At 29.7% G+C, this 144,179-nt stretch overlaps 1 protein-coding gene across 4 annotated transcripts; it reads left to right on the top strand.

Annotated features, from left to right (window-relative positions):
• The first annotated feature begins 39,792 nt into the window (after window positions 1-39,792).
• LOC123290733 (alpha-tocopherol transfer protein-like) lies at window positions 39,793-139,238 on the top strand. Of its 4 annotated transcripts, XM_044871025.1 has the most exons (8): window positions 85,969-86,103; window positions 88,683-88,713; window positions 127,165-127,344; window positions 131,561-131,655; window positions 132,805-132,958; window positions 133,570-133,763; window positions 134,537-134,798; window positions 136,442-139,238. In XM_044871025.1, the coding sequence occupies exons 2-8, from the start codon at window positions 88,692-88,694 to the stop codon at window positions 136,480-136,482; spliced, it is 948 nt and encodes a 315-aa protein (XP_044726960.1). In that variant the 5' UTR covers window positions 85,969-86,103; window positions 88,683-88,691; the 3' UTR covers window positions 136,483-139,238. The 4 variants fall into 4 exon arrangements, with proteins under 4 accessions (XP_044726958.1, XP_044726959.1, XP_044726960.1 ...); XM_044871023.1 differs by lacking the exons at window positions 85,969-86,103; window positions 88,683-88,713 and adding an exon at window positions 39,793-39,923; XM_044871024.1 differs by lacking the exons at window positions 85,969-86,103; window positions 88,683-88,713 and adding an exon at window positions 59,964-60,105.
• The last annotated feature ends 4,941 nt before the right edge of the window (window positions 139,239-144,179 follow it).

Genomic DNA, 144,179 nt, shown 5'->3' with positions numbered 1-144,179 from the left:
ATATTAATATGTTTTGGAAAAGTTTTTCTTTTAAAGTCGGTTTTCTTATTGTTAAAAGTTTTTAATATTTTGTGATTTTTAGTGTAACTGAAGTACACTAACTAATTTGTCACTAAAAAAAGAATCATCGAAATCGACTGGCGTGATATTGAGTTATTCGTCCTCTTGTCGTGCATACTTAATGCAAATTTAAGACTTTTATGATTTTTTCTCATGGATGCCGCTGTCAGAACCGACCAAAATGAAATGGGACCGCACGGGAAACATCAGCTTTAAAACAGATAAAGAATCGTCGAAATCGGTTCACCCAGTTAAAAGTTCTGAGGTAACACACATAAAAAAATACAGTCGAATTGATAACCTCTTCCTTTTTTGATTGAAGTCGGTTAATAAAATAATTATTTTACTGACTCTCCAAAACATCTTTAAGAAGGCTACCTTCTATATATTTGTATCAGATATTCGATTATCTAAGTAATGAGGTTGAGGAGCTTTTCGAATTGTACAATACACTGAAAACACAATAAATTAAGTCGCGGGGAAACAGTTCATGGATTCATTTTCTTTCAGCATCGAATGATTTTCTTCATGTAATAAATTTATTGGTTACGAATTTTTTATCAATACAATAAAATATGATTGAAATGAAATTGCTACTAACGTAAAAAGTTCTTGTAATTAATATTACTCTAAAAATGTCAAAGAATGTCTAAATTATTGCAATATATAAAATAAATTAAAGATGACGTTGTGGTTTTTATAACAACGTTGTCTGACAAGCGGCACTGTACAGCGTTTCAAATAATACAAGATTTAATTATCTCACAAAGTTATGTAGTAAGTATTATGAAATGAACGATTTTAAATGAAACGAATGAGTTCTGTTTTTTTCAACATTCAATTGCAAATATTGGTTCGCTCAAAATAATGTTTTTACGTGAATTTATTCGAAGACAAAAAGGAAGGTTTAAAAGATCCAATTTAAAACCCTACTTACACGCAGTCTCAAAAATCGCTATGTATACATAAAAAAAAGACTTTTGGCCAATATTTCAGAGACCATCAACTTTATGAAAAATAGCTTCAAACAAAAACTGTCGGAAATTTTTTTTCCTAAAAAAAACGTAGAATCAATTTTTGTTTAAAACTATTTTTCAAAAAGTTGATGGGTCTGAGATATTGACTAAAAATCATTTTTTTATGTATACAAAGCGTTAATTAACGCAACCCTAGCACTTCTGAGATTGCGCGTTAGTAACTTAAACTAGATACTAAAACCTTTTTTTTGTTTTTTTTTTGTCTTTGAATAAATTCATAAAATCGCTTATTTACAGTTACTTTGAACGGCCTATATTCATGAGAACTTGTGCATTTGTGATCGATTTACGCTCATGGGTGGTGTAGAAGTTCCCTACTCCCGGACACAATATTTTTTTTATGTATCATTTTATATTTTAGACAATGCTGAGTATTTTTTGATCCACGACATTTTTATCTTACCGTTTTCGAGACATAAGCATTAAAAAAAAAAAGAGTGAAAAATTTCGCCGAAAACTCCTTATTGACGAAAGTAAATATTATTTTGTGGTCCCCGTCAAAAATTTTATTTGAAAGCAATTAGAAATTATATTTTGGACAGTTATTTTTTTACTTTTGACAATTTTCATCTAACCTCACCGTTTTCATTAACATTTACTTTTTTTGCATTGGACGTCAACTTTTTTTTTATGGCTAGAAAAGCCGTAAACAAAAAGCGCCATAAAACTATAACGATCTAAACTATGTTTCTTGACTTGTTTTCTTCTATAACAATGTATTTTATGTTTTCTGATACCAATTTTGTAGCCCGTTTCACAGATTAATTGGATTAGTATTTACTCTCTTGCATCATACATCTGTACGTAATTATATAGCGAAGAAAGGCTATCAAGTTTTAGAAAGTAATATATAAACTCCAGGAGAGTTGTTCTCTAAGTCGGGCACACAGTTATGAGTAAAGGGATAAATCCTGCCAAGTGCACCCTAAAATCATAATTCTCAAAATACATGAAAGAGAGAAATTCAAAAAGCTGAATGTACTTAGGATCCAAAACTAAAGCCTTTACTCGGAACTATAACTAGAAGAAGGTACTTTGAAAAACCGTGTACTGTGTCCTATTCATTATAAAAGATTGACAACGCGTCAAGTGTCTGTTTTACAAGCATCAATTTTGGGTTTTTGATTAGTGGTTGTACTTAAATTACGTATAACATATTTAGAACGATTTTTCAACCCCCCTCCCTATGTAACAGATTGTAATAAAATATTGAACCCACCCCCCTGGCCCTATTTGAAGGTAATTTTTCTTCTTCTTAAAAATTTAAGAAGAATATTATGGTAAAAAACCTTTCATTAACTTTATAGTATACGGCGCCAATTTATCAAAGGAACAGAGAAAGCAACTAATATTAAAGTAATCAAATTTTACTTTAATTTCAAACAGCTGCATCTTCTCGAAAATAATCGAATTCGGAACTCCAATTGCTCATTAGTAAACTTGTACTTTCTAATTTGGTGAGAAATGTTATCCCTAAATTTTATATAAATTTTATAAGCGTGCCAAAATTTTAAAAAATTATTACAAATTTGTTAATACCACTCGAAAGCTTCTTTATTTTTCTTGAAAATGAACTATAAAAATTACAGTACGAGCTTTTTGGACCAAGATATTCGCTTCCTAATCTAAATTGAAACTTCTGTTTTAAAATCTTGTATCATCTCTGAAATAATCATCGCACAAAAATTTTTTCATCTCATTCGAAAAATTATACTACCTTTTTTTAAGCCCTTACATATTGTTACTTAAACAATTTTACCACTCTCCCACTTTTCGTTTAAAAAAGTCCAAAAATAGAATTTTTTTTAATTTAAGCTATTTGACAAAAAAATGCGTTAGGTATCTATAACCTTATCATGCTTATTAGAAAACTTCTATTCTCAAAAATTGTTATCATTTCTTGTAACTTTGTACGGATGATGGAAGTGGTGAGAAATGTTAAGGAAGGTGGTCTAAAATGATCCTCCTAAGAACAAATGTAATTTATAGCCAAACTATTCGATATATGTCGAAATATTGTCGAGAACTTTATTTAAATGTTATAATATTGGTATGTAGATTTCTTTTGATATGTTCAAATTTTTAGAACTATTCAATATTTCTCAAAAGAGATCGCTTTGACCGACCTTGTAAGGATAGTGGATGAAATGATCCCATTCCATTTTTTATCAAACAGTTCACATAAAATATTAACTGTTCTTTTACATTGCATTAACGATTAGTATGAAAACAAAAATCACTGGTAAATTCGTCTAAATCAACACATTCAAGACCAGTTACATGATGGGGAATCATTTTATCTATTATGCCATATTGAAAAAAATTTATATACAAACTTAGCATAACTACATCACCACAGTTACGCCGAAACAATTGAATTTATGAAAAAATGGTTAGGATATAAATTCTAGGACATTTTTTCCAGTTTAATTTTGTATGGAGATATTTTCCTCGTAAAACAACTCGGAAAGAATATATCGTCAAAAACTGCTTTTCGACGCCATTTTTCAAATATGGCAGCGCAAGCGGCAAAGATACGAGGTAGCAAAGTAGAAATTCGAAAATAGTACCTCAAAATGTATAAAAGAGTTTTCAAATCTCCAGCAAAACTTTCCAGATAACTCTTTTTATGAACCAAATGACTACAGTAACTTGTAGGCTTAAAAATATTTTTAAAATATCTATTGAATTCAGAAATCAGAATATCAAATATTCTTTTAATTAATACAGTTTATTTATAAAATAAATAGGTAAAGTTAATTTTAATTTTATACTTATATAAAGTAATTACGGAAATAAATAAAACATAATATGACGTAACTAAACGCGTAATGATTTTGATAGAATTTAAGTTATTCAGACGAAAATAAATAAATACTCAGATAGGTAGAAACTCACATTATTATTCTAATCAATTAAACATTGATTTAATTTCCTGATTATAAGAAAAAGTTATAAGTACCTATTGTTTTCAACAAATTGATTTACATTTTTATTAAATAACATTGTTTTCTGATATTCAAGAAACAAATATAAATAATAGTTAATTATTATAACTAGATGACCTGTGTAAAATTTTCGAAACCCCAAGTAGGCACCATTATGTTTGCACTCGGTTTGTAGGCACACGGCCTTTGTGAACTGTATTTAGGAAAAAAATAGACCGACAAAAATTTCTGTAATAGTGTCTTATTTTTGAACGCAAGGGCTTAAAACTTCAGAGCCCAACTAACTTCTCTAAAGTCGATAAACTCAACCCAACCAACTCAAATTAACAATACTCCGGGTCTATAAAATTTTCGATCTCACTTTTCCGGGTCCATTTTTGCCGATTACCTATAGTGAACTATATAAAATTTCGAAAACCATAATTTTTTATTTTAATATTATTTTTCTTACTATGAAAATTTTCACACTACATTCATTAAAATTGATGAAGTATTAACGGGGGACATAAGGAAAAAATACCTTTAAGAAATAATATTACTACTTAGTGTACTTAGTGGCGGATCCACCCATATGAGCATGATGGGCCTGCCCACCACCTAAATAGACTTGAATTGCTTTAAATAGTTAGTCTTGTGTTTCTAATTTCATATTAAACCCCCATCTGATAATTTTTGTGGGCAGCATTTTTTTTTTAATTCGTTTCAAAGCATGTAGATTCCAAAAATCGAAAAAAAATCCTTGCGAAATCGGTAGAAGAGTACTTTCGGAAATTAATGGACTACTTACTTAACTTAAAAAGTGACAGCTTCTAGTTCTTATCAACACGATTACAGAAAAATGGCGATACTGATTTAAAGCTATCCACTGAACATAAGGAGGGACTATGCTTGCGAAAATTTTAAAAATATAAAAAATTATAGCATTACGTAAAATTATCGACTTTACCGTCGAATAAAATTGTCGCAAAGGGGCTTATGATAGAACAAGGACAATGTCTGATATTTTTTTGTGCAGAACATCGAATTTTTTACTTGTACTCGAAACCTAAAATTAAATCACTTTTATACGGTTATTCGAAACTTATTTATCCAAATGCAACAAACAACAAGTGAAAACAAACAATTTACACAAGATGGCAGCTTTTCGGTTGTAAAATTTTCAGCTTGATATCTTTTTTCTTTTTTGAGTCACCGTGATGACGGGCGGCCAGAAAACGGGGACATACAACTGAAATGGACAAATTAGGTCTTTTTATGAACATCTTAGTATACCTTGACATATATTTCATACAAACAGAGTATAAAAACAATGGACAAATAAATTTTTAAATTGCATAATATTATAAATGCAATTTGTTCTTACAAATCCGAAAAAATGACTGTGTATAGTGAAATATATTTTGAAATAATTATTTTTTAATTCTATATAGGTATACCTATATATGAGAATATTATAAATATTATAAGAAATTTAACAAAATTATTTAACCTAATAATAAAATAATTATCTTTTGTTCATTAAGATTTAAAAGAAAAACCTTCAACAAACTAAAATTTAATAATATCTAAACATTTTGTAATAAACTTCATAATTCATCTGATTTGGTGTCTACCAACATTTTGTTGAAAAATTTTAACACATTATAATATAAAACAAATGAAAACAAACAATTGACTGAGTTAATTGTTGAAATACCATGCATTGTCAGTGTTGATTTCTTTATCACATTACACATACAAACATGTGACACATACATAACTGATAATCAAGTATAGTAAATATTATAAAATTTCCGCCTAGTTGGCGCCCTCACGGGTAAACAGTGATGTTTACGAAAAAATGTTTCAAACAAAAGTTGTTTATTATTTTATAAGAAATATTTTTTACATTTAAACTTTTGTTCTATCTCTAACGGTTTACAAGATGGGTCCGTAGGAAGACCCAATTAACCTATGATGCTCATTTGCGAACTTGACCTCACTTTTTACGTCCTGAGTAAGCTGTAAAAATTTCAGCTCGATATCTTTTTTCGTTTTTGAGTTATCGTGTCCACAGACGGACGAACGGACGGACAACCGGAAATGGACTATTAGGTGATTTTATGAACACCTATGACAAAATTTTTTTCCTAGAATCATTATTTTTAAGCGTTACAAACTTGGGACTAAACTTAATATACTATGTATATTTCATATATGCATGGTATAATAGCAATTCACAATATATTGAATTTATTTTATTATGAACCAAGTGTGAAGTGTATTTTGTATTGTATTTAAAAACTGTTTAGTTTTATTATTATTTATAACTAGCCCAACCCGTGCCGAATTCCGCTCCCGTAATTACCGTTACCCGTGGCTACCCTGTAATCGTGGCAACAACAAACAAAAGTTGTGAAAAAAAATCAAAAGTTCTTAAATTAATATTAAGAGAATATGTATTAAAAATAGTAATTAAATGTCTAGAGTATTATAAGAGCATTTGTAATAAAAAAAAAACTTTTAACAAAAAAAAAACCGACTTTAAAAGAAAAACTTAAATTAGTATGCACTAAAAAGTAAAAAAATAACGATAATAAAATTTAGTTACAATTATTGTTTCTTTTGGAGTCGGTGTCAGCCAAGGAAACAACTCTGACAGAACAGTTTGCTACATTAGCTTGGCTGACACCGACTCCAAAAAAAAACAATAATTGTAACTACATTATAATATCGTTATTTTTTTACTTTTTAGTGCATATTAATTAGTTTTGGAAAAGTTTTTCTTTTGAAGTCGGTTTTCTTTTTTTTTTCTTTTCTTTTTTTGTGATTTTTAGTGAATGTGAAGTACACAAACTAATTTGTCATTAAAAAAAGAATCATCGAAATCGGTTGGCATGATATTGAGTTATTCGTCCTCTTGTCGTGCATACTTAATGCAAATTTAAGACTTTTATGGTTTTCTCATGGATGCCGTTGTCAGAACTGGACCAAACTTAAATGGGAGCACACGGGAAGCACAAGCTTTCAAATAGATGAAGAATCATCAAAATCGGTTCACCCAGTCGAAATTTCTGAGGTAACACACATAAAAAAAATACGTCGAATTGATAACCTCCTTTTTTGTTTGAAGTCGGTTAAAGACTAACATGTTTGCCTTATGATGTTTAGAGTATTATTTGCCTAGTAAACTTATTATTTTAATTTATGACATTTTTCGTTCAAACTATTTGTCTAGCGTATTTTTCCCTACATTTTTAGACGGTGAGTATATTTTTCGTCAAACCTAGACAAAATAAGCTTGAAATGAGGGGTGAATCATGGAAGTTGATAAAGGAATATAGAAGATAAGGGTGGGACAGAAAAAAACTTGCTAGAGCTATAATATATAAGATTATTATTATTATTATTTATTTATTTATTTGTTTTTTGTAATGAATAAAAAAAATAAATATATATAGCCTTGATCAAAAAAAATTCTATGGTAAATATAAAAATGGAGTGTTTTACAATATATATACAAAGTATTTCAAAATTGAGATTTCTAAATGAAATGAGAAAAAAAATTCAAATAAAAAAAACTTTTCACAAAACAAAAAGAAAACTTCAAAATAAGAACTTTTCCAAAACAAATTAGTATGCACTAAAAAGTAAAAAAAATAACGATAATATAATGTAGTTAAAATTATTGTTATTTTTAGAGTCGGTGTCTGCCAAGGAAACAACTCTGACAAAACAGTTTACTACATTAGCTTGGCTGACACCGACTCCAAAAATAAAAATAATTTTAACTACATCATATTATCGTTTTTTTTTTTACTTTTTAGAGCATATTAATTTGTTAGTTGGCGTGATATTGAGTTATTCGTCCTCTTGTCGTGCAAACTTAATGCAAATTTAGAACTGGACCAAAATGGGAAAATGGGACCACACGGGAAGCACCAGCTTTCAAATACATTAAGAATCATCAAAATCGGTTCACCCAGTCTAAATTTCTGAAGTAACACACATAAAAAAAGAAAAAAATACAGTCGAATTGATTACCTCTTCCTTTTTTGTTTGAAGTCGGTTAAAAATTCAAAAAAAAAGAAAAAAATCTGAGACAAATAATACAAGTAAGCATACGTATGTTTTCTTTTATAGCGCCCATTATTTATTTACGCTAAGTATGAAATTTATTTGCGATAATAAATCAGATCTCAATTTCATTTATTTGATTAGATTTAATATATTTCACATAAATATCAATACCAGTTTGGGTAGAATTAACTTTTTATACCATATATATATGAAATATACATAGTATATTAAGTTTAGTCCCAAGTTTGTAACGCTTAAAAATAATGATGCTAGGAAAAAAATTTTGTCATAGGTGTTCATAAAATCATCTAATTAGTCCATTTCCGGTTGTCCGTCCGTCCGTCCGTCTGTGGACACGATAACTCAAAAACGAAAAAAGATATCGAGCTGAAATTTTTAAGTCTTGGTCCTGGAAACTAAACTTGAATTTAACACTTTAACAGTATCAGATAAAGTTGGTTTTAAATAAGTGCTAACATCCCGAAGCCACTTACCAATAAGCAAGCTTCTAAAGTTGATTGTTTCGTAAAAAATCAGTCACATTTTTTACAGTGTATTTTAAACATTAATTTATTAATACAATGTGGTTTTTTTTCTCCGCATACCGATGAACGGAAAAATATAATATTTTATAATGAAGGAAAGTTATGAAAATAATAAAATTGTTTGTTCAGAAAATACAATCGATTTGCATTCATATCTTTAGCGTAATTTCCTGATTTAAATTAATTATTGTTTGACAACGCGTTTTATGATATAAAAGTATAATCGGATTCACGAAAATGTGAGAAAATTCCATCTGTTTATAAACTAGATTGTTAAAAATAATTGATGTTGCGACTTTTAAAAAATAACACTCCTAATTCGGAATCAGCGGGTCAAAATACTATTGGGGAAAAAGGCAATATGTACAGCAAATATGGAACCAACCGCCCTTGGCCGTTGTACTATATCTCGGGAATGAAACAAAACTACAGAATGTTATTCTTTTCATGTCTCTGTTTTTGTAATGTGGTAGTTTTGTGAAATTTCGTACAAGATTTTAGTGTACTCGAACAAAGGGGTTATTAAGTTCTTTTAAAAACTAATAACTTTTTGAAGAACTTGTGTACAAGACCTTCATTCCATACAGCTCCATTCATTATTATTGAGTAATAATTTAGTAACAACAAAAAACACTCAGAAATATTATAAAAGAAAAAATATTTATTGTACTATTCTATAGAATCCATGACATTTATTTTTACATTAACAATAACTAAATATTACTTCATTTATAAATTTGTTAAATAATTATTTACAATTTTAATTTACATGTTTATTTCAGTGTAAATCATAAGCCACGTTGAATTTGGAAGCAATTCACTCCTTACAGGTCAAAATAAGACTTAAATAAAGAATGATAAATGAAATTGTACACAAAGAATTCTAAGTGAAATGTTTTTATATTTCAGTTGAAATCTATAAATTGTTATGCCGACTTTCTGAAAAATGTATTCACGGGTCAAAATAAATTGAAAACGAAGAAAGTCAAAATAATGTCATTTGAGGCTCAACAATCATCAAATAATGCAAAAATAATTTTAAAATAAAATTGATTTCTAATAATCTTAAAATTAGATAATAAAAATCACCAAAATAAAATAAGACGTGAAAGAGCAAAAGTCCCAACAAAAACGACTAAAAATCACTAACTCAATTTAGTTATCTGCCTACTGCCTACCCCCTAAGAACGATGGCGTGATTATTTATAGCCTATGACCATTTCTAGGTTATCATCTATCACCATACCAAATTTCATCAAAATCCGTTCAGCCGTTTAGGCGTGAAAGAGTAACAAACAGACAGACAGACAGACAGACAGACAGAGTTACTTTCGCATTTATAATATTAGTATGGAAGTATGGATATTAGACAATATTCAGTTTAGTTTCTAGAAAATTTTAAGTTTGTAATACTTAGAAATAGTGATGGTTCTAACTAAATTTGGAGGTATTCATAAATCTTAGTCAATTTTTGTTTCTTCGTCTATACGTCCTCACGATAACCCAAAAACGAAATAGGATATCAAACTGAAATTTTTATATCGTGTTCAGGACGTAAAAAGTGACTTTAACTAACCAAGCAACATACGACAATTGGGTTCGTATTGGCATCCATACGACGCACCTCGTAAACCTACAAGATAGAATAAAAGTTTAAATTCAAAAAATTTCCACTCTGTAAAAATACAAAAACACCTTCTTTTCATTTTCTGAAATATTAAGGTTGTCCAGAATCCTATAGATTAAAAAAAATAAATAACTGTAGAAAATACGCCGAAAATTTGTCTACATTTTCGAGAACCAAAAACGTTGGATACTAAAGACGATCAATTTATAAGATCTGCACCATTGGTATTGTAAAATTGGCGGAAATGAAAACAAAAAACACCCTAACTTGTTGCTTATTAGTTGCCAAAAGTTGACAGATCTAGCTAAACTTTAAGCTAGCGTGAGAAATACCAATAAAGGTGTGATACATTTCGTAAATGCAAGTGAATTTGTTGATTTTTGTTGCTTTAAAATTTGGAAAAATTAATTTTTCCTCGCAATCGATCAGGGTTGGCCATGTTTTTAATGGGGTCGACTTAGCACGAATCAGGGGATTTTTTGGGTTATTGGTTAATCCTGAAAATACGTTCATTCACTGATTCTCAGAAAATCTGAGAAAAGCTCAAAAAACTTAGATAATATTTCTTATTCTTTTAGATAAAAATCATCTATTCCTAATTATATTAACGTGAGACTCAAGTTAAAGACACGATAGTTTCCGGATAATATCTCCCTTTTTTATTAAATACTAGCTGTGAACTACCCGCTTTGCTGGGCAACATCCCCACTTGCACCCCTCCCTCCACATTTCCTTGCGTGGGATAACAGTTTTGTAATGTACACGTCATGCTCTTTTATTTGATACCCCACTTAGGTATATTTGTAAATATTCGATAATTCCTTCCCACTTTCTCGCTACACCTTTCTACCCTCCGAAGGTTAAAAGTAGATAAAAACAATAGATCTTTGAAGCTGGTTGTATATCGTGTCAATATTTGAGCTTAATCGATGCACAACTTTTTTATTTTTTGAAGCATATCCCTTTCAACCCCTATTTCAACCCCTTACTCTACTATAATATGGATGTATTATACATAAAAACCTTCCTCTTGAATCACTCTATCTATTAAAAAAAATCGCATCAAAATCCGTTGCGTAGTTTCAAAGATTTAAGCGTACATAGGGACATAGGGACATAGGGACAGAAAAAGCGACTTTGTTTTATAATATGTAGTGATGATATAGAAATTTTTATTGGTTTTTTTTGTTTAACTTTTCTATGTCTACGTATTAGAAATACATACGTACAATAATTTTTATTAGTTTTTTTAAACTTTTCCATGCACGCTTGTCAATACAGGTTTTGCCTATCTTGTTTTTTTTATTAACAAGTAGACCGTTTCCTTGTAAAAAGTCAACTTATACTATCTTAAGACAGGGTGAGTATACTTTACCTAGCTACAGTTAACGCGTAAATGTTCATCAAATTTCAACACTTTTCGGTTTTAATCAACTTTTACTGAAAAGACCAGTGGCAGTCGACTTTACCTAGGAAGAGTCTCAACTCTTAATGAAGAGTCAACTTTTCCTATAACATAAACACTATTATATACGAGGATAAAAAGAACATATACTCTGTTTGTTCAAGTTCAACACACCGAAGCCGTAGAGCCTAGGGACATAATAATGGATGAATGTTCATATTTTTGCTGGATTTTTTACGATGTTTCTGCGTAATAATAATGCAAAATATAATGCATGTAATGATTGAATCGAATAGAAAGGTCATAGTACTGTCTAGAAATATAAAACCGGTTTGTTAACCAAGATTTCTGCAGTAGTAGTAGGGTAGTCCACCTCAACAATTTTATAAAAATACCTATGTATGATATTTTACTATTGGAAATCTAATCTCCTTATTCTCATCTGTCGATGACCTTGGAATAAAAAACATATGTTGACTTTGTTTCTTCTTTCAAATAATGTTATATGTATATCAATAAAATAACTAGGTCCAAGCCATAATAATAATAGTAAAATTCTAGATGCATCAATACATAGTATAAAACAAAGTCGGTTTCTCTGTCCCTGTGTCCCTATGTCCCTTTGTATGCTTAAATATTTGAAACTACGCAACGGATTTTGATGCGGTATTTTTTAATAGATAGAGTGATTCAAGAGGAAGGTTTTTATGTATAATACATCCATATTATAGTAGAGTAAGGGGTTGAAATAGGGGTTGAAAGGGATATGCTTCAAAAAATAAAAAAGTTGTGCATCGATTAAGCTCAAATATTGACACGATATACAACCAGCTTCAAAGATCTATTGTTTTTATCTACTTTTAACCTTCGGAGGGTAGAAAGGTGTAGCGAGAAAGTGGGAAGGAATTATCGAATATTTACAAATATACCTAAGCGGGGTATCAAATAAAAGAGCATGACGTGTACATTACAAAACTGTTATCCAACGCAAGGAAATGTGGAGGGAGGGGTGCAAGTCGGGATGTTGCCCAGAAAAGCGGGTAGTTCACAGCTAGTTGTTAATAAAAGTCGCTTAATTCTCCAATTCGGTAATACACTGATGAAAATAGTCTATTCTCATTATTCCAACATACTTTATTATTTTGAGATTTTAAACAGATAACCAACCCATAAAACTATTCATAATTTATAAATTTGTGACCCATAGTACAAGACCATAATGTACCTTGGATTCAGTTTGTGACCTTTGCCAATATGATTGCAGTTAGATTAGATTTTTGAATTGTAAAATTAAAATTGGTAGTAATTGGATGAAAAATTGTTTTGTTGGGAGCATTGAGACTTATGCCTCGAGTTTTAAAATGAAATCATAACTTATTTATTAAATTTGAGTACACCTTCCTAACAGCAAAGATCCATATCGACTAAAAATTTTATGGTCTAAGCTAACAATTGATATCTTTTTTGTGATTAATTGCGTTCGCGCAATAAGCCGATCATATACGAACTTAATTTTGAAACTCCCTGTCCTTGTCTGAGTGAACAGCTTCAACAGCTTTTTTTTATTGAGTGAGTTAATAAAACTTTTTTTTAAATACTTTTTTTCACTTTGTACTACACTAACCTATGTTAATAACAAAGAACAAATGAAGCGCATACTTTGTTTACTTATTACTGTCATTGATCAACAGCACAGTTCATTATTTTGAGCCAACGCGATTTAAAATAAAAGCACAATAGTCAACTTGTAAATACATACAATAAAGACTAAATATTTTACTTTTTGTAAAAATATTTTTTATTTCTACGTTACCTGAAAAACACCTTTTACTCCATCTTAGCGTTTTAGCTGAGAATTTAACGGAATAAGCTGAATTATTGTACAAATCTTTATTTTGATAGTACAAATGTTATTTCAAAAGTCACATATGGTCATGTGTGCGCGTCCTTAGATATTTAAGGTCAAAGGTCGCGAAAAATAGTTTCCGGATAATATTCCTTTCCCTACAATCGAATTGACATCAATTATAAAAGCTGTAGAAGATAAAATACAAATTTTGGAGGTGGGGCACTCAGCTTAACGTAATTCTGAATACACCAGCTCAGCACAACGTAATTCTGAACAGTATTTTATGAATAATTAAGTAAAAAACCGTATAATAGACAGGGTCAATCGTGAATCCCAGTCTATTATGCGATTTTTTACTTAATTACTCATTAAATACTACTTAAACAATTATTTAAACCTTGTATTTATAAATATTGACACTACACTAAGGTACGTATAGCTTAGGCTTCCATCTTCTGCTCCCTCTATTTCAAAAACGTTCCAAATATAAAAAAGGTTTCAGACAAGAATTTTATCCTCTACAACTTTTATAGTAAATGTTATTACGACAGAAGGCAAAGGAAACGAGATATTATCACAAAACTGATTATCGCGACCTTTAACCTTGAATATCTACGGAAGCGCACACGTGACTATATTTGACTTTTAAGACAACATTTTTACAGTCAAAATAAATCATTTAGTTCGAGTATATTTAGTAATGTCTTGCCAGCTTTATAGATCTGCATTGTAATTCATTTGTAACCAACAGGCTTCACAGAGTATTAACTCGTTATGTAAAAGTATAAAATACCATTTACAAAAAATAAATCTAACAGAATATTGCACACGGAATAATTACGTTGTTTTACACATTTTTGCAAATTAATTACTATTCGCTGAATGGAAAATCGGTAAAATTCATAAAACGCTTTTATGAATTTAAGTCAGGTTTTATTTGTTTATTTACACTGAGTGTAAAGTAAAAAGAGACAGCCTTATTACACCGTAAATAGCGCCAGATTTTGACAAATGGTGTACTACACTTAGATAAAAAGAACAAAAAAGGTATATGTTTCCCAAAAAGTAAAATTACTTTTTCTTAAGCAGAACCTTGATTGAATATATAAATTTTGGTATTGGATCCCTGTTGTTCAAATTCATTTAGAATTTATATTCAATTGGCGTTTGTTTAAGTTTAAGTCTCCAGAGATTAGTTACTTAGAGATTGTTTCCTGAGATTATATTGTTGCAAACTGTATCATTTCCATATTATATTTCCTTTTGCTGCTTTTATATACTTTCTCCTTTCTTTACTGCCTCTTATTTTGAAATTTTTTAATACTTTGACGATTATTGCTTTGACTCATAGTATGATTAAATCACACAACCAAAAAATTAGCACACATTTTATCTCTTTAAACCTTAAAACAGTAATCATTTCGCCATTTTCTATTTGCCTAGGAATATCTACTAAAAATTATATTCACTAAAATCGTTAATAATAATAAAAATAAAAATAGTGTTACCGCTTAAGTCCCCCGGCAGATAACAAACATAAGGTAACTCATGTATTCTATATGGACGGCCTGAAATTCTGTGCTTCTTCAGACCAGTCTCTCTGAAAGCAGTATCCCTGACAAGGATGTAAACGTACAGCTCACAGATGGAAGCATCGTTAAACATCTGAATGTAGAAGAGTTTTACACGTACTTGGGTGTTGGCAAAAACTTCTTCTGGGAAGGTATAAGCACCTTCTCCTTACTCAGATTAGTCGAAGACAAATGAAGTCAAAATGTCGGAAGAAGGATGACGCAAACACATTAGTGACATGAACCTTATGTATCCCAGACAATTCTTATTCCCAGAATTGTCTTCGGCAAATATAAGCAAGTGCGTGTGGAATTAGAATTGTCTGCGATAAATTAGGTCCATGTTACTAATGTGCTTGCCATACCCATCCTTCTTTATTCTTTCGGTTCCATCAAATAAACAATAGAGTAGCTAAAGAAACACGATATAGGTACTCGCAAACTCATGAAAATCTGTCGCACGTCAAAAAGGGAGTAGAGGCCTCCTTTCCTTCGAATGTTTACACGATATAATAGTTTTAGGTATAGCTTGTAAAACCACTACTAGTTCTGAAACTCTCATGACACTCTTATGCGATCACGAGTTGCAGGGTAAAGGAGCATTTTTGTTCCTTACAGCACAGCTAATGCAGCGACGAAATTGGGCCATGTTTTTGAACGGACTTATCGTGATCTAAATGATATGATCCTTCTTTGTGAATCTCGACTACGTTCAGCTCTAAAACGGGGTGGAAAACACTCTCTTTTTGAACATCAACGAAATCGTGACACCGGGCTATATTATTTTGTTATCTTAAAGTGTTTCCTACGTTCAGCCAAACTCAAGCCCGAAGCAGAAGGTTTTAACACACTAAAAGTACGTAGGAAGCAGTCTATGCAGACCTTGCAAATCTCGGCCAGAGACACTGATGCACCTCATTTCGGATATCCTTCTTGTACATCGACTACCTACATACATCTCAACAACGCCTGTTATCCAAGTGCTGTGGTACTTCCTGAGACATAAGAATGAATTGGACTCTATACCAGTTCTATCAAATGCTCTAGAAGAGATCGAGTCCATCATCAAGAACGAGGAATGCATTAATATCTCGTACACAGCTACCAGGCAGCTCTCCGCTACTAAGCCTGACATAGTGATCCAAGATATCTCATCCAACACTATGCTCAAGTTTTCTTCATCTATCGAGGAGCAAAAATGGACTAAATACCTTGATCTCTTACAAGATCTACGACAAATGCACCCTGGTTAGCCAATCCAAATGAATGTCTTCATACTCGGTTGCCCCGGCAAAATTCCACTCACTCTCGAGACGGTCTGCTTTCTCGTATTACGGTCTGTAGGTCTCGTTTTCGTCACCTTATCTCTGCCTAGCAGAAGGCTGCCATCACAGGCCCCCTTCGTACAATTGAAGTTTTAATTTAATTCTTCTTTGCAGATTCTACATCGCTGCGGTACAACGAAAGGACTGTGCTTGACTAGAATACCTAACAGGGAAACGTACCTCCGACCCAGGAGGCAGCTTTGGACGTCGCGAAGTCTGGTGAATGTACTGACTACAGTGACCCTTCTTCAAAGGACGTAGCTTCATTAGACTAACGTTGCGCCACATACATAAGAACAGAGAAACGGTCATACTCGAAAAGATGATCTGCAGTTTCTTTTCACGACGTCCTAATGAATTTTAAAATATTAGACTCCAAAAGTTAGTAACAACTGCACTCCCTATCTCATCGTCATGGATATTTTGTTCTTCATCAAAATCTGGGTGGATATTTGAAGAACTGGGTCGATGTAAAGGGAGGTAAAATCCCATCTTAAATTATTATTATTTATTATTATTTTTAACACTTATTAACACTGCACAGCTTCGTTTACATTATGCATTGGTGGAGGAAAAATCTATTATTTGAAGACTAGGTTACCGATATTCATGTAGAGGTAAGGAAACCTCAAGAAACAATAACAATCATAGTCAGTTAATTAGATCAGAAATGTGACGAAAGTTTAATCCATTTACTGCCACAAATATTACAACTGACAAACTTCAAAAACGAATCTATTAAAAGGCCTTAAAATAATTCACATATTTGAATTTAGAATTACTCAAATTATTTAATTTGTTTAATCATTAACAGAGGGAGGGCAGAGTATAAAAACCGTTTACATTTGCTAAATTAATAATAATTGTAATTTCAATTACATGAACTTCGATCAAACGTGACATTTTTATAGCAACTCATAAATATAAACAAAAAAAAAGCCAAGAACAATAAAATTAACTAATATAAAAATAAAACAATAAAAACATAAAAAAAAAAAGGATGAAAACTCACCTCACAAAATATTATAATAATTCAAAGGTAAAAATAATCATAAAAAACATAAACAAAACCAAACAGAACTTTTAACGAAAACAAAATTTTGAATACATTAATGTTTTTTTTTTAAATGATTACACAAAATTATATTTCACCATGCAATTAATATTTTTTTTATATTATAAATAAATTAAAATAAAAAGATTGAAAAAAATGTATTTTTATTTTTATTTGTTAAAGAATTGTTATACTCTGAATGTACCGGTAATAGGATTGAAGTTTGAAAGTGGGGCCAAGGCAAACTAAAATCAATTTGTAAAATTACACATACACAGTAAGAAAGTAATATAATAAAGTATAACTAAATTTTATATATATTTGTTTTTTTTTTTTTAATGATTAATAATAAAAATATTGAGTGTAGTAAAAATATAATGAATGTACTTCACTGTACAATAGCTATTATTAGACTGAAAGAAACAGCTAATGAGCTAACCAACAGATGTAAAATAAACGCTAATTCTCCATTCGTGAATGTGTGCATTTGTTTATATTTTTATTAAAATAAACCAATTCATAAGATGCGGTCAGTCGCGAAGTTGTTTGTTGATGTGATCTACTTTAGTGTGTTTATTATTTATATGTCACATAAAATATGGAACTATTTATATACCATGTATATATGAATGGTAAAAGTTCAGTTTTAGCACTTTTTCTTATAAAACATCCTAGAACATCAGGAAAAAAACCATTTTCAAGCATTTTTTACGTAGATTACGAATCCGTATGCGACGATACCGAAAAACTTACAGTTTTTCTTTAATTCAGGAAAATATACTCAATTTTCTTGGTTAATATTTTTAAGCCTAAAAATGAATAACTAACTGTATTAAATTAATGAAAAATAGGTCATTATTTACTTTATTTATTATTAAATATGTTAAATTTATACAAAAATTATAAAAATATATTTAATAAAATAATATTTTTAAGTATTTAAGTATTAAGTTTCAAAAGCAATATGGCGTCAACATGTGACATTTATCTTGTTTGTGTAAACATGCAAAAATAGGGTTGACGACAAAATTAATGGATAGTATGAAAGCCTAAAAACAACTATTAACCTACGATACTCATGCTAACTCGATATCGTTAAAAGTATGATTGACATCAAATCAAAGAGTGAACGCAAGGGCCAAAAACCCGCAGACCCGTCCTAACTCGACCCCATTAAAGGCATGGCCAACCTGTTGATCACAGGGTGAATTCAATCACAGAGTGAACGCAAGGGCCAAAAACCCGCAGACCCGTCCTAACTTGACCCCATTAAAGGCATGGCCAACCTGTTGATCACAGGGTGAATTAAATCACAGAGTGAACGCAAGGGCCAAAAACCCGCAGACCCGTCCTAACTCGACCCCATTAAAGGCATGGCCAACCTGTTGATCACAGGGTGAATTCAATCACAGAGTGAACGCAAGGGCCAAAAAACCCGCAGACCCGTCCTAACTCGACCTCATTAAAGGCATGGCCAACCTGTTGATCACAGGGTGAATTCAATCACAGAATGAACGCAAGGGCCAAAAAACCCGCTCGCAAGATTTTTGGTCTTTCCGTTCACCATATGATTGAATTCACCCTGCGATCTACGGGTTGGCCATGCCTTTAATGGGGTCGAGTAAGGACGGGTCTGCGGGTTTTTGGGCCTTGCGTTCATTCTGTGATTGAATTCACCCTGCGATCTACGGGTTGGCCATGCCTTTAATGGGGTCGAGTTAGGACGGGTCTGCGGGTTTTTTGGCCCTTGCGCTCACTCTGTGATTTGATGTCAATCGTACTTTTAACGGGATCGAGTTAGCATGAGTATCGTAGATTAATAGTTGTTTTTAGGCTTTCATACTATCCATCAATTGTGTCGTCAACCTTATTTTATAAATGCATACATACACAAACAAGGTAGATGTCACTTGTTGACGCCATGTTTGTTTTGATACCTACTCAATACTTAAATATTTAAAAAAATTGTTTTATTGAATATATTTTTTGTATAATTTTAACATATTTAATAATAAATAAGGTAAATAAAATATCATAAAAACATGTTTAATTAACTTAACACATATATTCCATTTAAGGCTTATAATATAACTTGTATTAACCAAGAAAATTCATATTTTCAAAAAACATATTTTCCTGAAATAAAGAATTTTTCGGTATCGTCGCATATAGATTCGTAATCTACGTAAAAAATGCTTGAAAATGGTTTTTTTCCTGATGTTCTAGGATGTTTTATAAGAAAAAGTGCTAAAACTGAACTATTACCAGTATATTTAGTCCCAAGTTTGTAACGCTTAAAAATAATGATGCTAGGAAAAAAATTTTGTCATAGGTGTTCATAGAATCACCTAATTAGTCCATTTCCGGTTGTCCGTCCGTCCGTCCGTCTGTGGACACGATAACTCAAAAACGAAAAAAGATATCGAGCTGAATGAGCTCGATATGATGAGCATCATAGGTCAATTGGGTCTTGGGTCCGTAGGACCCATCTTGTAAACCGTTAGAGATAGAACAAAAGTTTAAATGTTCCTTATCAAAAATTAAAAAACTTTTGTTTGAAACATTTTTTCGTAAACATCACTGTTTACCCGTGAGGGCGCCAATTAGGCGAAAATTTTATAATACGTACTATACTTGATTATCAGTTATGTATGTGTCACATGTTTGTATGTGTAATGTGATAAAGAGATCAACACTGACTATGCATGGTATTTCAACAATTAATTCAGTCCATTGTTTGTTTTCACTTGTTATTTATGTCATTTGAAATGACATAAATGATTTATAATTTTTCCTGAAAATTAAAACAATGCAATCGATTCCATAAAGAGAAACGATCCTAACTTTTGGGAAAATATGTATTCTTGTTGGAAACTGCGCATTGGTTATGGTGTTTGTATGCTAAAGAAATTTTCCAGTGGTTCACACGATCAAAAAAATCTTTCACTAGTATAGAAAACTATAACTCAAAATCAACTTAACGAGGCCAACCTTGAAAAAAACAAAGTACGTTTTTAAAACACAACATTTAATTTATCTGGTTCGATCTTCTAATTCTGCTTTAAAATAACTTATATTAAGCAAAATTTAAATTAGAATCAATTTAATTGTACAACTAGGCTCGAAAACGCGCTTTAAAGTTCCCAAGGCTGGCCTCGTTAAGTTGATTTTAGTATAGATATCTCAACACTAAACCATATATAAACAATTTCAAATCAAAGACAAATGAAAACAATGAGTTAATTGTTGAAATACCCTTTATAGAAAGTGTTAAATATCAGTACTTGCATTATTTTTTTTATAAATAAGATTTCATTCACAAAAACCCAATCCAATTATGGCGGTCTTTCGGCCGCAATTGATTTGGTTTTAGAAAATTTCTCGAAAGTATTTTCTAGAATTGTTTTTCGTTTTTCAAAAATGTTTCACAAAACTACTAGTTGAAGCTATCTGCAAATTTTCAACTCTTTTTCTTTTCTATAGTTTTGGAGAAAATGAACACCAAAGTTTTGTTGCAGGGACCCAAGACCCATTTATCCTATGTTACACATTTACGAACTTACCCTCACTTTTTACGTCCTGAGCACGCTATAAAAACTTCAGCTTGTTATTTCTTTCCGTTTTCGAGTTTTGAGGTAATTTTATGAACACCTATACCAAAGCTTTGTTCGTAGCATCAATATTTATAAGCGTTACAAACTTTGAACTAAATTTAGTATGTATATCTTATTACATATATATGGGGTATAAACATGTATGACCGTTTTCTCAGAAAATAGAGGAATCTCAGCAAAAGGTTTTTTCCTTTTTTCAAGCACGAATTGAACACATAAATGGACATTAAAATTTGTTTTCTTCCGATTCGAGTGCATTTTTAGATAGGCTTTTGAAGTGTAATTCCCACTCAATTATATTTTCTCCTCGTTTTTCAATTTTCATTAGTTCAGTCCTCTTTTTCAATTTTCATTAGTAGTGTGTGATAGGGGGCGACCTTTTGCATGAAAATACGACATTTGATATATTAATTGAATATAGTACTTTAAATCATTTTAAAATTTTCGTCTATAGAATGCTATATTGTCAGCAAATATCATGGGCTACATTTTATTTTCTAAAAGATTCGGACTCAAAAAAAATTCAACCCATGAAATTGTGAACATAAGTATTAACATGAAGTCTATTTTATTTAATAAATATAAGGGTTCCGCTCCTTAAATATAAAATGAATTGGAGCTGTATATGAGCAAAGGAGGCCGAAGTTCATCTAATTGACCAAGAGATGGAAGTAAAGTACGTGTTTAGCGGGTGGGCTAAGCAGGACCAAGCATACCATACCATAATAGTATGGCTATTATGAACTGGAGTTACTTGAGCTGCATGCAAGCGTAGTGAGCTCCAAGAGATATGTCTTATGGTCGCAGGTGGGCTATTAATGAATTGGAGCTGCAAGTTAATTAAAACTCACAATAGCTTATCAAAAGTTATTATCATATAAATTTTAGGTGAAACGAACCGCCCTGAAAAGCAGATAGCTATTTTAATAGCCCCCTTCCCGGCCCAATAATGTGAAATAATGGATGATATTTTGTATGATAATAGGTCATTTTTGAGTATACTACTTTAAAACATTAAAACAAGTTTTGCGCCTATAGAATGCCAAATTGTCAGCAAATATAATGCGTTACATTTTATTTTCTAAAAAATAAGGATTTCGTTCCAAAACATTTAAAACCCATAAAATTGTGAACAAAAGGGTTAAACAAGTGAGGGCAGGTGAAGCGAAGGCTATATTCGCGGTAGTCTTTGTTTTAAGTTAAAATTGCCCAGCGAACATGACATTCACTGACTGTAGGAGATATGAAGTTCGTCGGTCCAGCTAGTTATTAAATTAATTTCCGGAAACCCAATGTTAAATTTGAAAAAATTGTTATCGTAGAAAATGAGTGCTTAGTTCAAGGTACTTACCGTTTAGTACTACGTGATTCCATGGCCGGCGTATCGTCCTTCTAAATCTAGTATTCGTCGTTTTTTAACAAATGGCCATTTGAATGGCATTCTATATCACATATCACACAAAATGAAATATGGAATGAAAATCCTTATTTATCGCGTTTTCATAAAGTATAGGAGTTCCCTCTGCTATTCGAAATTAAGAACAGATAGAAGAAGTCTTTTGGTAAGAAAGTTATTCCTTATAAAAACACCAACTTTTGAAAATCATATCGATTTACTCGGCAGAAATTGAAGGAAAAGTTAGGTATATGATTATCAGATTATTCGAGTTATTTCAAGTTATTATGTATTTTATTTCCAAAATAATGGGAAGATCCGATAAATTTTGACAAGTCTGTATAATGCTACTTGAGAAATTGCTAAATGTATCTTATAATATTGGGATTTAAAAGACAGTAATAAACTAGGCTACAAATAATTAAATACCTGTTATTAATTTTCCGAAAATTTTCGTCAGAATTTGTAAATATACATAGATATAAATCCGGCATATAATAAATACGAATTCTTTAATTTTTTGAGAAAATTCGTAAAAAACAAAATGTTTTCTAAAGTAAACTTTTACTTTCGGTATCTCGTCTAAATGAAGAGTTATAGCACGTGTAAAATTGCTATGAACAATTTTTTTTTTAATAAAATTAAAGTGAATGGATTCACTATACTGGTCACTTTGACTGTACATTCATATTCAAAAAAATCGACTAATTAAAAATGTCATAACATATTGAATTTTTGTTGTTGTCTAGCTACATATTATTAAAGAGTTTTGGATTATATGGGCGACAAGAGTTGAAATTGTAGAAGAAAAGAGGTATAATTTTCTAATACTGTACCACAATTTTCTAATACTGTACCAGTTCTGCTATAGTTATTTCTATATAGTTTTTTCTATTCAACAATAAATTTATTTCGTTTTGCGTTATTTTTTAACTTCCCGCTAAGAAAATAGGGAAGTTATTGTTTTCACCCCGTTTTGCCAAAATCGAGTTTTCATCAGATCTCGACCTTTTAAGGTGTCAGGAAGCTTCCCTGACTACTTCCGCGAGGGTGTCTGTATGGCTGTATGTATGTATGAGTGTGTGTGTGTGTGTGTGTGTGGCCTATTTGGACCGATTCGAACCGATAGATATCGAGAAATCTCAAAAAAACTGTAAAAAAAAATTTTTTTTTAAGTGGTTTTTTTTTTGAATAACTTTTAAACGGCTGTATCGATCAATTCCAAAAACTAATCAGCTCTCAACATCAAAAAACCACCAGTCCGGTCAAAATCGGTTGATTCGTTCGTGAGTTATCGTTGACGAAAGAAAACCCAAAAAGCGTTTTTTCGGAATAACCTCAAAATTTTTTGTTCTATCAATTGAAACTTAAAGATTCTTCATGAAGCTTCAAAACCTGCGTCGAATGTCACCAACCGCGTGAAAATCGGTTTATTCATTCTAAAGTTATCGCGATTTGAAAATTTAAAAAATAGTGTTTTATCAAACGTCTATGAAATTTTTGATCAGTCAATACTTAGCCGGAAGTTACAGGGATGATCTGCAGGGTCAACCGTTTTCCAAATTTTTTTTATTTCTTGTCGTCAGTTGTTTTTCTATAATTAAAATATTTGTTTAAAACATACCTTTACTATATACTCTCTGTGAAAATGATCCAAATTTAATTCAGTTTATCTCGAGTTAGAGACGGTTAATCGACTTCAACAATGATAGTATAAGAAATAAAGCCGAAAAAGGTTAAATGGTGGCAATTCTATGGAACAGTAAAACTTTTTATGGAGCCCGGCTTAAAATGTTCGTTTGAGTGTGCAAAACAAAGTCATATTGATTAGAAAGTATGCTATTACTACGATCACGCACATCACGCACGCGGGTACTTAAAAGTTCGCCCAAGCTAATTCTGTCGAAAATTCATGAAATTTGAGAGAACATTCACTGGACCTTATATTTTGGGATATTCTCAACATTTTGTGTCTCATGACATTTTTTCCTTAAACTCACCGTTTTTGAGATAAAAATGATTGAAAAAAAAAACCTAATTTTGATGAAAATTGAATATTGTCGAAATGAACGATTATTTTGTGTTTTCGATCAAATATTTGACTTGAAACTTGTTGTATCTCATATTTTGGATAGATTTGGATTAATCATCATAATTTATTTTGGATTAATCTTCAAAATTAAGTTTTGTTTTTTCAATCATTTGTATCTCAAAAAACGGTGAGTTTAAAAAAAAATTTCATCAGACTAAAAATGCTGAGAATATCTCAAAATATAAGGTCCAGTGACTTTTTCAACTTTCATGATTTTTCAGCAGAATTGACTTGGAAGAACTTCTAAAAAAGGACGCACGTGCGCATAACATCCTTACTAAGAATACAAGAATTTAAAATTTTGTGTCAATATGCCCATAGCAAGACAACTATCTTAAACAAATGCAAAAATTCGCAATAAAATAAGAGGATATTTTAGTTATTATATAGATTACCATAGGTATTTGAAAAATACAATTATTTTTATCCTTGTATATAAAGTAGCAAAAAAAATAATAATAATCGCTTTTCAAAATTCCGTAGCTTACAATATAGTCCTGGTGCACAGCTTCATAAAATGTTATTGCTAATCGAAAATTCTCGTAGCATTTACGATTAGTTTGAGAAGATATCGGAATCGTATGAGCTGTAAATTTATGGATATCCAATTTCTGGTTGTATGATAATGAATGAAACGCGGAAAAAATATTTTACTGGCAAAGAAGCATGGGCGATACGTGTGTCTATCACAGATTTTTTTTTTGTTTTTTTTTTTTTTAATTTATTTACATAAATTTTTGCTAATGGATGTGCGAACGCCAGGGCAATTTTAAATAAAACGCTTGATTTTTTTTATATGAAGTTGGGCTAAGTCTAAATCAATTCCGAAAAAGGGTTGTATTCCCGTTGTGCCCGATTAATTAAGAATGTATGTGCACGGTAGTGGGGGCACAAATTAAACAATGGTGAATTATGTTATAACTTGACAATATAAGCTGAAAAGTAAGAATAAAAGTTTTCGATATCTGGAGTAATTTTCAAAATATCGAAAAATTGTTTAAAATTTAGTTTTTTAGATATTCAATATTTCGAAAATCAAGGCAGATTTTGAAAAATTTTAATTTTATTTTTGGCCTACATTCATCAAGTTATAAAGAAAATTCATGATCAAAGTTGAAAATAATAGTGTAGGCGCTGAGTGGGTTTCGTATGCATTTATAGGTCCCATCGAACAAAGAGTGTATTTCGACGTATTTTGGCCCGCTGAATAAGAATTTTCAACTTCACGGATTTTTCGATTTTTGACAAAATTTTCTTCGAAACAAGTCATCATAAACAAGTCTGTGAAAAATCAGAACTACCGGATTTCATGCAGACTGTAATATATAAAGTTACTATAATAATTTCCCTTTTTCAGAATGAATAGAATTTTCTTTTGAAAAAGTAAAAGGGTTTCCGTTGGCTTATTAATTTGTATGTTGTACACACAACACACTGTACAGATAAGATTTTATTATCTTGAAGTCTGAATATGGTTTTTATGGATATGTAAACTGTCTGCTTACTCTCTATAGATTTTCATATAAATCAAACATTTTATTTAATTTATAAATAAGTTTTTGTGATATCATGTACAAATATATATAAAAAAAAGTTTCCTTAAGGTAGCTTGAGCACCAAGGCAAGTTTAGACTTTATTTGTACCTTATTCTCAACTTTAATGATGAATTATGTTATAACTTCATGAATGTAGACTGCTTGGTTTTCGAAATGTTGAAAGCTTAATAATTATGAAAAATTTTCAAATTTCGATATTTTGAAAATTACTTAAGATATCGAAGAACTTTATTCTCTCTTTTCGACAAGTTATAACAAAATTCACCATCAAAATTGAAAAAATATTTTTTTTTTTAATTGCATCTCCGCCGTCTTCATATCCTCAATTAGTCGGGCACAACGGTTTTTTTTCTTTTCAATAATTTAATGAGGATTTAACTTTAATTTAAATTTTTTTTCCACCGACTAGTTTAGGAGAAATCTATGAAAACATATTATCCATCTACCCTTTTCCCATATGAGCAATGTTAATATGTCTACTTTTGAAGTCATTTTTTTATTTAAATATTCGGGTCAAAACCCGCCTCCTAAAACTTTCAGAATTGATTAAGACTTAGTCCAACTTAGACTTAGTTTATTAAACAAAATACAATTGTTTGTTTTTTAAATCATGTAAGTAGAGCAAGATAAACAAACAAACACATACATAATATATGTAACGTATAAAAAAACCTTAACAATAGGTTCCTGTATATAATACAGGCAATTACCCTCACGGGTAATTACGAAAAAATGTTTCAAATAAAAGTTGTTTTAATTTCTTTATAAGGATTTTTTTACACTTAGCCTTTTGTTCTATTTCTAACGGTTTACAAGATGGGTCCTACTGACTCAAGACCTTGACCTATGTTGCGCACTCGATTTCACCTATGACGTCCTTAGCACGCTATAAAAATTTCAGCTCGATATCTCTTTTTGTTTTTGAGTTATCGTGTCGACAGACAGACAACCGAAAATGGACTGAGAAGATTTTATAAACACCAATACCAAAATTTTGTTCGTAGCAATATTTTTTAGCGTTACAAACTTGGGACTAATTTTAGTATACCTTGATATACTTCATATATATACATGGTATAAAAATATGGAAACTCTAACTTCAGTTTAGTTTCATTTTATTGAATGAAATAGTACTTTTTTACAGTAATAGTACAAAAATAGGTTCTATCTTAATATTCTTTCTAATCGTATATTATGTATGTTACAACTTATAAAAATATAATCAATTTTTATCTATAGAAAGTATTTTTGTAATTTTTTATAAAGACATCAAACGAATATAATCAAATGAACCTGATTATGTACAACCCGCAGATATGTAAATATTCCATTAATAATGAATGAATTGTACATGATTAGTTTACAGATATCCAAATTCAAAAGATGATAAGTGTGTCAAGGAAATGCGAAAACTAAATTATGAGTAAAAATGTTAAAAGGTTTTTGTATGAAGTATTATATTGAAAGTTAGACAAATCACTTCTTAAATGTTTAGGCCCCTTTACCCAGGCGCGGATCCAGTCTTGATCTAAAAATGGTGATGTCCAAAGTACAGCCACACAAAAATAGGTCGACTGCGAACCAGAGTAAGAACTCGCTTATGATCGATATGGTGCATTCCTACAAAGGAAATGTTTACAAATTATGACGCCCTGGCCAATATTTTGTACTGTATATGTTTGTTTGCACATCACAGTGTCGTCACATTTAGACACTAAACTACTGAAGAAATTTTGATGAAATTTTTACAACTTCAAATTAAATTAAACACTATTTTACATTAAATAATTTTTTTTAGATACTCACTTAAATAAAAAATTCAAGCTCTAATTTTTTTCTCGCGAAAACGTTGATAATGTCATCGATATCCTGATGTTTAGGAGAGCAGCCCGACTAATCTTTCCTGTCTCGCTCAGACGCGCAACCAATATTTTATCCTGTGAAGTATAGAAAACCATCTCTCTGCGGTAGCTACGCTCTCCGGAGGAGTTTTCAGTATTTGTAAGAACATTTTTATATTAGGGTTCAAATCTTGCTCGCATGTTTCGATGAGATGAGCTACCGACTCTGGTATAGCGAAATTTTTTTTCACATTCTGTTTTTCATTTGGTTATCCAGACCCGGTATTAATTTATAACAGTTGATTCACTATCATTAATGAATCGCCGTTCATCTGCGCCACTTTTTTCAATACCTGGTTATCGATAATCAAGCCCTTGACACCGGTTCGTATAGTAAAACTCCCAACTGAAATAGGTAGAGAAAATGGGTCCTTTGGAAAATTCCTCCTCTTTAAAAATATTTCCTTTTAAATTTCATAAATATTAAATAGCTTATGAAATATTGGGGAAAAATGAAATACCTATTTTTTTAATCTTTTATTGATGATAATTCTTGCAATTTTTTATGTGCCGAAAAACGCTTTTGGCACATATTTCTAGACATCATTCTAAATCCAACGAGCATCGCAAGTACTTTTACGACCATTATTTCTACAATTCACCAATTTGAAATTGTTGACCAGACTATTACGTAGATTTTTTATAAGCTCACATAAAAAACATTAGACAAAATGTAGGCAAGTTACAATACTATTTAATAGAAATTTTGCCTATAAGTTGATATAATTAATAATATTAACCTTATCAAACCAATTATAATTTAGGTGCTATTGTTTACTTGTTAAAACTGAAATTCTGAAAATTGCATTTACACCGCTAGCGGTTTCAGCTGTCGCAAAGCTGTGCTGAAATGCTCAGCTTTAATCAATTTCTGCAGGAGTCCTGCAAAAATGCAACTTCTGCTCTCGTCGATCGTTCTTCGAGTGATAATAATTTAAAACAAAAATGATTAAAAAAATTGTATTTCCATTCTCCTTAATTATTTCTCCTTAGTGATATTTCCTTCAATTTTCATTTCCATAGCTTTTATGTAGGGTAGGTTATTCTGCTCGTTTATTAATGAAAGATGAAAAAAATTTTCCTTTTTGGAAAAAAAACGATATCTTAAGAGCCATATCTACGTAACTATTTGATTTAAAAAAACAGCATCTTATTTTATAACAAATTTAAAGAGATAATGATAATAATTCAGGAAACGCACACGGTCAGCATTTTGTACACCCAGCATCCTGAAAGTGTTGAAAATCTAGTTTGGACTCACAGTAATGGCCCAAAAATCAGTAATACTCCATTTATTGTAAGATTAATGAACGCTTTCCCTTGAGGTACATAGTTTTACACATCCTTTAATTGCAATAAATGTGAGATCAAATAAATTTGAAAACATAGTCTTTTTACATAGACTAGGAAATAATTAAATTGAAAAACGCCAAAATGATGGTTGATAATGAAGAATATGACAGGCGTTATTTGGGAAAAGTTGATTTGTATTGCTTTTTTTGTTTTGATATTTTTAAATTACAGTTTAATAGTAAGTAGAATATTTGTGGTATGCAACTGATTATGAACTTGTACACATCGTCTTGCCTACATGCGTAGTGCTTAGTTATTATTTAAATTCATTTAAAATTGCACACTCTCAAACTACATCTGGTTTCTCCAAATAATGCGAACCTTTTCCGAACAATCAGATCAAAATCTATCAACCTTCTCAAGTGCAACATTATTAGGCTTACCCAATCGATGTTTAGGGGGCGGGCTAAGCGATTCCAAGCGTGTTGAAGGATAGCATACGGGTCTTCAGAATTGACATTGTCAATATTGCGAGCAGTATATAGAGGGGGTAAGTAAGGCATAGGCAGTCTCTCTAAGTGAATCAATGATTCACTAAGGGAATCGTGTGTGGAATCCATTTAAATGAATCATTACCACGAGCGAAGCCGAAGGTAAAATATAGTTCAAAAATGGTACCGACAAAATTTTAGGTTCATCCCTTTATCCCAACTCACCCCAAGTTTAAAATTTCAAATGGCACCTCATTTGAATGGGCATCCAACTCTCTCTTCAACCATGATAAAAAAAATGAAATCGATCGATAGACTAACTTCTATTTTAAGATAGACTACACTGAATGTGGAAGGAATTAATTCAATTTTCTGGGTAGTCTATCTTAAGAACTAATCTACCGATTACATTTTTTTAATCATAGTTGAAGAGAAAACTGTATGTCCTTTCAAATGAGGTATCACAAGGTAGAGGATGTCATATGAAATTCATGAAACTCATTTGACCCAGAACAATAAGGTTATACAATTGATGGCAGCAATTATCTACCTCCACAGTTTAGCTCTGATCAAATGAATCCATGAGAAATCATCAAAAAAATAGTGTGCAGATGTGGAAGCAGATGCAAAACCATAACTTACGAGCTGCAAAAAGCACGGATTGAAATGCTTGAATTTCAATCGCCAATTACTCGGAGTATTAACTTTTTATAATATACTTAAAGGACACTCTTTACTTAGATTTTATTGCTCTATCTATTCCCGTAGCCATTTTCAGCATACATTCTTCCACCTCTGGGAAAAAGCATCACTAGACACCATATAACTTTTGATCTAGAGATTGAACATCGCTTAATCCCAAATTATCATCGAAATTGGTGCTCGTTTATTGGAGTATATAAAGAAATTAAAAACTCATCTAATATTTATTTAACTAATTCTTTATATCTCGATACGAAATAGTTTTGAAAATGGCAATATATTCGTAAATTAAAGAAGAACTGTTAATTGATACTGCGAACGGATTCCTAATCTACGTAAGAAATGCAACAATTTGGGTTTTTACTGTATTTATAATATTTTACTGTTTTTTGCATGATTGTAACTATTATGTATATTTTCTAGAGTATAGTTTAAGGTAACTTATTTCTTAAGGTAACTTTACCATTCACTATTTTCTACTCTCATGGTTATTCTATTCTACTATCACCAAACGTTTATTAAAAATCGAAATTTTGTCACAATTCCCATGCAAATTTATTTTTTAAATAATTCGTATAATGGAAAAATAAATTTTAGTCCAAGTGCTGGTGAGCAATTTGGAGTACATTCTTGAAGCCTACGGAAAATTGTATAATTATCATTGAAGGGTCCCTTAATAACATAGTCGAAGTCTGGCTGACGGCTAGTGGCACCCTACCAACCCTTGTTTGTTTTTAAGGGACATTTCTTTATGACAAAAAGGACATTTCTTTGTGGCATTTTGAAATTTTATATACTTAAGTTAGGTATTTAAAGAATTAAAAAATCAAAATGCCAAACCAATCAGTCGGGTCTAAATGTTATCCAGACTGTTGCAAATTCCCAAAGAAAAGCTGACTGGCTGATTGACTCACTGAGATATACATATTCTAAGGCACTTCTAAACATGCTAGAAAGATGCGGTTTTTTTTAATCGAATAATTTCAACTTTTTCATTGAAATTCTCCGGGAAATTGAAAAAACATCCCTCAAAATTTCTTTTTTTCTGTTCTATACATGCTAGAAAGATGGGGTTTTTACCAATCGAATCATAATAAAGTCAAATTAACAGAATAGTTCTAAAAGTTGTATTACCCACATCACAACCTCCCGCAAAATCGGAAAATCGTCCTAAAATTAGATATTTCAGTTGCATACATGAAAATTACCACCCCAAATTCTCTCTCAAAAATGACTTTACTTCGGGTCGGCTGGTGAAAATCCCAGCAAATATTGAACTGAAAATCTAATTTTCGGGGATTTTCCGATTTTCCGGGGTGTTGCGATGTGGGTAATACAATTTTTAGAACTATTCTATTTATTTGACTTTATTCCGAGTCGATTGGTGAAAATCCCATCCTTCTAATTAGTCTACAACAGAAAAACGTTAATGGGAAGTGTTTTTCGATTTTCTGTGGGAATACGATGTGGTTTATGCGCAATTTTTCAAAGTATTTTGGTATTTTAATTTAATTAGGGATCGACTGTTGAAAACCTTATCTTTCTGCCATGTATAGAACAGAAAAAGTCAGTTTTTCGTTTTATTACGCGGAGAATTCAAGCAATTTTACGTCGAATGCAAAAAACGGCATCTTTCTAGCATGTCTAGAAATGTCTTAGAATTTGTATACGTCAGTGAATGAATCAGTCAACTTCACTTTGGAAATTTGGAACAGTCTGGTTATAATATTTAGACCCGAATGATTGGTCTAGGTTTTTGATTTTTTAATTCCTTAAATACCCAACTAAAAATTTCAAAATGAATCACAAACATTTTTTCTTCAAGAAAATTTCCCTTAAAAAATTGGTAGGTTGTCGCTACCCTTCAGCCAAACTTCGACTATCTTATTGAAAGGTCTTTCAAAGAAAATTACAAAATTTTCCGTAGTGTCTCAAGAATGTACCCCAAATTGTTCACCAACTCTCCGACTATTTGTTTAGAGGTGTTAATAAGTTAAGCTAAAATAATCATACTAAATGTAAATAGACGTGTTTAAAATTTTAAATATCATAATAAAATGCTTATTCGAATTTTTATTATGATTGTGTTGTATACTTGACCTCCTAAAACGTGTGCGTTAACTACACTTTAAAGAATCAGTATAGTCCACGGAATAATACTGAAAATAACAATTAAATCTGCACGCATATGCATTATTTATGCTATAATAGTTATGTGACAAGATAACATTATGATTAACTTTTGTTTCTTACTTCTATATACATGAATACTTATTCCGAAATTTTAAAACTAGCGTGATACCCACCGTGTTATTGCCGCCACCTCTCTTACTTTCACTTATCCCCTTTTAAAAACACTCGAAAAAATGATAGGGATTGTTTTACACAGGTAAAATATATGTACGGTTTTCTCTTTTTTTAAATGTAAAATAGTCATAGTTCATTGAATATATCAGAAAAGATGGCCATGAAATTTTTATATTGACTATTTTTAGTAAAAATAAAAATTATGGTAATGCCAAATTTTATTTAATTTTTTTTTTTAAATATATCTCTATAAATTATAGCGCATGTATTATTCTGATGTATGAGCTATATTATTGTTAAGTTTCATCCAAATTCATTGATTAGTTTTTGCGTGAAAGCGTAACAAACAAAAAAACAAACGTACTTACTTTCACATTCATAATATATAGGGATAGGGATAGGGAATACGGATAGGGAATAGGAAAAAGGGATAGGGATTGGAATAGGGATAGGGATCTAATATCGGGAATCAAAAGCAGTCAATATGATAATCAGTCTAATGATTGGAACAAGTTCAGCTAAATATTTGCATTTACAAAAGAATGGGATTGAATTTAAAATATGGATTCATTGATACAAAATCACTGAAGTTAAATAAACAAAATCATTACTTTTGTGAAAGAGATTGATTTTAGTTTAAAGTCATGCATTTTATTGATGGAAAATAAAATTGCACTTAGTTGGAATATATAATCGTGTAAATAAAGATAATTGAAAGAAATTATGTTTGCGTTTGCCAACATTTCTTAAACCATTAATATTTATGAAATTTCGATGAAAAAAGATTCGCTCCCGAATGTCTATCTCCATTATTTATACCTTTGATTTAAGCTGAATTGGTCTTTTCGCATCATTTTTAGATTGTTGTAATATCGTCAAAGGTTTAGGTATTATATATTAATTTAAGAATTAGAAAAAACTATTCTGAATACATTAAAGAATTTATTACCGTTGAAAATTTATATTTAAATTAATTACGTTAGACAATTGTTAATTAACAAAACTTCCTCGAATTTTCGTAATCATTATAAGCTAAACAAAATTTTTAAATAACTGGCATAAAGTTTTGGGATTCATGTAGCCCTTCTCGTACAAATTTATACGTACCTAACAAGATCACATCCAAGGAGTTTAAAAAAATTTAAGTTAACAAAGACTGTACTGTTTTTCATTTTTTATGCATTTTTTGTTAACTAAAAAAAATTAATCAATGTATAAATTACTTCATACCTTAATAACTAGAGAATAAATTTAAGCAAATTCGAAATTTCTCTTTGAATGTAACTTCTATAAAATATAAATGTTACGTGAGTATTTCACACCAGATATGTTTTAGTTGTATGGAATACATTTCGCAATCAATAAATTAGAAAGTAAAAATTTAATTTAATAAAGTGCAATCATGTCTTAACCTTGGAAATAAATATTCATTCATTGAATTTCTGTCAAGTTTAGTACTATCTTTTGCAGACGTCTTTTTAATCTGTCATCTATATCGTCGAAAATTCGAAATACTACAGTTTTCATATTTATCGTCTATCTGCTTTATATTAATAACTTTATATTTCGAAATAAAAAATTTTTTAAATTTCTTTCACAAAAATTGGCAATCTAGACAAACTTACTCGTTAATTATCATTTCAAGATCACCCGAATTAGCACCTCTTAATAGATGTTTCAAAAGAAATCTTTTCTGAAGAGTTGTTGAGCCGACTTTTTACTTACCCGATGAACTAAAACACTTCAACAACTTCAAAGAAAAATGTCGTCGATTTTTTCACATATACTCAACTTCGAATAGCGTTTACTTATTTTATCTTAATCTTTTTTCCATAATTTTTCATCAAAAAATAGAAATAAAATGATAAAACAAAAAACATTTTTAATTAATACGTCAGTCAAATCCTACATTAAATCACAAAGCTTACGATGTAAAGCTATATTTTTAGTATGTTATTTGGACTCTTTAGGAGAGTTCGAAACCATCTTTTGCTAGCAATAAAAAAGTTGTGCTACCTGCGATTTTCAGATTTTTTTCAGTTTCTGTAGATCAATACAAAAACTACCACTCCCTAATAACAAGAAATTGTGGGAATTATGTGAAAAGAAAGCATAAAAAGTTATTGAGTCTATTGACATTTATTGACACTCATTTACACAAAATAAATATTAAGTCAAAAAAATCTTTAGATAATACGCATTCTTCAATAGTTATATGTTTGTCGACGTGTTCATCTTCGTGGTCGGATTCGTTTATTTCAATTGCTGGAACATTTTGCACCGACAGAAATATTAGAGAACAGAGTATTTTAAGCCTGTTTTCTGGTACGCTGGGTCTTTTGTAGAGGCCACGGGTAGCAGTCCCTGCTAGTTACTGTTCCAGCCCACCTTAGATGGTTCTTTCTCTACCCTCAACCAATCCTGAACCTGGTGGTATGTTCGATACGCATGTTGAGCTGCAGCCTCTTCAGTTGGAGGCAGGCGGGCCAAGTGAGCCTTGGAGTTGTTAACTGTTTCTTCTATTTTTCACATGATGCTCACAATTTCATGTATAGTTTTTTTGTTTTTTACGATTACAAGAGAACTATGGTTTACACACCCTGTTATGCGATTAAATGACAAATGTGCTAAAAAATGTAATTACCTTTCATGTAACTTTTTCAAGCACCATAACTTGAAAACTATTAGACTATTAACAGAGCTCTGGGTTGGCTTCAATTGTTTCAAAGTTCTTATACTTTCAAAATGATAGTAGCAACTACTCTCAAAAGCCCATAGTTTTTGTATTGATCAGCGAAAACTGAAACAATCCAAATTTTGCAGTTTTTCTAGTATTACGCAGGTAGCACAACTTTAAGGGGTCCTAATAATATACCACAAAAGTAGCTTTACATCGCGTTTTGTGATTCTAGCTTTTTTTTTCTAAAATTTTACTGGCGTGTAAATGAAAAACATAACGACGCAACCAATAATGCTAGGCAATAATTTTTTTGCTGTGAAAACGGATAATATTATTCTCTAAAACTAATCCCTCGATCGGATTTTTGAAAAACAATAATTAGAAAGTTATTCAAAAATTTCGAGAGAAAACCGGGGAAATAGCACTTTTTTAGACATCCAAAATGGAACTAGATTTCTAATATTAATTGCGACTCACAAGATATTGCGTAAGGCTGGGTTTCACTATCTCCCCCCCCCTCTCCCAAGATAAGGGCATGAAGAGATTTTTGGAAGAGAACAAATGGCCCCTATAGCCTGCCACAGTAAATGTGACTAATTCGAGTACCTGCATCTAACTGCAAATGATCATATCTCCGGAAAAAACTAAGTTAGAGATACCTAGTAAAGAGGAAAATATTTATCTTTTATAGGACACCGGTAATCCGGTAATCCGACAAACGTTATGCAGGGCCGTGGTGGATTATCGAATTTGTCGGATTATAGAGTACTACCTAAAGCACAGTATAGTCCGAAATTTTTTACAAAAGGTAACTTGATATCCGACAAATCACAAATCCAAGGATAAGATTCTATTATGTTATATTCAATAATATGTATGTATTTACCATCTTTTATAAAACAAAAATAGTTCGGATTACAAGGGAGTTGGATTGACCATTTTTATATGTAAAAGCTTTTAAACAAAATGCATGTAAGTTTTTCGTAAAATTTCATGATTTTTAACCGGTGTAACTTCCTTTTAAATAATATTTGGGAATTAGATAATACTTAAATTAAATGTTAAGACTTTTAGTTTGAAAATGAGACACCGTAGAGTTTCCTATTTTCACTAGACCCGAGATATAAGCGAAAATGTCCAAAAAAGTTCTATTACCCGGTTTTCTCCCGAAATTTTCGAATAACTTTCATTCGAATTAATATTTTTGAAAAATTATTTCGAGTGTTTAATTTAAGAGAATAATATTGTCCGTTTTCACAGTTTTAAAAAAGTCATTGCCTATCCTTGATTGGTAGCGTTATAAACAATTAAATTGCCTAATAAGGGTTACTGCACCATATTTCAAAAAACGACCTTGATTTTCGGATTCAGCATACAAAAATACACCAAAAACCATTGGTAGTTTTTGTGGACCACAATCGGCCACGAAAACTGGCTTAGCGGCCGGAATACCTCTGTTAAAAGTTAAAAATAAGTTTTTGATAAACAACGACTCAAGTGTTCTTGGCTATACATCTTTTTCGTATAATGGTAATAAATTAATAATAATATTGATAATAAAAAATGCTTGCTCTTTTTTTATAATAGTGTATACACCATTTACACTAAGTATTATCTAGTAGAAAAAATACGACGTTTTTACAAAATCGTGCTCTTAAAAGTATGCAAACAAGAAAACATTTTCATCTGAAATTGTTATGATGAGTAAAATCGTCATTACAGTCGGGGGACCTCGAAAAGTAACAAGTTTTCCACAGGAACGAAAAGAAGTCCCCCGACTGTAATGACGATTTTACTTATCATAACAATTTCAGATGAAAATGTTTTCTTGTTTGCATACTTTTAAGAGCACGATTTTGTAAAAACGTCGTATTTTTTCTACAGCTGTAGACCTAATATTTTCTGAGATAAAGCCTTTCAAAGTTATTCATTTTTTTTGGAACTTCGCAATTTTTTGCCATATTCTTTTGTTCTGAATGAATTTTGACTCTGGGCACTAGCACACTTCGTTGGAGGCAAGAAGAACTACCCACCGCTAGAATTGTTCGAATGACGTCTAAAATATTGCAAAAAATTCAGAAATTAGAAAAAATGATGTATTTTGATCAGCTTTATCTCGGAAACAAAGACAATTCTAGACTCATATTGTAGCAAATTTAGTCTACTTGAAAAACATTTTGAAAAGGAACTTCAAAAACTACCTCTTTAGGATTATAATCAAATTGAAATTTTCACTGATTTTTTTGATTTTTGACAAAGTTGCGTTCGGCACTTGAGGTCACAAACTTGGATTATTCATTGAGCCAACATCATTAACAAGCCTGCTAAAAATCAAAATTACCGGACTTGACGTTAGCTCTAATGTATAAACATCCAGAAAAAGTTCTATCAAAAAACTACTCCCTTAGGATTACAGGTAATCGCCAAAATCCGAAATTTTAACGGATTTTCCATTCCTAACAAAGTTGCGTTCGGCGCTCAAGGTCACAAACTTAATTATTCATTAGACCAACATCTTAATGAAGTATGCAAAAAATCAGAACTAAAGGATTTGATGCAGACTATCGCGTACTTTCAGACGACAAGGCTACTGAATTATTTGACGTACATTGAGATTCTCTCCACATAAATTTGAATTTATAGCAATGTAATCCTGTAAATGCACCCGTTTATGAGACGCATTTCCACTGACCAGTCCGATATCCATCGAACTAGCTGGTGCTGCAGAACAGATTACGAATGGAGAATTTAGAAAAATTTTCAAAACCCTGAGCAATATCTGCGATGTATAGGATTGAATTGTGAAAGCCAAGGTTCGCGTTACAATAGACTCAACGCTTGAATGAACAGACTGATTTAGTTGAAGCTTATAGATCGATTTTTGAAGCATTGCAATATTTTATCAACTTTAGCGAAAACGATTTACCGAATGGGACGACAAAAAATCTACCAAATGCTTCCGCGTTCTGACAATTTTGCCTGTTACAAATGCGATAGATGCACACAGGCAAAGTTGAAAACTTTGCGTCTTGTCAAAACATACCTTAGATCGACAATGTCTAAAGATCAGCTGAAGGGCTTGGCCTCGATCAATATATACATCGCGGTATAGTGGCGCACAGAATTTTTAATTTTTTTGGATTTTTTTGTACCTCAGAATTAAATTATTGAAAAATAGTGGCCGAATACCACATTTTGACATAATAAAATGTTATTTTATTCGAAAAAAGAGGGTTTCTTGTTTCTTGTTATAATTTTTTGACTTAACATAATGAACAAAAATTTTAATCCAAACAACCCCCCCCCCCTCCCCTATTTGTCCGTATTCTCTAGACGAAGTGTTGCTATGAGCCTTAGACGAGATTTTGTTTTTTTTTTAATATTTGTTATCTATTGATACCAACACTTTGTTATTAGGTGACTTACAAATTGCTTTAGATTTTGGATAGTTAAGTACTTTATTGTAAGGATTTATATTTCTTAAATATTTGACTTCTCAGTTGAATTGATAATAATGTGAACATTGAAATTTAAATTATAGTGGTTTCATTTTAAAAGAATTGAATTTTTTTTTATTATTATTATTTATTTTTATATTATACATATCTATTCAACTGAGAAAATGTTTTAGTTTGACTTATGTAATTTACAATTTAATTTTTTTATGTACTTCATCTAAGTACCACTTGTATTCCAACTCCAATTCCAAATCCTTGGAATCACACTATGAGTGATACTCGGGAGGCATTTGATCTTTTAGTATAAAATGCCGGCTATCCTATACCTACGGTTTTCTATGGTTTTTCATTAGGTTTGCACGAGGTTAATGCCGGGATAGTTCCTAACAAAGTCAGCCCCAGCTGCATACCTTCCCTTTCTTTTCTTTTTCCCTATCCCTTTTAATGACATGTTCTGTACAATATTGTATTGTTTAAAAAAAGAATGAATAAATTGAATTTGAATTCCCTTGGATAATTCCTACGCACGAACCTGATGATTATGGTTTACGAACTCCCTGTATGAATTTCAAACAAACAAACATTTAAAGAAGTAATATATTATTGTAAGTGAGTAGTACCAATTTTTATATAAATTAAATTTTGTTTTACTTAACTTCCACAGTTTATGGTATTACTTATAAACTATTAAAACAGACAATCAGTTTAGTGGTGTGAGTGCTCTCTCTTTTAGTTTTTTGTTGTTGTCCATTATTAGAATATATTTTTTTTATTAACACTTCATTCATTCATTAATAATAATTAATTAAATTTATTTTGGTGTTGATTGAATTTTAATATTTTATTTTTTTATTATATAACAATTGTAAATATTTGTTTGTTGTGATTGACATTTTATTTGTGAACATGGCGCCCAATTTTCAAATTATCAATGTTGCAATTACTCCAGAAAGTAAGTGGTTTTTTAATTTTTATTTTAACCATAGTGTAACCAGTAATCTATTTTCCTTGTATCGTCCAGGTCTCAAGTTACATGGGACAGTTGGACGTATTTTAAACTTGTGTTAAAAAATCATAATCGTCAAAGTAATTAAAAAATTACAGTCGGTTTAAGGAGGATCCCTCACCAGTAATAGAAAAAAATAAATTAGTAGAAAATGATCCAAATTTTTAGTATGTTGTAGTTAACGATACATATTATTAAATCAAAAAAAAATTTGGGTTTCTTATGATATATCATGCTATGTTATTTAGTGTATTTTTAATTAATTAATTACTCTTAATTGAATGATAAGATACCCAAATTTTTTTTGATTTAATAATATGTATCGTTAACTACAACATACTAAAAATTTGGATCATTTTCTACTAATTTATTTTTTTCTATTACTGGTGAGGGATCCTCCTTAAGTTGACTTAATAAATCCTTTACTTTTTTCTTAAGCAAAAGGATTTGAAGAGGCATTTCCATTTTCAGAATAATCTCCATGGCCATGTTCTTGTCTAGGACTTTTTTATTGGACCACCTTAACCATACTTAATATATACAAAAAAGAGCTGATTTTTAACAAAATCCGTCAATTATGACGTCAAATGAATTTGTCTTTTAGTTTGTAAAAAAACAAAAAACAAATGGGTAGCTAATAAATGATGTATACCCTGAAAAAATCACCCCCAAATGCGAGTTTTCATAAAATGCTGATTTAAATTGTTTGTCCACATTTGCCCATCCAAAATTTTCGTTTGTCCATTCTCTAATTGAAAGTCATGGCACAATTAATATTTTTACATCAGCACTCCCAGATGCAAATTTTCATAAAATGCAGATGTCATTCGTTAGACCATTTTTTCCCATCATTCTATTTTATGTTTAAAAAAAAATTAAAATTTTCTTCAGCCCCCTCAAATGCAAATTGCCATTCGTTAGGCAACGGTTTGTTCACCCAAAATTTTTGTTCGCTAGCCTTTCAATTGTGAATTTCGTTTGTAAACCCGTTAAAATTTTATTTAATAAGGTAATTGGCCTAAATTTATAGGCTCAGGTTGCCAAATTGTAAAAAAATAACTATCTATAACGAATATTATAACCAATTATCGAATATTAGGTACATACCTAATATACCAAAGCAGGACCTATCAAATTTTCGACCAGTGTTCTTGAATCACTATCGCTTCAAATGGACGCACGTTCTAAGAAGTTTCGCCTATGCCATAATCTATCGAGTCTTTAAAATACTTATCATTCAGTCCAAATTAGTATAAATAGGGCCATGAGAACGACGAAAATTTATAACCCTAGATAAAAGCTGTTAAAACTTTTACTTATCTTGTTTTTGCATCTTGAAAAAATTTGGGCAAAATTTTATATTTTTTTTAGATGATTCGTATTTTATAGGAAAAAAAACCTTCTTTTGATTTTTTCAAAGTCGAAAATTTTACAATTTTAACCCTTTGCAATGGATCCTTATGGTTCAAAACGTGGGAAATTGTTAAATATCCATCCCTGAATAAACTCAAAGTTTCATTAACTATCAATTTTTGTCTATCTGAAATTTTGGGGCCCGTACGGAAACGCCTTTGGTAAGTGTTGTTAGACTACCTCAGGCCCACCTAGGTATAAATTTTTGATTTGTTACAAAATAATTACAAAAAACGTTAACTTATTAGTACATTTTTGTAAGTAATCGTTCAGTCACTTGACCTGCGTGTTTATTAATTAATAAATAAACATTCGCTCAGTCAACTGCACTTCCTTTTTATGGATATACTTTTAACATCAGTTCAAAGATAAGTAGTCGACCTTGTCTCACCTTGAAATAAAAGTAATGTTGCGTTACTTCCCTTATCGGTATAATGCTCTCATTTTATGGAAATATTTTCAAAATATATGAATAATTTACCTAGGGCTTAAAAAACAAAGGTTAACTATGTTAACCACCAAACAAGAGAAAAGGATGGAAATCAGAACAACATTACATACGTTTTTGCCGATGTACTTATTATACTACCTACCTACTACTCTTGTGGGAAGGATACCAGTTTTCTTACCGTAGGAATACGTTTATTTACTGCAGGAGTACTCGATCGGAAATATTTTGTATCCTAGATGCAAAAATAATTTTTTTCAGTGTATAATTTTTTTTTTTTAATTTCCTTATTAACTCATAGCATAATTAGCTCAGATCGACTTACCCAACGTTGATCATTGTTTCGGCATTATCCGAATGATTGCAAAAGACTTATTCACGGTGTGTGCACGCTTATATATACGTTTCTGAATTGATAAGAAATATTTAAGTTTCATCAAAATCCATTAAATAATTTTTAATTTAAATACTTTCAAACATACCAAGATGATTTCATATCGTACATAAATTAAATGTTTCGTACATAAATTAAATGTAAAATTTTTGTTTTATCGTATATAAATTAAATGTTAAATGAATGCGTGTGTTTGGTAAAGTGGAGTGTTCTCCCGCTCCTGATTTGTTACATATGTCACAGTCAAATCTCTTAGTCAGTCAAAAGCACTTTAAACAAAAAAAACAGTCAAAACTACTTTTTACTGCACAAAATCAGTAATTTTGCCTGAGAGTCATCAGTTACTTTTGACTTTATAGTACTTTTGACTTTAAATTTGCGGTCAAAAGTGGTTTTGACTGACGCTTCTGGTCAAAATTCGTTTCAATCGCTAGGGGAGAACCGCCATGAAAAACTCTGTATTTAATATCTCTGGTCAAAACAACTCGGCACAAAAAACTCCGGTCAAAAAAAACGCGGTACAAAAACAACTCACGTTAACCCTGCGATTGCGTTCACTCGCTGATCCACAGCTTGGCCATGCCTTCAATGAGATCGAGTTAGCACTTGCTGTAACCTTGTGATTATGCTCATTCACTGATTCATGAGTTGGACATACCTGATAAAAGAAAAATTAAGAAGTGCTTGAAAAATTGACAGTGAAATAACGAAAATCGACAATTAAATTATAATTTTTTAATCATTATTAACTTTAATTGAAGTTAAAATAATTGAAGTCAAAGTAAGAAAAATATTCGATTTTTGACCATTGTCGAAAGCTTGCGAAAGTAGGGGAAACCGGGTACGAAAGTAACACTTTGTACTTTCACCTTGGTTGCCGGTTAGGTGTTAGGTTAGTAATGAAATTATTATATCCATATATAAATTCCGTGCATGCTCTTTACATTGGTATCTTCATTTTCTTCATAATTGTATATTTTGTATGAATCACATAGATTTAACAAAAATTCGTAAGTTTTTACTTTCGACAGGGGCGTAGTTACCGCCGTATCAGCCGTATCAATGATACGGGGCCCCCGAGCTACAGAGGCCCCTTAGATATGCAAGCAAAAATTAGTAAATGTTATCCACAATGTCACTTAAAGAGCCATTAATTAATTACGTAAGCATAGAAAAACTGAAATCGTCTTCAGCTATACATGTTTCAATAAATCAATTTACCGAAAAAAGGCAAGAAAAGTGTATATTTAATTTGAATTGTTTGGCTAGGTCAATTTCTAGGAGGAAGTGATAACTTATAATCAATCAATAAATATTTATTTTAATTTAATGCAAGCAATTTTGTTTCTTTTGTGAAAAATCTTCACCCTTCATTTGTGCCCCCCAAATAAGTTTGATACGGGGCCCCTCCAAGGCGAGCTCCGCCACTGACTATCGACCACGTTAGCGGATCGAAAGGGTCGAAAGTAACACGAAAGTAACCAGACAGAAGGGTTTGAAATAAATATGCTATATGATATAATAAATCCACAAATGACTTATAAGAAAAGGTTATATGAACAAGAAAAATAAACATTTGTATTCAAAAATTATATATTTTATGAAAACAAATCAAAATTTTATCTCATCGAAAGAAATTTCCCTTACTGATTTTGCAAGTTTAAAATACTTTTAACCTGTTAAGAGTTTTGACTGAAACATATAGGTACATTTATTGATTTATTGACTGTATACATTGAATGATTATTATCTTTGATTGAATCACGTCAGTAATTTTAAAAACTTTGCTCCACAGACATCTAGGCTAAGGATTTACTGATTTAGTTTTATAAAATATTAACATTTTTATTGCTCAATTTGATCAAAATTATCCTTGATACGCGAAATTCATAATAAAAATGTACTAATATCACATAAAACAATACGTCACGTAATTACTTACAGTTACTAATTATTCATAACGCGTACAGGTTTATTAGAAGATATTATCAATGTACCGACATCAAAATGCATGTGAATCCTCTGTATTATAATAATTAAGATTATTAATATCTGGATGACCAAGCTTTGCTCGGTATTCTTAAAAAGACACAAATTTTATCACTAATAGAAGACCGTTTTGAATGTCTCCACACAAATACCAATTGAATGTCCCGGTAATATATTTTATTTCATTAACTACGATATACACCAATAGATGTCAGGAAGAGTTATAATTTGCATTGTATTTTATTAACTACGATATACACCAAAAGATGTCAGGAATAAAACGACGTTTTTTTAAAATGAAACCTTGTTAGATCGACTTATCGCCCCAAAAATGAAAATCTTTGGAGCCATTTCCAAGATCGTTATATATATATATATATATATATATATATATATATATATATATATATATATATATATATATATATATATATATATATATATATATATACAAGAATTGCTCGTTTAAATATATAAGATAAATTAAAGATTAAAAAACTAAAAAAGCCCCCTTTATTGCACTAACAAGTGGGAATAATTTTAATTTTAATGTAAAATTTAAAGCGTGAGATCTTTTATTTGAATCATTCTTTCGTAAACACCACTGTTTACCCGTGAGGGCGCAAATTATATAGTATGGATTATATGGGAATATCAGTTATGTATGTGTGACATGTATGTATGTGTGACAGAGTAATCAACACTGTCTATACATGGTATTTCATCAATTAACTCAGTCAATTGTTTGTTTTCACTTGTTTTAATTAAGGTTAACCACATGTTTTATTACCTACTAAAAAATCTTTTTGAAAGGGATATGAGCTGCATTAAATTTATGTTAGCTATCTATTTGTTTAATTTAATATAAAGAAGTGAAAAGAAACAATTGACTGAGTTAATTGTTGAAATACCATGCATAGTCAGTGTTGATTTCTTTATCACATAACACATTCATACATGTGACACATACATAACTGATATTCAAGTATGGTACATTCTATAAAATTTCCACCTAATTGGCGCCCTCACGGGTAAACATGTTTACGAAAAAATGTTTCAAGCTAAAGTTGTCAATTTAGGGAAAATCTTTGGTGTCCATTTTCTCCAAAATTATAAAAAAGTGTGTTAATTTTTTTCAGGTTAGTTTCAGCTAGTGGGTTTGAAAACATTCTAGAAAAACAAAAAATTTCACAAAAGAGACGTCCTTTAAGTAAAGAAATAACTTTTACTTTTAAACTTTTGTTCTATCTCTAACGGCTTAGAAGATGGATACTTTTTCATTTTATTAAACGAGCAAAAAAATTCCTTTTTAAAATTGGCGTATCTCGGTTAATTTTGAAGCTAGCAAGTCAAGAAAAAAAAATGTGCACAAATACTTCAGCTAGAACTTTTAATGGAAATTTTTTTTTTTTTTTTTTTTATGTCTAGGTACGCCCCTGACAGGTCAACTTATTTGTACGAAGTTGCATGAACTTTGTTTTTATTACCATGAATTTTTATACCATGTATATATGAAATATACATAGTGTATTAAGTTTAGTCCTAAATTTGTAACGCTTAAAAGTATTGATGCTACGAAAAAAATTTTGGTATAGGTGTTCATAGAATCATCTAATTAGTCCATTTTCGGTTGTCCGTCTGTCAACTCGCCTCCAGCCGGCCGTCTGAAATTTTTACAGCGTACTCAGGACATAAAAAGTGAGGTTGAGTTCGTAAATGGGCAACGTAGGCTAATGGGATCTTGGGCCCGTTTGACCCATTTTGTAAACCGTTAGAGATAGAACAAAAGTTTAAATGTAAAAAATCTTCCTTATAAAAAAATAAACAACTTTTGTTTGAAACATTTTTTGCACCCGTGAGGGCGCAAATTAGGCGCATATTGTTTAGTATGTATTATAGTAGGTATTCAAACAATTAACTCAGTCAATTGTTTGTTTTCACTTGTTTTTTTATTTAGTTTTATTACACTATATATATAATAATTTTTTCCGGAGATGAAGGCAATTTAGAGGCAGACACACAAACATTTTTCTATTTGGCAAAATTTATAATATTTGGCAAATTCACATTGATATGTACCTACCCTCTTATTTTTTTCAAATCACAATTGTTTGGCCAATTAATAATGTAAAACTCAATTAAATTTATTTACCATATAAATAAATTATTCATAATTAAGAATAGAATACGTAATTATGTAAAAATTAAATAACTCATCAAACTTTACCAAAAAAAAAGTGAAGTTTGAATATTTAAATAATTTGAATTCGATTTTATAGTTTTAAAACTAGTATTTCTTCTTTGCAAATTTTGAGTAAATATTTGAACTTAATTAGCAAAATAAATTGATCTTAATTACAGTCTGGCTTTTTAGAATTTATTATTAGATACTCTTATCATACGATTTTGAGCAATTTATATGAAAAGGAATTTAATTTACATATCTCATATTTTATACGGACTGGGACCATAGCAACATATTCTTTGAAGTCAAAATCTTTTACTTCCATTACATGTCTTTAAAGTTTAATTTAACATACCTTCATTTGGGATTTCTAAGGCACTTATATTTAAGGCACTTACCAATTCACAGGCATGTACTTTAGAGATTAACTAATTGTTCTTAAAATTGGGGAAATTAACAATTTTTTATGGTTTTATGTTAAGGAAGAGTAAATGTATTATAACATCGCTAGATAATTAAATAGCCAACCAGAATCATTTCGAGTTTTACAAAAATATTTATTAAATCCAAAGTTATTTCAAAATGAAGCTAAATTAATTTGATGCATTCTTTATGCCCATCTTTGATTTTTAATAATAACGTAGGTTTGCAGTTTATAATTATGTATTTTATATAGACCCGTCTTTTATTTCACAAGAACTTTGGGCCAAATAAACATTTTTGAGATATTCGAAATGATTCTGGTTCATTATTTAATTATCTAGCGATATTCTAAATTAAAAAAAGTTCTATCAAAACAGGAAACACGAAAGAATCCCATATGTTTATCAAAATTTGTTAGGTATTTTGCCTCAGTGAGTTAAAGGCTGAGTTAAAGGCTTTTCTTTGAAGTCGGTTAATAAGAAACATATTTTTATAATTTACGAGTGTAGTTTTTGTAAAATAGTGCCATAAAAACTATTTTAATTTCGCAAAGGTTTTTTTTATTGAATCTAAATTAAAATAATATAAATATGAACTTAAGGAATTACTAATTTAGATTATTTAAGTAGTTTAGAATACACATATTTGAATGCGGAAACACTAAAATTAGCTAAACATGTTGTAAAAAACATTTTATAAATAAATAAATTATTAAAAACCTTTATTATTGTTGTGAAAATAAAACCCATAAATGTATCCATAATAAAGAAAAGTACTTATTCATTTGCTTTATCAAAAAAGAAGCTATGCAAGCAGAAATTCAAGGTTGTTTTCTTTTGTTGTTGAAATTTAAAAAAAAAAAATGTTTTAAATATTGTATTGTATTGTTCAAAATAATATTTATATTTTTTTTATAAAATTGTGTTTACTTAGCATATTTGACTTATTATTATTTAAGTTATATTGTATTAGAAATAAATTTTTATAGGTTTTTTACCACTTTTTAAAGAATGATAAATTTTTCAACTGTTTTGTCATAACTGTTTTTAAAAACTATCTTTTTGCAAATAAAAAATCAAATAATTTTTTGATCCTATTTAGAAAAAATTCGTGCTCTTGGAAATTACTATTTGGATATTATTATTTAAGGATGTGGAGCATGGTAGTGGGGGCACAAATTTAAAAATAGATATTTTCAATTTTGATGATAAATTTATATTATTACTTGACGATATAAGACGAAAAGTAAGAATAAAATTTTTCGATATCTGGCTTAATTTTCAAAATATCGAAAATTGAAAATTTTGTTTAATTATTTAGCTTTCGATATTTCGAAAACCCAGACACATATCGAAAAATTTTATTCTTATTTTTCGTCTACATTCATGAAGTTATAACAAAATTCATCATCAAAGTTGAAAATAAGATAAAAATAATTTCAACCCTTAATCTACCCTGCTCTTACATCCCTTATATGGACGGTGACACTTAGTTTTTTTCTTTTCTAATTCATTGCTAATATGTTTACTTTCTATTAAAAAGTTTTTTTTTTAAATTTGTTTTCATTCATTCCAAATGAAAATTATCAAAAACTTCCAAAATATGTCGTTTTTTGAGATTCCTCCATAAGAGCCAATGTATTTTATATCGATTTTTAATGACTTTTTTCTTAAAAATTTGCATGAATAACTATGCTGAAATTTTAACCACATATTCTTTGAGTAAAAGACTACATACAAACAAATTTTGATCCTTTAAATCAAACATTGTTGTCATGCTCATACATCCTTAAAAATGTATAAGCACTGAAGCTTCAAAACGATTAAGCCTTGATTTTGTTTAGGTTTGATTAAGGTTTTGATTAAGCCTATATGTAATTAAAATACATACAAATCAATTATAAAAATTTCAGGAAGTAGGGGGTCACCTGGGTTCTGCCATAAATTAATTATGAAATGTTAAAACTAATGTCTAATGCTCTAATGAAGAAGTCACAAAAAACGACATATTTTGAAAGTTTTTGATAATTTTCACTTGGAATAAAAAGAGGCGAGTAAAAAAAAATTTTTCAATAGAAAGAAAACATATTAGCAATGCCATAGAAAAGAAAAAAAACCAAGTGTCCATCCACAAGATGAACGAGCACGGTATATTTAGGGTTGAAATTATTTTTATCTTTTTTTTTTATCTTTGATGATGAATTTTGTTATAATTAATGAATCTAGTCGAAAAATAAGAATACATAATTTCGACATTTTGAAATATCGAAAGCTGAATATTTAAAAAAAAATTTCATTTCAACATTTTCAAAATTACGCCAGATATTGAAAATTTTCATTCTTACTTTACTTCCATCTGATATCGTCAAAGTACAACATAATGCGCCATCAAAATTGAAAATATATATTTTTTTAATTTGTTGGTTTTACTGAAAGTTGCTACCCTGCTCGTACATCACTTATTATTTGTGCAAATTGCTGAAAATATGTCAGAAAAACTAAATTTTTACCCAAAAACTCTAACTTGTTCGATGCCACTTTGGTTTGAACGAACTCTATCCCTTAATATTTTATTCGCTGGGTTGAAACGCTGAAAAAATTTAATTGTAAATTTGATATGAACTTGCGAAGCGTGCACGGAGCAATGTGCAATCGAAAGCTTATATCTGTACGAGCTTTTAAAACCGATTTATTCGCCGACAAAGCAAAGTAAGACACTTTTCACATTAAATTGCCGCATTTCCACAAATAATGACCTTACAGATGGAATATGTACTTAATTAAATACTTATTGGAAATAAATACTTATTGGAAATTTCAAGAAAATTAAAAAGTATGTAGAGCAACAATTTTTTTGCGGGGCAGTATACTTTTCTAGAAAAATTGAATCCTCTATTAAGGCGTTATTACTGATAAGTTTAATTGATTTGTATTTCAAAAGATGTCTATAGTTCCTTATAAAATGAACTCAGGCTTAAACATGAATATAATACATTAGTGCAAAGTGGGTAATATACCATCGATAAAATTGTATCGTCGCCACGTATCAAAAGAGTTCGCTACTTTCGTTTATAACAACACTTTTCTGTTTATAGTGTATATGTGAAACAGTGATGCTATAGTATCTTCATGAAAGTAAGTCAAGTTGCATATCCAAACACAAATAATATTTTTTATATTTTCTACATAAATCATTCAAATTTTTTTTTTATATACAAAATATATGAATCATAAATATGGTTGAGTGTATCAAATATATATTTCCGTTCTATCTTTAGAAAGATTGATAAAAATATTGAAATGAACTTTAATACTACATTTATCATCAAGGTTGTGCTAAAAAAAAGGTTAGGGTTGGGACGTTCATTATATTAATTATATGTTCAAAGAAATATATAATGCAATACTTGAAATGCATTCTAAGTGGAATTTTTTAACCGACTTCAAACAAAAAAGGAGGAGGTTATTTCAGAACTTTCAACTGGGTGAACCGATCTTGATGATTCTTTATCTATTTGAAAGAATTTCATTTTAGTCCAGTTCTGACAACGGCAATCATGAGAAAACCATAAAAGTCTTAACTTTGCATTAAGTATATGCACGACACGAGGACGAATAACTCAATACCACGCCAACCGATTTCGATGAATCTTTTTTAGTGATAAATTAGTTAGTGTGCTTCAGATTTACCAAAAATCACTAAATAAAAAACATAGAACAGTTTGCTAATGTAGCATAGGTCAAGACCCAAATGACCTATGTTGCTCATTTACGAACTAGACCTCACTTTTTACGTCCTGAGTACGCTGTAAAAATTTCAGCTTGATATTTTTTTCGTTTTTGAGTTATCGTGTTGGCAGGCAGACGGACAGACAACCGAAAATGGACTAATAAGGTGATTTTATAAACGCCTATACCAAAATTTTGTTCGTAGCATCAATATTTTTAAGCGTTACAAACTTGGGACTAACCTTAGTATACCTTGTATATGAAATATATACATGGTATAAAAATGAAACTTTTGAGCTTGTTTTCTCTTGCGTTCGAGTTCGTAATTTGATTTCTAAAGGTTACTGGGATCATTCTTGTTGAAAATCCTATAAATCCGAAAAAAGTTAAATTTGGAAGAAAAACTACGAAAAAATTGGGTTGGAAGTCACATTTTCATTCTTTTGCATCTTTAATGCCTAGTCTTAGTATAGCATAGATATTTTATCAATGGACAGTGAATCTAATGTAGTTTAAAAACAAGTGAAAACCAACAATTGACTGAGTTAATTGTTGAAATACCATGTATACACAGTGTTTATTACTCTGTCTCATTACACATACATACATGTCACACATATATAACTGATATAGCCATAACATACATACCATAGAATTTGCGCATAATTTGCGCTCTCACGGGTAAAAAGTGATGTTTACGAAAAAATGTTTCAAACAAAAGTTGTTTATTTTTTTATAAGGAAATATATTTGAAAAAACGTTTATATAAATTAAATGAACAGGCCAAGCAAAACTCTTCATTCTCTTTCTCATCTTCGTCCTTGTAAATTGCTTTCAATTTAATCTTCTTTGCTTTAGAGAGCTTTTTATTTTCTTTGTTGTCACTCAACAAACGTTTAGATACTTTCTTCGCTTCTTGTTCTTTTCTTTTCTCTTATCTGTCAGAATTGCTGAATTATATTATCGTCTGTCAGCACGCTGCGATTACGCGGGGGAGCTTTTGGTAGAGGTCCTAAGTCTTATAGTGATGTAATCAGAGAACTTGGACCAGAAATAAGTTCCTTTGCAGCTTGATATTGTAATGATATGTTGGTAGAACTATGTGGTGTCATCGAACGAACGTAAAGGTTAGAGTTATCGCAATTAAACCAGTATGCGAAAATAAACGTTTTAATAAAAAATTGTATTTTAAGAAAATTAAAATTTTCAAAATCTTTTATCTTAAAAAGTAAAATTAATTAAATGAGGTTAAAGGTATAATAACATGCAAATATATGAGAGCAAAAGCAAAAGCAAAAGCTTCAATAGTCCGGCATTAAAATAAGTTATAGACTCGATCACTATGAATCGATTCTTGGTCGACCCTGAAAAGTAGGAACCGATTCAAAATTAATCGACTTTTTTTATTACAGAATCGATTCTCGGGTAGAATCGGAATCGATTTTACTTACCATCCGTAGAGACAACCATACCCGGTCTCCCCTAAAGAGGGGTTAGGTTAAAGTACCTGTAATACAGAAGTTACTAAAAATGAATATTGTGCAGTCCTGCAAGTTTTTAACATCATGAATGTTTACAATGCTTTTTGTTGTTTGTTTGTTTCATATAAACTTTTTATGGATAGTAATTTGATATAGTTCTTGTAAAATTCATTTTGTTTAATAAAATGACATGTTTATGTTTTTGATTCAATTAAAGTCTGAAGTATGTTATCGAATATAATGCATACAGTAAACATTTAATGTATGATGATCTGTTTTATATCAAATTAATTTGTATTCGCGGCTTCACCACATTTAAATGTATAGACTAGGTTGTACAGGTGGATTCCGAAATAAATTTTAACCTAATTTTACCGTGGGACAGAAAGGATGCTCTAATAAATGATTAATACATACTTGAAGTGAGCAGTTTCCTTTTGGTAAGTCTACCAAAATTCTCTCTACGTCTTTTTTCGAAAGTGTTGCGTTTTCTCATGAGCTTGATAACGACATATTTAAGCTATCGGTCTGAAAAAACGCAGCATAGAATTTGCCGGACACTATGACCACTTGATATCATTCATAATTATTAAATAATTCAGCAAAAATATCTATATATTCAAGAGCAAAAATACTTAAGTACGGCATGTTCGAGGTGTATTTTTGTCAAATTTTCTGCTGCGTTTTTTCAGACCCATAGCCTAAATATGACGTTATTATTTTCATATGAAAACCCTGCACTTTCGAAAAAAGTCGTAGAGAGAAGTTTGGTAGACTCGCCAAAAGGATTCCACTCACGAAGTTTCAAGTATGCAGCAAATTTAGTCCTCTTTAAAAGCGCCCTGCAAAGGTACTATCAAAAATTAGTCCTTTAAAATTATAACCGCCAAAATCTGAATAAAAGCTGAAATTTCCACGGTGTTTTCGATTTTTGGCAAACTTGCATTATTCACTGAACGAACATCATCAAATAGTCTGCAGAAAATCAAAACTACCGGATTTGAACCAAGCTCTAATGTATAAACATTTCTCCAAGTTTTACTGTTACTAACATACAAATTTTAATTTTTGTGTTTCAAGGTTTACAAATTTTGTTATTTTTCAAAAGTCTAAACTAGAGGTTGACTAATTTTTAATTAATTTTTCTCTTTTTGATACACCTTAAAGATGTACGAGTACCAAGGCAATCTATACATATAAAATTCTTTGTCCTGAATGACCGATTGACTGACTGACGGATTAACGCACAGCCTAAACCGCTGATTGCAGTGAGTTGAAACTTGGAGGATGTGCTCTTTGAATGCTCTAGGCATCCAATAAGAGACAGTTCGAAATTCTAAGAGGTGAGATATGGGATGAAAATTTGTATGATTTCAATAAAAAGCTTGATTTTTTTATGAAGTTGAACTAAGTCTTATTCAATTCTGAAAATTTTAGGAGGGTTGTCCGATTAATTAAATAAATAAATGATTTCAAAAGTAGGCATGTTTAACATTGGTTTTATGGTAAAACGGTAGATGGATGATATATTTTCATATATTTCAACCAAAACTAGTCGATGGAAATTAAAAAAAAAAAAAGCTTATTTAAATTAAAGTTAAAACCTGAATAAATTATTATTATTATTATTTATTAATTGACATATTACAAAATCAAAAACAATATAATCACTATTTGTATACAATAAAAATTATTGAAAACAAAAAAAACCCCGTTGGACTCGACTTATAAAGGATGTATGAGCACGGTAGTAGGGACACAAATTTTAAAAAATATATATATTTTCAATTTTGATAGTGTATTACGTTATAACTTAACAATATAAGACAAAAAGTAAGAATAAAATTTTTCGATATGTAGAGTAATTTTCAAAATATCAAAAATTGAAAATTTTGTTTAATTATTTAGCTTTCAATATTTCGAAAATCAAGGCAGATATCGAAAAATTTTATTATTATTTTTCGTCTAAATTCATGAAGTTATAACAAAACTCATCATCAAAGTTGAAAATTATGTAAAATACGCTACAAATAATTTCAATCTTAAATCTAAAATTGCCTTAGTGCTCGTACTACCTTAAACGACAAATTAATTAAATTTTTTTTTCAATTGTTTGCCGTAAATATTGACGTAATCCCAATTTATAAATTTCTTTTTATGTATGCTAGATTAGGCAGGCTTAACTTATTATCAATTCAAAGAATTTTGAAATGTTTTTTTTTATTTTTTTGTAAGTTACTGGCATATTTTACAGTACTGATATTAACAAATCGGTTACGTTCTTCAAAAAAATTTTCAAGTGAATTTAAGTTAATTTTTGCATTCTGATAACCTCTGATAAATCCAAATTTAATGATATTTGACATGAACCATCTGAATGTATAAACGAAGGACAAAAAATCACACACCCTGCGTTTATAAATCAGACTATGCCAACTTTCATTATTAAATTATGAATACGCAAACATTTTCGGTAATGCAGAAAGCACTCTTCTTTCATACCGTTGCGTTCGGTGCACACTGTTATACTTTAAAATTTTATTTGTAAATAGAATATTTTAAAAGTGTTGAATTTCCAAAACGATTCGCAACCCTTTTGTATAGCCCAACTTGACCCCAAACGGACTGGATCGGAAATATAGGAGGAGGGATTTAAATATACGTATAAATCGAATAAAATTGCGGGTGACCTAAAGGTTACTCGGTTTCTATAACAAATTTTTATTATTAAAAATTTCCATCTGCGTCGGGCAGTTTATGAGAAATAACCGTTCTAAATCTAAATTTTGACGACCGACAAACAAAATTTTTTTTGTAACTGGTGGTGCAGACAATAAGCCCTCGAAAGTCAAATATTAAAAATTTTTTAAATAAACAGAAAAGACAAAAGGTAAATATAATAATGGTACATTGAAAGCAAATATGTACGAGTACGCTATAATTTCATCTTGATATCTCGTTTCGTTTTTGAGTTATAGTGTTGACAGGCAGACGGACAGACGGACACAGGTTGTCTGCCTGCAACCTTAAATGGACTAATTAGGTGATTCTATGAAAATCTATACAAAAAATTTTTTTCGTAACATTAATATTTTAAAGCGTTTCAAACTTGGGACTAAACTATGTATATTTCATATATACATGGTATAAAAAGTATTGTATCTTTGAAATTTGCCGCAGTTGTTTACTAAGTTGTAAAAACTTCGTATCAAAAAAATGACCTTACCAAATGCATACAAAACACCAATCGAACTTTTTGATGGAAATTAAAATTGGAAGTTTTTATATCATAAAATACATCTCATGAAGGCTCATCGAATGACTTTGGTTCACCTTGGTGTGGCAGCTCTTTTCCAAGCCTTGACCAAGGATAATGAACCAAGTTAGTGAATGTTAATTTATATTAACGCTTCATGCTGTTATGGTTAGTATGCCAGAACTTAAAGAATACACGTATAATCTAAATAAAAAGTTAAAGGTGCTCTCCGCACAATATTGTAAGAATATTTTGAACTATTTACACGGTTTTAGTATACATGGATTGTAGTCAAATAATGGGTTATTTTTAACTCTAATGTACAACGTGAGATATTCTCATAATAAATATTGTGATAAATATCTCGTTAAAATAGATATCTCTCTTCAACTACCAATACTATAACTATAGTCGTTTCTGTTTAACAATAAAATTGATTAACTTTGAGTTATCATATGTTAGAACAAGCACATCAAAATTCAGTCTTTTTTCTAGAATTAAAAAACTCGTTTAAAACAAAAACACTCTCCTGTACTCTCCGAAATCTTAACTCTCGTTAATTATCCGAATTACCTATCTCTTAGCTGTAACTAAAAACGAATTGACCTTCTACTGAAGTTGAAGTTCAAGGTCCTATACAAAGTGCCTATAAGATGCTCCAAATTTATGTGAACAACTTTTGTTGAAAACATTTTATGTGCTTAACTCACCTCAGAAGAAAAATCTTATTTGAGGGTGACTAAAGACATCTGGGCCATACTGTATTATGTTAGGTTCAAGGACGAAATCACCCACTGAGCGTTTTAAAACGTTGATTGAGAGTCAAAACAAGCTTTTTTTTAATGCCTTAGTAAACTTATTTGCATTACAAGTGAAATTTACAAAATTAAAAAACCCCAGCATTCACCATTATAATACCTTTTTCCTTATAGCCTTTGTTTCAAACAGAGCCGATTTTGATGATCATCACCTTTTTTTTAGTTTACAGAACCCTAAACTCGCACTTGAAACATAGCTAAAAACACTCTCCATTAGATTACCTTTCAAAGGAAACTAAAAAAACAATCAAAATCGATTTATCCGTTTAGACGCTACGATGCCACAGACACACAGATAGCGGTCAAACACCCCTTTTTTTAGTTCCGGGGTTAAAAAGTTCGGTCTATTTTTAAACCGTACAAAAATTTGAAACTCTCATTAAGAGTTTTTTTCGGCCTTTGAGTTATTATAACATATATTATGAATATATACCAAAGAATATAGTTGTTATACACAAGTACAGATAAAAATTGAATCGATATCGATAGTATAAAATATAATTTTCATACTTTCATAATCAGTGTCACAGTTTTATCAAATATTAAAACTATTCTTATATTTTGCATTGTCTTTTTTATTAAATTCACATGATTCATGAAAAATTGCAAAACATTAGCGTATCACTAATTACAAACAAAAATAATAATATGTTATTCCATAATATTTGTTCACAAATATAAAAAAATTGAATTAATAAATTTTAATCCGTCAGCACTTCCGTTATGAGCATTTTGCTAACGTTCGATTTAAAACATAAATAACTTATATTTTTCGAATGGTATATGTGCTTGAAACGTTTTCTATCTAAGGTGTAAGGAAAAAAAATTTTACCATCGAAGGTAATATTTTTTTCGGAAGTTTTCGGGCCTGTTCGTGTACTTTCGTTAGTTTACGGATATTTGGCTCTGTACGGTAATGTCATTTATACGCAAATTTTGTTGATTGGGTGAAGATTTTTTTTTCATGAAAATAACTTAAAAGTGATTTCCTTTCATCTATATATTTTAATGAATTTTGTGCATGTAAGTTAATGAATTTTTTTTTCTACTTATCTAAAAATAATTTTTTATACTGCAAATAATACCGATAAATATTAACGATAAGATTAATTTAATAATTTTTTTATTACATTCGTATTTTCAATTTTTTATTTGGCGACTGTTCTGATTATTTTGTGATCATAGATAGGGCGACTTGAATAAAAACGTTCTGGCAACCCTGCGTGGGTGCAGATCAAACCAATTTTCTGTTTATCTGTTGGGCATGGTGGTTAAAGTTTGGTTGTCATGTATCTGGATTGGCTCATTTGATAATAGGTCGACTTTTATGTGTAATGTGTCATAATTGTATATGATTTATATTTACGAGTGCATATGTTTATGCTTACTAGGTAGTAAGCGGGTATGCCATAATTAGGGTTTCTACCTTTACCATCTCTAATGATTACATAATAATTTCTTGATCAGAATACCATACTGCCGTAATAGCTTTGTGTAAAATTTGCTAACATCTGGTATCGGATTTTGTCCACGATAACTATCTGGGTCGCAATATTTGCATGCCTTTGATACTACATCATTAATCATGTCATTCAAAAAAAGATTAATGGAACGCATAATGATTTCGTGCATCAAATTTTTAGTTTTTCTTTGGAAATAAACACATATATGGTACTCTATAGCCTAAGTGTGTCCTTCGTGGATTTTTACTTTATTATATTATAAATATAATAAAGTATTGTGATCGAAAAAAAAATCGATATGGGGGTTTCAACGGAAATACACGTTTTGAGGGTCCCTGATTTCAAAAAAGTGGTTTTTACAAAATTTTTCGTCCGTCGGTATGTCGATATGTCGGTATGTCGGTATGTCTGTTACCAAGCTGGAGCCTTCAATTTTCAACCGATTTTTCTCAAACTCGGTACATAGGTTCAGTTTGGTCATAATTCCAGATGATTTTTTCATTTTTTCCTTGGGCCCTTTTTTCAGGGTACTTCCCTCTAGGCCAAAACAGGATTTTTGGGGTTTTCTTAAAAACGGCTCAAACGATTTCGATTAAACTGGGCACAAGGCTAGACCTTAAGGTGTTCCTAGAATTGGTATAAGCCATATATCCAGGAAAATTCGAGAAGGCCTATATCCTTGGGAAAAACTGTTTTTTGGGGTTTTCTCAAAAACGGCTCAAATGATTTTTATTAAACTAGGCACAAAGCTAGATATTAAGGTGTTCCTAGGATTGGTATAAGCCACATATCCGGGAAAATTCGAGAAGGCTCACACTCTTGGAAAAATTTTTTTTTTTGGGTTTTCTCAAAGACAGCTCTAACGATTTCGATTAAACTGGGCATAAGGCTAGACCTTAAGGTGTTCCTAGGATTGGTATAACCCACATATCCGGGAAAATTCGAGAAGGCCCACACCCTAGGGAAAACATTTCCAAATACAGGAAAATGGGATTTTCTAGGGAGGGACTGAGGGGACAGTAGTGAAACTTCGTATCAGGGTTCATATCAACAAGGTCCTAGGTTTGATATAACTCCCATCTGGATCCGTGGAGCTGGAGGGGATGAAACCGTTAAAAGTGGTCAAATCAACCCTACTCAAAATTGATCAAATATTATTTAAAATGTCTTTTTAAATAACCTTTATAACTTGGTAAACTTTGCTTAACCTCACCCTTACCAAACTACATCCTTCTAAATATTATATTAAATCCAATAAATACCTAAGCCTGTTCTTCATTACCGTATGATTCCAAATATACCGCTATGCTTGTATCTATAGCTGGTATAAAATAAATTATTTATATCAAATAATTTATTATTTCAATTTTATAAAAATATATCAATTTTATAATATAATAAAGTCTTGTCCGATGTTTCGGACCGTTTATTGTAGTTGGCGGGGTTTTAGTTTTTGAACTTTATTTTATAAAATAATATACTTGTTCTCCGGCACTGACGACAGACAATATTGATAAAAACGATATTAAACACCTATTAAGTAAATTAAATTATAATAATGATTTTTTTTTTATCCAAGTCATTGACATTTTTAATTATAATGAATGTATTTTTGAAACACCCTAACACAACACAATACAAAAAATATGTAAAATCATTTTTTGTGATATAAACATCGGATATTAAAATATAACACAAGCACATATATTAAATGCAAGTCCCCTGCCACTGTTTTAATTATTTAAAAAAAAAAAAATGTATATAAATAAAATAAACAAAAATAAAAACAATAAATCATATTTGAATAATAATCAACATGTAATTAAATTTAATACACAATCACAAAAAAAAAAAAACAGCTTTTCATTTGTATACGTTAAATTATTTAATAATAAACTTTCCGATATTTATTTCATTGTCATATTGTTCAAACGAATTAAAACAATTAAAAATATTACCTATAAAAAAATAAAAGAAGAATTAGTAATTAATAATACTTATCAATAATATAAATAACCACTAAGCTTGCTTAAAGTAAGTGTACAACGTAATATGTTATCAAATCAATAAACATATTTTTTTTAAAATAATTATCAATTAAAAACATTTATCTATTAAAGTGGATGACTTTTTTTTATAGAAGGGGATAATTATAATATTAAAAAATCATTTAGTTGACTCACTAAGTGTGTACACATTTAATAAAAATTAATATAAGTCTATAAACTAAAAAATAAATAAAAACAAAGTGTTTCTTTTAACCAAAAGTGAATTTTTTTTTTTTGCATTTGTAAACAATAAAATCGTTTATTTTTTTTTTAAACTATACCTAAGTGTGTGTATATAAATGATAAACTTTTATGCTACTTTGTTTATTAAGTGTTGAAAATTTTTTCAGTTAAAATCAGTTACTATTTGTTGTTGTTTTATTGAATTGTACATTTAGTGCCTTTTTTTAGTGCTTTGTTTTGTTGTTGATTATTGTTAATAATGGCTGAAGTGATTATTTATCACGTTGATAAAGATATAAGTATGTAAATTTTGTTTATTTTATTTATTTCAGATTCGAAAATGCTTTAAATCAATTTTCAATATATTTAATTTTCTATTATGTTATACGTACAGAGAATTTTTTTCTGCACTAAATTACAGGAGTTATTTTTTTATTTAAATAGATTCAGTATCACGTGCTGAATGTAAATGCACAAAATCCTTACAATAAAAGGCGAGGAAAGTTTCATTTTCCATTTTAAGGAAACCGTTTTAGGGTATATCTCCATAACCCTGCACTTTAGACGAAAAATGGTAATAACCTTTATTGTAGATAATTAAATTTCCTGTCTTTTTTGTTCAATATTTTTTTTGTATATCACTAACCGTTTATGACATACGACTATGACGATTTACTTATTGATAATTTGACCGATATCTCTTCTTATATTTGTTCAAACAATAAAATGCTAACAAGTGAAAACAAACAATTGACTGAGTTAATTGTTGAAATACCATGCATAGTCAGTGTTGATTACTTTATCATATAACACATACAAACAATGTGACACATACATAACTGATAATCAAGTATAGTACATATTATAAAATTTCCGCTTAATTAGCGCCCTCACGGGTAAACAGTGATGTTTACGAAAAAATGTTTCAAACAAAAGTTGTTTAATTTTTGATAAGGAACATTTTTTACATTTAAACTTTTGTTCTGTCTCTAACGGTTTACAAGATGGGTCTTACGGACCCAAGACCCAATTGACCTATGATGCTCATTTACGAACTTGACCTCACTTTTTACGTCCTGAGTACGCTAATTTCAGCTCGATATCTTTTTTCGTTTTTGAGTTATCGTGTCCACAGACGGACGGACGGACGGACAACCGGAAATGGACTAATTAGGTGATTTTATGAACACCTATGACACAATTTTTTCCTAGCATCATTATTTTTAAGCGTTACAAACTTGGGACTAAACTTAATATACTATGTATATTTCATATATACATGGTATAAAAATTAAAATTACTCTCAAGCAAAAAGACCTGTGTTATACAATTTTTGCATAAGTTAAGCAATATACGTAAGTGTGATAACAATGTTTGATTTTAAAAGCTCAACATTTTTTTATAGATTTTTTTATAGACTTTTACTCAAAGTAAAAAATATGTTGTAAAAATTAAATATCAAAAAACGACATATTTTGAAAGTTTTTGATAATTTTTTAACTCTGATTATGAATATTATTATAACTTCCAGCGAAAAATAAGGATGGAATTTTTCGATATCTGACTTGGCTCTCGAAATAACGAAAGCTGAATAATTGAAGAAAATTATCAATTTTCAATATTTTGAAATATACGCCAAATATCGAAAAATTTTATTCTTACTTTTCGTCTAATATCGTCAAGTTTAGCATAATTCATTATCAAAATTGAAAATATATATTTTTAACAGACTTTTATTTGCTTCTTACGTATGTTAGTATATTGGTATGTTATAATGTTAGTATGTAACGGAAATTTTGAACATGATTGCCCCCTTCAAAACGTCAGATTAACTCGAAATTTGCCATACTTATCAAGGACCGATGACAATACAATAACTTAAGTTTATTTGATTATCCTGATCAAGATTTTCAGGAAGAATGATTTCCATATCTGAAAATATATACATTTATTTGCGCTCCCACCATATTTTTATTGAATTTTTAATAAATACATAAACACTTTTGTAACAAGCTGAACTAAGAGGTAGAAAAGCTTTTTAAGATATTTTAGATTGACTTTTTTTTTCAAACAAAAACGGAGGAGGTTATCAATTCGACTGTATTTTTTTTTTTTTTATGTTTGTTACCTCAGAACTTTCGACTGAGTGAACCGATTTTGATGATTATTTATCTATTTTCTAAAGCTTGTGCTTCACGTTTGGTCCCACTTCATTTTGGTCTAGTTCTGACAACGGCATCCATGAGAAAATCATAAAAGTCTTAAATTTGCATTAAGTATGCACGACAAGAGGACGAATAACTCAATATCACTCCGATGATTCTTATTTAGTGAAAAATTAGTTAGTGTACTTCAGATTCACTAAAAATCACAAAATAAAAAAAACTTTTAACAAAAAGATAACCGACTTCAAAAGAAAAAATTTTCCAAAACAAATTAAAATGCACTTAAAAGTAAACAAATAATGATAATATAATGGAGTTAAAATTATTGTTATTTTTGGATCCTCATAAAAAAAGTTACAATTTTTGTTTAAAACATTGTTTCGTAAAACATTAGCTTTGGGAGGGAATGCAACTTTAAAACCTGTCATTGTTGCATTTAATCGAGGACATTTACCTATGTCAATGGCTTTGGCCAACAATTATCGATAAACTTTAACCTTATTTTCTTTCGATTAAATGCAATAATAACATATTTTTAAGTCGCATTTCCTCCGAGAGCTAACGTTTTTCAAAAAAATGTTTAAAATTTAAATTGACTATTAAAGCAACCCGAAGAACTAGGTCCAATCTGTTGTCAGAGATGATGATCCCCATCAAAATCATCAATTTTTGTTGAAGGTATTTTTTTGTATAAAAACCCTTTCTGTCTATTATACTAAGATTTAATTTTTTTAATTTTATGAAACTTACATTGATTTAAGTGTGATTTTTTTATACATCTTAGTAGTGGGTCAAAGTCCTATAATGTCCTAGCGGGTCAAAGAGTAATAATATCACTATGCATACTAGTGCATTTGTAGTACATCGGCCAAGGACGGTTCCTTCTATATTTTCTGTACCTTTATCTGCATAGGCGTTTTTTTAAGTATTTTGACCCTTTGATTCTGAATGCGTGACATCTTATGTTTAGAACAAGTTTTTAAAAGCAAATGGAAATTTTTCAAATTTCCGGTTTTAAAACCATAATGTTATATCAAACTATGGATTGATATATCGATTATACCAACCAGTTTTTTTTTTTTAATTTTACAAAAATCTTTATTAGATCGAAAATTATTGGAAAATGAGGTCATGGTCACTTACCCCTACGGCGCCCACTTTTTCGTTCATGTCGTCTTTTCTAACAGGATTTGCCAGAGAAAAAATAAACCATTTAATGCCTCCTTAGCGAAGAAAACGTGAAACAAATGTGTTGATTTACATAATTCTAATCGTTTATAAGCTTTGTGAGGTCTTTTTTGGTTAAATATTGATTAATTATTATTTTTAAAGCCTTCAAAATAAAAAAAGTCGTCAAACAACTCGCTAGCTGTTTTAGAAGATTCAATATGGGTGACAAATGGAGTGGTGGGGGCGGTGTAAGTGACGCTATCACTATTTCCATAAGTATATATTTTTGGAAAATTCAATGGCCATGACTTTATATCACAGAGAAATAAGACAAAAAAACAGCCGATCAGTATTCAAAATCCAAGTGAATTGGATGCAAGAAATGACCTATAAGAAGTCCATTGCAAAGTCATATAGAAAAAAAAAAATTATTCGAAGTCAAACGTCACGAAAATAGGTTAACCGAAAATCTACATGTTTATTTTTTCAAATGCTTTTATCTTGAAAACGCTGAGGTTAGTTAAGAAATTTCAAGAGTCAAAAAGTGTTTAGAATAGTCCGAAATATAAGATCATATTGTTTTCAATATATTCGAATTTTTGACCACAATCAATAAATAATCTTGAGTTTTTTCAATAACCAATTTTCGGCAAAAACCGTACTTTTGTTTATTTAAAAACAGTTATATATCAAAAAGGGTCAGGTTTGGTGAAAATTGTCAAAAGTTCAAAAATACTTATAATTGACCAAAATATAATATCTAATGGCTTTCAAATTAAATTTTTGACCGGAACTACGAAATAATCCTTAGTTCCTTCAATAACGAGTTTTCGGCGAAATTCCTGGATTCTTTTTTTTTTTTGCAAATGCAATCTCAATTCGGTAAGGTAAAACTCGTTCAAAATATAAAATCAAATATGTTAAATTATGAGAATGTTCTGTCCGGAAATAGGGAACTCCTGTTGAGAACATTATTTATGCAGCGACTATTTAAAGAGTAGCATTCAAAATTCGTTAACAGCGGGTCAAAATTCTAATAAAACGCCTATGCTAAAAAAGGTACAGCGAATAAAGAACGAACCAATCTTGGCCGCTGTACTATTATTATAATATTCTTCCGTGAAGTGTCATGTTATTCTTAATGGTAATTTCTATAATTAAGTGACTACTTTGGCACACCTGTAAAATTACATATGCAGTTTTTTGATGCACTTCATATTTCTTTTGAAAAAATTCCTGTGTTTCAAGATTAACCCGTCAGCACTCGCGTTATAACCATTTTACTCACCATCGTTTTAGAGCATAAATAACTTTTATTTTTCAAATGTTATATGCGATTGAAACTTTTTATACCATGTATATATGAAATATACATAGTATATTAAGTTTAGTCCAAAGTTTGAAACGCTTAAAAATATTGATGCTACGAACAAAATTTTGGTATAGGTAGTCATAAAATCACCTAATTAGTCCATTCCCGGTTGTATCCTGTCTGATAACACGATAACTCAAAAGCGAAAAAAGATATCAAGCTGAAATTTTTACATCGTGCTGCGGACGTAAAAAGTGAGGTCGTCGAGTTCTCAACATAGGTCAATTTGATCTTGGGTCCGTAAGACTCTTCTTGTAAACCGTTAGAGATAGTACAAAAGCTTAAACGTAAAAAATGTTTCATATAAAAAATTAAACAACTTTTGATAGACACATTTTTTCGTAAACCTCACTGTTTATCCGCGAGGGCGTAAATTAGGACAAAACTTTTATGTTCATTTTCTCTTAAACTATAATTGATAGTTGAAAATTTGCAGATAGCTGCAAATAGTGGTCTTGTGAAACATTCTCGCAAAACGAAACAAAATTCTAGAAAATACTTTCGAAAACCAAATAAAATGGTTTTTTAAATTCTTCCAATTAAAAAAAAATGCAAGCTCTGATTTTCAAAACTTTCTATACAAGGTAGTTCAACAGTTAACTCAGTCAATTGTTTGTTTTCACTTGTTACAACTAAATTTAATTTAAATGAAAGAGTTACAATCTATTAAATTGAAAATTATATTTAAATTGATTGATCTATAAATGAAAAGTTATTTAATTAATAAATATACATATTTAATAAAAAAAATATTAAAATGCAATTTAAGGTTGATTAAATTATTAGGGTCAGGGTTTGGTTCTATATGTGTAATAATTTTAATTTTGACGTGAAAAATAATTTAAAAAAAGAAGTGTTATGTGATAGTCATTGTTAAAAATGATGTACGATTTATAAATAGATCATTAGTATACAATTGAAATACATAAAAATTATTTTTACTCAGTAAATAAACTTTGTGCTTTATGGGCAATTTTTCAAATTTACCACAATTTGGTACAAAAACTGTAACAATTTTGGGTAAAACTTATTGAAGTTGTTTGAAGTTTATGTAGTTGAGTACGCTTTCTCTTAAACTGGAAAGCCTAGGGCGAATATAATTTTAGCTTAAAAGATTGACGCATAAAAATTCAAGATTTGTTTGAAGCGATTTTCTCCAGCCAGCCGATTTTGCTGTTACATTAACTTCCTCTGGGAAGTAAAAATAGATAAAATTTTATAGAATAGAAATAGTTTTGAAATGCAAAAGTTATTATTTGAGCGTTAGCAAAATGTTCATAATGTGATTGCCGGCAGGTTATAAAAGGGTTGTAATAAAATACTCTTTGTGCTTTATGTGTAAATTTTCAAACTCACCACAATTTGGTATAAAAAATTCAGTACAGAAACTATGGCTTTTTGGGCAAATAAAATGCCTTAAACTTAACATCTATTGCGTAAGTGATACTTGGAAAATTTAATAAATGCAATAAATAGTCACACGGTAAGAAATGTACCGTAACAAACCACAGAGGTTATAACCTTTTATTCTCCAAAGAAGATTACACGAAAAAAGTATAATACATTTGGAGTGCTTATTTTGGAAAAACTTTACTTTTCCGAAAATTTAAAAATGTTACCAAATTCATAATGAGAGATACCCAGTAAAAATTTCAGCAAGATATATTCTAAACATATAAAAAAAATTTCAATTTTTTTAAATATCGGCAACTTTCTATACACTAATGTAATATAAAATGTTGCAAAAGTTGTAAAAAAACAATTGAAAAGGTGGTTTTTCTGAATTGTGAATTTTTTTAATAAAACTCATCCGCCACTATTTGGTTATTTTAATTCGTGAGTGGAGAATGCGTGCCTCAAAATGAGACCATATTCAATAATATTCATGAAGAATTAGACAAGCTCCACTCAATAGATGGTAAATAGTACCTGGATGCCAAAGCTTTATTCGGTATTTTTTGAGTTAAAAAGGCACAAATTTGATCACTAATATAAGAACCATTTAAAATATCCCCACAAAAATACCAATTTGAATGTCCCGGTAATATACTTTATTTCGTCTCCTGGAAAAAGATGTCAAAAAGAGTCGTATTTTGCAGTCAACGTTTAAGTTTTTCCTGAAAACACGGATTAAACGACGTTTTCTAAAAATAAAACCTACCTAGATCGATATTTTGCCCCAAAAACTACATAAACGAAAATAGTTAAGTCCGAGATTGTTGATTAGCTAGTTCATACTGATGATGATTACATGGTAGTCCAAACACATATTTATATCATGGAAAAAAATTGATCTAGGAAATTGTGACAAAATCGAAATTTAATTCGAAAAATTCTTTTAAATAATTTCCGAGATCAATTTTTTTGCATATATATGATATACATATATATTTGAACTACCATGTAGTCAGTCATCAGTATGAATTAGCTAATCAAAAGTATTCTTATAAATAGTGTATCTTACTCGTTGCTAATTTAGTAACGATTTGCACACTGGTGTTCAAGTTCAAAATTAGTTTATTTATCATCAATAATATAATCAGGGTTCGAAAATATCCGATATTTATTATAAATATCAAAATATCGGATATTTTTGATATATATCCGATATATATCAAAATTTTGATATTTAAAAAAAACTAAAATGTTTTAAAGGTTTTATTTACTTAGGCACTTCAAATCAGACAAATGAAACCAAAACATAAAATATTCTTCTAGATCAGGCAAAATCAATTAAAAATAATAAAATTTTTATAAATAAAAATCAACTTTAAAACAAAAAACAATTTTATAAATTGTTATCAGTCAATGGTCATACCTACACTTCGGCAACAAAACAATAAACATTACAAATAATAACTCTAGAGTATAATCAGTCTTTTAATTATCAAATCAGTCATCAGTCATTCGTAATAAACTGTTAATTATCAAATAAAAAAAAAAATGCCGTTTCATAATTGTGTGTGGTTTGACTACAAGGAAGGTAAAGCTAGATCATCTTCTGATTCCGAATCTTACTTAAAATTACTCTTTAGTAACGAACTTTTTCTGACACGACACGATTTGAGCTTAGTATTAGTAGGTTTTAACTCTACGCCAATGCCATCAAAATTTGGGAAGTAGAAATACGGTAACAAACGCCAAAAATTACTAAATAATATTAAATTTTTTTAAATCATTTTTGTATTGATATATATCATAAAAATTCACGTGATATATATCGGATATATATCATGATATATATCCATTGATATATATCCTCGAACCCTGAATATAATATATTACGAAACATCTTAAATTTATAGTTCCTAGCCTAGACTTTACCTATAATACATCATTTATTCTTTTTAGTAGAAACCGACCCCCCCCCTCCTCCAATTATACATCAATGATTTGATATTAATTATGATTTTGATAAAGGTTTGTGTGTGATAAATAGTACCGGAATAGTAAATAGTACCATTATATGAAATCATTCCTTTTACTTTTTCTATGCATGCGAAAATTTATGCTTTGTAAATCTAAAGCTACTACTTGCCACGAATGGCGTTGTTGCTTTTTTACCGAATTTACACCTGATCTGAATGGGGCAAGTTTTTTAATTTAGATATTTGAATAAACAATCTCGTAAAACTTAAATTTTGTTCTCAATACTCAATACTATATAGGGTGGACCATTTTAATATATTGTATACAAAAGTTGCAGAGTTTGATGAGGGACTGACTTATTTTTATCCAAAACATTTTTTCGAAAATCGTTCGCTTTCGAAGGAAATTTGACTTAAAATATGTCATTGTTGCATTTAACCGAAGGAAAACACGCTAGCTACAGAAAAATGCTTTAGCCGAAAGTTATCAAGGATAATTAAAGTCATTCGTCTGTGTTAATAGCTTTTTAGCCCAGGTAAATTTTTAAAATCATTTGAAGACCACGATCAAATGACTTTGATACTCTTGATACTCAGAATTTCAGGTCAAAGTCATTGACATTTGTCGAATGTATTGCCCTGTATTGCCCTTGATTACTTTTTCCTAAAATCCTTTTTTTTTAAATATAGCGTGTTTTATTTCTATTAAATGCAGCAATGACATATTTCTGCCGAAATCTCGAAAAAATGTTTTAAATAAAAATCTATCTCTTACTTATTTAAGATCTAAATTGACTATTAAAGGAACCCAAAGCAACTAGGTCCAATCTGATGTCAGAAAATGATGTCCCCATCAAAATCTGCAACTTTTGTTTCAGTTAGTTTTTGATTGGTTAACTACAAAAACAGCTATTTGTTCTTTGTTCTCAAAGATATACAAAGTAATTTGCGATGAGTTTAATGACGTAAGTGACTCGATTAAAAAGTTCTATTTTTTGCCTTTTTAAAAAAAAATTTTTATATCATTATTTTTAATGAATAAATTTGTTAGCAGTCGATATACTCCTAACTGCTATATAATATTCAATTTAAAATACCTATGATTCATTCTATCATAGTCATTGGTTCCCAATGAATCAATGCTAACACTAATTTATTAAAATGGAGCGAAGATGCAGACGCTGATGTCAAGTAACACAATAAAAAATTTTACGTCATAGAAAAAACCCAATTAACATTTAATTTTGGTATATTTGATATTTTTATAATTCTAAATTATTACACCAGTTTAATCGTTGTATATATAGGATGGTTTTTTTTACTTGACATTTGCAAAAAAATTAAATAATAAATAAAATACAAAAAATTGTTTTGATATATTCTCCCCCTCTTGGGTCACTGATCACCATTTCGAAGTTAGAATGAAGATATACTCCCCCTTCTTGTTGGGGTTTTATAATTTTGCCTTTCGTTGGCCTAACACTGCAATTTTCTGTAAATATTCAATTTAGACCAACGGGGTGAATTACCCCAGGAGGAGGGAGGATATCGAGATTCTGACTACATAATAGTGATCAGCGTGCCCGAAAACTCCCAAATTTACGTTTCTGGCCCATTTTGTTGCATATTTTCAAGGTTTTGAAATTTTCACCTCAAAAATGAATTATAATAATGGGCTTTTTTGGCCCATAGCAATGGCCAAACTTTCTAGCGGCAAGAAGTTAGATGTAGATTTTGATATATGAACCTTCCTGAACATTAAAAAAAAAACTGGCTCGATAGGTTGAGGTTCATAAAAATTCTTCATTTTAGCCTTTTTTGATCTAAAATGATTGGTCTAAATTAATAATTTGAAATTAGAATAAAAAGTTATTTGCTAATTTAATTAATATGAAATATTTATTATTTAATGTAAAAAATAACTTGTTTATTGAATGCATTAAACAAATATATTTTATTATTTATTTTAGTGATTACTCATTGCAAATAATTGATTTAGTAATTTATGAATTTAATTTTGTCTCCAATAAAATATTATAATTAATTTCATCATTTGTGTAATATTCATAATACCGATCTTTGATATTCGAGTATATTTTTAAGATCTCAGCGCTGCGATAGTAAAAAAATGAACTTTTGATTAGGTCTCCCAGCTGATCATTTTCATTGAATTAAAAGATGAATGCGTTTATATATTTATTTATTTTGTAGAAATTTTGTATAATTGTATTTAAAGCAGTTGATTCCTTTCGTTTTTTTAAAACTCTTCTGCGTTGTTGATATTTGTAATTTTCTGATAAGTTTTTTTTCTTGTAAATTTTGTACTTTGACCACGTTGTGTATTTTTAAAATAAATTTGGAACTTTTGACTTTTGCGTGTTAATAACCAACCTAAATTATTTAATCGTAGATAATCACTACAAATATATAATTAACAATCATAATCAAGTCATACATCTGTATAATCTGTCTATAAAGTGACCTATAAAAAGGTTCTAATTAAATCGGTAGATAGAGGCTTTCTTAATAAGATTGTCCAATAACGAAATTTTTTTGGTATAGGTAAGAGTTTTCATAAGGGTGAATTCTTACAATGGTTCAAGTGGTAAGCCTAACATTCACTGGCGAGCCAAGCCCACAAGCTGAGCAGGTTCACCAACAAGTGGCAAATCGTGATTTGTCTAGCGAGCCGTTATGTTGTTTGTTTATAAAAATATACTCTTAATTATACATTAAATGTCTATCTGTTTGATAATATGCATATAATTACATATAGTCTAGTCTATCTATTTTGAGCACAATGTTAAATTTTAGTAACCGAGATGCAGCAAACCAATATATGTAAAAAGTCGTAAATTTTCCGTAGAATTCAATGCACTATTTTACACTTTTAAATTACGGGATGACGTTCAAAATGGCTGCCAAAGTTGCTCGAAAACAGTTTTTTTAGTTTTTTTTTAAAAATACGCTTTGTATAAAAAAAAGTTTCGAATAAAGAATGCGTAACTTTTAATTTCGAATCGATCTAGAACAGTTAGATGTCAAAAAATTATTAAATAAAAAATTTATTGAAAAAAAACTGTTAAAAATTGCATTTTTTTAAAACGCCCATATCTCTTTGAAAAAAATATATTTTTAAACGACCCTTAGTGAAAAGTTTGTCCTTAATATGCCCAAGAAGATCGTTTCTGCAAATTTGAAAAATATTGAAAAGTTTGGGCAAAAATCGCTTTTATCGACCAAAAGCCACGTTTCTTTAAATTCCAATAGCTCATATACGCGTGCTTTTTTATAAACGTTTCTGTGCTTAAAATTTTCTTTAAAAGTTGCCTGAATATGTGCGGATATTGCGCGCTTAATTAATTGATCGATAACATGCGAATATCGGTCGAAAAATCAGTTGTGAAACATTTTGAAGCACTATATTAAATATTTTTTCAATTTTTTATGTAATGTAATTGCTTCTAGTTGATATTTTATACTATTAGTGAGGTCTTAGTTATGGATGGAGGTTTTTTTCTTCACAAATTTGTTTGGGCATCTCGTAAAACTGTGCTGGAAGTTTTAAAATTGTTTCCAAACTGCGAGTAAAATCGTTTTTTTTACGGTCATCCGGATGATGCTAGAGTACTAAGTCAGTAGAACGTATGCATTGACAATTGAAAAAAACTCACTCTTAAAACAGAATTTGACTGATAATAAAACGCCCAAAAGAAAAATTTTTTGAAAGTAAACATGTCTAAAACTTATACCTACTTAGTTTTCACCAATCGACCAAATCAACTGTTTTTTATTAATTAGTATAATCGGGTTCACTAGAATCTACCATTTGAAGTTCTTAGCGTTAATAATAATTCATTCAGACATGAATTGGAACAAGGTTCAATCTACAAAAAAAATCAAATTTGCTTTCTCGATTTTATTGCGTTCTTAGAAAAATGTAAAATCAATTTTAAAGAAAAAATTTTATTTATATACTTTGTTAAATAATGTAATAATTTTTTATTACATTATTTTCCAAGAAATATAATATAATAAATAAACTATTGTATTTGAATCAGTTGAAAATCCTGATAATATGTTTCATAAATTTTTCCAAAACTAGTCAGTGAAATTAAGACTATTTAAATTAAAGTTAAAACTTTAATGAATTATTGAAGAAAAAAAACCGTAGTGTCCGATTAATTAAGGATGTATGAGCACGGTTGTGGTAAACCAAATTAAAAATTTTTTTTTTTTATAATTATTTAGCTTTTGATAATTCGAAAACCAATGCAGATATCGAAAAATTGTATTCTTATTTTCCGTCTACATACATGAAGTTATAATCAAATTCCTTATCAAAGTTAAAAATAAGGTACAAATAATTTTAACCATAAATACATACAGTTTCTCTTTAAGCGCACATAGCAAAATGGGTTAGTGAATGAACGTCCTAAATGATTTTTTTAAGCTTAGTTTTGTGAACTAGCTGCTTGTAAGAATCACAGAATAGCAATGGCGGATCCACAAATATGGGCATAATGGCGAGCATGCTCATCACCTAAATAGACGTTTGATTTAATAAAATTAAAAAAAAAAAAAACATTGAATCGCTTTAAATAGTTAGTCATAGTTAGTCTATTGTTCCTAACTTCATACTAAACCCCCATATGATAATATTGGGGGGAAGGAGAACATTTTTTTTGTTTAAAAATTCGTTTGAAAAAAAAAATTATATCGAAATCGGTAGAAGAGTACTTTTGGAAATCAATTTACATACCCGTATATTATATCCCGTTATCAATGAACCAAATGTTGGAATGTTGATGTCAAGTAGGTACTTGAATATCGATATCCAGGCAGTGAAAAAAGTGCTTCAAATGTACCGACGATTAATGATGGTGTTAACTGTTATATATGAATGCCCACTCGGGGTGGCAAAATGGAAAAAATAATGTTAAAATAATTCCGCCATACCAAAGTCGGTAGCTCATCTCATTGAAGCATGCGGCCAAGATTTGTAGGGTAACTCTCAAGGCCAGAGTAGCTACCGTACAGAGATCGTTTTCTACACTTCACGGGGTAAAATCTTTGATTATTCGGGCTTTTTTTCCTAAAAAATTTATTAAGTAAAGAATCTAAATAGAATTATTTAATGTAAAATGTATACTGGCGTTTAATTTATTTTGAAGTTGTTAAATTTCATCAAAATTGGTACAGTGGAGTAAAAGTGTGACACTTGGATGTATAAACAAACGCAGATTTAAATTTGGACTTTTTAATTTTTGTGAGCGAAAAAACTAACATTTTAAAGGTTTATTAATTTACAAATACACTGTACAAAATCTTGGTCAGGGCGTCATATATTATGTAAACATATCCTTTGGAGGAATGCACTATATCGATCATGAGCCAGTTCATACTCTGATTCGCATTTTCCTGATTTTCGGGTGCTCTGCCCTGCCCATCACCTTTTTCGAGGCTTGGATCGGCGCTTGCAGTATAGAATTTAAAATTTTTTAAATGTGAATGATTTCTTAACGACAAAGAACATAATAAACTTTAGTGGAATCGTTAGTTTCATTTAATTACAATTAATTATCTATTAGTTTAAATTGTTTCCAACTAAAAATGTTATTAATAAATATATGCATAAAAACACAATTAATATAACGTATGATCATTTAATATTATTTTCAATGTTATAACCTTGTTGATTCACGCATCATGCTTATTTATTGTCTAACATAACAATTGTTATCATAAAACAATACATTTTTAATTGATGAAATTTTATGTTATTTGCCTACGCATGTTTAGAAACATCCTAAATCTACCACATAATTATAAACTAAAACCTCTAAATCGCCGGTAGAGATTCAATTAAAAAGAAAGTCAATTCAAATAAAATAATATCCTTTTTTATAAATTTATAATTTTCAAATAAAAATTAGACACATAAAAAAAGCTAAGCCATAAAAATCAAGTTTTTATAATACTCCATTTCTTGGTTAAATTTTCTTTAAAGAAAATTTTTTTTAATTTTTATCGTCGCTACGGCGAGTCTGCTTGCAAAGTTTCAGCTCGATTGGATCACAAGAAAATATTTAAAAATCGGTCCAAAGTTGTTTTGGCAAGCAGACACGCAGAATCTACGAGTTTAAAGACAGGGAGGAATTGTGCCAATGTCCATGATACTTCATTGGAAAAATACTTGTATACCATTCGTTTAAATATGATTTTAGGCTTTAGGAATTTGTCGTTTGAAATATAAGAAAATGGCGTTTTCGACGAAATCGTGTTTACTTAAGTTGGGTCCATATGGAAAACTTTTTTATTATAAAGTTTACGACAAAAGTTATTCTTTATAAAAATCCTTGCTATGCTACATATTCTTATTCAGCTATTGACATTTGCCATGGTACAAGGTGCCAAAAATTGAATAAGTTCGATAGGAATGTTAATAAAGGTTGTTAAGAAAAGTAGGTCATTTAGAACAGATAATATGGAAAAATGGTTCAAAAAATCAATCAAGTAGACACGCTGTACATACATGTTTGTCAAGTGCGAACTCAACATCTATTAACGAAATGCACTTCATTGCGTTATGTTAAGTTGGCTGTTTTTTGGAGGCTAAAATTACAATTTTACTAGTTAGTTTATAATCTGACGAAAATAAGAATCTTACATTTCCATATATACCTAATTTTCAAAAAGATTCACCGTTTATAAGGAGGAATTTTTGTTGAATTCGAGACTTCGAGTTAAGATATAGTTATTGAAGTAAGTACCGCGATAGGTTAGGTTAGTTTAGGTTAATTTATAATGGCTGTCCACGAAGGACACACTTACGCATAGAGCCCATTGTGATATCAGACATGTGTTTTACCACCTTTTCCACTGATAATTTCATTTATCAGCTCATAAATTATTTTCAAAGGCCGAGTACACCTCCTCCATGCATATAACACACACTACACCAGCCCATCACAACTATCAATTAAATTTATTTTTATTGTGACGGCGGGAATCGAACTCGTTACCCTAGGCATACCGTGAACGAAATTGGTTACGCCTTAACTAACTGAGCTAGTAGCATTGACAATTCAGTACAATAATGAAAAACAACATTTATAATTTAAAAGCACTTTCCCACAATCTCAAAATGGAACAATCGCTTATCTATATTCGTATAGTAATATATTAATATTGTATATCGGTCCACGATTATGATCGGATTTATTTTCCAAGGCTTGTTATGAGGACGGCATATACTAATATCTTACAACCACACGATAACTAATTGTTTTTAGTCAGATCGAATATCAATTTGACTTTGATTATGCTTTATAAATCAATAAAACCAAGACATGTTACAGACCACTAATAATAATAAATAAAATAATACTTTTTAACTGTGTACCCATTAATGCTCCAGCCTGTATTTATTTTTAAGTTATAAATGGGCTACCCAATATTAATTTTTAATTTTTTGTTACAGGTGAGTCTCTCCTGATTTTTTATAATCAAAATTCATTATAATTCATCCAGTCCACCATCGGAAAAATTCGCATAGAGGTAAAAACAAGTGAAAATATACAATTGGCAAAGTTAATTTTTGAAATATCCTGTACAGTCATGGAATATCAGTGTTTTCGAAAGTATTTTCTAGAAATTCTGTTTTTCGTTTTTACAATTTTTTTTAGAAAGCTCACTAATTGAAGCTTTCTAAAAGTTTTCAACTTTCTATCTTTTATAGTTTTTGGAAAGATGGAGACTAAAATTTTGTATTAATTTGCACCCTTACAGGATTACATGGGTGATGTTTACGAAAAAATGTTTTAAACAAAAGTTGTTAATTTTTTTAATTTTTTACATTGAAACTTTTGTTCTATCTACTACGGTTTACAAAATGAGTCCTGCGATTCCAAGACCCAATTGACCTATGTTACTCATTTACAAACTCGATATCTCTCGGACGTACGGACAAGCGGAAATGGGCTAATTAGATGATTTTATGAGCACAAATACCAAAATTTTGTTCGTATCATCGATATTTCTATGAGTTACAAACTTGGGACTAAACTTATTAATTAACTATTAAAAAGAAACAATTGACTGAGTTAATTGTTGAAATACCATGCATAGTCAGTGTTGATTTCTTTATCACATAACACATACAAAAATGTATAGACAGTGTTGATGCGCAATCGTTTGTTTTTTTGACGTCACGTAAATAACAAAAGATATTCACTTTTAAATAGACACACACACAACTGATATTCCTATATTAATACATACTATAAAATTTGCACCTAATTAACGCCCTCGTGGGTAAACAGTGATGTTTACAAAAAAATGTTTCAAACAAAAGTTTTTTATTTTTTTATAAGGAACATTTTTTACATTTAAACTTTTGTTCTATCTCTAACGGTTTACATGATGGGTCCTACGGACCCAAGACCCAATTGACCTATGATGCTCATTTACGAACTTGACCTCACTTTTTACGTCCTGAGTACGCTGCAAAAATTTCAGCTCGATATCTTTTTTTCGTTTTTGAGTTATCGTGTCCACAGACGGACGGACGGACAACCGGAAATGGACTAATTAGGTGATTTTATGAACAGCTATGACAAAATTTTTTTCCTAGCATCATTATTTTTAAGCGTTACAAACTTGGGACTAAACTTAATATACTATGTATATTTCATATATGCATGGTATAATAAGATTCATATAAACAGTGTGTCGTATTTAAGATGAAGATACCCTCATATTTTCGTTATTTACATCGATTTGTAATTTTGTTCAGTCATACAGGGTGATGGGACACATTTTTTAAGATTAACCGAAATCAGAACTTTAAACTCAGCCTCCTACAAATTGACAAATATAGACAGAGATGGATAGAGATATCGAACAAAATTATTAGAAGTTGTTTAGAATTGAAATATTTGAATACATAACACTATATAAAATTATCAATTTATTCAGTTTTTACATTCCACAGCACACTAGTTATAATAGTTTATTTTTTAATTTTATAACAAATAGTGGGCTATGAAATGTAAAAATCGAGATCTCCAACCATATCGGCGCTAGACAAAATATTAAGTATCGGCCCTATTTGTCAATTTGTAGTAGGTTGAGTTTAAAGTTTTGATTTCGGTTAAGTATCTTAAAAAATGTGACACATCACCCTATTTGGCTGTACAAAATTTCATGTTAATTCATATAAAATAACGAAATTCTAAATGCGTCACACTTTAGATAGGGTATAAAGTTACCCCTTATTATCAGTACAAGACTATAGTGGATCGGCCATTTTGAATTTTACATCAAAATCGTTATCAAGAGCCTCGAACTAAATACCAAATGATTAATTTTGAAAAGTGAGCTTTCAGTGAATGCAGACTTAAATCTACTAATAATAATAATTTACATAATAAATTATGATTGGTCAACCTTCCTCAAAATCGAATTGAATTTTCTATCTATTTTGATACGAATCACACGACTAAGCATTGAACAAAAAATTACACAATTAATTTCCTTGCATGATTAATGTAATAATTGTGTTCATTAAATAAACATAAAAAATCACTATGAAAATTGTAAATTTTAATCTTTAATTACATTTTGTTTAAATTAATTAACATCAGCTAACAATTAGGTAACTTAGCTTAAACAATTAAGGTTAAAACATGAATTTATCATTAGATAGTGTGTGATCTTCATTCTACAAGGATCACATATCGTTATAATGCACTCAGGATCGCTCCAACAATTATATATTAGAAGGCTTCATGAACTGTGTTATTACCACAGTCCACCTTAGAGAACAGTATCATATCATGTATTTTATTGAAAGCTCTCGTCCTCAAGCATCTTCTTCTCAAGCTTCAATAGGTATTTTTAATGACTCGGATTGAATAGGACTTCTTTTTCCCACTTATACTACGCTTACGCTACATATACTAGGTAACTCATAAAAATGGGAAAACATGTTAATATTTCCTTTATATCTCCTCAATCCAGTACTATTAGGTTTTTACCTCGGAACCCAGTTATAGGTGATTTAATGAACACATTTACCAAAATTTCTTGTGATGACACTATTGTTCTGAAGATGACTAACAAGTTGAAATGTACATAAACAAAATATTTTGATAGACAAAATTTTTAATAAAGTGGATTTTAAGCAAATAAAATGTGTTTAATTAAGGGTATAAAGACATTAGCGGAAGGTTTCAATAGGTAAACTTTTTACTTGTTAGTATAAGAAAATCAGAAAATCCAGAAATATCAAAATCCATTCACCATAACTGGGTTCCGTCGTTTTTGATTTATGATGACTAATTGCACTCGACTATTACTAATATTATAAATGCGAAAATAACTCTCCCTGTCTCTCTGTCTGTCTGTCATATTTCTATCACAAGTTTTTTGTTTCTCCTTTTTTAAATTTTAAAATTTATTAAAAATAAAACAAGCACTGCGACATTCAACACTTTCGCTACATGGTATTTCAACAATTAACTCAGTCAATTGTTTGTTTTCACTCGTTTATTAAAATATTTATTTAAATTTACTGTCTTATTTAAATCAGAGTGCTGATTCAATTAACTTAAGGAGTATATAGGAATTAGTATGTTTTATTAATTTTACTTTTCGCACGGTTGGTGAGTTTTCTGATTAGTGAATTTAACTTAAACAGTGATTATACGTAAAATTTTTTTTGACCTTTATATGAATCCGGTCACGTTCATATTTTCTATATAATTATTTAATTTAAGTAATTGATAATTACAATAGAAGATACCTACATAAAATAATAGTTAAATTATTATTATTATTATAATAGTAAAGGTATTATATTACCATTTTTAATGCATATTATTTTTAAAGACATAATAATAAAAAATCAAACATATTTTGTACTTATGATATCTAAATGACACAATACTGACTGACAGACACCTTAATCAACTCACAACATAAATACATACATTAATTCTCTGATAGAAATTTATTGTTTTCACTAAGAAAAACGAAACTGAAAATTTAATCATATAATAGTAAAATTATCTTAGTAAAAAAAGGGGGGCCAACCTCGTAATCTAACGGAATATCCTGAATATTTGTAGAAACCTTTATTTTGATAGTACAAATGTTGTCTGGAAAGTGTAAAATATCACTTTTTTGAGAATATCCGATTCCTTTGTCATCAATCGCTTTTACATTTATTATAAAAGTTAGAGGATAAAATTGTCTAAATTCTGAAATCTTTATACGTTGAACCGTTTTTGAAATAGAGCAGAATAATGAAACAATATTTTGGGATAATTTGCTACAAGAATTTTTTAAATCCAAGATCTAATGTGAGTTGATACGTGATCTAACTTTTAAGACGACATTTGTACTTTCAAAATAAAGGTTTGTACAAATATTCAGCTTATTCCGTGAGATTCCGAAGTGAAACCCTAAGATGATTAGCCTATGACTTCATTATGGTTTTTTTAAATGTATCCGTGGATCTGTAGCCAAATTTATTTGTCTTGCTAAATAATTCCAAAAATTTTGAGGGTGGTAAATAAAAAATTTCTATTTGGAAGGAATTTGTATATTTACCTCTTTTACAGAAATACTACCTACTAAACGTACAAGAAATTGAAAGTCATTATAAATATTATTAATAAATAAAATTCCAATTTTTGCTTCAAATACTAGGTAATAAATAAAGGTATTTTTAAAAGACTTTGAAAAAGTTAAAAATGGACTGCCATGGATTGTTTCAAGAATACATGATTGATTATTTAAAATCCATGTTTATTATTAAAAAAAAAATGGATTATTAAATATTACAGATGAAACTGATGGTGACTCGGATATTCGTGCCGATGGTAACTTTTTTTGACTTGTCGTCGTGGTTTTATGTTTGATTGATAAACAAAGAACACCGGACTATTAGCTAGTATGAAAGTTTCTTTGAAAGCTGAATTGGAAAGTCGTTTTAAATTCTTAGGATTTAATACAATTCAAACTATTTAGGAGTTCTTGAAACTGAAAAAGCCCAACAAATCATGATAGAGTATGTAAAAAAACTCTTACGATGAATCCTCTTCTGACAGTAAAAGATCATCGCCGTTTTCATCACCTGCTAAATGAATAGAAGAAGATGAAACTAGATCCAACTTCACACTTGAAGCTCATGACTTTTTTGGGAACTTTTTCAATGAAGTGGTAATGGATAATAGTAGTGATTGTCGCGATCAAGAAAAACAAAATTCAATTGCAAACGAGATTGACTTTTCTTAAAGACATCTCGAATCGATTACAATCACGAGCCTTTCTGCACCTGACAGTAGCGTTTAAAGCAAAATGCTATTTTCAGAAGCTGATCTATTATATGAAGCCAAGCGGAGTTGCCTCTTACCAACAAATGCGGAAAATTTGGTATTCATTCACCACAATTTGCCACTTGTTAATTTCGAGAACTAAAGTCTTTACTATACCTTTACAAGTTTTTTATCAAAAGTTGTAATTCATGTCATTATTTTGCGAAGAATAAACAAAATAGCAAATAAAATTTTACGAAAAACTGAAACATTTGTTTTTTCTAAAGGAAGAAAATTCTTTATAATAAAATAATAAAAAAGTTGTTGGTTTGGCATCTAAAGACCATATCTACAACGGTTTATTTAATTTTTGTATTTTTACTAGAAATAATAAACATAGGTATTACAAAACATCCTTGAACACTAGAATTTGCACTACTATACATACATGTGAGTAATAATTTTTATTCTACATGTTTTTAACCTTATACATCTCACCTTTTATTTATATCTTAAACTTAAAGAAAAAAAATCAATTAATTATGAAGACCGCTTTTTTATAATTACTCCTATTCTTTATATTTTTATTAAAAATAATTCTTTCGAGTTACATTAAAACTTTAAAAGTTGAAACATGGCAACGAAAGCATTTGTTCTTTAAAGCAAAAAATTGTAAAAAAGAAGTTTTTAACGGGCTAATACAGTTTATATGTATGTAAATGTCACAGTCAAAAATCAAGCCTGTAAAATCTGATTTTGACTGACGCTTCTGGTCAAAAGTACCTACACTGAAAAAAAAAAATTAATGACAACCTCATCCCGAAGTTGGCCGTTTCATATTGAAATAAAGTAAAAATTCTTTCAAACAATTTCCTAATGATCGGAACAAGTACAGCTAAATATTTGTATTTACAATAGAATGGAATTGAATTTAAAATATGAATTCATTGATACAAAATCACTGAAGTTAAATAAACAAAATCATTACTTCTATGAAAGAGATTGATTGAAGTCATGCATTGTATTGATGGAAAATAAAATTTTACTTCGTTGGAATATATAATCTTATAAATAAAGCGAATCGATTATCTAAAAGAAAATTTCTTTGCGTTTGCTTTAATTCTTATTTTTTTCTTTCGTTCAAATTCGACTCGAATGATTCTAATTTTTTTTTAATTAAACCTAATCAACCTGCTCATGTGGTTGTGACAATCACATCAGTATTTTGTTATAATATTTATAAGTGGTAGAACCAATCAAAACAATATTGTTTAAAACCATGTTGGATTTCAAAGCAATAATAATTGAAATTTTTAAGACAGTATATTACTTTCATACAAACAACTGATTTGCGTTTTTGTCAACTTCAGCACTCAATCCCGTACGGTAGTTGATCATATTCGTCGAGAGAAGTATTATTTTTTGAGACATTTTCGAAAACATTTTAATTGAAATTGAAATATTTTAGTTGACTTTTTTCTTTTGAATCATTGTTTTAAATTACCTAATTAATTTTACCATTTCACTTTTGAAATAAATTGAACCAGGTTTATTTGACCATTCATTTTCATAGTAATTATTTATATGTCATGCCTTTCCAAACGGAAACCTAAGCTTGCACTTGAATATTGCATACCTAAGAACACTTTCCGTTAAATAACCTTTCAAATGAAACCAAAAAATATTAAAATCGGTTCATCCGTTCAGGCACTACGATGCCACAGACAGACAAACACACAGACACACACACATAGCGGTCAAACTCATAACACCCCTTTTTTTGGTTCGGGTGTTAAAAACAATTCAAGATTCTTTTATTTTACTTTAATTTTTAGTAGGCTGTGTATGACTGCAAATATTCAAATCAGTATTAAAATTCTCTAATATTCTTTAAATTTTTATGACTCCTGGAATGAAAATAGTAAATGCAAAAAAAATTTGGTCTAACAAAAAATGGCGAAAAATTGTCGAAGCATCAAAATCCCTCTAAGAATTGGCAAGCCGCGTAATATTAAATGTGTACATGCTAGCTACAGAAAAATGCTTTATCCCAAAGTTATCAAGAGCAATAGAGGACATTCGCCTGTGTCCATGACTTTGACCTGTAATTATTGATAAACTTACATTGTATTCTCTTTCGATTAAATGCAATAATGGCATATTTTTAAGTCGCATTTCTTCCGAAAGCTAAGGATTTTTCGAAAAATGTTTTGAATAAAAAATGTTAAATTTTTATGAGTACCAACTTTCTAATTAAAAGTTTTATTCTATCTCTTACCTTTTGGTATTTAAATTGACTATTAAAGCAACCCGTAGAACTAGGTTCAATCTGATGTCAGAACATGATGTCCCCCATCAAACTCTGCAACTTATTTCGAGCTATTTTTTTATCGGCTAACTACTAAACGAGCTATTACATATAATAGATTAAAATGGTACACTCTGTATAAGGTATTCTTATAAACGTTGAGTTTTAGTGCACCTTGGAGAATCTGGTAACTCATAGATATCGTATGCAATATACCTAATCATTATCATTTATCAGTATTTAACTAAACTATACCCTCTTATAGTAAAGACGCTAGGATACAAATTATTGATAAATTGATAAATTTAGTTTAAAAAACGATACGTGTCTTGGGATACCCGATCGTAACTATTCCTTTTAGATATAAATTATGTATTATTGAATAGCTAGCAGAATGAAATAATGATAATAAAATTGTATTTAATAATTTTTTTTCAAGCTTTCGTTTATAAAGTGATGAAAATAAACATTTTCTTATTAATTATTATTATAAAAATATAAGCAAATTAATAATTTTATGATCGTGGTTTTAAAATTTTATATAAAACGCTATCTATGAACAATAATCAGAAGTTGTGGAATGGAATTGGTATTTTAAATCTATCAACGTTAAGATTTTGTAAAACACTTTTTTTCTTTTTTTGTCGAATAAATAAATTTTTGTATATCTACTCTTTCATATTTGCATGATATTATTTAATTTTGTCATACATAATAAAGTTTTCCAAATCCGTTGATTTTTGTCTAAAAAACAAGTGAGACTCTTTAATAACAGTAATAATAATAATAATGGGGTTTAACCTCCATCCCTCAGACATACACGTCTATAAAAGAGGCCACCCCCATCATTAATTTTAATCTTTATATTTTAAATTATATCCGATTACAATTGATTTTCTTATGATGTGGGTAGAGTCAGTTACTTCGTTCTTATCCAAGCGACGACAATGTGATCAATTTACCGCCCCATTAATTTAAATTGTTCAGACTACCGCTGCCTGTATAGTGTATTACAACCCGCAACATAAGTCTAAATAGGGCTTTTCATTATAAAATTACGATTCACTTTTGTTTCGTCCACAATGATTGATAGCCAATGTGATAAAATGAATAGCAATTATTTTCTATCATAGTCTAACTTATTACTGTCTGTACGAAAAAACAAAGTCTGCGCTTGCGCTTAAGACATGACGAAAAGTCTTATAGTCAAACGATTAAAGTCGATTGCGCTGTAACTCGCTCGGCCACTTAGCCTCTGATAACAATAATACCTGTAGATTTTTTGTATTAGGTACTGGTTTTTTTTTTGCGTTCGTTTTAATATAATGCTTGTTCTTTTTGACTCGGGGAAGTATATTTGAATAATATAAATACACTGAAAAGTGCAAAGGAATGTGCACTAGTACCTACTCACGAAGAAACGTAGTACACATTGCAAAAAGAACGTGTATTTTGTACACCTTACACTCAATGTAACAGAAAAGTATTTTAAACATAGTGCCCTTCAAAAAAAATATGGGATAAAACTTTGAGCGGTTGGTAGTTTTTATTAACATAGGCACTCATTGGGACTTGAAGCGTGCAACTCGCAAATCCTACTCCCTTATAAAAACTTAGCTAATTTATTTAAAAAAATCGGAAAGCTTACAACACAGAAACTTGCCGGAAAAAGCTTACTAAAAACGACCACATCATGGATACAATGATAAAAATCGAAGCGATGACCACATGGAAAAATACCACAATTACCAAACTCTGACAAACTTAAAAACTATACAAATCTATGGGAAACACCAACAAACTACAGCCGGTAAGAACAAATCATAATAATAACCAAACTTTGCATTGGACATGCAAAACTGACACACGAATATCATCTTACAAAAGCTCCAAGCCCAATTTGTCCAAACTGCCACGAACCCATCACCATTAAGCACATCCTTATAGCATGTAGAAAATATATAAATCAAAGATCAAAAAACAACTTCTCAAGAAATTTCCAAAAAGTTCTAAGTAACTCAACAAACAAAATAAACATTCTACTCAACTTCATCAAACAAGCTAAACAAAAAACATGTGAAACATCAATCCAACATCACCACTTCAACAAATCACACAACGATCACGTCCAATAAACTCTATAAATGACATTATCTGGTCAAAAGATAGTATAATAAAAATAATTTAAAAAAAAAAGAGCGTGAAGTGTCGTGGAACACTCGGTAGGAACGTGAAAATACTTGTTACGAATAAACATGCAGTATCCTATTTGTGTGTTGTGTATGTTTTTTTACCTGACCGTCAAGGAGTGGTTATGTTTTTCGCGCGATATCACTTTTTTAATAAATTTATTACCTCCTGTATTTTCCAAGCGCTTGGATGAATTTCGGCAGTTAAGGTTTCGTTATATTCGTATTAAAAACTCAAAGGTCCTATGATAATTGTTGATAGTTGAAGAAAAGACCGATTTATAACACGGGATAGTAATAAGTTAATAAAATAAATAAAAACCAAATCTATCGAGTGGGGTATCAAAATAAATGAAATAAAAAGGGGATTACAAGAATATATATAAATTAGATATTTAAATTTAATTAGGAATAATAAATAATATATTGAGTGAAATATCATTGAATAGGTCTTTGTAAATCCTAGCGAAAAGTATAAAATAGGAAAGCATAAATTTGACAAGTCGTGAGTAGTTTCTGAGAGTTGAGAAAAAGTAGTTATCAAAGTAGTCAGTCAAAAGACAGTCATAGAGACTGTCGACGAAAGTGAAAACCTAAAACTTTGAAATAAGCAACCACACAGTGTTTACAAGTGGTCACTCTTCCTAGAACTAAGTGAGCTCAATGCTGCTTTACTTTAGCAGTTTTAACAGTCGATAACCTAAACCATTTAACGTTGCTATGTAAACTATTGGACTTATTATTTTCTCTTCAGTTTTTTTTTTTAGCTCCGTCGGGTTTTTGAAGTGAAAACTTCCTAAGATCCGTTGAGCACTTTTTTGGGTGAACAAAAATCATGGAACACGCGTCACGCTCATGTGGTGGATCGTGTAAAAACAACGGTTATCACCCGATCACTGAAGTATAGCAACATTGAGTTACTAGTTCTAGGAAGAGAATTTGTGTTTTTCTTTTCAGTTTTTAGTTAATGCAGTCAAGTTTTTTGATGTTTTAAATTTTTTATTTATTTTCAGTTATATATAGTTAACTGAGATAATTTGTTGTTTAGCTTTAGTACTATTAATGTATATTAATGTAAATATATTAATTATATTTCGCATGTCAAATAAAGTACCTTTTTTTTTCTTATTTGCGGTAAATATTATATTTTATGTAGCCTTGATTTTTCAAAAAAAAAAAAAAGAAACAAAACGAAGACAATTATCCATGATTTTATCTATAATTAATATCAATAATGCAAAAATTGTCTCTTATATACCTTTATTATACTATTATTTGAATATAGTTGACGGTGTAACGTTGTTGTGAGACTGACAGTGTTGTTTACCATTTGGAAAAATTCTTATCTTTTACAAATAAATTCCAAGTTTTTTGTTCGTTTTCTAAGTGGAAGTTGTAAAAGGTATAATTATTATTTTTAATTATATATTTTCTTCTTAGAAATTAAATATGAAATTAAAGAATTGAAACTGAAAGCAGAGGGTTTTAAGTGTTTGTAAAGTTCAACTTTTATCTTTACAAATTAAAAAAGAATTTTTTTTTCTAAAATATGAATCAATTGTTGTGGTAATTTATTAGAAATGAAATATTTTACAATAAAAATAATACCACCTAATACAAAATTGATAAAATTTGATTCGTAAGTTATAAAAGAGGGCAGATCACTCTATCTTAAAATTTACATATCTATTGTTGGAAACACGTTATTTTGTATCAAATAAAAAAAAGGTTGGGCAGAAATTGACTTGTTAAAATATGCTTTGAAATTTCAGAATAATTTTGATTTTTCAAATAGGTATATCTCGGCGGAAAATGATTCGATCTAAATGAAATATATATCATCCGAAAGCTTGTAATGTTTAGTTTTTGAATCAATATCACATTTCTATCATCCCTTAAGATTTTATGCGCAGGGGCTGAAACGCTGACATTATTTATTAATTAATTTGATATGAATTTTAAAGGCGTGCACGGGGTGCATAAGTATTTATACAAGAAATTGAGTATGTGCAATCGAAAGGTTGTTTATTTCTTTTTAAAATATTGATCTTTATAAGAGCTTTTAATATCGAGCTATTAACCTGTGAGCAAAATAATACCGGTTAAGTCATTATTTGAAGGAATACCGCAGTTTAATTTGAAAATAATTTAATTTAAGAGAAATAAACTTAAGTTTCCGATTGTACATACTCAATTTCTTTTATAAATACAAGACTTATAATTATTAATAAATAAATTTTCTTTTAACCCTGTGCATAAAATACGCCACTTTATTGCGAGATATACATATTTACCTATCTGAAAATACATCTGTATTTTTTAATTTCAATTTCTGTTCATAATTCGAGATAAAGTGTACGATGTTTTTAAACAATTTAGAAAACATTCAATGAATAATACGGACTTCACAGCGTAATTTAATAAGTATTTATAGCGAGTAAATATTGACTTAATTAGTAACCGTTACTCAATCAAGTTATTTGTGGGGAAAAGTATTTAAATGGAAAATTTCCCCTTTAACTTCTCTATAGAAAGGAATTATAATCTCATGAAGAAAGTATCAAAAGGCTTCAATCTGTATAACGCTTAAATGTACTGCTTTTCGAGATTAAATTTGGAAATGTATTTATATTGAAAAATAATTTTTATCTTTGGTTGAGGGTGTCTCATTATTTCAGTTTCAATCAAATTAATTTTATTTTAATTTTGGAGCTAATTTTTTAATGATTGCTATTTATATTGGCTGTACATTCTCTCAATGAGCTTGCTTTCAAAGTATCATCCTTTGTCCAAGAACAGTTTTTTTCGAGCTTATTATAATTATTTTTCGAAAAGAACCCTTTGAAAATTGCTATAGCTTCTATTTTTCAAACGATATGAAATAATTCAAATATTTGGAATCAAATTGGGACTTTTTTTCTTTTTATTGACAAAAATTGAAAGATGATATATAAGTTTTATAGCAAAACTGTTTTTATTTTTTATTTTTTCATGATAATTTTAAAGTTACAGAGAACTTTTCAAAAGAGAAACGAATACCGACATAAGCAATGTTCGTAAACGATCGTGTAACGTCATAATGTTATTAATAATTTTAAAGATGTTTTACGAACATTTTTTTGTCGGGCGTTTTCGTTTCCCTTTTGAAAAGTTCTTTTAAAACTGCCTGTAACTTTAAAATTATCATGAAAAAATAATAACTGTTTTGTTATAAAACTTATATATGATCTTTCCATTGTATAAAAATAAATTTGGTTCAAAATCCCAAGTATAATACTTATTGGAAGAATACTTAGTTCTTTGTGGGTTCGAAAATGGTTCTTGACAATAAATTTAATTATTTATATTTTGATAGTTTTTATCTTGAAGTGAATGTATGGCCAATACAATATCTGATCTTTAAACTTAAGTTATACAAATTGTGTATGAAATATCACCTTTGAATGTTTTTATTTGAAAGACTATTTAATGCAATTTTGTGTGATGTATGATAATACCATCCAAAGGGCAATCAAAGGCATCGCCGTGCAGCACTTATGTGAAAAATTCAATTTTCCGGTGACTCGACCATACAGACCGGGTTCGATACCGTCGAAACATTATTTATACTTTCTTTTAAAGGCACTCGCTCAAATATCGATTTCAGTGCAGTGAAGTTAGCGTGTTGTCTGATTATCAGTTTAGTTTTTAAGACTCGACTCACACTGATGACATGATGCAATGAAAATCACGAAATATAGTAGCTCAAACTGAATACTTTTTCTCATTAGTTAATTTGGTGCTGCCGATCGAAGCTGCGGCTATCATTTGGCTAACATTATATGAAATGGCTTAAAATATTACTTCAAATAAAAAATAAAAAAATATCTCATATACAAGTTGTTTAATTTAAGTTCTAAATTCGGATATGCTTAATGGTAAACCCATTAATTATTAAATTATAAAACCAACAAACTGAACGCTTTTGTAAAATATTTTCAGAGAGCTAAAATGATGGATCCTCAATTATTTTGTGAGTATAAAAGTGTCTGCATATAGTTAGATGATATTTTTACATGAATTTTATCCCTATTGGTTTGAAATTACATTTTATTTTATAGTTTATAATAGTTTAGTAACCACCCTTATCAATCGAAAAGTTTAACCACAATTCTCAAAATGAATTCAGATATTCAATGTAAATATTAGGCCAATAACCGAGTACTTTTTTCTGAATTTTTCTACAGAAGAGTTAATAAGGCATTTGTGTAGTCACTCGAGCGCATTATATTAACATACGAGGGGTTCCTTGGACTTTCCTCAGTACCTCCTCCAAATATTAGCCTTAACTTTGGGGGGACGCACGTAGGGCAGATGATCAGATAAGTAAAATAAACATTGCGAAAAATGAATTAACTCGACCGCGTCAGATTAAGATATGGTGGGTTAATTACATGCTACAAAATATATATTTCAATAATCTGATGATTTAAGTGTGACGCAAGGAAATGAGAGGCTTGCAAAGTTGCATTATACGTAGTAGCTCGAGCGTGATTAAATTTTTTACAAATTATTAAAATGTACATTTTGTAGCATGTAATTAGCCCACCATATCTTAATCAGACGCGCTCGAGTTAATTCGTAATTTCTTATTTACTAATCTGATCGTCTGCCCTACGCGCGTTCCCCTAAGGCCCAAGAAATCCCTCATAATATGTTAATCTGACTCGCCCGAGTTACTACACAAATCCCCTCTTTGGGTCCCCTATTAAGATTTCTTGTTTGAATATCTTCAGAGGTGTGCCCCGAATGTAAACGTAATTCGCAGGACGAGGTGCGGGAGCTTCTGCTCCCATCTTGGAAAACACGTTTTATCAAATACCTCGTGAACCGTGCATCGTACGCCAAAAATAGAAGGGATCTATTTTGTAGGTAATTTTTCTACAACTTTCATTTAAAACTTTTTTCTATGTATTGCATAGATTTTTATTTATAGCGCTCTATAAAGTTGATTTCGAGTTGAGATATTATTATTGAAATAAATACAACGATACTCGAAATAAAATTGTATATTAAAACATTTTGTTTAAAAAATACATTTATTGTTGAGTTTGTCGACTATAGAAGAGTTGGTTGGGTTCTGAAATCTGTTTTGATCTATTCCGGTTTTCCTAAATTCGTGAAAAACATATGAATTAATAACAAAGTTGCTCCATTAGTTTTAGCCAAGGCTTAACAAATACCAATAAATTAAATACAATTATTTTATTAAAATTGCCATTTTTTAAAATATAATAGGTCCATTATTGGGAAGATTTGAGCCGGTCTATATTAAAATGGGTCCCGATTGTTGCTGTACAAATTACTGAACTTGTTTCTTTGTTTAGATTTTATTTAACGCAGTTGGGTTTTTGATTTATTAAATTATTTATTTCATTCTAAACTTTTTAGTGCCCTAGCACTAAAAAACCCTCTTATTATACAATATTAAAAGTTTAGGATTTTTAATTAACGTATTCCTATCTCGCGCCAAAAATTCGTCATTTTGTTTTTTTTTTTTTAAACATCTATGTATGGCCATGTGACTTTTTAAGACAAATATGCCTTAAATGTCGACAATATCTTAACTGTCGAAAACAATTCAGACGTTTGAAAGGTAACAAAGAAATTTACAAATAGGTATACATATGTACATACATGATACGCGTGAAAAACATAACCACTCCTTGACAGTCGGGTAAAAATAGGTTCTTAAATATGTATTTTTCTTAATAAAGGAAAGATTATTAATAACAGTTATTAGTATGGAAAGTTTTTCATCCAATTTACGTCAATTTCATGGAATATTACCGAACAAATTAGATACATCTTTATAGATGCATATCTACCTACTTAATGACATCAATTATGAATTTGTCCTTATCAAATGACTAAATTATATGCCGGATGATAATCGCCATGTATTACCATGCATGTCGTAATATTGACCCAAACCTTCTTTTCAAAAAGGGCACGAAAGTAACCTCTGTAGGTGACAAAGATGTAGGTTTGAATTGACTTTTTTCCATAAAATTTCGCGTCACCTCGTATTAAGCGTGCGAAAAATTGGGTTCCTATATGTTTTTTGAGTCAGTTTTCCACAATATTAACGTGAAAAGCGGAAAATTGATAAAATTCGCCGATTTTTTTAATTTTGGGAAAATAGTTCTACTTTTGTATTATTTTATATGTTTTTTAGCACGCTGATAACGAATTTTAACTTAAAGAAGAGACATTCTAGGAAAATTTGTAGAAAAACGTGAAAGTTTTGAAAAAAACGTGAAAATTTTCTGATAAATGTTATTGCTTGATCGTGTGATGTATCGTTTTTGAGTATTTTGTGGTCACTGATGAATTTGATGAGAAACACAACAAAAAATTATTTTTTTACCGGAAAATCTGTGGAAAATACTTGTTTGCACAAATTTAACCTTTCGAATGTCTTTTTTTTTAAGAATAATTTAACTGGTTTTTTTCGTGTACTGTTAAATTTATCTTAAATATTATTTACTCTAGCAAGTTTTTTTCTGTCGTACCCTTATCTTCCTTATTCCTTTATCAAATTCCATGATTCACTCATCTTTTTCAAGCTTTTTATGTCTAGCAAAATATACTCACGGTCTAAAAATGGACCGTTTAGGAAAAAACACGGTAGACAAGTAATTTGAATGAAAAATATTATGAATTTAAAAATTTTAATAATAAGTTTATTAGGTAAACATAAACATCTAATACTCTAGACATATAATACTCAAAACATTACTAGTATACTTATATAAAACTCAAAACATTATTAGGCCAACATGTTAGTTTTTACAGATGCTCTCCTAATACTCTAGACATATAATTACTACTCTTAATGCATGTTCTCCTAATGTTAATTTAAGAATTTGTTGTTGAATTTTGTTCACCACTTTTGTGCGAAATTTGTTGTTTGTTACCACGGGTACAGTAGTCCTATTAGGTCAGTTGGTTAAGACGTAGCCAATTCCGTCCGCGTTATGCTTAGGGTAGCGGATTCGATTCCCGCCGTTGCAACAAAATTAATTTAATTGATAGTTGTGATGGGCTGGTGTAGTGTATGTTATATGCATGAAGGAGGTGCACTCAGCCTCTGAAATTGAGGAGCGGGTAAATGAAATTATTAGCGAAAAGGTGGTTAAACACATATATGGTATATTCAATGGGCTCTATAGACTAAGTGTGTCCTTCGTGGACAGCCAATATAACCTGACTTAACCTACACGGGTACAGGGTAGCCGCGGGTTACGGTGTAACTATGGGAGCAGAATTTCACACGGGTCGAACAAGTATAAAAAAATTAATCTATAATATAGTGTTTACCATTCGGATTAATAAATTTAGGATGCGATGCGAATGCGATATTGTATATCCAACAAGTACCAACAAATAAAAAATACTACTTAAGTTTATTAAAAAAAAAAAACTTTATAAATACTTATGACGTAAATTTAAAACAAACAATTTTTATTTTTTTTTACTTTAAACAAAACCAAAGGTAAATCTTGTCAATAATTAATTAACTATAAAAAAAAAAAACTCAACACATTTCACTTTAACAAAATAATATTCTTTAATAAATGAACAACAATAACCTTGACTTTATAGTATAATACTTAAATTTGATAGCCTTGTACTAAGGGGCAAAATATTGATATCTTCTTTTATACTGCAATCATGAAGTCAAGTTTTAATCTTTTGTAGTGGTTATTATTTTCAAATTTTGCCCCGAAGAACATTTTATAGCTTTATAATATTTAACAATTATATAACCTTGTACTCGGGAACAAAATATATACCATGCGTTTAATTTACATCTTGGCATAGGCATCTTCCACGAGTATGACAGAGTACCATACGTTAAGCAATGCGTGTAAGAAGGAAGTGTTATTTGTGTCTTGCAAGTGTTGTAGCTTCGGTTCTCTTTAAGCTGTACGATGGTTCTACTGCTGCTGTGTACGCTGTGTATAACTCAACGCGCATCGTAGCTACATTAAACTCGTAGCAAGAAAACATGCCAATAACACCTCTTTCTCTGAGATTTACTATGCCAAGAATTAAATTAAACAACCAGTATAGTACTGGAGTACGTTTAAGTAAACGAGGCTAAAACCTCTAAATTCTTCCCTATAACTTCGATTGCCCTAAAATTTGGGATTAAATTTTTTTCATCCTCTATATCAAAATTTATATGGTGCCTGGTAACCACCCCTTCTAAAGTGTAAACAAATATATGTTGAAAATGGGAATCGATAAAGTGATAAAATTTAACCAAAAAGTATCATTTAATTATATTTCGAAAAGTCAATACTTTACGAATGATTGGCGATTGAAATTCGAAGTATTTAACGTAAAGAAATTGAAAAATTTGACTTTTTTGAAAAAAAGTATAAGTAAACCCTTGAATATGAAAAAAGTCATTTGCACGAAAATTAACGGAGTTATAATGAAAAGAAAGTATTTCGTACCCTTTTGTATGTTTTATTCAGCACAAAAACTGATGAATTTATCATAGGCTTTAAAATTAATGCTTACTGCTATTCAATTTACTTAATTTTCGTATTGACAACATTCTTAAAAAGTTGTAATAGTTTCAGATATATAATTTTCGAAAAATTTCAATTTAAATGCAAAAAAATTTTCAATAAACCGTTTAAAAAAATTGCCTTTATCGTTAAATAACTCGAGAAATAATAAAGTTACAAGAAAAGTTAAAAGGACAAAAATTAGCTCTTTTTCCGTCGAATATTTTACATCAAACTTTTTTTGTAACTTTATTAATTGTCGAAAAATTTTCGAAATTCAACATTTTTTATACATGGTATTTCAACAATTAACTCAGTGAATTGTTTCTTTTCATTACTCTGTATTTAAATATTGCCCTGAATAATATTTTATGTAAATTATAAATAATTAATCAAAATCATAAGAAACAAAATTTTTTTTTAAATGAAAAATGGGAAATTTTTAAGCTTAATTTATATGTCATTAAACGATTCTAATGATGTGGGGATCAAGAATCAATTTACCGTTGAAAAGTTAATGAACTTTTTAATTAATTTTTATCTCTATATCTGAAGCTGTGTCCGGAAAATTTCCTTTTAGAGCTACAAAAGTCGAAAGCCTTGACTTTATCTAGCATATCACTTTTGCAGACTTTTTGAACAAAATATATTTGTATGAGAAACATTTGTGGTATTGAAGGTTTAAAAATTGACCTAGTTTTAGGTATTAGTATAATAAACGAACCTTGTCCTTACGAAAAATTTGTGGCGGTTTTTTGCATTGCCTTCAGAAAATTATCCTATAAAAAGTCTATGTGGTTCCAAGCAGAACTTTTTAGTTTTAATCCTCACCCCAAGGGGGGTTGATATCGTGAAGTAAATCAGATAACTTTTAAAAGATTTTAAAAAGGTCAAAGTGCCAAATTAGTACGAAACTTAAGATATTTTCATTAATAAACTCTTTTATGCACCTGTCCCTCCCTTTCCGGGGTCTGAAAGACTCTGAAAAACCATTTTTTTTACAAATTAAAACTTTCGATTAATGACGTATAACGGGGTTTTTGGGGTCGCTGATCTTAAATTATTAGTCAAAATGTTTAATTTGTTACCCCTCCTCCTTTTTAAGCCCATATAAGTAGACCCCCATAATAAATAATACCATTTTATGAAAATCTTTTTAAGGTATCTATGGGGATTTTCAAAGTTGCTGGTCATGAATTTATGATCAAATTATTTCAACTTTCATTCCCTCACCCCCCTTACATAATTAGATCCAAGAAATAAAAATTACATTTTTTTTTTATATTAAAAACTTTTAAAGGCATGTAAGGGAGTTTTTAAAGCCTGCACTGATTTCGAATTTATGATCAAATTGATTCAATTTTCACCTGCCCACCTCTCTCATTTTAATTACATTAGTAGACCCCCTAAATAAATTGTACCTACCACTAACATGCCTTTAATTTAAAAAAAAATGATTTTTTTTGTTTCGATGGTCTACTTATATAAGCCAAAGCAGGGGGAGGGGTTGACTCAATTTGATCATAAGTTCGAGATCAGCGACTTTAAAAACTCCCTTAGATGCCTTTATAAGGTATAAATTTTCAAAAAAGTAACAAATTAAACATTTTGACTTAAAATGCAAAATCAGCGACTCCAAAGCCCCCTTACACATTATTAAAAATCTTAATTTGCAAAAAAAAGGTATTTTTTATTTCGTGGATCTGCTTATGTAAGTAGTTCGGTTCTTATACCGAGAGTATATTAACTAATAACGAAAAAAAAAAAAAAAAATGAGATAGGTCTACCTTTAAATTCACTGTCGCTGAAAGTTTAAGTTAAAAATAAGACACATCCGCAGTGCTTTAAAAAAATTAAACTTATAAGAAAAAGACGTAAACAACCTGCTTGACATTCATGATTCATGTTATGTATTATGATTTTTGAGAAAAGATAATGGATAAAAAACCAGAATAGTGACGACGAGAAGCAGATGATAATCTTAATCATGTTTTGAAATTTGATATTAATTTTTTTTGTTAATTTATGTAGAAAAATTAATTTAATTATAATGTCTACGAATATTTGCATTTCTTGGTTTTAGATTTTGGAAGGCCGAATAAGTGGAATTTTTTTCTGTTATTTTCCGCCCAAATACGTTGTTTTTAAGGTACTTTAGGATTTCCATACATTTCAAAACCCTTGTATCTGTTTGTGTAACTCGTGAAGACGCCTAGAAACATTTTGCTTAAGTTGTTAATTTTCATTAAGTAATTGAAGATTATAGACTCCAATTGTAATTTTATAATATCTTGGAAAAGTTTTCAATTCGAAATTTTAATATCTCCGAAAGGGATATCCGATTGTACTAAATTATGCCAAACACTACACCACATGCGGATTCGGATTCTACGTCGAAAGGAACGTACGATTTGTTTTAAAAAGAAATTAAGCAATTAAAATTAAAAAAATAATAGATATCTCCTTCAGAGCTAAAATCAGATAACCTTAGAAAACGTTATTTTCGGAAAGATTTTTTGGAAGAAATCAAACACATGAAAAAACTTCCATCCGAATATTTTATTTCCTTTCTATTAATAATACTTATATGGTGTAGTACCTAGAATCAGAATTTATATTCATTTATTTTTTAAAGTTATTAGTCCAGTCGCGTGGTAGGTTTTGTTGATTTATTTTTGCGAATAGCTGAAAATACTGGTCATGATATGGCCATTTTTAAGCGCGAAATTTGAATTTAACTTGGAAATTTCGGTTTTCTTGAGTCTAGCTTTGAACAGAGGGGTCAGATTAAAAAGGTTTTCAGACAAAATTTTACTAAGAGTACCTACGCACAATTTTCAGCCCACTAAAGGTCATTTAAAGGTCATGAACCCCAAATATGGCTCCTTATGCCCATTTTCCTTATTTTAATCATTTAATGATTGTTTTCGGGTTGGACGAAGATAGTAGTTTTTTTATGCCGACAACAAAATTTTTTTTATAATATTTCCTACCCAATTAAATCAATTTATATTCAAGTATTGTTTTATGATAGTCCCCTCTATATTTTAAAGGGAACCTACCACGTTAGATGAGTTTGATTGGTCTGTGAATACACAAATCTTGCTATTTTTCCCATAGTCACATTTCCCGAATTAGGCCTCAGATCGAAATTAGGTAAAGACTTTGTCCATTTGTCTTGATAAGCTAATTTACTGATTCTAATAAAACTTTTTTTATATGCCTTACAAGGTTAAGGTAGTTGATTTGTTTCGAAAAATGGTTAAAAGTTCAACAATTTATAAGCAAGTATACATAGTAGCGAGCATGCATAGTAGCGAGTCAGGCAGAAGAGTGTTAGGATTGGTTTTGTATACGTACACATGAATATTGTATGTGTAACGTCTCCACGAGTACATGCTTGCTTAAATAGTATGGATCACTTAGCTACAAGCTCGTATACGTTTACAGCGCGCTTATATATATATATATATATATATATATATATATATATATATATATATATATATATATATATATATATATATATATATATATATATAAATATTATGGAATATGCTACTATGTACACTTGCTTATAAATTGTTGAACTTTTAACCATTTTTCGAAACAACTCAGTTAATAGACTGTTAGTTTTTGGAAAATATCTGACAGTTAGTTTGGTTTTCATAAATTAATAACTGATGCAAAAGTATAAAGAGTTTATACTATACATGTTAAATATCGAACTTTTAATTAAATTTATCTCGGATTCTAGACGGTCAATCAGATTCAAATTTTAAGGATAATTGTATAATCTTTACCCTATTATAATATTATATTATTTATATATCTATTTGTTAAATTGAATTGGTTGGTTACGTAGGCGTAAACACAGTGTAGTAATTAAAATAAACATTTAATTGATCAAATAATACGGAAAATTTTTAAAGAAATTATTGGGAATTTTTAATTATTGTAAATAATTTGTAAATTTTGTAATGGTTTTGAAATTTCATTATAGTGCAACGTCATTTATCATTAGTTTAATTCCATACGAAATGAAAAAAAAAATTAATGTTCAATTTGAGGAATTAACATCCGTGTCGAACACATGCGACTCATTAATTAATTAAAATAAAAGCATGATTTCTATTTATAGAAGATTTATTATTACTTAAAGATGTATGAGCATGGTAGTGGGGGCACAAATTTAAAAATAGATATTTTCAATTTTGATGATAAGTTTATATTATTACTTGACGATATAAGACGAAAAGTAAGAATAAAATTTTTCGATATCTGGCTTAATTTTCAAAATATCGAAAATTGAAAATTTTGTTTAATTATTTAGCTTTCGATATTTCGAAAACCAAGACACATATCGAAAAATTTTATTCTTATTTTTCGTCTACATTCATGAAGTTATAACAAAATTCATCATCAAAGTTGAAAATAAGATAAAAATAATTTCAACCCTTAATCTACCCTGCTCTTACATCCCTTATATGGATGGAGACATTTAGTTTTTTCTTTTCTAATTCATTGCTAATATGTTTACTTTCTATTAAAAAGTTTTTTTTAATTTGTTTTCATTCATTCCAAGTAGGGCCCATCTTGTAAACCGTTAGAGATAGAACAAAAGTTTAAATGTAAAAAATGTTCCTTATCAAAAATTAAACAACTTTTGTTTGAAACATTTTTTCGTAGACATCACTGTTTACCCGTAAGGGCGCCAAGTAGGCGGAAATTTTATAATATGTACTATACTTGATTATTAGTTATGTATGTGTCACATGTTTGTTTATAAACCATTGCTGATGAAAGGAACAATAGTTATCAGTTCAGTTCGATTTTGCCTCAACGTAACCACCTTCCCGTTCTATACATGTAATTGTTCTTTTATAATTTTTTTTAAATAAACTCCTTCATATCTCGGAACCATCAACATGATCGATGTCAAAAATGAATAACAGAATGCTAATATTTTCGAAAGCAGAGATTTTTATAAAGAATAACTTTTTTTCGTATACCTTTTAATTAAGAGTTTTTCATATGGAGCCAACTAAAGTAGACACGCTGTATATACCATGTGATTACTTCTTAGCACTCCACCATTTGTCTTTCTTTTTAGGATGCGTAATTTTGAAAAAACTAAAATATATGTATTTAATCATTCGGGCTCCGTATCTGAAGAATAATCAACAGAAAGCTATTATTAAGACTCCGCTACCCGTTCGTCTGTTTATCATCAGTCTGTATCTCATAAACCACGAGTGTGTATTACTATTGCTGCTGTAACAACAAACTATAAAAATCATTATTGCGAATTCAAAGTGGCCGCCAAAATACATACTGGCATTGAACATGCGTATTCATTTTTATTAACAATACAATATATGAAAAGTACGTTAAAAGTACGATGGTAGGGAATCCTTCGGGTGCGAGTCCGACTAGTATTCTTACTTGACCAGCATTTTCTTAAAAGAGGAAATAAGAATTCTTTCGAATAACTGAGATAACTGGAAAACTTTAAAATAGAAAGATTTTTTCTCATAATGAACCCAAATACTGTAGCTCGGAACACTTTTTCGAGTACCAAATAGATTCGGCAGAAATGGAATTCGAAATTCTTTTTATACTTGTGTTTGTATTTGATTTTTGTAAAAATGTACAAAAATGTATCCAACCAAAAAAGTTGTTTTTAAAAAAGAATACATTACATTTAAGTTCTCAAAAAATGTCTTCTCAAACAAATGTCGTTGGATTTCTGATTCAGTTTTAGTTTATTGCCAGTGTTTACTTTTAAATGATCTTGGAATTAAAGGTCAATTTCAAGGTCTATCCTTACAGTTCTTATTTAACTAAATACAACTGTTGCGATACTTTCTTAGCCCCCTGTATGTATGTTTTTAGTAGCGTTTAAGACACATTTTTGAATACCATCTAAAATTCCGAAAAATTGGTAAATATTAAAAATTTGATTTTCTCGAAATTTTTACAAAGTAAAAAAAAAATGTTCAAGGTGATTTCGAATCGGCGACCCTATCCATTAATCATGTGTGAGGATTTACGAAGACTAAAGTAATAGATAATTAGCTCTTTTGAGCAGACGACCTTCTAGGCTGCGGTTTGGTTTTTTTGAATGAATAATAAAAGTCATTGTCATTGTAAGAAATAAATATATGTGAAATACATTCACTTTAATCGACCAAATTATGTCAACAAAAATTGACCTTCTTGTATATCATATTAAAGATTTATATGACATGGTCAGTATTCAATATTATTTTTGTTTTAATTATAAAATGTTTATTAAATTATGGTAATCTAGATCACTTAATTATACCATGTATATATGAAATATACCAAGGTATATTAAGTTTAGTCCCAAGTTTGTAACGCTTGAAAATATTGATACTATAAACAAAATTTTGGTATAGGTGTTCATTAAATCAGTTAATTAGTCGATTTCCGGTTGTCTGTCTGTCGCCTGTCTGCCTGTCTGTCATCACGATTACTCCAAAACGAAAAGAAATATCTAGTTGAAATGGCGTCCTAAGGACGTAAAAAGTGAGGTCAAGTTCGTAAATGAGCAACGTAGGTCAATTGCGTCTTGGGTCCGACGCAATTTATTAAGTAGTCAACTGAAAAACGAAGGTTTGTATATATTTTCATACAAATTTTCAGCCTCTATTTAATCCTGAATAGAAAGAAATGCACAGAAAATATTTTAAATTAATTTATTGAGAACTAACCCTACGTTCCATTGGTTTTTGTTAACCCTCGAACTAAAAGAAGGGGTGTTATAAGTTTGACCGCTATATGTGTGCCTGACTGCCTGTCTGTGGCATCGTAGCACCTACACGGATGAGAAGATTTTGACTTTTTTGTTTCGTTTGAAAGATAATATAACGGAGAATGTTCTTAGCGATGTTTCAAGTACGAGTTTAGGATTCCGCACCCGAAAAAACTAAAAAATTGTCGATGATCTCGAAATCGGCTTAGTTTGAAAAGGCTTTAAGCAAATAGGTAATTTAACGAAAAGTGTTCTTAGTTATGTTTCAAGCGCGAGCTTAGAGTTCCGTAGCAGAAAAATTCGTCGGAGGTTTTTAAATTTTGTAAATTTCACTTGTACGAAGTATATTCACATTTTTTTGTAATCCTTGGAGGGGGGGGGGTGATTCCAGTGAGCAAATAGTACTTTGCCCGCCTGTTAAACCCGCCACTGTGTAAACCTCTCTGTAAATTATTATCCGTTATTGTTTATTAATAATATATGCATTATTAATTTTATGCTTTTGGTAAGTTTGGAATATAAATAAACTCCCACATGGTAATGGATTCTTTTTTTGATGATTTAGGTAATATGTAGAAGGTAAAATTATGTTATTTTATAATTGACATTGTCCCAAAAATATTTTTTTATTAACTGTTTATTTTATATTTTATATTTTTACTAGCTGTGAACTACCCGCTTTGCTGGGCAACATCCCCACTTGCACCCCTCCCTCCACATTTCCTTTCGTTGGATAACAGTTTTGTAATGTACACGTCATGCTCTTTTATTTGATACCCCACTTAGGTATATTTGTAAATATTCGATAATTCCTTCCCACTTTCTCGCTACTCCTTTCTACCCTCCGAAGGTTAAAAGTAGATAAAAACAATAGATCTTTGAAGCTGGTTGTATATCGTTTCAATATTTTAGCTTAATCTATGCACAACTTTTTTAGTTTTTTAAGCATATCCCTTTCAACCCCTATTTCAACCCCTTACTCTACTATAATATGGATGTATTATACATAAAAACCTTCCTCTTGAATCACTCTATCTATTAAAAAAACCGCATCAAAATCCGTTTCGTAGTTTCAAAGGTTTAAGCGTACATAGGGACAGAAAAAGCGACTTTGTTTTATAATATGTAGTGATTTTACAATCAATTTATTTCAAAATATGTGAAAAATTCTATAAATATTGTGGAAGTGGTGTTAAACTATTATTCGTATCGGAGGGAGAATCTCAAAGGCACCTTGGCGTTAATCTTCAAGGTCGGCTAAAGGTCAATTCGTTTTTACCACTGGTAAAAGCTACAATACCACTTTAAATTGCAAAGGTCTTCAATATAAAAATCTAATTTTTTTTTTTTTAACATTTTTTCGAAATATAAATAGATTAGGAAGATATTGAATGCAAAAGCACTGCAATTATGAATCTTTCCTCTTAGTAAAAATGTTTTGGGATCAACTTTTTATCAAAAACGTAAAATTCATTAAACATTTTCTTGTTTTGTCACGGTACAATTTCGAATCTTGAAAAATTTTTCTATTTCGGTTTTCGGTCAACAGTTTTATTGATGGAAATGCTTCAAGCAAAAAGTATTGGGTGTGTAGGCGCACATCTTACGCTTTCGTTAAACTTGATCTAGGTTTTCTAGGTTGCAATGAAAAGGTCACTCTAATTTTAATCGGCATCCAACATTTCATTTTGGTCCAGTTTTGACAACGACATCCATGCGAAAACCATAAAAGTCAATTTGCATTAAGTATGTACGACAAAAGGACGAATAACTTAATATCACGCCAAACGATTTCGATGATTCTTTTTTAGTGACAAATTAGTTAGTGTACTTCAGATTCACTAAAAATCACAAAATAAAAAAACTTTTGACAAAAAGAAAACCGACTTCAAAAGAAAAACTTTTCCAAAACAAATTAATATGCACTAAAAAGTAAAAAAATAACAATAATATAATAATGGAAACAAGGAAACAACTCTGATAGGTACAACAGTTTGCTACATTAGCTTGGCTGTCACCGACTTCAAAAATAACAATAATTTTAACTACATTATATTATCGTTATTTTTTTTACTTTTTAGTGCATATTAATTTTTTTTGGAAAAGTTTTTCTTTTGAAGTCGGTTTTCTTTTTGTTGAAAGTTTTTTTTTAATTTGTGGTTTTTAGTGAATGTGAAGTACACTAATTTGTCACTAAAAAAAGAATCATCGAAATCGGTTGGCGTGATATTGAGTTATTCGTCCTCTTGTCGTGCATACTTAATGCAAATTTAAGACTTTTATGGTTTTCTCATGGATGTCGTTATCAGAACTCGACCAAAATGAAATGGTACCACACGGGAAACACTAGCTTTCAAATAGATAAAGAAGAATTGAATCATAAAAATCGGTTCACCCAGTCGATAGTTTTGAGTTAACACACATAAAAAAATACAGTCGAATTGATAACCTCCTCCTTTTTTGTTTGAAGTCGTTTAAAAATAACAATATTTTATTATACAAGTAAACAAGCTCATTATTATTTCTAAATAATTCTGATGATAATATTCCTAAAACACGACATAATTCGTTTCAATGTAAAAGAAATACACATTTGAAGCGGCTTCTGTACTTCGAACACCCTCGCTCATATGAAATAATATTTAATGTGAGAAAAATTAATACAAAAAAAATTAATTTTTAAATATTGAAGGCCTTAATGAATATATTTATTAATTAAGATATATTGAAGTACGAACTACCCGTTCCACCGGATAAGTAAAATACCTTGAGTAATTTTACAATCTTTGTGCATTGCTACTGCAATTATAAGTAAAAACTTACGAGCAGCACACCTCCATCGATAAGATCATATTTCTCATCTCAATAGATGCTTTTTATTTTTTAATGATTCTATTGAAATGGGTTTTTCGTCATTGCAGATTTTTGAACACATTGAATGTGTATATACAAGAGCTGGTCTGGTTGACACTTAAAAGCACTTCCTTAACTTTAATTCTCAAATAAATTTTAAACCGTTAAGCTCAATTTTTGGGAATAAGAAGCTACGCAAAAATAGGAAGAAGTGTCTAATAGTTTACAGCTTTAAAAAAGTCGAATAAAACGGTGTTTTGACTGAGGATTTCCTCCAAATTGCTGAAACATCCATCATTTTATATCATCGTTCTGCCTAGGAAGCATCTATGCATACCAAACTTCATATCGTTTGAACAACTTTAAGGGACCGGTGTCCACTAGTATTGAGTATAAAAATTATGGATGATTTCAACAATTTGGAGTTGATTTTCAGGGGGAAAATCGCTTTATTGGACATTTATACCGCTACTTTTGGGTACCGCAAGCGATTTCCTTACAAACGAGCTGAAATTCGGGACCAATGGTTGCTTACTAGACAGAACGATGGTATAGAAATGGTGAATTATTTCAGCAATTTGGAGGAGATTCTCAGGGCAAAAACCGATTTATTCGATATGTTTAAGGCTGTAAAATTAAAAACCCCCGAAAATCTTATTCTGAGGGTAATAAGCATTATTTATATCACTACCACCCATTTCCTAGTTTACTTAAGACACAATTCGTAAGTCTATATTCACGTGGAAAATATGACTAACAAATAAATTCACTTTATTGACTTTCTGATGAAATGTTATTGTATTCACCTCAAAAATAAATATTAAAATTTTTATGATTTAGCGGTATCGGAAGTTAAACAAAATTTTTGATCCTTTCAATTTTCGAAGCCGTACGTGAATTTATTTCTGTACGGCATTTATGTAATTCGCTTCGAATACTTACGCAGAGTTAGTGTCCAGCAACGCCGTACATATTTGCTTGTGCAAGAGTGAAGCACCAAGGAGTGTGACATTCAATTCTCACCTATACGCACCTGTACCGCGCAAACTGACGCCATGGTGCTTAAACTTCTTTTGCATATAGGAAAATCTTTGTATACCCTGTATATATGAAATATATCAAGGTATATTCAGTTTAGTCCCAAGTTTGTAACGCTTAAGAATATTGATGACACCAAAAAAATTTAGGTATAGTTGTTCATAAAATCACCTAATTAGTCCATGTCCGGTTGCCTGTCTGTCCGTCTGCCTATCTGCTCTTCTGTAAACACGATAACTCAATAACGAAATGAGATATCAAGCTGAATCAATTTTTATATCGTACGCAGGACGTTAAAGGTGAGGTCGAGTTCGTAAATGAGCATCATATGCCAATTGGGTCATGGGTCCGTATGACCCATCTTGTAAACCGTTAGAGATAGAACAAAAGTTTAAGCATAAAAAATGTTCCTTGTAAAAACATAAACGACTTTTGTTTGAAACATTTTTTCGTATACATCACTGTTTACCCGCGAGGGCGCAAATTATTTAGTATGTATGTGGGAATACCATGTGTGTGTAACTTGTATGTATGTATGGCTATGGTAAAGTGACTATCTTTCTTTGTAGTCTAATAGTAAATTATAGTATATTCATTATAAGAAAATTTATTGAATCAGTAAGCTATTGGTATGACCCTTATAGGCTTAGTACACCGTAACTTGTAACCTACACACACAATACACACAACTACACTATACACTATAGGTACAGTGTTTACTCCAACAACTTTACTTTTTACATGAAGTCATATTTAGTGTAGCAACTCATTAATATACCGGTTAGTTTTGTTAAATCATTTGCATCGTTAACAACAAAATATAAATAATAAATATAAAATTACAACAATTAACACACTATTTATTGAATTAAAACAAGTTATTTATTTTTGGTTCTATTACTAATAAACCTGTACATGTGAATATTAACATTTATTTTTTTATTTTTGTGTTCTATATTACAATATCTTAAACAATTATTGTGTGACTTGTGTGTCTTTTGTGTAGTATAAATAAATACAAAAGAAATGGCACCAACACCAAGTATGTATCATAAATTTTTTATTGATTAAAATCGATTTTTATTGAAACTGTTTAAAATCATTTTATATTCTTAATAATGTGTATACATAATATGTATAGGATTACTTGCAAATTTTTATTTAAATTTATTCAAATATTCATATTTGTTAATTTGTAATAGTTGGTTTCAATCTTTTATAAAATGTCATAATAATAATCTTACGAATTCTCTTGTAAACAATGTCTATTTTTTCAAAGTCATGTCGTATGGTGTTACAACATTTTCGATTTGTTATTGTTTCGGACCGTTGTCAAAAAACTATTTAAGTTAAGAAAATAAATATCCTTTATCTTTATCAAACAGTGCTTTTTGACAAAGATAGAAGATATATGGTATGTCTTTATTTGAACAGTTTTTTGACATCTGTCCGAAACAATAAAAAAAAAATCATTTTTTCAAATGAAAAGGTCTATTACTGAAACTAATAATAGGGCTTTTCATTTAAAAATTGTTTCTTTTTTGTTTCGAACAGGTGTCAATCAAGTAAAGACATATCACATATTTATTAATTAAAGAGAATTGAAAAAAATACACTCGAACCCGGACTTCTTGGATTCATGTCAAGCACCCTACCAATTAGGCTATTCTTTCACATATCTTTGTCAAAAAGCACTGTTTGATAAATGATAAAAGTAATAAAAATTAAAATAAACAATAATTTCTAAAACACAAGCTTTTATTGTACTAAAAAGTAGAAAATAATTTTTCATGATTGTTCGTTTTCATGATTCGGAGCACCTGAATGTATGTATGTAATTATGTTTGTTCGGTTGGAATCTTGCAACTTTGATTTATATTGAGCGCCTCAAGCTTTAACGAATAGTCATGTATGAGTTACTCATAGAAAAATTATTTTCTACTTTTTAGTACAATAAAAGCGAGTATTTTTTATTTAAATTTTTAATTTAAGACTAAAAAAGACATGTACATCGAATATGGTGGAAGCAAAGGGAAAATCAGGACGCTAATTAACTTACCATGCATTGTTATCCAAACAAAGCGAGTTTCTTTAGTTAAATATTTTTTTGACAATTGTCCAAAACAAAAGCAACTCGACGAAATGGCCTATTTAACCCTGCCACATGGGCTTAGGAAGAAATAGACTTCTATAGTCGACCAACTAAATCGTAATTACAACAATAACCCAGGTCTATAAAATTTTCGGTTTTTTTTTTCGGGGTTATTTTTTCCCATTACCTTATTATCAAATTTTTAATTTCACTTGATAGGAGTATAAATATTAGAAAAAAAAAACTATAAGAATAACAACCTTTTATTTACACTAGTTTAATACATTTCGAGCATTTAAGGGTTAAATATATTATATAGGGATATATCTATCTAAACGGATATATCAGGTTATATCAATAAATCGGAATATATTTTGATAGGATATTTTATATAATTACTAATTAGTGTCTTGTTTTATTCATGACAAATTTAAATACTGGATTGTAACATAATTTTGAATATTTATTATATAACCTTTTTCTTAAAAACACCTGACTTTAACTTATTAGAAACAGGTCATTAACTCTTTAAAAGAGGTTTCTTAATAATTTTAAAAATAATTTAATCACAATTTTTACATATATATTTTCAATCTTCTAAATATGTTTAATTTATTCTCGCAAATTTGACACAGGGGCGTCACGAAGCTCTTCAGTGTCTGTCTTCAACAGTCTCTCTAACTCGAGATCTCTGTAAATCTGTCTGGCTTCCCACATCTATTTTTCCCGAGACCATCCCTAAGTACCTCTCAGCCGTTATCTGGTTGGTAGTCCCACTCTAAGCTCTGTCGGACAATAGTGATATGATATATCTTTTAAGAGAGTAGTTTTCTTCATTTTCAACTTTGAGGACCTGTCGAATGGGTAGACCTGTCTTGACTAGATCATGTGTATAGTTCAAAATCGGAGATAGTTCTGAAGACACTTGTGTTGATAAAAGTCTGTAGCTTTTTTCTCATATTCTTGATATTGCTGTTAAATCTCCACACAACTTGATCTGAAAGAATTTTTTTTTTGTTTTTCTTATACGGCGGCCGATGTCTTCATCTAATATTCCATATTGCTCGTCATACTTCAAAGGTAACAAAATTTGTTGATTCTACCAAATATTTGTTTCCCAATGGATAGGTTTTTCTAGCTCCAGGTATCGACTTTTATCTCCTTTATTTTGGAGGTTTTATTCTTAGACCAACCTCCAACGCTTAGTTATTCAGTATACATTACACGTCCCACACAACCCAGAACAGATTGAATTTCTGTTTACTTATACGGCTGCCGACGACGTCTTCATCTGCTTCCCCATCTTGGCTCACTATACTTACAAAGCAGCAACGACCCTTACAAGTACTTGTTCCTCAATGGATAGGTTTTTCTAGTTCCCACTAATGATTCTTATCTCCTTTGTGCTAATTCAACTGTCTTTTTTGAGTCTGGCGTCTATGAGGACTTGGTGGTCGTTATTAACGAATGCAGGAATTCTTGAACGGCTGTAGCGCTATGTAAAGTTGAGTGTATGCATGTATATATTTTGTTTTGCACGTAGAGTAAACGGCTTGATGGATTTTAGGTTAATAGGTGTCGTTAGATTCGTCTGAATTGTTAGAGTGTTTGGTTATAAAAAAAGACTGATTTTTGGCGCCATATGATATGCTTTCCAAAATTTTTTTGAATACTTATTCGAAAATATCAACGAAAAAGTGTAAAATAAATTTAAATAATCAAATAACTCGGCTACGTAAAATAAATACTGAAATGAAACAGAAGTCCAGTAGTCTACATAGAAACTTTAACATTAAGGGCCCATTATTGGGAAGATTTGAACAAATCTAGATTTTTACCGACTATTTTTCTATGTAAACTACTGGACTTTTTCATTTTTTATTTAACGAAGACGGGTTTTTAGATTATTTAAATTTATGATTTTTATTTATGATGTTTGTTACTTATTATTAATGGCATTTAGGTTGTTTTTATTGTTTTTGTTTCCATAAACACTCTTTCTTTCCGGCTCAGTGGCCGTTCGAGTTAAAGCGCAATCAACTTTACTCGTTTGACTATTGACTAGGAGGCTGCGGGTTCGAATCCAGGCAGCGGCAATCTGATCAATTATAATTATAATTAATGGGGCGATAAATTGATCACCCATTATAAAGTTAATTGTATATACGGATGTTGCTTAAAATATAAAGATTAAAAATAATGATGTGGGTGGCCTATGTGATTGATGGATATCTGAAAAACGGAGGTTAAATCCCATAATAATAATTATTATTATTATTAATGGCATTTAGGTTTGTTTTTGTTTCTATAAGCACGTTACGACAGCCAGTAACAAAATTTTCTTCTTTCTTTCTTTGCTATGGACTATTTTTCTGGTTTTTAAAAAATATTTCAAAATTTCTATAGTAACCAATATAATTTTTTTGTACATATGAAATTAATCGTTAGAATGAATTTATAAGTTGAAATTTTTTAGTTTTTTTTATTACATTTTTAATTACGAAATTATTATAAATATGAAAAATGCTTGACAAATATAAAACAGGGGTACGGAAAAAAATTTGAAGCGCAAAATATGATTGATTGCATGGTTTTCTTTGTGTACAGTAATGATTGTCAATAAATTATTAGTTAAAGTTGTAACTTCTCTAATTTGTATCAAGGTTTCAGGTAACCAAGTTTTCTTATGTCTTTTGATCTTAAGTCTAACTAGCTCGGGGAATTCTGCGCTCGTGCTACCCGTACCCGTGGCTACACTAAACTCGTGGCTTAAAACAACTTAATTGTTTAAATAATTTACTAAGAGAACAGGTTTAAAAATATTTTATATACAAATATCTTAATAGATAGTGAAATATCTATTGTTCCGACTTAATGATGTCCTCTGTGTTAGGAAAACATCTAAAAAAACTAACATGTTTGCCTAATAAACTTAGTATTTAAATTTAATTAAAATTATGATATTTTTTCGTTCAAATGATTTGTCTAACGAGTTTTTTCCTAAGCAGTACTTTTATAGACCATGAACGTGATTTTTCGTCAAACCTAGACATAATAAGCTTGAAATGAGGGGTGAAAAGATAAGGGTAGGACAGAAAAAAACTTATTAGAATAATATTATATTTGAAGTCCAAAAGAACGTAGAAAGATATATTATATTGGTGGGCCTAACTTCCACACGCAAGATATTTTAGTTTCAATTAAACCGTTTCATTGCTAAAATTCGTAAAGTTTGCGAATGCAAAAAAAAAAAAACAGTTTAATCCTATCCGTTTATCGAAATTTATCCATTTAGCCGATATAATGCCTTTTCCTCCTTAACTGATGCCATTTTCTTTTACACGACTTGTTATTTCTTACTATTTACATTATTTGATTACAATCAATAGAAAAACTTTCCTTGATTAATGTTGATTAAAGTAAATAAAAAATGAATAAAAATAAAAACATTTAATTTTTTTACAGAATTATAATTATTATTATAATTATAAGAAATTATCATAGTAATAATTCTTATTACATATTTTACTCACATACATTACCACATGCGGTTTGCAATTAACATGATACGAATTTGTTTTAGTCATCAAATAAAATATAACTAAATTATAAATGCTAATGATTGTTGAATCTGTTTAGGTATAAACAAAGCATTTATCCATTTGTAAACAATAATAATCTGTTAACATCTTCTCGGTGTCGGTATCACCAACCCAAATATTACAATTATTATTGTGAAATTTCAAGATGGTATAGAATAAGACTTCCTTTTTTCCCGACTATACTATGGCGGAGGTTTTTTGTTTGATCGGTATGTTCATCTTTTCCATCTTATCTTCTAAACTACTTATCTTAATTTGACATATGAAATATCCTTGAAAGCGTCTTGATCGTCCCCTGGTTATAGGCTATAGGCGTTACATTAAGAGGACATAAAATCATGAATAAAAAACAAATTTCTATTTAGCGTGTTAGGTTTCAATAAAAGGGTTTCAAAATAATTGAAAATTAATGTATTTTCGAAATTGAAAAATAAGTAACTAATCATAAGTTGACAAATGAGCTATCGGTAAATGCTTGATTGTCCGCTGGTTATAATCTACATTTAATTGACTGATATAAGACTGTTAGGTATCAAATGAAAGAGCATACTTAGCACTTTTCAAAAAAAAAAAAAAAAAATCGATTTTTGAACCAATTTCCTAGATATGTTTTTTGTATTTTATAAATACGTATTTCGACTACCAAGTAGCCATCCTCATTATGAATTAGCTAATCGTAATTACTCTTATTATGCATGTTACTCATTGCTGCACTCGCGGACAGTAGTCGAAATACGTATGTATAAAATACAAAAAAAATATAAATTTATCTCGAAATAACCTGTAGTTCTCATTTATTATCTTCGATAATATTTATAAAAAATATGTTATACTTAATCACGAAATTAGAACCGCAAAACAGTTTAAAATGTATTTTCGTCTGTTCTCTCCTAGCTTCTAAATTGATTATCATAATTTGAAAAATTTCGTTAAAAGCGTTTTGATCGTTCGCTGGTTATATATTATTTATGCTTTTTTATGGTAGTAGCCCTTAACTGCGTCTAACTTAATGTAAGCACATATAAAGGTTCAAACCCAGTTGTGGCTAGCTCGTTTATTGTGTACTGCCTAACATGCATAAAGTGATTAATACACGTAAAATTCATAAGACATTACTTCTTACTGTACATAAGAACCATTAAATTATCAAAGACATCAACCCAGATAAAAACTAATCATGATAACAAGAAAAATGCGGCTAGCGAAATGTCTGAAAACCTAAGTTATTCCAGGTCTGATATACAATATCTGGCCAAATGTTCATCAACTGTGGTTGTTTCTTCAACGGGTTATTCGATTTTTAAGTCTCACTTTGGAAATCGCGCAATCTGATCCGCTGCGTTGATTATCACGAATTTAGTGGAGAACTGTTCAAAAGTGGTTGCATGATTTTCTGCCTCTCTGTACTGAGCGTTCCATTACAATATCTTCCAAAAGATTTTCAGTTTCAACTATCCAGGATTTTTCCATTCAAAGTACATTCAAAAATTCGCCATTAGTAGGTATATATTTACTCTTTTCTGATACGCTCGTATAGGGAATCTCACCCGTAAAATTTTGGAGAAGTTCTTCGTATAATAATGAAGATTTTTCGATTTTACCTCATCAAAATATTATATTTGATATTTCCTCGCTTTATTTTTAATTTGATGCTTCACTGTAAAATTAATTTCATGCTGAAATTTCCAATTTAATCCTTTCTCACAAGTTTGTGGTTTTTTTTTGTTTATACATCTTAATTTAAAGGAAATTTTTATCACGCCCATCTAAAATAATATCTAAATGCGTATTGGACCACGAAAGCTTAGACCGATATATTTCACGTAGCTGGGTTTAAATTTATCTACCCCTAACAATTAATAAAATAGCTTAATAAAACCTTGAAGAAAATCCAAATATTTTCACCAAATTTTAGACTCCATATCCGCGTATATTCAGGTAGATACAATCACGGATTTATACATTTCCGCTTAGCGTACTGGTTATTAAACTCAGACAAAGATATGAGAAAAAGCTAATATAACTATACAAATTGGGTAATATGAATTATTCAAAAGTAATTAATTTATTCAAGGCTAATTTTTAAGTGGAATTGTAAAATTTTTTTATCCAAATTATTACTGAAAAATAAATTATGATGTATAAAAAGAAACAATAATTATATAGGATTATGCAATTTTGATTTTTTTGGGTTTTAATTTGAGGCTAATTATATTGTCCCTGAGTTGCAAATTCGTTGAAGGATTTTTGAACTCTAGTTCAAGCCCTCTAAAAATACGTATTTCGATAAATTCTTGAGCATCAGTTCAACCCAGTTACGGGGCCAAATCGCATGTATTGGTGGTCAGGTCACTTCTCATCAATTAAAAATCGTATAGCGTTATGATTTGAAATTAAAAACCCTGATCATTAAAAGTGAAGTTGGTTTTTGAAAATCTTTAGAAGTACACAAAATATGAACGTTTAAAATTCCTTATTAAACAAAGAGGAACATACTTAAATGTGACGTCATTGTCGAGTATCGCTATAGAGATTACATTACACAGTAATGTAGTTATCAAATCTAGTTTTTCATTTTTATGGGTAAGGTGGCAAATTCAAAATCAATAGTAATCTACCCAATTGCATTAAACTTGACGAGTATTAAACAACATCGTTCTTTCTCAGTTCTCTATGGCGGGGTTAAACTATAAACACTGGTGGAAACTTAAAAAATTGCATTTTTTATGCTTCTAGCTGCTTTTAAAAATATGGATTTCCATTTATAATTTATAAGCTTACTTCGGGTCTTGGGAAAGTAGAATTGCCCTGGCAGGGAATATCAACTAGGCCAATACTGGTTCAATCCTGGAACCAATTAGGAGATTGTTATGATTTGGTCAATATTGCAAATAAAGATTTTCCCAACACTGGGTGTCTAGTCTTCGTTCATGTCCTGTTAAATCCTAACATGAATCGACATCTTCAAATCTGACTACTATCTCGATTTGAACTTTCAGCATTTAAAAATTACATATTTCCGACAGTATATGTACATGCTGTAGGTAAACAATCTTAAGTACTAGTTGAAGGTCAACCCTTGTGGTTCAGTTGGTTTAGGAGTAACCAATCGTTCGCGGTATGCCTAGGATAGCGGGGTCGATTCTCGTCGGCACAACAAAAATTAATTTAATTAATGGTTGTGATGGGCTGATGTAGTGCATGGTATAAGCATGAAGGAAGTGTACTCAGTCTTTGATAAAAACCAATTGATAAAAAAAGAGTCATTTTCCAGATGCGCGTTATAAATAAGAACCATATCAGAATATGCACAAGAGGTATAGTTTATAGATGGGATTCAGAATTGAAATGTGGGATGTGCAATTTGGATGAATTTGATACCTTAGATCATTTTCTGCATAGATGTCCAATTCTAAAATCTTTAAGGGATCAATACATTTCAAAATACAGAAAACATACAAATGTAATAAATATAACAGCATCTTTGCTTGATAACCTCAGCATCTCCAAAATAAATGATATTTATTTCTATACTATCAACGCGCTTAAATTGAGAAGTTTTGTTTTGTCTGAGTAGAAAAGACTTTCGATCCGCCTATAAACTGTATCTTCAGAATATTTTAATGCATTTATATACATTATATGATTATTAATTGTTACTGTTGTTTACTGTTATTATTTAAATTGGTATTATTATTGTTATCCACTCATTTTTGCTCTCAGTCTTAGAATCGTAATCCCACATTATTAGCGATTTTATTTTTTATTGTTATTATTATTGTTATTATTACTGAAGCTATTTTTCTTATTGTTATTGTTATTATAATTGTTATTATTATCGTTATTATTATTGTTATTATTCTTGTTCTTGTTTTCTTTTACATCTGTTATTGTTATTGTTATTGCTATTGTTATTGTTATTATCATTATTATTACTATTGTTCTTATCAGTATTATTATTATTACTATTGTTAATTGCTCTTTTCTCTCTTCTTTCTCTGTTTTGTGTACCAATCACCTGTAATAACCATGGGTTTAAATACAGTATTATTATTATTATTATTATTATTATTATTATTACTCAGTCTTTGAAAATAATTGAGGAGTAATAAATGAAATTATCATCGGAAAAAATGGTAAAACACATATATGATATCTCAATGGGCTCTATAACCTAAGTGTGTCCTTCGTGAACAGCCAATATAACCTAACCGAACCTATATTTCAGTCAAAGCTTGTGCAAAGTCTGGTAAACCAAGATTACTGGTAAATTAATGCACCCAACCCTGGGTATCTAGTCTCCGTTCATTCCATGTTAAATCCTTAAATGAATCAAAACCTTCATATCTGACTAAATCCTCGATTTGTACCTTCACCATTTCAAAATTATTTTGTCAACCTTATGCAAAGGCTGGTAAGTCAAGACTGGTAGTTTAATGGTCGGTTTAATATAATTGACAAAACGCTAACAAACCAAGACTTGATTCATTTACCTTGGTCAAGAACTGGAAAACCAAGGCTTGCTTCCTTAGATCATAATCTCTATCCTTATTTTAGTCTAGTATAGAAAAGGCGCAAGTTCGCCCAAGATTTTTTTTCATAAACATGTTATAGAATACCTAAACTTTTCCCTATTACAAAAAATTTTACCGGGCAAAAAGGGGCACCTTAACAAAAGGCTTTGAGTTTGATAAATTTACTACATGTAAATGCCTTGATCGTCCGCTGGTTATAAGCTACGTGACTTCACATTTAATTGACTGATATAAGACTGTTAAGTATCAAATGAAAGAGCATACTTAGCACTTTTCAAAAAATAAAAATAAATTTTTGAACCAATTTCCTAGATATGTTTTTTGTATTTTATAAATACGCATTTCGACCACCAAGTTGCCAGGGCTACAAAAGGGGTACATTTTTTAACAGCAAATATGAATCACAAACATTTAATTATATTAATAAAAACATTTACATTAAATATTAATAAAATAGCACAAATCTTCGTCTTCGATAAAAAAAAAATCCTTACTTGCACTAACAAACACAGTAAACGTAAATTGAATGACACGGTAAATCTAGAGCAACAATAATAATAACATGCATCCGTAAGAGCAGATAGATTACGGCATACATAACAGACGGGGGCGAGTTTAAGTCAACTCAAGTGATCTGTTTGTGATGGAGTGGTCATCAAATTACTAGAAAAAAGTATCAATGCAAAACAAAAGAGTTGAATTTTCTGACTTTTTTCCGAAAATTTGGTATAAATACTCCACTGTGCTTCGATTCTATCGTTAAGCTTGGCACTTATTACCTTGGTGAAAAAAGATAAATTATAATTGAAATTTAAGGTTTTTTTCGAATAACTTGTATATTGTAATTATAAAAGCGGAAAACTAAAAACCTTCGTTTACTATTAAACTTATATTTCCATAAAAATGTCTTGCGTATAAAATGAATACATAATTACAATTTTTACTGTTTTTATCATGTTAATTACTATGTTTTTATAATTATAATTTATGATCATTAATTAATAGAGAATTTATTTCTTAGAGCTACGGCTTATTGAGGACTATTCATTGGCAATTGATTTATTCACTTCATCAATCAACTTTACACCATGTGGACTTGAGACCCAAAACAAGGTTATCCCTGAACTCTTTTCAAATTTTCCACTCTCTTTTTAATTTAATTCCCATTTAATGACACTAATTTGTTAATTTAGTGAGACTTATTTACATTATTTGTTAATTGTCAAAATGACACATCAAAAAATTTATTAAAATGCCTAAGTCCAAAGTTTGGCATTTATCTTAATAGCATTCAGTAGTACAAGTCGGTAATTACTAACTTATCACACCGCGGGAGACTAACTAGGTGACTGGTGGCGAGACAAATAGCTTGGTCAATCATCGAACGAAACGTATCCATGAAAATTTTTCAAGTTGGTAGAGATCTTTACTAAGGCCGGGCATACACGTTACGGTGTACCGGAGAGTGTGCTAGCCACTACAGGCATACCTGTGCCGCCAAAGTGACCTATGCAGACCACCGGAGAAGAATTGAAATTCGATTATAACTACCTGCGCAGGCGAGTAGACCTGTCCGTATGTGTGAGTTCTTCCGGCAAACCTGTACAGGTAGAAGGTTAGTTGTGACTAACTGCCTGAGCAGAGATCGCGGCGTTTTTTTCTCGTCAGAGCAGAAATCTTCCGGTTTACCGTAGCGTGTGTAATGTGTAGTGTATACTTTATTTTGTATACCTCAGCGGTATACATGTGCAGGTTAAACTGCGCAGGTATATCGTAACATGTATACCCGGTGTAAGTAACTATTTGTGATAAGTGAGTAACTAGGCGAAATTACCACATCACATGTGTATTAGTATGAAATATGTAACAAATTCGAATTACTAAATCCTATTCCAAATAAATAGGTAAAACTGGTGTCTAGGCCATGTGCTGGCTTTCTCCGATGTGGCAACTTCTCACGGTATTCCTTCGCAGTGTGCTTGAAAATACAAATCGAAGATTGGCTACCAACTATTAGTAAAAATACATGCTATCCTATCAAATATATCTCCACTTACCCTTCGAGCGTACAAGACGTAACCAAAATTTACTTTCCGTTTACACAAGATACTGATCCAGCTTCAAATGCAGACCTAGCATAGTTTATAGACAGACAATATTCCATTTAAAAAGAAAACTCTTAATAATTTTTTTCAGTTTGTAGACTACTATCTATTTAGTGTTAGTTTTCATTCCTACAAAGTTTTGCTTTTGCTGGTGGAGGTGAATACCATTTTCCTAATTCAAGAGAATTGAAAAAAATACAAATATATCAGGAATCAAACCCAGGTCTTTTGGATTCATGCCAAGCGTCTTACCAACTCGGAAATAAATGCTGTAAGTGACCGTGCTAATTTTTCAACAAAATGACTGATGATTTGTCTGTATGTAGTGTACGCATTTTGCATCATAATATAAATATTATTAATAATCGAAAACGACTGATGTTTATTATATAGGATGTAAAAATTTTGTACACAAACACAAATAATAAAAAGCATTTACTTAATTTGACAATCTTTATTACTATATATTATAAATGCGAAAGTAAGCATGTTTGTTTGTTACGCTTTCACGGTAAAACTAGCGAATGGTTTTTAACGAAACTATACAGCAATATAGCTTATACATCAGAATAACACATGAGCTATAAATTATAAAGATAGATAAATAAAAAAAAAAATTTTTATTAATTTAATTTGACATTACCATAAATTACAGATTTCTGTAAAAATAGTCAATATAAAATATTTCACGGCCATCTTTTCTGATATACTTAATGAATAATTACGACTATTATACATTTAAAAAAATAGAAAACCATACATATATTTTACCTGTGTAAAACAATCCTTACCATAATTTCGAGTGTTATAGAAAGGGGATAAGCGAGAACAATCTTTATCAATCTTTACTTTTAAACCCAGCGAAGCGGGTGGGTATCACTCTAGTAAATAATATATCTGAAAATTTTTTCATATTTTTGATATCAATGCTAGGAATAAGGTATGAAGAAAAGCCCCCATTCAAATGTTTTTATTCGTATCTAATATTGATGTCGAAACATGAAAACTCAAATTTCGATACGCAACGAATTAAGGCAATTTAAAATGTCAGTAGTTAGATATCTTATTTTATGTTGAACATAAAACCAAACTTTTTTAACCACAAAATTACATCCGTTAAATTATTATATTGTTATAAGTTAATAATACAAAGCGGTCCAAAAATTCTGAAGCCATAATTTAAAATTTACTTAAGATTACAAAACACTTTCTCTTGCTTATATCATTGTTTTAGAAATAAATATATAATAAAACAAGTGAAAAAAACAATTGACTGAGTTAATTGTTAAAATACCCTGTATAGAAAGTGTTGAATATCAGTGTTTGTATTATTTTTTTTAAAAACCATTACAATTATTATGCCATTTGTTGTGGATTTCGAAAAGTATTTTCTAGAATTTTTTTTCCATTTAACAAGAATCTTTCACAAGACCACTAGTTGAAGCTAACTGAAAATTTTCAACTCTATATCTTTTATAGTTTTGGAGAAAATGGACACCAAAGTTTTGTCCTAATTTACGCCGTTGCCGGCAAACAGTGATGTTTACGAAAAAATTTTTAATCAAAAATTGTTCATTTTTTTATAATGAACATTTTTTACACAGAAACTTTTGCTTTATCTCTAACGTATTACAAGATGGTTCCTACGTGCCCAAGATCCAATTGATCTATGTTGCTCTTCCACGAACTTTTTACTTCCTGAGCACGCTATAAAAATTTCGGATTGATATCTTTTTTCGTTTTTGAATTATCGTGTTCGCGGACGGACGTACGAAAATGCATTAACTAGGCGATTTTATTAACACCTATAACAAAATTCATTTCGTATTATCAATATTTCTAAGCGTTACAAACTTGGGACTAAACTTAGTATACCTTGATATATATTTCATATGTACAGGGTAAAAGTATACACTGTAGATTTGGAACAGAGTGCGTGTTTTATATTGTATCGTCTGTATAATGTTCATTTTTATGAATGCATATACCTCGACCTACCTATGAAGTTCATTGGCCTCCATTTTGAAGGTAAAATGGAAATTTAGTATGAGATCAGATAATCAATTTTATGTTTGTTTTTTTTAATAATATGTATGAATGATACAGGTCAAATTTTATACAAAAATATTCAAAACTTTCCGTCAATAATAATTTCCTTTTTTAATAATTTATTAATTTACTACGTCATCATTATTTTTCATATTTATAATCATTCTAGGTAATTATTACGCAGACAGAAATAATGTACGATAATAGATATGTTGACAAAATTTTTGTTTATCACTTCAGGTGACTAAAAGTAAAGTTGATTTTTAACCGACTTCAAACAAAAACGGAGGACGTTATCAATTCGTGTGTATTTTTTTTTATGTTTGTTGCCTCAGAACCTTTGACTGGGTGAACCGATATTGATGATTCTTTATCTATTTGAAAGCTGGTGCTTCCCGTGTGGTCCCATTTTGGTAAAGTTCTGACAACGGCATCCATGAGAAAACCATAAAAGTCTTAAACTTGCATTAAGTTTGCACGACAAGAGGGCGAATAACTCAATATCACGCCAACCGATTTCGATAATTCTTTTTAAGTGACAAATTAGTGTATTTTAGATTCACTAAAAATCACAAAATAAAAAAAAAAACTTTTAACAAAAAGAAAACCGACTTCAAAATATAAATTTTTCCAAAACAAATTAATATGCACTAAAAAGTAAAAAAATAACGAGAAAATAATGTAGTTAAAATTATTGTTATTTTTGGAGTCGGTGTCAGCCAAGGAAACAACTCTGACAGAACAGTTTTCTACATTAGCTTGGCTGACACCGACTCCAAAAATAACAATAATTTTAACTACATTATATTATCGTTATTTATTTACTTTTTAGTGCATATTAATTTGTTTTGGAAAAATTTATATTTTGAAGTCGGTTTTCTTTTTGTTAAAAGTTTTTTTTTATTGAAACTATTTATACAGTGTGTCGCATTTAAGATGAAGACATCCTCACACTTTCGTCGCTTATAGGAATATCGATTTAACAGAAACCTGAACTTTAAACTCAGCCTACTACAAATTGACAAATAGGGCAAATTCTTAAAATTTTGCCTAGCGCCAGAGATGGTTAGAGATATCGAAATAAGAATATAGTTTAAAAAACTAAAAAACAAGCTTATTGCTTGTTCTAAGCATATATGTATAGTATGGTTATCGGTAGTATAAATGTATATAACTGATGATGTCCTATGCATGGGTATGATATTAGAGAGTTACATGCAAACATACTATCACCCATTTAGAATTGGATGCTAAAAACATATCAATTGTTACTTTTACGTTTTTGCAATCTAAAATTTCGGACTCTTGGGTTCGACTTTGGCTTTCGATCAAAATATGTATATGGCAAAATTAGTTTCAAAGCTTGTGTGCATTACAAAAAACATACCGACAAATATAGTTTTTACACCATGTATATATGAAATATATCAAGGTTTACTAAGTTTAATTCCAAATTTGTAACCGTTTTAAGGTGTTCATAAAATCTCCTAAAGATTCAATTTCCGGTTGTTGTCTGTTCGTCTCTTCATACGTCTGTCAACACGATAACTCAAAAACGAAAAACGTTATCAAGCTAAAATTTTTATTTCACTTTCAATTTTCGTTGGTTAAAAATGCTTCAATAATAATTATAATATAAATAAATCATAAAAAAGTACACGAACAGGCCCGCAAATTCCCGAACATATTATTTTTTTGCTTACATCTATAGTCTCGTGTTAAGAGAAATTCTCACAATAGGGAATAATCCTGATGTCGAATTGGCCATATTACCCATCAATTGTAAAACTAGACTTGATACTATGACAAAATTTAAATAGACTAAAAAATGAAGAAGTTATAAGTAATCAAAGATTGCATTCAAAAGGTGTCCATCTCCTTTTAACAAAAAACAAAGTTTTATATGTAACCTCTATGGCCCACGTATGACGTCACTAGTGGGTATATTCCTCTTTGTTTAATTAATAGTTTTAAACGTTCATATCGTGTATCCTAGTTAAGATTTTTTAAAACCAACTTCACTTTTCTATTCGTGAAGTAAGAATTCTTCATCTGAAAAAATCTTAAAAAATTCATAATTAGAAAATAAATAAAATTTAATCAAGATAGGAACAGTTTCAACCACATATACCAAATAGACCGTGGAGCTGTGAATGCTCATAACGCGAGGGCTGACGGACTAAAAGCCATCATGGAGGCCAAAGTGCTTTTCGTTTTGATGAACTTAAGTTAGTAAGATTTTGATCTTGGTGCTGATCACTAAATGAATTTACTTTGCTACACAGTACATCCTTTTTGTTCAAACTTAGCCGAGAAAGCAAGCATTGCCGAATCTACTAGTCCTACATAAAATCATCAATGTTGATACCCAAATCTGACATTAAGTTTACCTAGACTGTTTGTAGACTATCATACAGAAACTAGTAATCCCACTTGATAACTTTTATACATAATGTTGACACCCTTGATTAAATCAGATGAATGTTTTTAATATAAAACATGTATCAGCTAACCTTGCAGTTTACCACTATCAATTATAACCAAGATTTATTTAAATTGGAAAAAAACGGTAAAGTTCGAGTCGGACTCGCACACGAAGTGTTCCGTAGCATCGTACAAGATATAACATTATAAAGGTATTTCGATACCAAAAAGAATTGAAATTGATCTAAAGAATTTAAAATGTTATTTAGCAATTAATCATCCTTTTATACGCGTCTTTTGTGAAAAATTCATATCGATTTTTTGTACGGTTTAGGAGAAATTACCTATCAAAGTTAGTGCTTTTACCAAAAAAAGTTTTTTAAGTTCTTTAAATAGCATTGTATTGCTTAAATAAATCTGTCAACATCATACGATTACCATCATATATTGTCCATCTGTCTATATTGTGTATCAGCATATTTCATAGTCACAGCATATAGAATAAATTCAACATCGTTGTCGCTTATACAACTCGATTCAAGATTAGGCTAAATATTCGTCAAAAACTAATCTTTTTTTATTGCTTTTTCTAAAACTAAACGGTCAATTACATCCTAGTAAGGCTCAAAAAATCCCTAATTTGTTTATTTACATATAAAGTGTGTCGCTTTTAAGATGAAGACACCCTCATATTTTCGTCATTTATAAGAATATCGATTCGAAAGTTCATAGATACAGGGTGATGGGTCACATTTTTTAAAGATATCGAAAAAATTATTTAATAAAGTTGCCGATACCGATTTTCATGACAAAATTCGCAATTTTTATTTATTTATTTATTTTTTTTCTTCTAATAATTATTACAAGTTTATTGAAATATTTGAATATATAACACTATTAAATTATCAATTTGTCCAGTTTTTACATTTCATATCACACTAGTTATATAAAAGTTTATTTTTTAATTTTATAACTAGTGTGCTATGGATTGTAAAAACTGGACAAATTGATAATTTGTGTTACGTTTTTAACTATTGCAATATGAAAAAATTAAAAATGCGAATTTTGTCATGAAAATCGGTATATGGGTATAAAAAAACATAAGCTAAGCTATTTTTTCGAATAGTTTTTTGTTTTTTTTTTTAAATACCTCTAACCATCTCTGACACTAAAATTTCAAGTCGATATTCCTATAAATATCAAATAAAAGAGTGTATCTTAAATGCGAACTAAAAATGTTCGAAAATGTCTTCGAAATGGTATGAATTCCTATCCTTTATATGCTAAATATCCATTCCTAGACGCATCTCGATAGAAAAACCTTAAATACTTTTCTAAAAGAAAAACTTAGTTCGGAACCCTAACTCGTACCTGTTCGGTTCTTTGTTATAGCGGCAATAGCAATACACGTACACACTCAAAATTTCAATTGTCTAACTGTAACGGTTGATGAAATACAGTCCGCTAACAGGCAGACAGGCGGACAGCGGAGTCTTAGCTACAGGGTCCCGTTGGTACGTAACCCTAAAGTTTAAATTTAAAAAAATAAACTTCTCATTTCTTAGATATCTTAAAAGAATTTTAAAGAAATTAAAAAAAAAAAAAAAAAAAACAGAACCTTAAAGTAGCAAGGAACCTTGTACTTTGACATTGAAATAAATGAATGATGGAATGGTGATTATTAAAGTAGGTAATATGCCTTGTATGTAATATTACTCCGTTGGTTTTAGACAAAGCATTGTTGATTTTCAGAAGTAAAAATAAAAGAGCAAACCCGTGAGTGACATTGGTGTAGCTTTTAGGTTGTATAACAAAAATTTGAATATACGCACACAAAAGTTTAATTTCAAAAACTATACACTTTAGGGTAAAAATATTTCTGGCCAAAGTTGCAAATGCAAAGGGTGCTTTATTTTTTGAGTTAACATATGCTTGAAACTTGCCAAATAACTTTTAAATGAAAAAATTATTTGAAACTTCCTTCTGCTTTAATTTAATTATTTCTAAATATAATATTAAAAAATATGTAACGCCAGGAACGGGGTTTTACAAATGTGACTACCTGTAACAAACGAAAGACTTAAGCTTAAGAGGTGTCGTTAAATTCGACTTAATAGGGTTTTCTACAATGTTTGAAAAAGTATTTCAAAATGTTGATTTATAAATTAAAATTTAAACCGTTTTTATTATGTCAAAAACGTATCAGTCATTTTGGTTGGAAAGCCATCAACAAATTAGTAATCAATGCATATTATTTTTGCTTGTATGATGTCACATCAAGGCGGCTCATGTTTTAGGTGACGTGATATACAGATTAAAAATTACGACTTGTAATTTTAATATAATAAAATAAAAATGTGCTTTTATGATTCTAAATCATTTAACATGAAAGTACATATTTACAAGTTATTTTCACTAACGAAAGTGTCACTATTGTGAGAGTGACACTTTTTGACGCCAAATTATATATCTCCAAAAAAAAATTTCTTCTCAAAGCTCAAAAAAGTAAATTTAAAAAATCCAAAAAACCTGACCTGAGCGTAAACAGTGTAACAGCGTAAACTTTAAATAAAAACTGAAAAAAAAACAAGTCGATAGCGGCTTTAAGAATCGGGAGACATTAAAATTCGAAAGAGCTCTTATCTTTCCAATAATAAAAAAAAGTGATCCTGACTGTTAAAGTCATGGAATTTTTTTTACGCAGTCGAATTTTATTTGTTCGTAAATAACATTGCTTTTTTACACCTAAAACCAATGGAGTATTCAGTACATGTCTAATACCTTAGAGCTACTATATTTCATACGCGTGTGTTGATTTAAAAATAACATTGTGTTTATACTCCTTGATAATACTTATTTATATTTAAATAACAATATTTTTGTATGCATTTTTATTCATTCGCCGCTGGTTAATTACATTGCCATTGTAATGGAATAATTGATTGGTATTTTCTCTTTATCAGGAGTTTATTTATCATTTGTGTGGAAACAATAGTCTAGGATGATAGATCCGGCAAAATCCGTCATTCTGCATAAATAATTTACAAATGAAAAGTTCTTGCAGGATCTCGTTTAAAAAATGCTCCTGAATGTAAAAGTGCAGATTGCCCGTGGGTTACTCGGTAGGACAATGTTAAAACTAATTTTTTTTTTCAACAAATAAATAATATTGACCGAATCGTTTAAGAAAAAATATGATCATATAATTGGGGTGAAAATTTAAAAAGAATGTTCTTCATTTTTCTCTAAACTTTCCAGTTTTCGAATCAAAAATATAAAAAATATGAAAAAAATAAATTTTTAAGGTTTCTATTCCTCAAAAAGTGTATACAAAAAATCTTTATATATTATAAATGCGAAAGTAAGGATGTTTGTTTGTTTGTTTGTTACGCTTTCACGCTAAAACTAGCAAATGGTTTTTAATGAAACTGCACAGCAATATAGCTGATATATCAGAATAACACATGAACTATAATTTATAAAGATATTATTTAAAAAAATTAATTAATTTAATTTAATTTGACATTTATCATTTTTAAAATTTTTACAGAAATCTTTAATTTATGGTCAAAATCATGATTATTGATGGAGCAGATTTATGCTCATCATTTTGAACCATAAATTAAATAATTCTGTAAAAATTTTAAATAGTAAATGTCAAACAAATCATGGCCAACTTTTCTGATATACTTAATGAATTAGGACTATTTTACATTTAACAAAATTGAAAACTGTGAACATCAAGAGAGGTGGAGGCTATAAAGCGGTGTTTTTTACTTTTAAGTCCAGTGAAACGGGCGGGTATCAAGCTGGTATTAATTTATAAAAAACCTCATTGTAACAAATTGCTTGGTATAACAAATATTTTCTCATTCCTTCAGCTTTGTTATATATAGAGGTTGCACTTACTTTTCTATCGTCCCTATATAGCGAGGAAATATTTTAATCTCAATTACTTCATATTTTGCGGAAATAAAATAAATAATGTTTTATATGGAATTTAAAATACATTATCTTGACAATAATTTAGTTTGTTAATAAATATTTCTCAACAATTATAGCAATACTGAATATAGTCTAGTCGACAAGTTCAAATTGGTGAAATATAAAAATACCTACTGAACGTAAAATGATGTCTAGAAAAATGTGCCCGAGTACATAAAAAATTGCAAATTATAATCAATTAAAAATGACAAAAGGAGGTATTTCGTTTTTCGTCAATATTTCATAAAATATTTAAGAAAGATTCTTAAAGAAAAGGAAATTTCCAATGAAAAACTCCCACCCCCGGAAGTCTACATTTTTTATAAATATCTACGTCTTTTTTAGTCATTTTTAGATTGTTCTATCCTCAAAAATAAGTGTCTCACACTAAATAATTTTGTTAAGGTATTCAATATTAATTTAAAAATTTAAAAAAATTACTGTGTATTCTGAACAATCTAAAGAATTTATTATCATTGAAAATTTATCGTAAAGTTAATTTTTCAACAAGTTAGACAATTGTTTATTCAGAAAATTTTTTGGAATTTTATTTTTATTGTGAACTAAAAAAAATGTTTGATAATTGACGTAAAATTTTTTTTGATTCGTGGAACCATTCTTATATTTGTATATGTATACTTAACAATATCACGTCAAAAGAGTTAAAAGAATTTTAATACTTTGTTTATAATAATTTTAAGTTAACAAAAAAGATATATAAAATACAACGTATTAAAATTTTTTAAACTTTTGACGTGATCTCTTTAACTAAGAGTGAGTTTAGCATATATATAGTTGGCTCCACGAAGCCAACAAATTTTACGTTAATTATTTAAACTTTTTTTTTTCTTTACAATGAAAACGAAAATTTCAGAAAATTTTCTGAATAAGCAATTGTCTAATATTGTAATACTCGTTTTTCACGGTATTACAATAATCTAAAAATATTTTCCTGTGTTAAATTAAAACATATTACTCCTGTGTTAAATTAAAACCTGTGTTATTTTTGGAGTGGGATTTTTTTATTGGAAATTTCCTTTTCTTTACGAATCATTTTTTTTTTTAATTTTAAATATTAATACTTTAGAAAATATTGGCAAAAAATGAAATAAATTTCTTCTCATTTTTAATTGTTTATAACTTTTGCAATTTTCTATGTACTGAAAAACATTTCCCGCACATTTTTCTAGGCATTATTCCGAATCCAAAGAGCTATCGCACGTATTTTTACGACCAGCATTTCTTTATTTAACCAATTTGAACTTGATGGCTTAGCAACTAATGCTATAGCTAATTATTACATGAACGACATAAGATGTGTTATCCTGAGTTCGCTACAACCAGAATTTGAACCAATGTATGTTCTTACTGTGCTAAACGCCTTTGCTGACACGGCCATTCTCTCTTTATCTTAACATCTAAAAACAGATACGAATTACCCAAAAACTTGGTTCATTAGCTTTTAGTAACTGGATGACCAAGCTTTACTCGTTATTTATTTTTTAATTGAAACCTAGCTACATTCACCCCCGAAATCCCCTGCATAATAAATGTCATGAAAATCGTTGGAGCCGTTTCCGAGATTAAAGTTTCCAAAAAACAACGACGTTTTCTTAAAATGAAACCTAGCTAGATCGATTTTTCGACCTAAAAGCCCCTGCATACTAATCGTGTAACATCGTCATCTACTGAAACCTATCTTTAATGTTTCAGTGTCGGTAAAGCAGTTAATTGCTTCCAATTTAAAAAAAATCGCCAATAGATGGCAGTAAAAGTCACATTTTGCCGTCTATATTTTAGTTTTTCCTGAAAACACGGATAAAACGCTATTTTTTTAAAAATGAAACAAACCATTTGCCAATCTTTACCCAAACTTTTTGAGTATTTTCTCCTACTGCACTTGGATCACAAATTTACATTGACGAAGGACCTAACCTGTCAAACAAATGACCTGTAATCATACAGATAAATTTCACCTTTTCCCAATAATCATTTCCTATTTATTTATTTTCCCATTTATTTACAGATGTGATAAAGTGTAGAAGATGTATTCATGCAGCATTTTGGTTATATCGAGAAAGCCTCATAAAAAATCTGTCAACATACTTGAAAAGCTTATATAACACAAATGATATCCTATGTTTTAAGCCTAGAGATCAACAATGCTCTTATCCGATGCGGAAAAAAATTAGAAATGATCGTAAAAAGACTTTATTCATATAATTATATTTTTTTTAAATTCAATTATCAAAGGTCTTTTATTATAATAACAAAAATTTAAATAAATTTGCAAGTAATAATTTTTTTGTTTACATGGAATTAATTCATGATAACATAACTTATGTTCTTTTTGTACAAAAGTGTATACACTAAATCAAAAATAACAAGCATAATTGGTTATACTTTGTTACTAAATTTATTCTTATTTTTATTTTACAGTTTCAAATACAATGCTGTCCGATATGGATACGTTGCCCTCGATTAAATTGGGGGATTTTATATTAAGATTCGAAATTGACCCTCCAACATCAGAAATGTTAGAAGTAGCACGAAAAGAATTACGCGAAACACCAGAAGTATCTGAAAAGGCTGTGAAAGAACTACGAGAATTATTAAAAGGTTTGTGAATTTTTTTTTTTTAATTATTATAAATTATTTAATTAATTTATTAGTAGGAAAGCTGTTCGTAACCAACCCTGCAAAATCCAAAATCTAAAAATTGAGCAAATTACGTCGAACATTTTTTTAATGTATCTTTTTTTTTCAAATATGAATTGTAGTATCCTAGTAGTTCGGGAAGTAGCGTTGAAAATACAAAAGTCATAGAATGCCGGCTGATGTTGACACCAATAGTTGATCTTATATGCCTAATAAGTGAATTGACCTTCAACTGCTTAAGTAGCGGTGGATGTGTGTGTGGTAAAGAAAAAATTGCGAAAGTAATAAAAAATAAAGTAATAATATGGCAATCGATCGAAAAAGATGACAATCGATCGGCGTAAAATCACCACCTAAATTGCAACGCTACCTCCCAGGCTATAGGTTAGGTTAGGCTATAGAGCCCGTTGTGATACCATATATGTGGTTTACCACCTTTTCCACCAGCACATCACAACTATTAATTAAATTGAATTTTTGTTGTGACGGCGGGAATCGAACCCTCTTCCCTAGGGATACCTAACTATAAGGATCATCTACATTTTTTAACTCCCGAACTAAAAAAGGGGTGTTAAAAGTTTGACCGCCATGTGTTTGTATCTGCGTGTGTGTGTGTCTGTCTGTGGCATCGTAGCGCCTAAACGGATAAACCGATTTTGATTTTTTTGGTTTGTTGGAAAGGTAATTTAATAAAAAATGTTCTTAGCTACGTCGCCAAGTGCGATTTTAGAGTTTCGTACCCGAAAAAACTAAAAAATTGACGATGATCTTTAAAATCAAGTCAATTTGGAAAAAGCTTTACGGAAAAAGGTAATTTAATGGAGTATATTCTTAGATGTGTTTTAAGTACTAAGGTTCCGCACTCGAAAAGTTTTTCGTGATTTTTTAAAATTTTGTAAATTTTTTTGTTTAATGTATGCATATTTCACTTTCAAACATGCATTTTGAGACTGCAATCAAGTTTATCAACAAAAATTTGAGGTGTAATGTTGTTCTGAAAAAAAAATGTACTTGGAAATGTAATTTTGTTTATGATATTCGCTAAACTGACCCAATTTACAAAATAAATACAAAAGGCAGAACAAAAATTCCAACTCATTGGAGAGATCGCAGCATTAGATTTTTAATACCAAAATATCCAATTTATAATTTTATATTATGTATATGAAATATATTAAGGTATTTTAAGTTTAGTCCCAAGTTTGTAACGCTTAAAAATATTGATACTACTAACAAAATTTTGGTATAGTTGTTCACATAGTACATTTCCGTTTCTATTTTCGTCTGTCTGTCTGTCAACACGATAACTCAAAAACGAAAAGATTTTCAGTTTGATATCAAACTGAATTTTGTATAGCGTTTTAAGGATTTAAAAAGTGAGACTAAGCTTGTAAATGAGCAACTTAGGTCAAGGTCGTAGGACCCATCTTGTGAACCGTTAGAGATAGAACAAAATGTTAAATGTAAGAAATGTTCCTTATATTTCTTTGTAAATGTCATTGTTTTCCTGTGAGGGAGCATGTTTGGACACAAATTTGGTATCCATTTTCTCCAAAACTATAAAAGATAGAGAGTTGAAAATTTGTAGGCATTCAAAACTAGAACAAATGAAAACACAGGACGCCATAAATTTGTTTGTTAAACCTCTCTAATTTTATAAAGATAATGCAAGAAATTAACCCAGTCAATTGTTTATTTTCATGTGTTTTCTTTTAAATTTTAATTTTAGCAAATTTTTTGGTGTGAATATTATACTTGTTGAATTTTCTTAGTTTTTTTTAAACTATAATTTATTTAATTAATATATTATATGACGTTATAATTCAATATTCAATTATAAAACTATAAAATGATTTTAATTTCATTCATATTATTTTAATGTTTCCTGCGAAATGTAAACGTAATGACTCTCTAGAATAAATTAGAATTGGTAAACAAAATAATTTGCAATTAAAAAGAATAAAAAATATATTAAATTGTAATTCATACATGGTTCTATAATGGAATAGTTTATTTATAGATATCAAAACACGTGTTATATGAAACTAATTACATCTTAATTACCTAATTATTAGTTATCTTTTTTGTATTTAAGACGTCAATAATTCCTTTTTTCATCATATACATTTCAATTTTAAACTTAATTACCACCATATTTGTTAACTTTTTTTTTTTGAAACAAGACATTCTTTTTTCAGCTGTTTGCTTTGATTTTTCGATGTCTGTATAATGATTCAAATAAAGTTTTATGTATTTACCACCTATGTAGTAATTTTATGCTTTGCTTATATGAAAAACTAGCCGTGATTATTAATGCTATTTGCTTCCATATCAAACAAAATTAAACCAAAAAAACTTTTTTGGAATGAAATATCGGAAAGGTTCTGAATTTAATGCCAAAGAATTGAGAATATAAGCAACGGTCCAATAAATTTTAGAATTGTTGAATTTTCTTACTCATTTCAAATTTTCGAAAGTCACACATCACAATTGACAACTTGAGAAATTTAAAACATACCTCATGTCATGGAAAATTTATACGCCAGTCGAATTCTATATTAAAATCGAAAAGCGATGAAAAGCTACTTTTATGGTACGTTATTTGGACCCCTTAGGGGAGTGAGAAACTATGTTTTGCAAGCTTTTCTTGCTTGCAAAACATAGTTTCTCACTCCCCTAAGGGGTCCAAATAACATACCAAACAAGCAGTTCTACAGCGCTAATAAAAACTATTAGAAGGTGCTGTGGGCTAGCATCAATATTCTTAAGCGTTACAAACTTGGGACTAAATTAAGTATACCTTGATATATTTCATACATGGTATAAAAAACTTTTGCTTAGTCCGATATTTTGGGAAATATTGGCTAAAATGTATTGTTTAGACATAGATTGTTTAGAAAATTGTTTTTAAAAATACTATCAACTTATGTTTAAAATCAGTCATCATAAATAATACAATAATTAAAACTTTTACATGAATTCAATAAATTTAACAAATCAGGAAATTAATGTCTAATCTCAATCAGGAAAGTTGTAGAATATTGCATCTTATATTAACAGTTATATTCATAAACTACAATAATGTGTGTAAAGTTGCCTATGTATAATCATAAGGAGTTTCAAAATATGATTTTTAACTGTGTACAGAATGGTTTACTATAAAACTCCTATATACAGTATGTCCTCATTTAAAGCGGGAATCTAATTTTATAGTAAAAAAGACAATTTAAACGTTATTTTTTTTCGTAGTATTTACTTCTCCATGTATTAATGAAATAGTCAGTGAATTGAGAGGGAGTTGCAGCTAGAGTTTTCACTTCACGACTTCTAGAATTTAAATTCATCACAGAAATTGGAAAAGTATTTTAGACATTTTTTTTTTTTTTTTGAAAACTGATAATCTGTTTGTTTTATCAAAAACATGATCAAAAGCCAATATATGTTTCTGTATGTTTAAGATAGTTAACTTATAAAACTTTCATACAAAAACGCTCATATCATGAAAACGAAAAACTATACGGAATTGAAATATAAACCAAATTCAAGAAAAAATTTAATGCTTTCTAAAGACTATAATTTAGTTCAAAATTTGTTAAGTTTGGGCAATAAATAAAATAATATTTTTTTATTATTATTTGGGGTAAAAAAAAAAAAACTAATATTTATACAATCATTGCAATTTTAGTTATAGGCCGCTCAAAATAACTGACCAAACATTTCATAGACTTATTCAAAGGAAAAAAAGGAAGGATTCGTCATCTAGTTTAAGACCCTACAAAAGCGCAGTCTTAGAAGTGCTGTGTATGCGATAAGTAACGCTACATATACATAAAAACGATTTTTGGCCAATTTCTCGAAAACCATCAACTTTATGAAAACAAGTTTTAAACAAAAATTATCGGAAATTGTTTTTCCTAAAAAAAAATGTAGAATTAAAAATTGTGATATTTTCTGCCATTTTCCCGAAACTCGGGAAGAACCACCAAATACATATATTTATATGCTAATTAACAATATCTTTTTTTTATATGCTAATTAACAATATCTTTTATTTATATGCTAATTAACAATAAATTTTGCAGAAAAGTTTCCCTTGTTTGCAAAAAGTAAAATGAAAACCCAGATGATTAAATTAAAATGCTTTATGATTTTTAATTTTTTTTTTCTTACTTTACAGAAGAAGAAGATTTATACGTTCCACTAGACAATGATTATTGGTGTATCCGCTTTTTACGTCCTTGCAAATTTTATCCTGAAAGTGCTCGTGATTTAGTAAGTATCTTTTACCTGTATAAATAAATCAATATAAACATTTTCATGTAAAATATAAAATTATATCGACCATATAAATTATTGAATTCTTTAACGAGTAGTTAGACGATTATTAAGTAATGTCGACTCATGTAACAAAAACGATCATCATCTCACCAAAGTAGCAGTTTTACTTTACGGAATCTCGTACTTATATATTTTAAAATAACATGTTTATTTTTCTTCAACCACTTTAAAATTCCTAAAGCAGTTTGCATGAATACAGATTTGATAAAGACGATAGTCTGATTTTCTTGGATATTTTTATTTTCTAAAAGATTTTCCTATAAGAATTTCAAGATTTTATTTTAAAATAAAAATATCCGAAAATTTATATTAGAGTAAAAAGAGCTTATAGATTACGGCCAACGGTAAATTAAATTTTGCATTATTTAGACTTCGAATGATTCTATAAGGTGACTAAAAACTTTAGACTCAAGAAAAAACTGCACTAACAACGTATACATAACATCATGAAATTTTGTATACAATATGTCGACATGACATGACCACGTTAAATCTCATTCTTTAAATTTCTAATGGTCCTATAAGGTAACTAGTATAGACTTTAGACTAAAAAAAACTGCACGAACCTAGTTTCCAATCACGATCTCGGTGAAAGATTCCATCGTCGTACTGGAAACACGTTTCTTTCGAATCCATATCAGTCAGTTGTGACTACGGAAATCTAATGATTATGGTTCAATACCTTGTGAAAGTGGGTCTTGTTTTGTTTTTCGTTGGAAGGAAATTACTTTTATTAATAATAATACAGAAAAATGATCAAATTGCCCATTTCATGCTAACTTTTCAAATAAATCCCGGCTTATTAACTGTATTATAATATAGAATATGCCCTTTCCATGCACTCTCAGTACTCCTGCAATTTATGCATATTAATACATTGTGTCCACAAAACTACCGCATGGGAAGAACAGATCGATATAGAGAATGAAAATCTAAGGAGAAAGTTACATTGTAGTACTTGAATGCGACGAACCAATTAACCAGAAAGGTCTTAATTATTAAACTTTTCCTTTCGGACGTATGCGACAGTTTTGGATGCTCCATATTTAAAATGATTATTAATCGTTATTATATTAATTACAGATTAAACGATATTATTCATTCAAAGTGAAACATGCTAATGTTTATGATGGTTTAATGCCAAGCAAAGAAAAAAATATATTTGAACATAATATACTAACGGTGTTGCCACAACGTGATCAATTTGGACGTCGTATTCTAGTTATTGAACTTGGAAGTAAGTATTTTATACAAATATGAAATAACCAAATTCATTTAAAATATGAACGAAAAATTTAGTAAGATTGCATTAAATCGAAGTCCTCACTAACCAAGAACATATTTATAACAACTTTTGTTTTGGATATTTTTTTAATTCTGAGAGTTTAAAAAATTTGTTTCAACTATTAATTCTCTAAGAGTCAAAAGTGATTCAAATTATTTTAATTAAATATATAGCCATGAACATTTTTCGATAAACAAGCTGTCATAGGCGTGCTTATCAATCAATAAAATTTCATAAAAAATTTGTTTCATCTGGTTATCAGATGGATGAAGGTCGATCTTACACCTTCCTTTGAACTATACCAGTTTTTTCATGTTTACAAGATGAAGAAGGTTGTAGCCTTGGAATCGGAGGTTCACTATCAGTTTTTAATCTCTTACCAGTCAAAATACCGAAAAAAAGTTTGAAATATTTGTTCTCAATAATTTTTATCCTAAAATCATTATTCACAAAATTTTCGCAACTTTTTTCGGACTTCGATTTAAAGCAAATCTTGGTGTATTCTAATACTGAATTAAAGTTTATAAAATAATTATATTGAACACCTTATTTTATTTTAACAGAGAAATGGAAACATAATAAATGTTCACTAGATGAAGTATTTAAAGGATGTGTACTGTTTTTGGAAGCCGCTATGTTAGAACCTGAATCACAAATTTGTGGTGCTGTAGTTATATTCGATATGGATGGTTTGTCACTTCAACAAACATGGCAATTTACACCACCATTTGCTAAGAGAATTGTTGACTGGTTACAGGTAATAATCAATTATTTTAAACGAAAGGACATTTTTAAAGTACAGCACACAAAGCTGAGTATAAGGAGGCTTCAATGGCGTCAAAAAACAGCAATTGCTAAAATAAGATCTCACCCTCCCTAGCCAGCCATTCAAAATAATTTAAACTTTTATATTATCATAATTTTTTGTATTTGTCTATAAACAAATCTCAAGAATGTACTAGATTACAAGCCCATGCTAAAATTTTTCGGGTGTAATGACTCACCAGGCATCATGTTGAAAAAGATACTTCTATATTTAAAAGTAAGTTTAAACACCATATGGAGTCAATTTTGCGCGGTACAAGTGAGAATATGAATGTAACCACCCATTGTTGACTTACCCCTGCACCAGCAAATATGTACGGCGTTGCTGGATACTAACTCTGCGTAAGTATTTGAAGCGAATTATATAAATGCCGTACAGAAATTAAACCGGTAACCTCGGTACCGAATACTTATGCCGAGTTAGTATCCAGCAACGCCGTACATATTTACTAGTGCAGGAATGATACACCAAAGCGTGTGACATTCATATTCTCATCTGTACTCACATGAACTGCGCAAAACTGACGATATGGTGCTTAAACTTACTTTTTCATATAGTAGTATCTTTTTAACAAGATTCCTGGTGGATCATTCCAGAAAAATTTTAGATTGGGCTTTTAGTCTATAAATACCTTCTAAATTCGTATAATTTTAAAATTGATCTTAAAGTAAAACTTTTGAAATAAATTTTTTTTTATATTTTAGGATAGTGTACCGTTACGTATCAAAAATATTCATATTGTAAATCAACCTTACGTGTTCAACATGGTATTCCAATTATTCAAACCATTCTTACGTGAAAAACTAAAGAGTCGTATTATATTCCATGGAACCGATCGTAAATCATTACACAAATATTTAAGTCCAAAATGTTTACCAGAAGTATATGGAGGAAATTTGGATATACCTCGTGTCAATGGTAGTCAGTGGTATGAATTATTGTTAATGTGTGATAAAGAATATGAAGGTAAGCAAAACTATTAACGCCATTTTCAAAACTCTCATTAGGCAAAAATATAGGGGGAAGTTTTTGAATAAGTTCAAGAAAATTATTTTACATTATTGAATAATTCAAAGGGTGTCTTATTTATAAGTTGATATATGCTTGAAACTTGAAAAATAATTTTTAACAATAAAAATGCTTCAAGCGAAAAATGTTGGGTGTGTAGGTGCACATTTTTAAATATCTCTATTAAAACTTGAGTTATTTCAACCGAACGCGTAAGTAAATAGTTTAGGAGATATGACCGTATAAACAATTAATTTGTTTATAACAATCCCCCCCCCACTCCGAGCGATAAGCAAGTCGAAAATTTGTATTCAGCGGGTCAAAATACGTCTAAATACACTCCTTGTTCGGTGGGATCTGTAAATGCATACGAACCCACTCAGCGCCTACATTATCAGTAGTGGCTTGCGATCCATGTATTTTTATATATTTTTTTTAAACATTACGGGCTACTGATAAAAATAATCATTATCTTCTTGTTAAAGCTATTCAATTAATTATTAAAATATGATAATTCAATGTGTAATTTGTTTATTTACCAAATTTTTATCGATTTATTAATTACTGTTGAATCAATAAATATTTACTTTAATAATAAAAAACAAAACAACTTTAAAACTACAAGATAACGATTATCTATTATAGGGCAGTGTGCAGTACCAGGGATAATCAACTTATTAATAATTATCAAAGATAATAAGTGAAAAATCTAAGATATTTCGAAATAATTTTGATTTTCAACCAATTTCCTAGATCAATTTATTATAAATACGTATTTCGACCACCAAGTAGTCATCATCAGTATGAATTATCTAATCGTAATTACTCTCATAAATAGCATATGATACTCGTAGCTAATGGTGTAACGGTCTGCACACTGGTGTTTTGGTGTCCGCACAATTTATACTTTTCCAAGTATCTAACAAATTGTGACGTCCACCAATCAGCTTCGATCAGCTGATTAGTGTTTGGCCAATGAGCGTGATCTTTTTAAACCAATAATATTCGAGTATTTATCACCCGATTTTTGCACTGCCGAGATATTAGTGGTTTAAATTAAAATGGATCCGGGGTATTACAACTTACCTTGCCTACTTAAATTTTGATACCAAACAGAGAATGTCAAGGTATTATTTATTTAAATTTATCATTTTTCTACTTTTTAATTAAAAATTATAAATTTAATTATACACTTTTCCAATTAATTGAATAATGAAATTATTTATATCACATTCTTTTGCGTTTTTGTGCAAGTGTAGATTCAGAGGGGGGCAATTTGTTAACTTGCAGACAGAAAGATCATTAAGGTATTTGTTTTCTCACTTATACCTCTTAGGGTAGGTAATATAATTATGTTAAATTTCATACATTTAGTGATAATTATTGTTAATTATCTCAAGAACTAAAAACAGAAATGTTTTTGTAAATGGGTACAATTGATTATTTATAAAGCTTAAATAAATACTGTGGTAATAACTTCGTTTTTCAAGATCAGGAATGACTTCTTATTTTGGCTGGTCTTTCCCTATTATGTGAATAATAATTGACTTACAATTTTTGGATTAATTGAACAATTTTAACGATTTTGTTTTTGTTTTCAGCCATTAATAAATATGGATACAAGAAGAAAATTGCCGATTGAACAAGAAGTATAAATGAAATTCATCGATATTACTATGAATAACAAACATTATTTAAAAATTGTATATTTTTTATTGACCTTAAGACATTTTGTGTAAACGATCGATATAAAATATTTTTTTAATTTAAATATAAATATCAAATTTTAGTAGTTAACAATTTGGAAAAGACAAAAGAAGTAATCGCTCAAATCTTTTTACACTTATTATAATAATACATAATCTATATTATATGTTGTTACTTAATTCATTTATAGAACTATTTTTTTGATTGTACATTTTTTATTGTTTCTTTTTATATACAAATGATTTTATTTTAAGGGATGATGAATTTTAAAAAGAAATTTTATTTTTATTTGTGTAGAAGATTATTAAATATATTATTTGTTAAATAATTTTTAAGTACAAAACTTCATTATTTAAAAATGTGTTACATAATATGCAACTCCTTTTTTGTTTTCGTTACACAACAAGCTTCAAATGAAAGATGACACACAATGTTCACGTGCTGTTAAGATTGCAATTTCTTTTAAAAATAATAAGAGGGTAATCAATAATTTCGATATTCTGTTTGCAACGATTATCATAAAGGTTTCGAAAAAAGCCATTATAACCACAGCCTTCAGCTCTTCATATCTTTTACAACCAAGATACTTATTCAAGTAAGAGAAATAAATATTTAGGGAATAATATGGTGAAAATGGTTCCAGAAAAAGAAATTTTAACTTATTCATTTTGACCATTGCCACTAAAATTTTGCAATAAGTTCAGAATTGTAAACTTATTTGTCTAATGTTTCCTTGATGAAGATAATCCATAAGTACTATCCCATGTATTCCAAAATTTGACGTCATAAGTAATATTACCAGAAAAATGGAACTGTTGTCATCTTTGTTGGAGACGATCTTTAGTTTCGCTGTTTCTTTATCTCAGATATAAAATGGTGTGCTCCAAAGAGAGTGGATAGAGTAAATCGTAGTATACAAGTTTCAGCGCCTTTACCGAGTAAGGCTTTCAAATATAATAGTTAATAGTCCCCTCTGCAAAGGCCAACAAACTTAATAATTGATTGCCACAAACTCCAGAATTTTGACGTCTATGTTTTCGTTTACAAGTCAAATCGACGATATTATTCATAAAACCACTTAGTTGTTATCGCCCCATGTGATTTTTAATTACTCCAAATTGAACTCCATAGCGTACAGATGGAACTATTAAATTTTCGATAATATGTGGCTATAATTTGTATTATTTACAAATATATCTACGAATTGAAGGAAGGCCACAGACTTCAGAATTCTGACGTCTATGTTTTCGTTTACAAGTCAAATCGGCGATATTATTCATAAAACCACTTAGTTGTTATCGCCCTATGTGATTTTTAATTACTCCAAATTGAACTCCATTGCGTACAGATGGAACTATTAAATTTTCGATAATATGTGGCTCTAATTTGTATTCTTTACCAATATATCTACGAATTGAATGAAGGCTTAAGCCACTCACAATTATATTTCTGCTTTTTCTCTCCCTTATATTCTTTCGTGTGCTCATGTTTCCCCGGATTCAAAAACTGCGTCTTATTGATGTAAAATATTACCAAATACTCGAACTTTTTTATTCAATTGTGAGAAAGTTTTTAGTCCATATGCTCAACAGTCACTTTTTTACATCAATACCAATTTTTTGCATATTTACTCACTAACCGATCAGTTTTGATGGCTGAGAATTTAAATCTATCATACAATTATATTTTTCAGAAATTTATACCTAGATCTATTACAAGAAATTTAAATGAGAGTAGGGCCGAAACTGCAACACAAATTGTTGATGCCCCGGACTCCTCAAACTGAGCAGTCTGGCAAGAGTTAAAATAAGGAAATTATCTAAATCTAATCTAAAAAATTTTCTAAAGACTCAAAAAAACTACCGATCTGGTAGGTACCATTCGCGCACAAACGTAGGAACTTTCCAGTTACAAGTTCCTGAATTTGTAACAAAATATCGCAATCGCATTTGTAAAAGATTGCCAAATTATTATTAATATAAGTTGGTATGAGATGTGAATATAAATTGAAAAATTCTATAATTTGTATCCTAATAACCGGAAGTTGCAACCCGCCAAGTGGCCCGCCAATTTAGACTACTAGATGACAATACTTGTACTTACCATTTTTAAAGGCCAATCAAAATATTTGCTTTTTCAGTAGTTTCAATTTAGACAACCAGGTTACTTACCATTTATAAATACTAAATTATTATCACAAGTTATTTTATTTAACCCCGGGCCTCTTCATTTCAAATCCGCGGACGTTTCTCTTTAAAATAACACCTCTTTAATTTACAAAACAGGCGCAGCGTGGAATTTTTTACTCACGATTTTAATAATATGCGTACTTAATGAGGGTTGGAGGGGTTAACTAAGTAAATTTAACCACATTCATATATAAATTTTGTTGTTGTTGTGTGATATAACGTTTATGTCATAGTTGAAATATTCGATTGTACTGAAAATGAAAATAATCGAAAACATCTTCAATTTTCGATTAATAATGGTTTTATTTATTTATTTTTGATAGCAAAAGTAAAAAAGGAACGTTGTACGGGATATTGCACTCTGTTTATTGTCATTTATTATGTAACGTATTTTTGTTTGGAATTTATTTGTATTATATTCTTTTTATAGTGAATTTTATTGTCTCAAAACATTCCGATGTTAAACAAAAATTTTTAAAAATAAAGGTTTTAATAGTAGTAATATTTGTTTATTTTATACATAATCCAATGAATAATGGTTATACGTAATACAGGGTGTCTACTAGTTGACTAGAAAACCTGGAAATGTCAGGGAATTTTGAGTTACTGGAAAATTCAAGTGAAAATTGAGTATGCCAGAAGTACCCATTGTAAAAAATAAAAAGCTTAAAGAGCTAAATATGTTTAAAGTTAATTTAATATTTAAAGTTAATTGTTGTAATTGCCTTATTAGTCCAAGAGCTGGTGACTCATTTAGAGCACGGATTTGACCCATCTAGTTATGCAGGGTTTATCATGCTATATGACACGGAAGATTATGGCTAAACGGCTTGATTTTAACAAAATTTTCTTTCAAGGCTAGATGGAGGGTTATTAACTGTACATTTAAAATTATTTTCGTAAAATACAGGGTGTTGGAAAAGCGGAATGTATCAAAGTTGTATTTTTTTAAAATAGAATACCCTGTTTTTTATTTCATTTTCAGATTTTACGATCGAAATAAATGTGTTTTTCATGAAGGTTTACCTTACTTAAACTTCACGTTTTTTGGAATATTCTGTTTTTTCTGAAATTATAGTAGCAATTTTAACATATAGTTTCTCAAAGCTTACTTATATCAGTTTTAGAAACCAAAAACTTTGAACCTATTAATCGATTAAGTTTCTTGTCGCAACTGTGAACAATTGAATTACGTATAAGGTTGTCACAAAATTATGACTAAAGAATTAAAAATTTTAAACGATAATAACTCCGTCTGAACAGTTTCATCCTGTACTTACTTTTGACATGAAATAAGATCGGTGGTAATGAATACAAGATCTTTCCTATCTTTCAATAATTTTATCTGTTCTAATTACTGTATTCAGGATCGGCGTATGCGGCACTATTCATTGTTCTGGATTAGAGTTGGCACATCATTTATCCATGGAGATAATAATCGTTTCAGCATAAGCTGCAGTACATGTTCGAAGAATAATCTATGAAGGCCAACAAGACCTTTTTTAATGTTTTTTCCCCCTTTGGAAATGTAGTCGTGTGGACTACAGGGGTCGCACTCACACGACTTCAGTACCACACTGACTATGTACTGCCGATTTATTTATTTTAAAATTAGACCTATTTTACCATTAATTTATGTGAAAATAGACGTGGAACTAGAGTTAACTTTTGGGACACAGGCACTGGAGTTCGCATATTTTTCTACTATTACTTTTTTGCTTTCATCTTATGGGGGCTCTTTTCTTAAAAACTTGTTATTAAAAAGAATTTTATTTAGTTTTAACTTAATTAACTGTGATATATATTTCATATATATAGGGTATTTATGAAATATATCAGAGTGTATTAAGTTTAGTTCCAAGTTTGTGACGCTTAGCAATATTAATGCTAGAAACAAAATTTTGATATAGCTAATCGTAAAATTAACCTAATTAGTCCATTTTCGTCAGTCCATCAATACAATAACTCAAAAAGAAAGAGATACATGCTGATGTTTTTATATCGGGATCAGGATTCAAAAAGTAAGTTTAAGTTCAAAAAGTCGTTTTGGTTTTGGGTCCGTAGAACCCATTTATGGTTTACACATAAGAGATATGGAACAAAGCAAATTAACAATGTAACATTTTGTTTTTTATAAAAAACTTAACAACTTTTATTTGAAAAATTTCTCGTAAATAACTTTGTTTTCCCGTGAGACTCTAAATTAGGGCAAAAATTTAAGTTTCATTGGTTTTAATTTCATACTTAATCCAAATACTAAACCCATTCGATAATATTAAGGGGGTTAAAGGGGTCAACTTTCAAAGGAACTTTTTTTCTTGAAAAATACGTCGGTGCTTTGAACCATTTTTGTGAATCTCTAGAGGGGGGCACCTGCTCCTATCTGCCCCTGTGGCGACGCTCATGCCATGATAATGTCCCTCCTTCACTCAGATTTTTTTTGCATCCGCGGATGAAGATTTTATTTTTTTGGTGTATTTTGTTTTAAATATATCTTTCATAATTATATTAATAAATTGGTAAATTTATAAAACATTAACAAATTTTCAAATTTAATTACCTACTTTCAAACGCTGGATATGTTCTAGTTTTCGTAACGTTCAAGGTAAGATGATATGTATTATGATATGGATATCATGTGTTCTCATGCGACTCGTATCTATCAAGTAATAATATTACTTAATAACTAGAAAATTAATAATAATAAATTATAAGATTATGATTACATAGGTAGGTATTAAACTAATGCATACTCGAATGAATCTGTAAGTACACACTCATTAACAAACTCGTTACCTTTCACTTCTCTTCATGAACATTATGCATAATATATTAGTTAATAGTAGGTAAGAGTAATAAACTTTTTCAAGTGTAATACACTTGAAAACACGTAAGTTTGTAGTAATTTCCTTCAAAGGAAGTGTATATAGTTATTACCGATATTGAAATTTTACACATTTCATCAAATGTCTTTCGATTTACTAAATGCTTAAAATGGCCATCGTTAAAATTATTATATATCTATGTATACACAGAGTGTTTTTAAAAGGTTTGTACAATGCTCTACCAAATATAGTATACTTAATAAGTGAAATTTACAAAATTTAAAGAACCCCCGACAAATTTTCGGATAAAGAACCCGAAACTCGCACTTGAAATATATCTCAGAACACTCTCTAGTAAATTACCTTTTTTATTAAAGCCTTTTCCAAACTGAACCGATTTTGAAGATCATCGCAAATTTTTATGTTTTTTCGGGTACAGAACCCTAAACTCGCACTTGAAACATATCTCAAAACACTCTCCATTTAGACAGACACACACACACACATAGCGGTCAAACATATGACACCCCTTTTTTTAGTTCAGGAGTTAAAATAAGTCATTTTATTATTTTATTTTTAACCGGCTCAGTGAGTAAAGACACTGACGATTAGGTTGCGAGTTCGAATCCATTCAGCAGGAGTCTGATCAATTATAATTAATTGGGCGGTAATTGGGCTGGATAAAAACGTAGTAACCGACTCCACTCACATCATAAATTCAATTGTATGTATTCGGATGTAGATTAAAATAAATAAAGATTAATAATAATGATGTGGGTGGCCTCTGTTATAGGTGAGTGTCTGCAAAACGGAAGTTAAATCCCATTATTATTATATATTAAATTAATTTGCCTTACTTAGTAAAAAGTTGCTTCGTTTGGAAGCTAGGCAATCCTAAAGTTAAAATTTTGAAATCTATATTTGTAACTTAACTCCAAACACGAAATGCTATTTTGTTTAAATTGAGTATGCTGACATTGTTCTAAATGACAAAAAGCACAGATAAAAGTTAAGTTTATCATCAATCCATTGAAGTAGAACGTAAGGTTTTAGATTTTAAACCTTCCGTATTTTTTACGGGAAATTTACAGAAGATTTGAATTTCAAAGCTGGGGTGGGTGGGGGAGAAGGATTGACAAATAAAATTCTCTATAGGCACCATTTTTGAACTTCCCCCTCAACATCTAAATCAACGTGTTTCATTCGAAACAATAATCACATCAGTTCAGAGAGTTCAGAGTTATCAAGGGTGGATACTTTGAAATTACACACTGTATAAAAAATAATTAATTAATTTTTTTTTTTTTTAAATGTTTACTGATAATTTACAATATTTTGGAAAATCTCCAAGAAAAATCGTAATTTTATTAATTCCCTCCCATAAGGGGCCATCCATAAATTACGTCACACCAATTTTATGTTTTTAAAGCCCCCTCTCTCCTTGGTGTGACGTCACATATTTTATAATTAATTAGAATTATTATAATAAAACAGCAGTTAAAAAAATCTTTTTTTATTTCTTAAATTCTTAATAAAAATCTTTAATAAAATCAACATCAAGTCAAACGATAAACCGCCTTAAACATATAAACCAAACAACTATAAATCGAGTAAGTGATATTTTTACTCCCTATTCCCAAGATCCATTCGAGCTGACTAAGAAATTTTCGTTTTTGTGTACGGGTGTATTTTTCAGAGTGGTAAGGCATTAATATTAATAATTCAATGTAATATTTTCCCCGTGATCCAATCGAGCTGAAACTTTGCAGGTAGACTCCTGGCGACGATAAAAATGGTCAAATAAATTTGCGTTTAAAAAAAATTATAATACGGGATAATAAAGGGAGTATAATAAAAACTTGGTTTTTATGAGTTAGTTCTTTTTTTGTTCTTACATATAAATTTTGCGTATTTTAAATTTTAACACGTGAGGTTATAAAGCCTTTGACTCTCCCTACCCCTTTCCAAGCAACGTTACATTTCTATGACTAACTCCCCCCCCCCCTTAACGTGTGACGTTATTAATGTGTTCCCTAAGAACTAATGCTAATTTGCGGTAACTTGCATAATTTTCAGACAAGCATATTTAAAAATTTAATAGTGACTTCTTAACTGTGACTTCTTGTTTAAGAACAATTTCTCAGAATTCTGACCTATGACCTATGATCTCTATATGACCTATGTATGACGTCATGTTAAGGTCATGTGTTCACTGGGTAGTCCCTTAATAATTAATATCTGACTGGGTGACATCGCAGCGGTCGGGTTTAGCTAGTAAACCATATAATTACTTTTTAGTGTACTTACATATACTTGATCCAAGAATAATTATTTTTAATAAACCGGTCCTGTATAATAAGTAATATAATATGATTCAATAATAATTAAATTGTGTAATTTGGCGTGGATATATTAAAACGAAATTACAATTTTGGTAAACTTTCACAATACATTCTGATTGTTCAACTTATGCAACAATAATTCAGTTCTAATTTCACTATTGGAGATTTACTTTTAGGTGAGTCGGTGTGTGAATTCAAAATCATTGATTTACATCATAAAATTAAAGAGGCCTTTTTAATTTATTATTTTCATAGAAAAAATTACACTGAATATGG

Source organism: Chrysoperla carnea, chromosome 1 (genome assembly GCF_905475395.1).
Source record: "Chrysoperla carnea chromosome 1, inChrCarn1.1, whole genome shotgun sequence".
Classification (NCBI taxonomy): domain Eukaryota; kingdom Metazoa; phylum Arthropoda; class Insecta; order Neuroptera; family Chrysopidae; genus Chrysoperla; species Chrysoperla carnea.
This window is presented reverse-complemented; position numbering and strand designations above follow the sequence as displayed.

Excerpts from the sequence above, each read along its gene's own strand:
- LOC123290733 (XM_044871023.1), top strand. The coding sequence starts at position 39,878 with ATGGCGCCCAATTTTCAAATTATCAATGTTGCAATTACTCCAGAAA. Across the intron at positions 131,656-132,804 it reads CTGAAAGTGCTCGTGATTTA|ATTAAACGATATTATTCATT; the intron begins GTAAGTATCTTT and ends TATTAATTACAG. Across the intron at positions 132,959-133,569 it reads TCTAGTTATTGAACTTGGAA|AGAAATGGAAACATAATAAA; the intron begins GTAAGTATTTTA and ends TTATTTTAACAG.